Below are 144,179 nucleotides of genomic sequence, written 5' to 3'. Positions count from 1 at the left end.
TTGTATGTCGATGAAGATTTGTATGTTAGTGCATGTATAAGAAATACTGAAGTTTCGTGTGCGCAAGTTCGCAAGTTCGGAAGATTCGTATGCTAGCTTGCTTTTTTTTGCGGTTGTTATGCACGGTTGCCACTCCACCGCTCACAAATACTTATCGTTTAAAATATTGATAGTCTGAATTGATTGAGATTTTTTTTTTTTTTACAATTCTCCAGCTCGCAAATTGTCTTATGGCACCTGAAGTTGCACAGGTTTAAATTGTCTTATGGCACCAGACGTCGTGTCCAAGCTTATTCGAACTGGTTGTACACGGCCCTTTTTTCTTGCAACCTCACAGAGCGTCACCTATGCCATGTTTGGTTGTTCAAACGGGATTTTATAGAGCTGCATGTATAAGTAAGTTAAGAGAAAGTAAGTTGAGGGAAAGCAAGGTAAGTGGAGTCATATGTGTTGAAAAGAAAATTGTTTGGTTGGTTGTATCTGTCTGAAAGAGCTGAATTGATTTCTATTTAGTTGACTGAATATGAGACCGTATGAGCGGATGCAAGAGTTGAGATTATGATTGGTAACTTATATGAAGATAATTTTATGATACTGAGAAGTGAGTCCGTCTGCATGAGCGGATGTAAGCATGCATCTGCTCAGTCAGGATGAGGAGTGAAGCTCAAATCGAGCCTCACTCCTTAGCCAAGATGAGGTCATATATTTGCATCCACTCATGCATATGGAAACAGTGGATACAGACAACCACCTTCCTAAGATTATACGTATACATCAAGCTAGGCTGGGGAGAATTCAGGCAACTAAACACACCCATATGTTTGGAGGGAGGCATCTTGCAATGGTGTAATGAGCGTTGTAGGCCTGCATGCGCCCTAGCTCGTGAAATACAACTCTGCAAGTCCTTAAGCATGCATGGTCTATCTCGGCTATTTATTCCTCCCAGATGATATTCATTCATCCGTTGATTCTCTCACATATCTTATAATTTTTTTCACCTACCCCTCCAGCACGAATCTCAATACAATCCTGATAAGATATGCGTCCGCATACCTTAGTGGAATTTTTGTGTTCGCCCTGACTCCCATCTTGAGAACAGAATTGTTTTATCCTTTAGCTATTTGAGGGGGGGGGGGGTATTCTTCTAGGGTAGCATAGGCGGCCCTAAGAAGGAGCATGCATGTACACTCAATTTTTTGTGCAAAAAATTTCATATATATGCCATCTAGCCCAAGCAGCCGAACAACTCATAGTGAAAACGGAGAAAGAAAGCGATTCGAACCAAGAAAATAAACCATGGCCTAGACTGCAAACTGCCTGTTTGTGGCCCAAATAAATAATCCAAGTCACCCTATCGCACGCAGCCAGCCAGCCACGCACGAGAGATGGAGGAGGGTGGCGACGGTGTCACCGGGGCACGGTGGGCGCAGTGAGGCTGCGGCGTGGCTAGAGCACAATACTATTCTCATTTACTGCTACCTCTACATGTTGTAGTGTTGCACATGTGCTGTTAATTTACTGTATCTTTGCTCATACGCATGTGTCAATTTATTTTCTTGGACTCCTACAGTGAGTCCATAAGAACAACATGTGTCTATTTGTTTTCTTTGCTCATTCTCTATCTCCAGTGAGTGCCCCCTTCTCAACCCCTCTCTGTTGCCCTTTAAGGGATTTTTCTTCGATTGTGTTAACATGGATTAAGTGAAATGGAAGTGTTGTGGGGAAATACCCCAACCCGTAGGCTCCAGATCCAAAGGAGGAAGCTTGGCTTCCAGAGGCCGTAAGCCCCTTCGACTACTGTCCCCCAAGACATAAGAAGAAGCCATCCTCCGAGGGATGTTGGGGTCATCTCTAAGGACCCCTAACGCTCTGGTCTCGTTGGCCTCCTGGAGCCCTAGTCTCCGGGAGCCATAGCCTCCTGGAGCCCTAGTCTCACAAAGCCACAGCCTCTCGGAGCCAAGCCACACCCTCCCGGAGCCCTAGTCTCCCGAAGGCCCCCGTCTTCCAGAACCTAGTTAGGCTCCCTGGAGCCCGAAGAAGGGGCCATCAGACCTTGAAATAAGATAACCCAGAGCAGGCCTACCAGCCATCCTCCACCTGCAAGGAGGTGACCTACATTCAATGCGATTAACAGAATACCACGCCTTTAGATAATATCTTCTAAATTAGGGGCAAAGTATCCCAGCTAGACCCGTGCTGTGTGATTCAACCGGCTCTAGGCCCATGACATATTGCGATATTTGTATCACTGTAAGGGCATACCTGTATATCTGTACCCTGAATAGCCCTATAAATACCGACCCTTGGCCATCAGGCCAAGGGACCAATCCTTTTCATCATCAATATATTTGGTTTTCCTTACTCTCCACTTCTTCTCCAAGCTTGAGCCACTCCTGTGAGTATGCCCTCGTCGTACTTTTTCGTGCAAGATATCTTCTTGCGCCAACAGCACACCATTTGTGGGGATCAAACATAGAATTGCAAGGGGAGGTAGGACGCCACCAAGGACCACCAAGGTGCTGGCGCAAACAGCCGCTTCTATCGCCACACCCATGCATGAGTATGCATGGCAGCTGCGACCGGGCAACCTATGTGCCCCCGCCCACTTCACAATTGGGCAGAGTGGCAACCCTCTCACCAGTGTCGACTCGATAGCTTGGGTTGGCACAGAAGCCCGAATCGACATAGAAGCTTTCTATCAATGGCGTGGTGAGGACATCGTCGCACCCTAGGAGGTTGCCACAACCTCCCCCCCCCCCCTCGCGGGTGGAGGGAAGTTCCGAGGGCACCATAGAGGCTTCAATACATGTAGATCCCACTGGCACCGGGGGCGCCAACCACAGGCTCCGACAGTATCAGAAGAACACCATTGCATCTTGCATGGGGCCAGACGTGGCCATAGTGCCAGTCACTGCTAGACCCTTGTAACCTTCCAGGAGGAATACCTCGGGAGGAGGACGGGACACCCAATAGGAGGAAAAGCTGGCAATGGACGACCCGATGGTCGTGAGGCTATAGAGGACCACCAGGAAAGAGGCCAGATCTTACCGAGCCTCACTCAGCCCGCAGGGTTGCCTCTGGCTCCGCCACCAACAATGCAATACCCCAATGTTGGGGACTGAGACACATAAGCAGTCCCACCTGGGCCTCTGGAGGATTGGGACCCCTCACTAGATGGGCTCGACGTTTGAGAGGTTGGTCATACCAAAGGGGTACCGGGCTCTGGCAATGGGATTCTAGATACTTCGGACTCCCGTGTAGCCCGGACCTTTCAGCAGACAACCCTGGTGAGGGGGCAACCCTTCCAGCGCCATTAGGCTGCGAAGGCTCCCTGGCCCCCGACCTTGTGGCGGAGGCTCTATTTTTGCAAAGGTATGCCCATCTACAGCCACCTAGTGATAGCTTATCCAGCTAGTTTATATTAATATAGCAAAGTTAGCATACCCTGAAAATAGCTAGCCTAGCTATTAGGAAGTCTCTGCGGCAGATAACTAATAGGCAATAGCAGGGTATTATGAAACCTAAGTCGCGCCTCTACCCAGTAGTAGGCAGCTTTACTTATCCTTTATCATTGTTTAATAGTAAAATATGAAGCTTAGCTTAAAAGTTGTACCCTTGCCCGAAAATAGCATCTAGTGTGCGGTAGGCAAGACCCCACCGGTAGGTCGATGGTGTAAGCCTCGATGCCGGAGGTAAAATAAACTTAAGTCTAACGTTATATCTCAGTCCAGCAGTAGGTAGTAGAACCTAAGACATGCCTCAGTTTGGCATGTTCTAAAGAATAGTCGTTCGACCTAGTCACAACTTATATTGCCAATTAACTAGTTGCCAGCAAATGGTAAGGTACCAGACCTAGCTTGGGTTGCATATCTATTCAAACAGTAGATGGTAAAATTTAAAATATATCTCTACACCTGACGGCATTGCCTAGATAGGAGACATGGCCTTTTTGGCATTACTACATGCCCGGAGAGGAGCGGACCTCTTCTGACATTGCTACATACCGGAGTGGTGTGGACCCCCTACGGCATATTCTTATGCCGAGGTGACACGACCTCTCCGGCATTGCTACGTGCCCAAAGAGGAGCGAACCCTTTTCAGTATTGCTACATACCGGAGTGGTGCAGACCTCCTCTGGCATATTTTTATGCTAGGGTGACATGGCCTCTCCGACATTGCTAAATGCCCGGAGAGGAGCGGACCCCTTCGAGCATTGCTACATGCCAGAGTGGTGTGGACCCCCTCTGATATATTTTTATGTCAGGGTGACATGACTTCTCTGGCATTGCTATATGCCTGGAGAGGAGCGAACCCCTTTCGGTATTGCTACATGCAGGAGTGGTGTGGACCCCCTCCAGCATATTTTTATGATGGGGTGACACGACCTCTTCGGCATTGCTACATGCCCGAAGAGGAGCGGGCCCCTTCCAACATTACTACATGTCGGAGAGGTGTGGACCCCCTCTGGCATATTTTTGTACCAGGGTGACATGGCCTCTCCGGCATTGCTACATGCTCGGAGAGGAGTGGACTTCTTCGGTGAACCACCGTGGGACTCCGGGTGGCCTTGCCTCCGGTGTCTCGCCGTGGCTAAAAGCTAAGGGGGTCGCGAAGCGCCTCTCTTGTCCCCATCGTTGGCTTCACCTCCAGCAAACACCGTGGGGCTCTGGGTGGGCTTGCCTCTGGAGCCTTACCGCTGCTAAAGGACAAGGGGGTAGCGGACCACCTCCCTCAGGCCCACCGTCGGCTCCACCTCTGACAACCATCGTGGGACTTCAGATAGCCTTACCTTCGAAGCCTTGCCACGGCTAAAGGCCAAGGGGCTGGCCTCATCGTTAGCTTCACCTTGGTAGCCGCCGTGGGACTCTGGATGGCCTTGCCTCTGGAGCCTCGCCGCGACTAAAGGTCAAAGAGGTCGCTAACCGCCTCCCTCGGCCCCATCATTGGCTCCACCTCCGGTAACCATTGCGAGACTCCAGATGGCCTTGCCTCCAGAGCCTCACTGCAGCTAAAGACTAAGGGGGTAGCGTACCGCCTCCCTAGGCTCCATTATTGGCTTCAACTTCGGCAACCATCATTCCGGGTGGCCTTGCCTTCAGAGCCTCATCACGGCTAAAGGCCAAGGGGGTCGCGGACCGCCTCCCTCGACCCCATCATCGGCTCCACCTCCGGCAACCGTCGTGGGACCCCAAATAGCCTTGCCTTCGGAGTATCATCGTGGCTAAAGGCTAAGGGGGTCACGGATTGCCTCCCTTGGACCCATCATCGGCTTTACCTCTAGCAAGCGTCATGGGACTCCGGGTGTCCTTGCCTCCAGAGCCTCGCCACGGTTAAAGGCCAAGGGAGTCATGGACCACCTACCTTGACCCTATAATCAACTTCACCTAGGGCAAGCGTCGCGGGACTCTAGGTGGCCTTTCCTCTGGAGCCTCACCGTGGCTAAAGGCCAAGGTGGTCGCGGACCGTCGCCCTCAGGCCGATCATTGATTCCACCTCTGGCAACCACCATGGGACTCCGGATGGCCTTACCTCTGGAGCCTTGCCACGGCTAAAGGCCAAGGGGGTGGCCCCATAATCAGCTTCACATCCGGCAACCGCCGTTGGACTCCAGATGGCCTTACCTTAGGAGCCTCGTCGCTGCTAAAGGCCACGGGAGTCGCTGACTGCCTCCATCGGCCCCATCATTGGCTCCACCTCCGGCAACCACCGCAGGACTCCAGATGGCCTTGCCTCCGGAGCCTCGCCACGGCTAAAGACCAAGGGGGTAGCGGGCCGCCTCCCTCGGCCCCATCGTTGGCTTCAACTTCGACAACCGCTGTGGGACTCTAAGTGGCCTTGCCTCTTGAGCCTCGCCGCAGCTAAAGGCCAAAGGGGTCATGGATCGCCTCCCTCGGCCCCATCGTCGGCTCCACCTCCGGCATCCATTTTGGGACTTCTTGCCTCCAGAGTCTCACCACGACTAAAGGACAAGGGGGTCACAAACTGACTTCCTCAGCCCTATCATTGGCTCCACCTCTGGCAACCGTCATGGGACTCTAGGTGGCCTTGCCTCTAGAGTGTCATCACGGTTAAAGGCCAACGTGGCCGTGAACCGCCTCCCTAGTCCCCATCATCGGCTTCACCTCCGACAAGCGCCACGGGACTTTGGGTGGCCTTGCCTCTGCCTCGCCGTGGCTAAAGGCCAAGCGGGTCGTGGACAACCTCCCTCAGCACCACCGTCGGCTTCACCTCCAACAAGCACTACGAAACTCCGAGTGGCCTAGCCTCCGGAGCCTCACCGCGGCTAAATGCCAAGGGGGTTGCAAACCGCCTCCCTCGGACCCATCATTGGCTCCACCTTCGAAAACTACCATGGGACTCCGGATGGCCTTGCCTCCAGAGCCTTGCCGTAGCAGAAGGCCAAGGGGGTGACCCCATTGTCGGCTTCACCTCCGGCAAGCACTGCGGGACTCCGGGTGGCCTTGCCTCCGGAGCCTCGCCGCGGCTAAAGGCCAAGGGGGTCATTGATCGCCTCCCTTGACCCCATCGTCGACTCCACCTCTAGCAACGGTCGTGGGACTCTGGATGGCCATGCCTTTGGAGTCTCACCGCGGCTAAAGACCAAGGGGGGTAGTGGACCACCTCCCTCGGCCCCATCGTCGGCTTCAACTCTGGAAACTGCCGCGAGACTCCGGGTGGCCTTGCCTTTGGAGCATCGCCGTGGATAAAAGCCAAGGGGGTCGCGGACCACCTCCATCGGACCTATCATTGGCTTTACCTCCATCAAGCGTCTTGGGACTCCGGGTGTCCTTGCCTCCAGAACCTCGCAGCGGCTAAAGGCCAAGGAGGTCAAGGATCGCCTCCCTTGGCCCTATCGTCGACTTCACCTCTGGCAAGTGTCGCGGGACTCCAGGAGGCTTGCCTCTGGAGCCTAACCGCGGCTAAAGGCCAAGGTGGACGCAGACCATTGCCCTCAGGCCCATCATCGATTCCACCTCCGGCAACCGCTGTTGGACTATGGATGGCTTTGCCTCCGGAGCATTGCCACTGCTAAAGGCCAAGGGGGTGGCCCCATCATCATCTCCACATCCGGCAACCACCGTTGGGTTCTTGATGGCCTTTCCTCCAGAGCCTCACCGCGGCTAAAGGCCGTGGGGGTCGCTGACTGCCTCCCTCAGCACCATCATCGGCTCCACCTCCAGCAACCACCGCGGGACACCAGATGGCCTTACCTCCGGAGCCTCACCACGACTAATGACTAAAGAGGTAGCGAGCCGCCTCCCTCGGCCCCATCGTCGGCTTTGACTCTGGCAACCTCCACGGGACTCCGGGTGGCCTTGCCTCCTGAGCCTCACCGCGGCTCAAGGCCAAAGGGGTCGTGTACTGCCTCCCTCGGCCCCATCGTCGGCTCCATCTCTGGCAACCATCGTGGGACTTTAGATAGCCATGTCTCCAGAGTCTCACCGCGGCTAAAGGACAAGGGTTCGCAAACTGCCTTCCTCGATGCCATATTCGGCTCCACCTCTGGCAACCGTTGTGGGACTCCAGGTGGCCTTGCCTCTGGAGCCTTGTTGTGACTAAAGGCCAAGGAAGTCGCAGACCACCTCCCTTGGCCCTTTCGTCGGCTTCACCTCCAGCAAGCGTCATGGGACTCTGGGTGGCCTTGCCTCCAGAGCCTCACCGTGGCTAAAGGCCGAGGGGATCATGGATCACCTTTCTCGGACCCATCGTCGGCTTCACCTCTATCAAGCACCGCAAGACTCTGGGTGACCTTTCCTCCGGAGCCTCGCCATGGCTAAAGGCCAAGGGGGTTGCAGACAGCCTCCCTCGGACCTATCATTGGCTCCACCTTCGACCCATCGCGGAACTCTAGATGGCCTTGCCTCTGGAGCCTTGCCACGGTTCAAGGCCGAGGGGGTTGCCCCATCGCCAGCTCCACCTCCGACAACCACTGTGGTACTCCGAATGGCCTTGTCTCTGGAGCCTCGCTACGGCTAAAGGCCAAGGGGGTCCCTGACCACCTCCCTCGACCTCATCATCTGCTCCATCTTTGGCAACCGTCACGGGACTCTGGATGGCCTTGCCTCCGGAGTCTCACCACGGCTAAAGGCTAAGGGGGTAGTGGACCACCTCCCTCGACCCCCTCGTCGGCTTCAACTTCGGTAATCACCGTGGATCTCCGGGTGGCCTTGCCTCTAGAGCATCGCTGTGACTAATGGACAAGGGGGTCGTAGACCACCTCCCCCGGCCCCATCATCGTCTCTACCTTCGACAACCACCGCGGGACTCCATATGGTCTTGCCTCCAGAACCTCGCCGTGGCTAAAGGCCAAGGGGGTCGCGGACCGCCTCCCTCAGCCCCATCATTGGCTCCACCTCCGAGCACCATCGCGACACTCTAGATGCTCTTGCCTCTAGAGCCTCTCCATGGCAAAAGGCCAAAGGGGTCGCAAACCGCCTCCCTTAGCCCTATCGTCGGCTTCACCTCCAGCAAGCGTCGCTGGACTCCGGATGGCCTTGCCTCTGGAGCCTCGCCGTGGCTAAATGCCAAGGGGGACGTGGACTGCCTCCGTCAGACCATCGTTGGCTTCACCTCCGGCAAGCACCGCAGGACTCCAGGTGGCCTTGCCTCCGGAGCCTCGCCGTGGCTAAAGGTCAAGGGGCTCGTGGATCGGGCCCATCGTCAGCTCCACCTCCGGCAACTGCCGTGCGACTCTGGATGGCCTTGCCTCCAGAGCCTTGATGCGGCTAAAGGCCAAGGGGGTGGCCCCATCAATGGCTCCACCTACGGTAAGTTCCGCTGAACTCTGGGTGGCCTTGCCTCCGGAGCCTCACCGTGGCTAAAGGTCAAGGGGGTCGCGGACCACCTCCCTCGACCCCATCATCGGCTTCACCTCCGGCATGCGCCACGGGACTGCGGGTGATGTTGCCTCCGGAGCCTCACCGCGGCTAAAGGCTAAGGGGGTTGCGAACCGCCTCCCTCGTCCCCATCATCTGATCCACCTCCGGCAACCACTGGGGGACTCCGGGTGGCCTTGCCTCCGGACCCTCACTGCGGCTAAAGGACAAAGTGGTTGTGAACCACCTCCCTCATCCTCATCGTTGGTCTCACCTCTGGCAAGTGCCGTGGGACTCCGGAAGGTGTTGCCTCTGGAGCCTCACTGCGGCTAAAGTACAAGGGGGTCACGGACTGCCCCCTTGGCCCCATCGTCGGATCCACCTCCAGCAACCACCGCGGGACTCCAGATGGCCTTGCCTTCATAGCCTCGCTGCGGCTAAAGAGACCAAGGGGGTCACGGACCGCCTCCCTCGGCCCCATCATCGGCTCCTCCTCCGGCAACCGTTGCGGGACTCTAGAAGATCTTGCCTCCAGAGCCTCGTGGCGGCTAGAGACCAAGTGGGTCGCGGCCCACCTCCTTCGGCCACAACATTGGCTCCACCTCCAGCAACCGCTGCGGGACTCCAGATGGCCTTGCCTCTGGAACCTCACCATGGCTAAAGGCCAAGGGGGTCACGGACCGCCTCCCTCGGCCCACTCATTGGCTTCACCTCTGGCAAGCGTTGCGGCACTTCGGATGACCTTAACTCTAGAGTGTTGCCATGGCTGAAGGGCGAGGGAGTTGTGAACCGCCTCCCTCAACCCTCTCGACGGTTTCATCCCTAGCAACCACCACCGGGCTTCGGATGGATTGCCTTGAATCAGAAATCTGGAACAAATTTAGAGTAGAGCTTGTACCGGCTTCGGATAGAAGAGAGGGCTCGCTGCTTCGGTTGCCAACATAACTGTGACGTGCGAAAAGGCCATGGAAGGTACCGTACATAGGGTATCGAAGGAACATAAAACACACATCTGACCACCTATTCGGAGGATCACCCACATTTCAATCCGAGAAAAGACATCAAGAAGTTCCAAGGATTTATTTTCATTACTACTAACTTGCACATCCAAAGGACGTTTACAAAGGAGGCATTGACGAACAAAAAAAATCCGAGGGAGTAACTCATGGGGGAGAGTACAAGGTGACAATCAAGGATGTTACCATCAGCAGCACATATTGCGGCTGATGTGCTTCATCTGCGGGCTACCACTACGAAGGCTATATAGTAGCCCATCCCTGAGTCATAGAGGACAAGGAATAGGACGAAACAAGCTCCGTCGTGGCCCTCTTCCCCTCCTCCTGGACTTCTTTCCTATTTGCTTTGGCCTACTCCTTCTCCACCTCTGCCTTCTCCTCTGCATCAATCTCCCTCTCCAGAGAATCCCAGTCAACCTCCTCTTCATCATCAGAGATGGCAATGGTCTCGACTGGAGCAACTGCTTGGACCAAAGGTTAGGATGGAGCAATGGGCGATAGCCCCCTCTACGAGAAGGTAAGTACCATGGCTGCTAGCTCCAACCCCACAAGTACCGGTGATGGCGCTAAGGGCGACCTCGCCATCAAGAACATCGACATCTCTGATGATGACGAGGAGGACCCATACTCTAAAGAACCAAGGAGAAACGCTCCCCTATACAAGCAAGGAAGGATCAGCTGGGTGCACCCCAATTTTTATAGCCAGGCTGAATGGTTGCACACCCCTAGGGAAGGAAACAGAGTCATCATGCGGTAGTTCCAATTACTCCCCCGGGGGGCCCATGGCCATGCCCCAGCTGATCCTTGTTCATGTGGCGTCATCCTACAGTGGCACCAGGGTTTTTTGCGCACACATCCCATAGTATTTATAAACTAGACCCCTTTTGGCGCATGCAAGGGGCAGGGGGCCCAGACCCCAAGCAAAACTACACATAACCCCATCAAACGCACCGCCATTAGCTGAAGGACTCGTGGCCACGCCCCGACTAATCCATGTACACATGGCGACATCCTACGATGGCACCCTGGGTTTCTGCGCACCTGTCTCATCACATTTATGAGCCAAGCCCCTTTCGATGCATGCAAGAATCATGGGTGCAAGACCCCAAGAGAGACTGTGCATGACCCCGTCAGACGCACTGGCATTACCACACGCCATCCAGTACTTATGTTGAGAACAAAAAAAATATATCTTGCCTCCATGCACGATCCCCGCAATAATGGTTCAAGTGGCAAGAAGACTCGTCATCAGAGAAGCTGAAAGGTTCGTTCTGACTTCCGTATGGACTCCGAAACATGGTGCCTCTGCTAACAACTCAACGGCCTTCGACTCCGACGTTATCTACACCTCTGATTCTTGCCGTTTCCATCAGGCCCCGACATCATTGCTTATGGTTATTACTGAGTGACTCCTTTATGGATTCAAGCTATGTCATGAGATATCCTGACTACGATGTCAGGCTGGAGCTAGTTTCTTTTATATCTGCTCACCCCTTCTCACCTCGAGCTAGCGAATGAGAGTGTATTGTTAGGGGAAATATCCCAACCCGCAGACATTGCTAAAAGGTCGTCGCTAGGAGCTCCTATAGAGCCCTTGGGCTCTGGATCCAAAGGAGGAAGCTTGACTTCCGGAGGCCGTAAGCCCCTCCGGCTACTATCCACCAAGACAGGAGAGGAAGCTATCTTCCAAGGGAGGTTGGGGTCGTCTCTGAGGACCCCCAACGCCCCGGTCTCCCTGGCCTCCCGGAGCCCCAGTCTCCTGGAGCCTAGGTATGCTTCCCGGAGCTCGAAGGAAGAGGCCATCAGACCTTAGAAAAAGATCAACCAGAGTGGGCCCGCCAGCTGTCATCCACCTGCAAGGAGGTGATCTACATTCAATGCGACGCAAGTGGAGGCCGTCCTAATATCTTGGCAGTGCGGCATCGCAATAGGCGACTAAAAGAATACCACACCTTTAGTGCCATTTGTAGCTCTGTATCGTCATAGTAAATAATATCTTCTAAATTAAGGGCAAATGTATCCCATCTAGACCCGTGCTGTGTGATTCAATCGGTTCTAGGCCCATGACGTATTGCGATATTTATATCGTTGTAACGGCATAGCTGTATATCTGTACCCTGAATAGCCCTATAAATACCGACTCTTGGCCATCAGGCCAAGGGACTGATCCTTTTCACCATCAATATATTTGGTATTCCTCACTCTTTACTTCTTCTCCAAGATTGAGCTAACTCCTGTGAGTGAGCCCTCACCGTACTTGTCCGTGCAAGATATCTTCTTACGCCAACAGGAAGCTTTGAGGAGAAATACATATGGACAAGTTTGGTTTGAACTACGTTTGTGATTCAATCCGTGCTCAATATGATCATGGCGTTAGCCACACTTCGTCGTTCACGTCATGTTTGGAGTGCTGCTTTGGTGGTAAAAAGGCTATAAAGATAGAAAATTTAGATAGTTTTTGCTGGATCGACATCCGAGAGGATAATGAATAGCTGTTTATCAGAAAAGAGAGGAGGCCAAGCCATACAATGGCACAAAGTTTAAAGATGCCATCAATCCAGGCTACAGCATAGGCACGAGCACAAGCCAGATGGGGCATGCAGCGCTGGCAACGGATATATATACTCAAGTTAAAAATCCTAGGCTCACCATTGTACGGTAAGGCCATCTCCAACAGAATCCCTAAAACTTCATCCTCTAAAATACTATTACAGCATCCCCTATCACTATTGCAGCATCCCTCATTCCCTTCATCTCCAACAGAATCTCCTTTATTTCATCCTCTATCTTCTCTTTCCTATTTTGGTGTGTACTGAGCATCGTGATGACATATACTGAGCATCCCGTTGCACTGGTTTGTTGCAACGTAAATATTAGGGTCTTGCAGTAGAAGGAATCGTGTGGAAGAAGGCTGACGGAAGCTTGCGGGCGAAGGCGCCGAGAAAGTGGCTTGCAAGGGAAGGAGCACAAGTGGCTTCTGTTGGAAGGTTCGGCCGGGCACTATATATAGGTGCAAGAGGGGCTCTCATTTGCAAGCCACGAAATGGAGCCGCGTGCTGCATGGAAGCAGTACATGAGAGAGTTATGCTTCTCCACCGAGGAGTCCGATGAGGAAGATGAGTTGGTCCTAGCGACGCTTGCCGCATGGCATGCCGACGTCGAAGCGTCGCGCAGAGGGCCGTGGGGAGGCTCCGTCCCCGGGCACCGGCGCATCCGTAGGAATCGTCAGGAGGGACACAATCAATTGTACAACGACTACTTTGCTGAGTCCGCAGTGTACCCCGACTACATCTTTCGGCGCAGGTAACACTATTCTATTTTTTACGAACGGACGAGATATGAACTAGTTCTGATCCATCGCCGTGCAGGTTCCGGATGAATCGCGATTTGTACTGCAAGATTGTGAGGGAGGTGAAGGAACATGACCCGTGGTTCAAGCAAAGGAGGAACGCTGCCGGAGAGCTTGGGCTGTCACCCTTGCAAAAAGTAACTGCCGCTTTCCGTATGTTAGCTTACGATGCTCCTGCAGATTCTCTCGACGAGTGCCTCCGGCTAGGGGAGAGCACCATCATCGAGAGCATGCGGCGTTTCGTTCGGGCCATTGTCGAGGTGTTCGGTGACGAGTACCTCCGGGGGCCGACCGAGGAGGACACTGCTCGATTGCTGGATATGAACCAGCGTCGAGGGTTCCCCGGGATGCTTGGAAGCATCGATTGCATGCACTGGAGGTGGAAGAACTGTCCCACGGCGTGGTCCGGTTCGTTCAGGGGCCATGTCAATGCACCGACTATCATTCTAGAGGCTGTGGCATCGCAGGACCTATGGATTTGGCATGCCTTCTTCGGGATGCCAGGTTCATTGAACGACATCAATGTGCTGCACCGGTCTCATCTCCTTGACAACCTTGCTGGGGGAGTAGCACCGAAGGTACAATACACTATTAATGGCCACCATTATACAATGGGGTACTATCTTGCAGATGGGATCTACCCAGAGTGGGCGACATTTGTGAAACCCATACCATCTCCAGTAGGCTCGAAGCATCAACACTTCGTGGTGCAGCAGGCGGCTGCACGAAAGGATGTTGAGCGGGCATTTGGAGTGTTGCAGTCCAGGTTTCCCATTGTCCGTGGCGCGGCGAGGTTGTGGGATCAAGAAATCCTCAGCGACGTAATGACCGCGTGTATCATCATGCATAACATGATAATCGAGGATGAGAGAACGGAAGGTGCTGTCGACTACATCTACGAGGGTTCGGGCGAGGACGCGGTGCCGTCTCACGAACCAACCCCCCCCCCCCCCCCGCTTGAAGCATTTATGGAAAGGTACGGGCAAATTAGAAGTCGACCAACACATCATCAACTCCGTGACGACATTGTGGAGCACCTGTGGCAGGTCGCAGGAGGACAATAGACCTCATGCCACCTTAAATAAATGTAATATCGTATCCTGTTTCATCGTGTTCAAATAAATGTAATCTTGTCTCGCATTACATCGTGTTAAAAAAATGTAATCTCGTCTCGCATTACATCGTGTTAATAAAAATGTAATCTCGTATCGCATTACATCGTGTTAACAAAAATGTAATCTCGTATCGCACTCATGCACGTTGCAAATGAGACCACAATGTAATAGTTCGGTCCACAATGTAATAGTTCGGTCGAAAATATGCAATCGGCCAGCAAACTTCATAGCACTGAACAATCGGCCACAATGTAATAGTTCGGTCCAAAATATGATTAAACAGGCAATTAATACAAATTGTAGGTACTACATAGTACTCAACAGACAAAACTGAAAATCATGTTTGCTTAACAAGTAAAAGTCTGTTTGCATGAAAAGTAAAAGTCTGTTTGCATGAAAAGTAAAGCACCAAAACTCAGGGGCCAGATTCAGCTCGGCGAGCTGCGATGATGCTTCGGCGAAGGCTCTTGTAATATGCCTGCTGGTCCTCGTCCATTTGCGAAATGTCCATGCTCATGATCTCCCTCTCCTCCCTGATTTTTTGTCTCTCCTCCTTCACCTTTTCCAGTTGTACACGCTCCTCCTCCAGGCGCAACCTGTGCTCCTCAATCCTCAACAGCTCTGCAAAGCGATCGGCGCGTTCCTTCTCAACTTTCTCTTTTACCGCAAGTTGCCTGTCGAACATCTCAAGCACTGGTTTTGTGACCGATGTTGATGAAGCCGAACCGCGAGCGAGGTCCCTTGCCTTGTTTCGGCCTGCTGGCCGCTTCTACCGGCTGCTCCCGCTGGTATGCGTCGGCGTCACACCGTCACCATCGATGCAGCCGGGGGAGGTCTCTCCCTCCTGTGTTGATGGCGCAGTCCTCTGCTTCTTGCGAGAAGACTCTGATTGCCATTTAGGATGGTGGCGTAACTCGGCCCAGCATGGCATCAGTGTGAACTCCCTTTTCTCCGCTGCCTGGAACATCTGACATGCAGCTGCAATCTGAAATTTGCCCACAACATATTAAATGGCACAGTACATATATTGAATGGAAACTATACATGCGCATTAAATGATGCATACCGTGTCGGCCTCCGTCATCCCACTCCGCCTAGTACGAAGGGCTTTAGCATAGTGCCCGCAGAATCGCTGCACCATGCCGTTGACGAATGTCCACCTACCCTGAAGAGACTTCTTGTTTCGAGTGGTAGGGAACTCCTTGTGCTCGTGGTAAAATGTCTCGATCCTCTGCCAGAAAGCCCCCATACTCTGGTTCGTTCCCACCACGGGATCCATACTCACGTTGAGCCACGACTTGACTAGCAGAAGGTCCTCCTGGATAGTGTAACTGCTTCCACGACCACATGCCGCTGGCAACTCGTTCTGTTCATCGGACGTAGGAAGCTGCGTCCCGATGAAGTCATCCTGAGTGGGCGGCACAACATCGTCCCACGGAATGTCATCCTCATCACCCCGAAGAAAAGGGGCATACTCCATACTGCTCCTGAAATATGGGACAAAGGCTATGAAATACATGAACCATGCAGTTTATTCGACAAAGACAATACACAAAGACAGTAAGGAACATATGTTTTCGTCATATCAGTACAGCACATGAAATATGGGACAAAGGCTATGAAATACATGAACCATGCAGTTTATTCGACAAAGGCAATACACAAAGACAGTAAGGAACATATGGTTTCGTTATATCAGTACAACACAACACTACGTTTATTACCACTGCATTAAACCCTACTACATAGAGCAACTCACTGCATACGCCACGACCTATCGGATTCTACTGACATAGAGTCCGCGGAATCTCCACACAACAGCTCATCGCCGCTCCAATCCACTGGAACAATGTCGTTGCAGTCGACATCCTGTGAACCGAACCCATCCTCGACCAAAGTGGTGGCCTCCGACACTTCCTCGCGGCCATCACCAGTCTGCAGCGCATCTTCCACTTGGAACACGAGCATCTCCAGTTCCCCGGCAATGTTCTCGACCTGAAGGAGAGCTCGGTTCAGGTCCACATCGGCGGGGGTGCCCTCCGTAGTCAAGTTCTCTTTCACGACTTTCTTCAGTTCTACCGCCATTTGTTCGACGTGGTCCTGCATTTTGGAGACAAGGGCGGCGAGCGAAGCGGCGTCCATCTACAACCAATGACACCGATGGCTCAACTGAGAATCTGTTACCTACCAATCATGCATGAAGTCTGTACATGTACCTAATGTTCCTCTCCATGCAGTCACAGTACAGTAGGAACACAATGCTGACACTTGCAGTAATTAAGCAGAAAAGTAAAGAACCAATAAGGACCATTAATTCTGGTGCATGACACTAGGTTTGGACCATTATTTACTATCTGAAATGAATGAAGCATTCTGGTTCATTGGGTTATTGAATATGCCTGACACAAACAGCTCATATGGACGAAATCAACAGGTCCCAGCATGGTATTTGCAACTGGATATCACTACTGTGGCCAACATGTAGGAATAGCTATGTGTATATATACCAAAGGCAGTGTGTATCCTCAAAGGAAGACAGTGTGAAGCATCAATTATATACAGTGTGTCCATATATGAAAAACAGTGCCTACATAAGAAAGATCAGTGCATATAGCTCAAGCAAAGCCACACTAGCCACACCAGCTAGGCCAGGAGAGCCCTTTATTTCATCTCAGGTTTCAAAAATAAACAATTAGGTTTCAGCGGGGGAAACATTTTGCACACATTACCAAACATAGTTTGCACAATATTTGCTATGTGTATATAAACCAAACATAGTTTGCACATTTTTAGGGGCAAGGGAAAGATCAGTGCATACTACACATAGCTCAATCAAAGCAACAGTTGTACTAATACACAGACCACAGCAACACTTTCACTTAATACACAGACCAAAGCAGCTCAACTACATTGCTTATCAACTACACAGCTCAAATGCAAGTGTACCACCATTTACAAATCTTCAGGTCTACCACATGAATGCAGAGGGACCAAATATCAATTCAACTACATTGCTTAACTACATTGTCATCACCAAAGCAGGTCTAGCACATGAATGCAAAGGGACCAAATACCAATTCAACTACATTGCTTATCAACTACACAGCTCAGATCCACATCTCAACTACATTGCTTATCAACTACACAGCTCAAATGCAAGTCTTCCACAATTTTACAAATCTTCAGGTCTACCACATGAATGCAGAGGGACCAAATATCACTTCAAGTACATTACTTAACTACATTATCATCACCAAAGCAGGTCTAGCACATGAATGCAGAGGGAGCAAGTATCATTTCAACTACATTATCATCACCAAAGCCTTCACTGTCTGCTTTCCAAATCAACCAAAGCCTTCACTGTGTGCACAACTGTTCCAGTTCATGTGCTAGACCAAACCTTTCCAGATTAACCAAGCACGGTCTGAACTACCTGTGGCCACCGTGAATCGCCGTCGAAGCTACATGCTCTGCGTCTACGCGCTTGCCATAGGCACAACAGAACCGAGGCGCCGTGGACAACCCAATCCCTAATGCAAAGTGAACAAATCGCAAATCCCTAATGCTAAGTGAACAAATCGCAAATCCCTAATGCAAAGTGAGCAAATCCCTTAGGCCAATCCCTAGCGCCGTGGACAACCCAATCCCTAACGCCGATGCACCCACCTCGCCCCCCCCCCCACCAGCGGCCACCGCATGGTCTCCAGTAGCGCGAGAGGACTTACGTTGCTGCACTGGAGGTCTTCCTTGGTGCTGTAGCCGAGCCGGCGGACGGCGGGGACGATGGAAGTGCCTCCGCCGGATCTGCTCCCCTCCTCTCCTCCTCCGCAGGGACCGCCGCCGAGGGCCCCAACCTTCCGCGCTTCCGCCCGAGTCCGCCCCCGCCGAGGGCCCCGACCTCACCGCCGCGGCGCCTCGCTAGATCCCCTTCCGCCGCGTCTCGGGAGGTGCTGCCTATCCTATCCGCTCGCCCGAATGCCGGAACCAGCGCCATCGGGTTTTGCCGACCGCGTCGCACACCGCAACCCTGTGGAACGCGAAACCGACTCCGTTGGAGCCGCGTCCGGGCGCCCGCCATCCGCAACAGTAGAAATGCCGACCCGATACCGATTCGGTTGGAGACGGTCTAAGATCATCTATCTTTGTATGCAAACACGATGTGATACATATTAAGATCCACACGTATCTAGATTTTACTTGTATTTGATATTCTAGTGCCCTGCCGTCTACCCGTACATCTATAACTTATATCTACATCAAAACGAATATAGACCGTTATAATCTGATCATACTAAATTAACGGTGTGGATGTTTTTACCTTTTCTTGGATTAACGCAGTAATTTCTAGCCCTTGAGGTTAAAAAGGCGGAGGCTCTTTTTTGGCTAATTACCGAGACAATAGATCGATTGTGAGGAAAAAAATCGAAGACTCGGTGCCTAATTGAAAGTGTACAGCTCCTACACACGCTGAAGTCCACGCGGCGCAGCATCGCGCAGGCGCGCACTCGATCGGAACTGCTTTCCGGCACCTCAAGCGCCTCGAAAGAAACCGATCAATCGCATGCGAGGGCGAGGCGCGGCCGCCCGCTCGACTCCGGGACGTGGGCGCACCGCGCATGTCCCGCCTCCTGGCCTGCCGCCTGCCGGGCACTGGCACCGGCAGCATCCCCACGAGCCGCTCACCATCACGGCCCGTGCCAACGAGCAACACCCTCAGTCGGCCAGTCCCGCAAACCTACGTGCCGGTCGCTGCAGGTCCCAAGCAGTCACGCGGATGTTCTTCTGGGCTTGTGGCTAGTCCCAAGCAGTCAGTTGACTGCATCGTGGGCTTGTCAGGGCTCGGGTAAGTCGGGCTGGTTAGAAATTTTGAATGAAGGACTCCTCCTTCGAGCTGGCCCATATTTTTGTGTGATTATCGGAGCCCAGCCAGAACTCGGAGTCAAGACTCAAGAGGATTGGGGCCACTGGTATAGGCGTATAGCGTAGCGTATCGACTCTATCACACGTTCTTGGGATTCTGATGAACGAAATGTATGACAATAGACGTCATGCCATTGAGCATTGATGTGTACACATTCTTATGGGGACATGCTGCAGAGAGAACATACTTATGGAGTTTCTCGAACACGACGAAAACGTTGTGTTGCTAGTTTCACATTACTTCACACATTTTGTGTAGTTCATAAAGTAGTATGATCTGAAGGTGAAATGAACACGGCCCAGTAGCTAAACCATTTACTTTATTTTTGCGGTCGGGTAGCTTAATACCATTTACCATGTGAACAAAACACACTCGCGTTTACACCCCCCCCCCCCTCCCCCCAAAAAAACCCTGAGTCGTAGCTAACCCATAGGAGATGCTTACGGTGCAAACAAGCTAGGATTGTAAGGAGAAAAGTGGTACCAACGAAACTGGTAGGTGTCAGGCCCGGGGGCAACAGGCTCTCCATAGACGATGGAAAACTTATGGTTCTCCGTGTAGTAACACATGATTTTCCCTGGTATGCTGAAGAGCAGCAACCCATGCCCCCCACTCTCGTCTGCCCCTCGGACAACGTGCATCGGCCACAGAGCCAGGTACTCGATCATCTTGCCCGTGCCTATCGAGTAACGCAGCCCGAGATACGGGAACTCTGGCGTCGTCCTCCGGATGCCAGGGTACAACTCTATCACCCTCCTGAGATCCACCTGGTACAACACCGACCACTCGGAAGAACCCTCCTGCATCTCCAGCACATCCAAGAAGACTGTGAGCCTCTCCTCATGTGTGAACCCGATCATCTGGAGGTGGCCGCCGGACTCCCCGACGTAGGAGCAAATCCACCCCTCCGGCGTCCGGGGCATCGGCATGTCGACGACCTGCTCTTCGTCTATTAGGAAGCGGACCACTCGATGATTCACGACCCATACCAGTGAGACGCTCCAGAAGACACTGTGGTAGCAGTGGAGCCCTCGGAACGGGAAATCGGAACGGTCTAGATGGAGTGCTACGCACCACGACAGTGTCTGCGAAGAGTACATGTGGATGTCATAGTCACCGAATGCAAATATCTTGTAGTGTCTAGACTTTGACGGATCGTAGGCGAGGAAAAGGAAGTGAGTGATGCCATCCGGCACGTCCCGATGAACACATGTTAGAGGATTGCAAACGTACCAAGTGGATTTGTAGCCGATGGAAATGATCGGCAGGCTACAAATCAGCAGCCCGTTGCATGAGGCAGTGACATAAATTTGGCCTTTCTCTACAGCAGGAGTGCTTGGGATGAATGAGAGGTCAGGGATTGTATGATGGTTGTTGCCGGGAAGAGGAACATAGCGAAACTTGCCATGGAGTTTGTCGCTAAGGAAGAAGCCGGCAATGGATCGGAATGGCTAGTGTTACGCGAGAAGCTAGTGCACAGGAAGTGGTGCTCTGATGTCGGAGCATGCCACCTCTTGCAAAAGACACGCCTCCTTCAGTGCAAGCCAGGCAAGGATGTTGACGATGGTATCGTCAGAGAATTTTTCATTCATTGATGCCATTATATTTGAGGCAGTTGGTGCAGCAACTTCTCTTGTTTAAACGCTACGAAAGGAAAGCAAGAGCTTAGGAATGGGATGATATGAGAAGGGGAGGAATTGCACTTGGTTTGAGGGAACAATACATATTTATTGTTGATGTACGAGGTCTTCAGCAAATAACCAGCGCACATAACAAGCATATTCTATGAACAAAGTGCTAGATGAACAGCTTTGTCGGGTACTTAATTTGTTAAGGTTAAAAATACTATGTCTTGCATTGTTCTAGTTTTCATCAGGGCGGCAAATTTGTCGCTGCTAATCATAGGATAATACAACACGATGCAGTTTTATTTTGGCTCTTACTGGAAACCATTTGCATGCATGCTGCAGGCGCTAGATGCTAGTCCAAGATATGCTGGACAAAGGTGAACGACAAATTCGGTCCATGGAGTTCGGCTAATTCGAATAGCCTCTGGCTCATTATGGGCCAGGTTCATGTTGCACAAGCCCGAACTCAAATGGCTATCGGGAACTTTTTAGAGGGCGGCTGAGGACGGCTCTGCGACAGGCAGTGCCTCTCCTTCGTGCCCTCTTCCCTAGGGCTTTTTCTAACTTTTTGGGCATCCTGGGGCAAAACAAAATTGGAGATCATTCTTAATTCTAGCATACATGTAACTGTACCTTTTTATTTTAGCTGCAAAGCCAAAGTTGGATAGACCACCATAGATCAGTGAGTTAGTTGTATAATATGTGAAAAAGGTCTACAGAAATAGTAAGTGTATCACATAATATTTAGAGGATTCGTGTAATTGCAAAACTTTAATCAATTAATTTCTTTGCAACCTAACATTCTTTGTAATAAAAAAAGAAGCAAAAATATGTTAAATTTCACTACTCAGAACGGGTTATCACATACGGTTGTTAAATCCTATCACAGATATGTTTTATTTTCCATCTATGCAAAAGTATCTGTATTTTCGTGCTTCTCATATACGGGTATCACTCTGTCTGTAATATAGGCACATACAGACGGATCTGATTAACAACTGCATCTGTAATATGGCTGCACAACTATCAGTTTCATAATTATCACAGACGAATTTACTGTAAAAACCGTTTGTGTGTGTATACTTTCACAGGCGGGTTATTTTCATAACCGTCTATGTCGCTGATATGGTTTCAGACGGGGATTGTAGAAACTGTCCGTATCTTGCTTATAGTTTGAGATGAAGTTCGTAAGTATCTGTCTATGTCATGTCACATAGATTGTCTTTTAGTTCAAATTTCACAGACGTGTTACTTTAAGAACGGCTTGTGTGTAAATATTTCAAACGTATTGGTGTAAAAACAGTCTGTGTGTTCCTAAATCCCCGAAGCACCAATTTAGCTCCCAAGAGGTCTTCTGGACATATTACAATCTCATAACATTATGAACCATATATATATAAGCAATAAATATAATAGACACATATGATATTCACAGATCACGAAATTAAACATAACTCATTATCAGTGTTACACAATATATAATACTCTTCCACATATGCACATAACTCATTAACAAATTACTTTCACAATATAGCATATATATCAGATACATCACAAATCTAAATGAAACTACTCTTTTGGGTTAATTACTCGAGAAATTAAGAAAATGGTGATCCATCCTCGAATTTCAGCAAGTGTTGCAGTTGACAGTATAGTTTTTGATAGTCTAAAATCCTGTCCCTGGGAAGAATATGTAAATAAGAATGAGCTTGTGTAGATCAAGGTTAACATAAAAGTTATGATGTACAACATTTGGATCTTGATGATTGTTCATATCAGTGATGTGTTGCATGTGTTGGGCAACATAGAAGCTATATGCGTTGCTCGGTGGTTGCTAGTAGCAATGAAAATAAAGTATAGAAATATATTTGTGTCAAGTCAGTAGGATACATAGTAACAATAAGAATGTATGTGAAAGATATTACTATACCAGGTATTTAAATAAATGGTTCGGTTTGATTCCTTTTGGCTGTGGACCTTGTTTGAGGCGGATGTATGCATCGAAAACTCTACATGCATGCAATGATAATAAAAATTTAAATGCTACAAAAGAAAAAGAACCCTAAATGAATTGAGTACTCTGAGCGAACTCACGTGTCGATAAGATTTTGCAGTGCAAAATAGTTACATGGTTGCGACTTCATTGAATCCATGTACCACACCTTGTTGGCATTACGAATTATAACCACCAAAACATAATGCCTACCTGGGTTATAGGAAAACATAAAGTATTCTTTGCCCTTAAAATGCGATAATTGATGTATAAGGTGTTTAGTGACCCCTGTCTCATCAGACATAATGCTTTGTAGGGAGAAAAATTCGGGATCAAGATATGCAATAGGTTATTTTTTACCCTGTTTTCTTGTATCATGTGCCTATATGTATATAACAAACGAGTTATATGTCACAAATATAGTGGTATGTGTGATTGAAATGTGTGTTTGAAAGTCCTTACAATGTGAAGGCTCTCAAGAGTGACATGTCTAATGCATCAAGGGTAAAGAAGTCATAGAAATCATTGAAGTTGACAGGGAAGTAGCATCCGTCATCATGGTAGAAATAGTCTCTAGCAAATTTGATGAAGATTTCTGCCATTCTCCTCTTGAATTGGTCCATGTAATATTTATGGAGAGCCATACATTCAGGACCTGCCGCTGTGAGTTCATTAGCGGAAAGGATCGGCTGTCCATACTTAATTTTGGGTTCGTAGCAGCGTGCATGACTGGCATACAAAGCTCTTCCTCAACACCTCTTTCTGTTGGACATCATGTGGCTGTTCCTAGGCCACCTCTTTCTGGTACACATGCCGGGGCTTCTCCTGGGCCACCTCTTGCTGCACAATAGGTTGCACGACATCTTGTTGCTACACTTGTTGTTCCTCGGTGTCCTTATGAATGCTCTTGGCTTTAGGTTTCTTAGGTTCACAAAAGGCTACTATTGTTGAAAATGCTTCAGGGGTTAGAGGTGGATGTGTGGGAGTAGTCGGCAGCTAGGAAAGAATGTTGAGCGCTGGAGGGTTCAACTGTATATCACTCTTCTTCCATTCGATCCTCTACAGGAGAGCCTCCCATAGAGTTGAGATCTCATCATTAGGTGGGACCTCCAATTTGTGCGCCATGAAGTTGGGATGGAACATGTTCACCTAAACCACTGCATTTCCCTATCGCACCTCAACACAATGCAACGCCTTCTATAGTGGCTGCACCTAACCCCTTGCGACCTCAATGGTAAAACTGTTGGGCCTTATGACAAGCGCGCATGGTGTGGGATCGTCGAGATCACTTATGGGTTCATGGCATCTCTGCTCCATCTTAGTGTAGGCGCATATACTTCTTCTGAGAACAACATAGCTTCCACTGACTGGTACAATCTGAAGTCCCTGTGGAAGCATGGTGATCACACAGGAGAGGACTTCCTCAGTGACCTCTAGCCGAATCCCTCGAGATAGCTGCTCGATGTCCACATGCTCGTTCGTCTTTCTCATCCTATACAACTCACGATGTTCGGGTCATGCATACTTTTAACCCTCGTAACTGGAAAGTCCTTGGACCCAACCTGGATGCTCAAGGTTTTTGAGGGCAGCAGAGAAGACACCCTTCTCTCTAACACTGCAAAGGATCCTTAGCTATCTTCTACCTACTTCTCTCTGATTTTTTCAAAGACCTCTTGGGTCTTGCTGCTCTTGAAGCTGATCTCGCCACTAGACGCCACGGCTGCCCTGCCTCGCAACCAATTCCTGGCACAACTCTCGCGAATGTCAGCAAATGACACTTATTGACCTTCCTTCTCAACCTTCTCATCCTCCTTTTGCCATTTAAGGATCTTTCCCTCGTATCCGCATGTGCCTAACCTGTGGTTATGCTTGTTGCGAGCTCGAATATCCTTTTGTTTGTTGCATTCAGCTTTGAACTCATCTGAACTCTTCATCTCCACAAAGGCAGCCTAATCCTCCTGTGATATGAACTTGTAGTCCTCAAATGGCTCCCAATTCCGATCAATGTACTCCCTAACAAGTTGGCTCTTCAATGTCCTCCAAGCCTTGTTGATCACTCCCAAAGCTTTCCCTATCAAAAGGCGCCCTAAATTCTATAGTATCTCCAAATAATTCTCAATGCACGCAAACAGTCCCTCCACCTCTGATTGATCTAGGAGCTTCCACTTGTTAAGGACCAAGGGCACCCTCTCCCTAGCAATCAGGCCACATACACATCAAAAATGGTTCTTTGTCGTAAGGGGGGTCATAGGTAGCCCTGTGACGTTGATCTCCATGACGACAATTTTGTCTGTAGGCCACTTGGTGTTCGTCCTAGCACGCTGAGCTCGACCCCCTGAGATAGTTGTATCTTTGTGACGTCCGTCATCTAAGTGGGGATTTTTGTGAGAGGATGACAACGAAGATTGAACACTTGATGGCATCTAGTTGAACTGCATTAGAAAAAGGATAGAAATAATATGAAGGCAACTACAAAAAATGTGGACAAATAATGTGGACTACAAAAATTTAAACATTTAGCAATTAGGCATACATAATTAATCCTGCTTCAGTCTAAACTATATGTCATTCTATAGTTATGCATAAAAAAAATCCTAGATAAACAAATGCACTAAAAAGATATACATTCTAAACCAAACTCTAAGATTATACAAATGACCTGAGTATCCAATATCCAGTACCAAGTAAGAAGCAATAACCAACGCAGGAATATTTTGAACTAGGAAACCCTAGTGCCGCAATGGGGAGGAGAAGAGCCCGAGCAATACCTGCCAAGTGTCGAAGGAGGACCCGAGTGCTATCGGAGGGGAGGAGGAGAAGGAGTGCCCAGCACCACCACAATGGCGATAAGGAGTAGGAGGGTCTGAGCGATGCCGCAGTGGAGAGGATGAGGAAGAAGCGCCTGAGCGCCACCACAGTGGAGAGCAGGAGGATGAGTGCCCAAGTACTACAGTCGTGGAGAGGAGAAGAATGTGAAGCGCGTGCAATTTACAAAAATGGTGTTATATCAGCAAAAGGGGGAGCTTCATCAAATTGATTGTGTATCTCTCATAATACCCATATATCTCTCATATGGATATATCTGATATAAAAATACTAGATCAAGGTACTTTAGCTCCTTTACAAGATGCACAATGATATGGACCATAATATCAAAGAAAGAAGGAGGGAAGTACATTTCAAGCTGACATAAAGTCTTTACCACATTTCTTCCAATGGCATCTAGTGTTTTTGGATCGATGACCATTTGGAAAATTGCATTAAAGAAAAAACATAGACTCATGATTAACTCTCTGACTGGGACTGTTAAAATATTACTAATTACAATAGGAAGTATCTGTGTCAACATTATGTGGCAATCATGTGACTTCATGCTAGTAAGTCTCAAATCCTTCATAGAAACAAGTTTTTTTATGTTGGCGGGGTATCCAAAAGGAACTTTCACACCATGTAGAAACTCAAAAAATTCTTGTTTCTCCTCCTTTGATAGGTGCTAATATCCCACAGTTGGGGACGTGCACTCTGCCTTTATCATCTTTTGGGGGATGAAGCTCAGGTCATATGTTCAATTCGACTAGTTCATTTTGTGCCTTCAGACCATCCTTTGTTTTCTCCGGGATATTACACCAGGTACTAATGAGACTCTCGCATACATTCTTTTGACATGCATGACCAAGATAGTGCCACACTTCTAAGTATGGACATTAAGGTAGCTCCCAAAATATCAATTTCTTTTTCCACTTGACATTTCATCGCTACTAGATCACTTTCTATTTCCAGGAACAACATTGACGTTCTTCACCTGATCATGGACCTCTTGCCCGTTGAAATGCCTAAGAGCTATTACATTCTCTCTCATGCCATGAAATTCTTTCTTCATATTCCTATATGGATGTGACTTGGGAAGAAATCGTCGATGGCGCATATACACTATTTTTCTTGAGTTCCTTAGTCACATACTCTTGGTAGAATCTAATCATTGGGGTAGATTTTGCTTCCTTTTACAATTTGCCCCGACAAATTACCAATGGCCGGTAAACCATTGATTGTGCAAAATAACATGGCATGTAGACTGAAGTACTCTCACTTATACCCATCCCATACCTCGACATCTTCTGCCCAAAGTATTTTAAGGTCATCCACCAATGATTTTAGGTATACATCGATGTCGTTGTCAGGTTGCCTCGGCCCTTAGATTAAAATTGACATCATAAGGTACTTTCTCTTCTGACATAACCAAGGGGGAAGATTGTATATGCATAGAACTATTGGTCATGTGCTATGTCTATTGCTCATGTTACAAAAAGGATTCATTCTATCTGTGTTCAAAGCAAACCTAATGTTCCTCAGTTTTGTGGCAGACTCACAAATTTCATATCAATGTTTCACCACTGCACACAATTAGCAGGGTGTCGCAGGTTTGAATCATTCTTACGGCCCTCTATGTACGAACGAAGCAATTTAAAATTCTTTTTGTTGGTAAACAAATGCTTCAATCGAGGTATTACAGGAGATATTACATCATCTTTGTAGGAGGTTCTTGTTGGTGATATGCCCTAGAGGCGATTGAGTTTGCGGATTGGATCTGCTAATAGGCTTTAATATTGATTAAAGGACCATTAGGGTTTAGAGTCATAATGGGCTTTAATGTTGATTAAAGGCCCATTAGCGTGCTCTATATAAGAATAGGCAGGGGCCAAGGCGCATTGAGTTTTTCAGAAACCCTAGCCGCCTCCTATTCCCGAACTCCCTTCGAAACCCTAGCTGGGCGCGCGGTGCTAGCACACCGGCGCACGGCGATTCCATCCTTGTACGTGTGGATACCGTGGAGGCGCTGCTACTATTGCGGTGCTGATCTGCTCGGGAGTACTCGGGACGTACCCGCGAGTACTCGGAAGGTGCTCGGGACGTTCTCGGGACGAGGTTGGCGATCGACTACTTGACGCGCACGACGTTGGATTGGTCTGCTCCAACTCTTCTTCCGCTGCACTGCTCATCAAGTGGTAACGATTCATGATCCCCTACTCGCATGGTTTCCTGGTTGAATGCGGTAGAGAAAATTTATTTTGTGCTAGCGTAGCCTACCCGCAACCCTTCAGTGGTATCAGAGCCATCCTGCGTAGTTTTCGATCTGGATCAGTCACATATAGAAGATATGTGATAGAAATAGATTAGATCTATTGTTTTTGATCAGTTCATATGATGGATTGATCAATGCACGGTTGGTTAGGTGAATTAGAGATCGGATGAGATGCCAGTCGATGAAACCACATAGCCAAAAAGATTAGCTCGATCTCCCACCTGTTTTGCGTGCGACTTGCCCCTACCAGCTGGAATCACCATCGGGGCTAACTGCATGCATCGCGACATGGTCGGGAGAACAGCAGATCGAGGTCATGTGTGCTGTCATCGTTTCTGGAAAAACCTCACGCGATGATCAATGGGATTGATCTAATGGAAATTGAGGCATTATGGATGACTCGGAATTGGCTCGATACGATCGATCCGATGAGATTTTCATAGCGATTTCATAGATGCGATCTATGTATTTCCGAGAGGTTTTTTGCAGAGAATGTTGTGACTGGTATGGCCTTGTGATATGTGATGCATGTGTGTAATTTTTCATGGCCTGCGTGTCATGGTTAATTGCAGCCCAAGGCTGTCATGTTATTGTATAACGGCCTGCGTGTCAACTTGTGATGCTTCTTCTCATGTAATTTATCTAGTGCTATTAGGTGTAATAGACTAGAACAAGATCATGGAGATTTGAAGCATGATGACCCGGAGGACAGGAACCGTGGCGATGAAGATCACCATGTGAAGGGGCCATACTATGTCACAGTTAATATGATTGCCTGTGATATTTTTATGTTCCTGTCATACTATTCTTTCATGTTTTATATGTGGTGGATATGATTTTCATGATAGAGTAGTTTCCCTCAGAAAAATCAAGAGTAATTGATGCCCTTCCAATAGCTGCACCTACAAAGGTTTTGATCATTGTGTGGTAGGTCTGCCAAAGCAGGGTGCCATCATTTATCTTAACCAGTTAGAGTGGATGTCGGACATCCACACGCATAGTATTGGTTTACTTGATAAAGCTATCAAAATGGTTTTGGGCTTTGGGGCATGGTGTTGGGCGCCGGGGCATTCGATGCCACCCAGCAAACAAGAGTTACATAGGGATGTGATTAGCAAGGCGTTGCTTACCTATGTCACTAAGTTTCTAGCAGTGATGCCAAAGCTCACTAGAACTTAGTTGAATATGGATCTTGATCCTCTATATGTTGTTAGAGGGAAAACACATATAGTGGAGTATCTTTTGTTAAATTGTTTAATAGAAGATTCACATAGGCATAGTGCTGAACCTACATTTTCTGTTGTAGATCATGGCACTGGCCGCTAGTAACACTTCCAGTTTTAATTTGCGATCGATTCTTGAAAAAGAGAAGCTTTCTGGAACAAACTTTATTGATTGGTATAGAAATCTGAGAATTGTTCTCAAACAAGAGAAAAAGGAATATGTTCTAGAGGTCCCCTATCCTGATGAACCAGCTGATAATGCTCCTGCCGCGGATCGGAGGGCTTATGAGAAGCACACCAACGATTCACTGGATGTTAGCTGCCTCATGCTTGCCTGTATGTCCTCTGAGCTTCAGAAGCAATATGAGAACAGAGATGCCCATGATATGATTGGGGGACTCCGAGGCATGTTTGAGAACCAAGCTCGGGCCGAGAGGTACAACACCTCAAAGTCCTTGTTTGCGTGCAGGTTAACAGAAGGCAGTCCAGTCAGTCCTCATGTGATCAAAATGATTGGTTACATTGAAAGCCTGGAAAAACTTGGTTTTCCCCTTAGCCCTGAGTTGGCTACGGATGTAATTCTCCAGTCGCTCCCTGCGAGCTTCGAGCCGTTTATTTTGAACTTTCATATGAACAGCATGGAGAAAAGTATGGCTGAATTGCATGGGATGCTAAAAACTACTGAGGAAAGCATTAAGAAGAGCTCTAGTCATGTGATGATGGTTCAAAAGGATAGCAAGAAGAGAAAGCGCAAGGACAAGGCTAAAACTTCGGATGAGATCTCGAGTTCTAAGCCTAAACCTGTTGGAAAGCCCAAGGCTAGCCCTGCCGCTTCTGACACTTGCCACCACTGCCATAAGACTGGTCATTGGCGGAGGAACTGCAAATTGTACTTGGAAGAACTCAAAAAGAAGAAGGGAAGTAAGACTTCATCTTCAGGTATAAATGTTATTGAAATTAATCTTGCTACTCGTCCTGATGATTCATGGGTATTTGATACCGGATCAATGATTCATACTTGCAAATCGTTGCAGGGACTGAAAAGGACTAGGAAGTGTGCAAGAGGCGAACTGGATGCTCGCGTAGGCAATGGTGCAAAAGTTGCTGCGTTGGCCGTTGGCGTTTACTCCTTATCGCTACCCTCAGGATTAGTTTTGGAATTAAATAATTGTTATTATATTCCTGCCTTGGGCAAAAATATTATCTCTTCTTCATGTTTGGAAGAAGACGGTTATGAATTCATAATAAAGAACAAGTGTTGTTCGATATTTTTGAATGGTATGCTCTATGGTAATTGTCCATTAGTAAATGGATTATATATATTGGATCTTGAGGATATAACTATCTATAACATTGATACAAAGAAGCCTCGGCTTAATGATTTGAATCCCACTTTTGTTTGGCATTGTCGATTAGGTCATATAAATGAGAAGCGTATGCAGAAGCTCCATAAAGATGGTCTTCTACATTCATTTGATTTCGAATCATTTGATACATGCGAGTCTTGTTTACTTGGCAAAATGACTAAGACGCCTTTCACTGGTCAAAGTGAGAGGACAAATGAATTATTGGCCCTAGTACATACAGATGTATGTGGACCGATGAGTTCTACAGCTAGAGGTGGTTTTCAGTATTTCATTACTTTCACCGATGACTTTAGTAGATATGGTTACATCTACCTAATGAGGCACAAGTCTGAATCCTTTGAAATGTTCAAGGAGTTCCAGAATGAAGTACAAAATCATATAGGCAAGACAATTAAATTTCTGCGATCAGATCGTGGAGGTGAATATTTGAGCCATGAATTTGGTGATCATCTAAGGCAATGTGGAATCGTTCCACAATTGACTCCACCGGGTACGCCACAATGGAATGGGGTGTCCGAGCGGAGGAACCGAACTTTGTTAGACATGGTCCGGTCAATGATGAGTCAATCTGATCTTCCATTGTCCTTCTGGGGATACGCTCTAGAAACTGCTGCTTTCACGTTAAACAGGGTTCCATCTAAGGCTGTAGAGAGGACACCATATGAGATATGGACCGGGAAGCGTCCCGGATTGTCTTTCCTTAAGATATGGGGTTGTGAGGCTTATGTAAAACGTTTGTCGTCTGATAAGCTCACTCCCAAATCTGATAAATGCTTCTTTGTGGGGTATCCTAGGGAAACCAAAGGATATTATTTCTATAACCGGGAAGAAGGCAAAGTGTTTGTCGTCCGGAATGGTGTCTTTCTTGAGAAAGAGTTTCTCGCGAAGAGAGTTAGTGGGAGCACGGTGCAACTCGAAGAAATTCGGGAACCACTTGAAAGTGTTTCAGCTCCTATTGAACCACAACTCGGTATGCAAGATGTTGCAGAACCTGTTGTCGAGACACCAGCCCCACGTCGGTCGGAAAGGTTTAGTCGTGCACCCGAGCGGTTTATATTCCTAACCACGGGGCAGCGCGACATATTATTGTTGGACAATGATGAACCTAAGACTTACTCGGAAGCAATGGTGGGACCAGACTCCGAAAAATGGCTTGGAGCCATGAGATCCGAGTTAGAATCCATGAGAGAAAACCAAGTTTGGAACTTGGTCGATCCACCTGATGGTGTGAAAACTATCGAGTGTAAATGGGTTTTTAAGAAAAAGATAGACGTTGATGGAAATGTTCACATCTATAAGGCACGATTGGTGGCGAAAGGTTTCAGGCAAATTCAAGGTGTTGATTATGATGAAACGTTTTCGCCCGTCGCAATGCTAAAGTCTATTCGGATTCTCCTAGCAATTGCTACATATTTCGACTATGAGATATGGCAAATGGATGTCAAAACTGCTTTCCTTAATGGAAACCTAAGTGAGGATGTGTACATGACACAGCCTGAAGGTTTTGTCAATCCAAAAAATGCTGGGAAGATTTGCAAGCTGCAAAAGTCCATCTATGGACTAAAGCAAGCTTCTCGGAGTTGGAATCTTCGTTTTGATGAAGTGATCAAAGGGTTTGGTTTCATCAAGAATGAAGAAGAGCCTTGTGTTTACAAAAGGACTAGTGGGAGCGCACTTGTGTTTCTGGTCTTATATGTGGATGACATATTATTGATCGGAAATAATATTCCAATGCTCGATGCTGTAAAATCTTCATTGCAAAAGAGTTTTTCAATGAAAGATTTAGGAGAGGCAGCATACATATTGGGCATAAAGATCTATAGAGATAGGTCGAAAAGACTAATCGGATTAAGCCAGAGCACGTACATTGACAAGGTATTGAATCGGTTCAATATGCAGGATTCCAAGAAAGGTTTCTTGCCAATGTCACATGGCATCACTCTCAGCAAGAATCAATGTCCTAAGACATCTGATGAGCTCGAGAGGATGAGTGCGATCCCGTATGCTTCTGCTATCGGGTCCATCATGTATGCTATGTTTTGTACACGCCCAGATGTCTCCTATGCTCTAAGTGTTACGAGCAGATATCAATCGAACCCAGGTGAATGTCACTGGGCTATAGTAAAGAGTATCCTCAAGTACATGAGAAGAACTAAGGATATGTTCCTAGTCTATGGAGGTGAGGAGGAGCTCGTTGTAAATGGTTACACCGATGCTAGCTTCCAAACCGACAAGGACGACTCGAGATCGCAGTCTGGTTTTGTGTTTTGCCTTAATGGAGGTGCGGTGAGTTGGAAGAGTTCCAAGCAAGAAACGGTTGCTGATTCCACGACGGAGGCCAAGTATATCGCAGCTTCGGAAGCTGCAAAAGAGGCTGTTTGGATCAGAAAATTTGTTTCTGAGTTGGGTGTGGTCCCTAGTGCGTCCAGTCCAATGGACCTCTATTGTGACAATAGTGGTGCCATTGCACAAGCCAAGGAGCCTAGGTCGCACCAGAAGTCCAAGCACATACTTCGGCGCTATCACCTCATTCGAGAGATTATTGATAGAGGTGATGTAAAAATATGCAAGGTGCACACGGATTCGAATATTGCTGATCCGTTGACGAAGCCTCTCTCACAGCCCAAGCATGAGGCACACTTGAGCTCTATGGGTATTAGATACTTGCGGGATAGACTCTAGTGCATGTGAGAGAATGTGTTCTGTCTATGCTAATGTACTTTTGGATAATTGTTATCTGGTTCCATGAATAATTATCATTTACATTGATCAGCAAGTATGTGACTTGTTTGTGAAACTCTTTGTTTTTATGATGTTATTCTAAATAGTCCCTAATCTCATATCATTATGTGGGACAATAATGATTTATAGATTAGCACATTTGACTGAATGATGATCATGTTTCACGGATCATAGATATGGAGATATCAAATCAGTAATGTGGACACATGTTAGAGAACATGATGTTGGATAGACCCACCCTGAGATACTGTTGGGATTGTTATTTTTAATGTGCCATCAGTTGTTATCTCAAATGGTGTACCTACAGAATCCTTTGACCTGAGATCATCATTGATTCCAGAATGTGTAGTAACACACTTAGGAGCTTCCAAACGCTATTCCGTAACTGGGTAGTTATAAAGGTTGCTTTCGGGTATGTTATGAAACATGTCGTGGGATGTGAGTGATCAAGATGGAATTTACCCCTCCTAAATAACGGGAGAGATATCTCTGGGCCCCTCGAGGTAGTTGGATTGGAAAGTGCATGGCCATGCCAATGTGATTAAAGAGTTAATCATGGTGAATCCACTACTTGATCGAGTGAATGGTCGAGCTATCACAAGGGTGGCACGAATCTCGCCTTGAGCTTGACTGGTATCGTGTGGTAAAGGGATTGGTGCATGAGTATATCAAGGTTCAGCCGATATGATCTTTGTGTGCATTCGGGAGTCAATATGTCCTGCTAGGTACCGCTATTGACTTGCAATTCGGAAAAGGGTTTCCGGATAGCGGCCGTTTACACATGAACCTAACGGGTCACACACTTAAGGGGATGGAATATAAAACTTGTACTGACTCTAGTGCAAGTGGGAGATTGTTGGTGATATGCCCTAGAGGCGATTGAGTTTGCGGATTGGATCTGCTAATGGGCTTTAATATTGATTAAAGGACCATTAGGGTTTAGAGTCATAATGGGCTTTAATGTTGATTAAAGGCCCATTAGCGTGCTCTATATAAGAATAGGCAGGGGCCAAGGCGCATTGAGTTTTTCAGAAACCCTAGCTGCCTCCTATTCCCGAACTCCCTTCGAAACCCTAGCCGGGCGCGCGGTGCTAGCACACCGGCGCACGGCGATTCCATCCTTGTACGTGTGGATACCGTGGAGGCGCTGCTACTATTGCGGTGCTGATCTGCTCGGGAGTACTCGGGACGTACCCGCGAGTACTCGGAAGGTGCTCGGGACGTGCTCGGGACGAGGTTGACGATCGACTACTTGACGCGCACGACGTTGGATTGGTCTGCTCCAACTCTTCTTCCGCTGCACTGCTCGTCAAGTGGTAACGATTCATGATCCCCTACTCGCATGGCTTCCTGGTTGAATGCGGTAGAGAAAATTTATTTTGTGCTAGCGTAGCCTACCCGCAACCCTTCAGTTCTTTGTTCCTATATGCATCCCCCCATCATTATGCTGCATGCATAGAGGGGTTTCACATACTGGGCACTCATACAAGTCTGCATACTCTCCACAGTAATAATACAGTTTGCTTGCAAGCATGGATTCTTTCCACTTCTAATCCCAAGAGACAAATTATCTTCTTTGATTCATACGTGGATGGGGCTACTAGATTCTCGTTAGGAAGCAATGCTACTAATAGCCGTAACAAGGTAGTGAAACTCTTATCAGACCACCTATTGTTTGCCTTCAATTTCAAAAGTAGGAGTACCATATGCAGCAACATGTATTGCTCCTCACAACCCGGGTATAAAGGTTCCTTCAATTGCAGCACAAATTCTTGAAATCTAGCAAACTATCTATCATTGTATTCATCATTGCCCACCAATGTACTCCAAATTTTCAATAATATCATCACCTCAGCCCATGAAGTCATAAACAATCTCTCTTACGTCTCTATCTAGAATAACTTTATACACATCACAGTCAGGCTCTCCTGCTTCATGCATATTGCCATCAGGGTCTCACGCCTTCTTCTCCATGCTTGGTCCAACATGTATAGTTTGGTGTGAATCCGCACATAATCAAATGTGCATGTATATTCTATGTCTGGAAACTTTCTCTTATTTTTTCAATCAATGCATCGACAAGTTATAAATTTCTCATTCTTGGTTAACATATCTGCCTCGGCAACATCACAAGTACGATTCTCTAGATACATCTAACTTTGTTGGTCATCTGCAATTTTCAAAAGTTAATGTTATTGAATTTTCAACTAAAAGAATTTTTTAAGTGCAAATTTTTAGAGTCAACATAATGGTCCTGAACTAAAAAAGAAAACATATGTATTTTTAACAGAAGCTTTAACGTAAGCTCAAATATTTTTAAGCTATGTTTTTGTCAACCTACCAATTTAGACCTAAAGAAAGTAAATTATAATATCTACAAATTTCAACAGAGAAAGCTTGCACTACAAACACTACTAAAAAAACCCCTTCACTACTGGCCCATAAAGGGGTTTCACTGTCGATTTTGGAGCCAGCAGTGATAGTCAGGTGTCGAATTGATCTTTTTGGGGCTGGAAAAATTAAAAAATATATTTTTTTTGCACCCGAGGAGACTATCACTACCGGTCTGCGGACCGACAGGATTGTCGGGTGCCAAATTGATCTTTTTGGGGCTGGAAAAATTGATAAAATATATTTTTTTGCACCCGAGGAACCCCCACTCCCGCGCCATCATAAGTCACAAGTCACACGATTTTTCGCACAAAATACACTAGCATGCGGTTGATGGCACTCGAACTCGGAACCTCTCAGCTCACGCGATACGTCCTTACCATTCCATCACAGAAGTACTAGTGATACCATTAGCATATGCAGTCCATTTGACATCTTCTGTATGAAACTTCAAACAATTATTTGGATATCTAAATGACATCAAATAAAAAAGTTTTTAACTACAAAGTTGTAGATCTCATCTTGGGCTACAGTTTTGATATGAAGTTTGCCCCCATCCGACTTCGTATGAAAACAATATAATTTTTTTAAAATAAGCTGTCATCCACTATAACTGTCGGCTCGCGGCTAGAGCCGGCAGTGAAACCTTAACTATCACTACCAGCTCTAGCCACCAACCGGTAGTGATGCTCGTCGAGGATGGGGTGTTTATTTTTTAGGGTGTGTTTATTTGCTCAAACAGGGTTTTGTAGAGCTATACCGTATAAGTAGGCTGAGAGGAAGCAGGTTGAGTGAAGTCATATGTGTTAAAAAGAAGAATGTTTTATTGGTTGTATCTGTCTAGATAGACTGTGCTGATTTTTTATTTAGTTGATTGAATCTGAGTCTGAATGAGCGAATGCAAGAGTTAAGATTGTGATTGGTTACTCGCATAAAGATAATTTTGTAATACTGACAAGTGAGTCTACATGCATGAGCAGATGCAGAGCATGCATCCGCTCAGCCAGGATGATATCATATATTTGCATCTGCTCATACAGTCAGAAATAGTGAATGCAGACAATCAAACACGCTTCTTCTTGAGACATCCATCGAGCCAGACTATGAGAAATTTAGCCAACCAAACACACTCTTAATGACTCTACAGTAATAATCGGCTAAAGCATGAATGTCTCTAACCTTATTAACATTTGACAGTTGCTTCTAGTTAGTGACCTTTTGTTTGGCAGGATCTACTTCTACTCCTGCCTTGGACTTGGTATGGCTAGGCAAAGCAACTTCTTTCACTCGGAAGTTTACTTTCCAAATTTGGCATAAAGCTCATATGCTCTTAATTTCTCCAAACTATCATCGAATGTTGTACGTGCTCTTCGGCACTCTTAGAGTAGATGAGATTATCGTCCATGAAGACTACGACAAACGAATCCTACTCTTCTACGAACACCTTGTTCATTAGGCTCATAAAGTATGCGGGAGCATAGTTAATCCAAGGGCATTATAGTAAACTTATACTGTCCATATCAAGCTAAAAAGGTAGTTTTTTTATATCCAAGGTTTACTAATTATATTTTACCAATTGTAAAATAAAGATTTTGAATTTTTGAGAGCACATAAATTCATATAATTATGAACCTTGATTGCATGAACTAATTTCTAGATATAATAGAAAATAATTGAAAGAAAACAAGAAATCGAAAAGCAGTTTGGTGTAAGGGATGATCAAGCATTTCCCACAAGTTAGCCGGCTGTTGGCTAGGAACCCACGGGTAGTAGGGTCCGTGATGTGGTCGTGTTGACGCATGTTAAACACTATTTTTTGCACCCCTGGATGCCGGTAAATAAATGGGTTAAATACCAGGTTCTATACATTTCCGTCACACTAACGCTCACTTTTTCACTAGTCTCGTTGCACCAACATTCCTTGTAGAAAATACCAAAAAATCAAAGAAATATGCACCACGGAAGGTCCAAGTGAAAACACGCCTCTCACAGATGGTTAGAACAGCCGGACCAACCCTAACATGATTGGCTGTGGGTTTACAGCCACTCAACTATGGAAATCTTCAGCCAAACAACTCCTGAAGTTTAGCATGTTCAATTGAAGGTTTTCAGTCATTCAGCTATGGAAATTTGTAGCCAAATAACAGAATGTGTTCAATAGTAGTTTTCAGTCATTCGGTCGGGGAAATCCACAACTGAATTACAGGCTCGACTAGAGGCTGGCCAGCCCAGGCCGCCCATCTCCCTTCTTAGGCTGGCCTACCATCTTAGGTCAGCCTTACTATCCTATGTTGCCAAGTTGTTTGATTCCTAATAAGGCCAATCGAGGGAGGCTCACCCACCAATGATGTCGGACGTGCGTGGGCAAGCCACCCAGCCAACTAGTGGGGCCAGATGGGCCCACATGTAAGGCCGACTGATTCCACCATCACTAGTGCCTTCCTACAAGAATCTGAGGTAGGAACCGCCTTAAGTCGGTGGGGCTGGATGGTTTTTGCCCCAAGTCAGAAGAAGAAGGGTCGCCCGATCTATCAACTCGAAGGATTAAGGGCCAACTAGCCTCCACATGTGGGCCGCCCAGCCTACCAACTTAGGTTGGCTAGCCTGCTATAAATACCCCCCCCCCCTCATTCTGTTCATTGGAGGCATCCCATCATCATCTTATTCCATTCCCGCCACTCTAAGGTACAATGTAGGTTCTTGTGCACCTCCAAATTATAGTGTAGGCGACATCGAGAGAGCTTGTAGCTAGGTATTAGACTAGGAAGAAGAGAGTAGAGAGCATGGGAGGAAATGTAGCATGGGTGTCGAAATGTCGGCGCTCCAACAACTTTGTTGAAGTTCTTCTTTATAAAGAGGTCTTCTTGTCCGGTATCACCTTTTTGTTATCCTTTTTGTTTATATGCTATTTTATGTTGGATAAATTAATTATGTGGGTTTCTCAACTAGTTTTGCAATGTTAGATTGCATTGCTTAATCTAGTTACTTTGCTTGATCATAACTCGCAAGGTATTAATTATATGCGTAGATACGGTGTCTAGGCCATAGGTTTGCTTGGAATGCAGGTAACTCCATAGGATTGTAGATAAGTGACGAGATTTTTTAAATAATATTATTTTATTGAAAAATTACAAAAATAATAGCTAATATCTGATATTTGCAGAAACAGCTACCTGTCGGCACACGGAGTGTCGACTAAGGACATGTCGGCAATTCACGTGCTGACATCATGCGTGGCAGTGGGTCCGGGGGTTTGTCGGCACTCCGCGTGCTGACAGGTCATGTGTCCCGCATACGATATTTAAAGAAATATTCTAACTTTTTATATGATCTCGGATGGATATGATCTTTATATTAAAAGTATACCTATCAACAAGATCCACAATATTGTAGTTTAACACTTTTGCATTTGAATCTGTTTAGACGCCCCAAAAGTGGCTAGAAGTTCCAGATCTAGTTTTTTAATCTGAAAATTATAACCTCTTTTGGGGTATCTAAACTGATTCAAATGGAAAAGAGTTAAACTACAAAGTTATAGATTGCTTCGAGAGGCACAATTTTCATATAAAGATTGTCTCCATAAGAGATCATATGAAAATGTTTTGAATTTTTGTTTCAATATCATCTGCGGTACACAGGACCTGTCGGCACGCGGAGTGACGACAGGCCTTCGAGCCTACTACCACATATGTTGTCAACACGTGGAGTGCCGACAGGTCCCTAGTCCCCACTCCACATGCCAATAGGTACCTATTTTGCAAATATCGGATTTTGGCTATTGTTTTTGCAATTTTCCAAGAAAATAAAATTATTTCAAAAAAAAATCGGTAGGTGAAAACTATTGTGAAATTAGCTACTTTCAGGTTACTTAGTAGGCAACTCGATGGCGACAGGGGCTATTTCTTGGCTCCAAACTGTGCCCGAAGTAATGAATTAATGAACCCAAAACTATGAGATGGTGTATGACAGATAGGTAATGTCGAGGTCAGACTAAAAAATAGTCCAATCTCTACTGTGCATTGAGTCAAGAATCAACCTCAATATACAACAACTTCATATATGATAAACATAGCAATATCAATATCTTAAATGTAAAATCATTCTTACAGCGACGGCCATCGAGAGTCAAAAAGCAAATAAAACAGTAGCAAACTAAGTAAAGTCTTCAATTCTTCCAAGCAACTCCACAGGCGATCGACGAGGAACACAGCTAGAAGGCAACATCATTTGCAAAGTCCTTAAAATCCTCCATAACTAAACAACATGGCTTTATAGCAAGTGTGAGCACAAACATTGCACTCCTCAAGTTATGGTAAAAAAGTATATGGGGCTTAACACAAGAATGGGGCTAAACAAGGGTTTGTTTGTAGAAAATAGAATTTATTAAAGAACAATAATTAAAATTGAGTAATTAAATTAAATGGTAAGTAATTAACAAAAAGCCAAAGTTCCCACCATCTTGACCTACTATGGGTTCCAACGACGCAAACTCAAGGTTCCAACCACCTTGGCTCAACTAGGGTTCCAACCACCCGAATAATGGTTCCTGCCACCTTGGTTAACCACCAATTACCAAGTTGATTCTAGTCATTTGTGGAAATCCTTGCCGCTCATGATCTTGAGCACAGCTAATTAATTAGTTCTTTGTAGATGTTGTACACTTTACCCACAAATTGTGTTTTCACATTTTGCTTGTGTCTCTTCACACTTACACACTTATGGGGTGTGTGACTAGGAATACACTACAAGGCCTTTACAAAGCCCCTACCAACTTGGGTCTTCCAGTTCCAGCTAAGGTTTCACCGCTATGTGTCTACACCCTTCACTCTAGAAGCCCCCTCTTGCGCCAAATAGTTTCGAGAAGTAAACCCTTCCTTCCCTATACCACTATCTGGCCATGTCACTATGCTGGGAGGAAAGCTAATTACTCGGTCAAGCCAATCCCATACTTGGCTTATGATTGTTCTGTTAAGCTCAATTTGATCACACCATAGCCTGGTCCTTAAGTGATTTGAGAAAGACTAACCGCCAACGGAGAACTTGTGCAACCTGCACTGGTCTCCGCCAACCACTTGCTCAAATCCTAAGTCCATGTTGCTAACAGAAATAATTTCCCAATTTTATTATAATTGTATAAGACCATTATCACATTTAATTGAATAATGATGATTACCAAAAAAATCTCAAAGCAGGCTAAGCAATACTACCCATACAAAAAGGGCTAGAAGAAAAGCTCGCGAGCTAGCTCAGCTCGTGCCTAGTTTAGCATAGTATAGTATCTAGGCCTCTAGGTAAGTGGTAAGTATTTCGGTAATTAATAACAATTGTATTATTGTAACTAACAAATTTGTTTTGAAGGGTATGAAAAATTTTAGTTCACAATGATGATTATATATTCTTGGTCCCTAAGTTGATTATATGGATGATCAAAGGTCATGTGCATCAAAATTAAGGATTTTCTAGTTCTAAGTGTCACAAAAGAGATGAATGACACTTGGAATAGTATATGTCTTCTTTCTTAGTCTTTTTGATCGTACTATAAAGAGGGGCTAAAAGTAGTAGCTTGATCTAGTTAAGTCTAGACTTGGTTTGATGCACACTTATGAAATTATAGCACTAGATAGCTCATAGAAGCCCTGGTTGAGATGTTGTGAAGTTGGAGCTCAAGAAAAGATTGAATTGGACGAGCTCAGTGTTTTTGGCCCCACCAGATAGTCCAATGTTCTGTTTTCTATTCTCACCGGATCATTGTTCCTTGATCTAGAATACAAGACATTGAGTGCACAGGATGATCCGATGTATAAGTGTGGTATTCACCTGAACCTTTTTTCAGTGACATGTGGCCAAAGTTTTGAGAAGTGTTACGCCGGATAGTCTGGTGATAGTATGGTGCAAGCACTGGAATTTTTTCAGGAGAAGCAATTTCTCCCAGTGAAAATGAAGTTGAACTCACCGGATTATCCAGTGATGGAAAGATGGGAGCACTGGAGTATTTCTTGCAGAGAAGATTTTTTAGTTTTAGATGAAGCTACACTCACCGGATGGTCCGGTGAAGGCAAAGAGGGATCACCGAACTTATGTTTGCAGAGAGATTGCTTCGAATAGGTTAAAGTTGCTTAGTTCACTAGATGGTCCGGTGATGGCAAAATGAGCACCGGAGCAATATTTTCAGAGAAGGGTGTAGCTGTTTGAAAATTGGAGATCAACTGACAGGATGATCCAGTGCTAAAGGTATGATCACCGGATGCATACACCGGACTATTCTCAGAAGTAACGGCTAAAGACAGCTGGCACAGTGTGGCTTTGAAAGTTGTGCTCACAGGATTGTCCGGTGATTGTGAGGAGATAGTCACCGGATCATCCGGTATTAACAGAAAATGTGGGTTGTTAGACAACGGCTAAATTTGAATCTCTAGCCTATAAATATCCCCTCACCTAGTTTCAGTTGGTACTCTTGCGACCCCAGAAGAGCTCATACTTGAGTGAATTCTAAAGTTCTTAATTAAAGGTTAATGACATCTTTAGTGCATTGAGAGTAGCAAGTATGCACCTAGCGGTAGTCTAGGCTTGATCTTGGTCAAGTGAAGCTATTGGTTTGTTACTCTTGGTGGTTGATAACACCTAGCCGGTCTTTGGTGATTAGAGGTGTCTCGGTGAGCTCTTAGAGTTATTGTGGGAGCCCGGGAAGAGCTATGTGCTTTATTTGATGTCCGCCAATCTGGAGATAGAGAAATGGCAATTATGAGTGGTTACTTGAGGCTCCGTGACTCAAGGGGGAGCGATATCCTTTGTGGATGCTCCAATGAGGATAAGGGGGAGTTCCAACTCCTCGATACCTCAACAAAAATTGATGTTCTCTTGTCCATCTCCTTACTTTCCCGTATTTATATTTGAGCATTTTACTTACTTGCAGGCTTTACTTCCTGCATTTACTTTGTGTTCTAGCTTGCTTATTTTTCATGCTTCTATCTAGTTTGATCGTGTAGTCATATTTTAATTCATCTAGGCTAAGGTTGCTACTTGTTCTAGATTTCGGTAGGAGTATTTTTTAATAGCCCAATTCACCTCCCCCTCCTGGGTCATTTGATCCTTTCACACGGCTCGACTCGGTTCGTTCTAGTTTTTTAGTGAGCCAAGCTAGTTTCACAGCTCATTTAGTTAATGAGCCAGCTCATGAACTGCTCGCAAGCTAGACGAATCAGGGAGGACTAAGTCTCCCCAACATCCCAACCACCCAAATTAGAGATCCATACGAGAGAAACTCATCTTGACTCCTTTAGATGGCCCAAATCTAGCGGCATCGTGTACTTGACTACTCATCTCACTCGTCTTCTTTGCCGCTGGCCGTCACCACTCACCGTTGCTCTTCCAAATTGCCAAATCCTTCGCGTTGCATAGCTCGTTCCATTGAACTTGTGCTATTATTGTTATGATTTATGAAGTTGATTCATTAGAAGGTGGTGATGGATTTTATCAGAATAGTATCACTAGTTCCTTTTTGTGTTGATTGTTTCTTACATTAGTAGCTCAATTGTATCTGGATGGACACATTACACAAGTTTATTGTTGGTAGAGGCTGATTTCCATGTAGGAAAACTTTATTAGTTTTATTTAAACTATTTGCAATTGCAAGTCCAAAAAGCTTATATGATATTTGGCAATTTCCATCATGCTCTCGCCTGGTTGCAATCCAAGAAAAGATGGCCACCGACCACAAAACTGATTTCTTTGTATATCTTGTTTCTTGTAGCTCATACATATATACTAATTGCTCAAATATTGGTATACACTTGTACTACTCAAAGTTATTACCTGGCTCGCGAGCCAAGTGAGATGGCTTGAGCTGCTAACAAGCCGAGCCAACCTGGCTTTTTTGCTCGTTTTGTTAATAAGCTGAGCTGAGCCAGCTTGTTATCTAAACAGCCGAGTCGGGCCAAGCCGAGCTGGCTCGTTATCCAGCCCTACATCCAAATATCACATCAATATTAAGGTGAAAAGGAAAATTAGGAATAATTAAGGTATAGCCTAAACTTGGGTTTCACGGTAGATTAATAACATCCAATTTTGTAAACAAAAGACATTTGCAATAATAGGTATAAGATGTTCAAAGATAACTTGCCTTCCTGATGCTCAGTGAGGTCTTTGAACTCTTGATATTGGAATCCTCTAAGCTCCTCCTCCCCCGGGACGTCAGTGTATAATCATGAAGACAAGCGACTAAGACAAGGCAAATAAAAACCAAGAACGAAATAGAACAAAAAAAAACTCAATTTGGCTTAATTAGGTCAAAAGTATTTTTGAGGAACTTTTGGTAGAGGAATCGATCAAATCAAAGTTACAATAGATGAACATGAGCTTTCAAAGGAATAGATTAGGAAAAAGGATAAAGAATAGGATGTTCTAAGGAAATATAATTTTTTGGAGTAATATGGTTGAGGACGTGCCTACCTTAACTCCGGCGGGGGACGGGTCGATGGCGAGCTCTTTTGCAGCGGCACGTGATCGGAGAATGTTAGAATCAATGTTGCAGTAGTCACGGAGCTCCAGCGAGGAGCGGAAGATGATCGGGGGGTGATGGCTAGCTCAATAGGTAGTGAACTAGATGTCACGGAACCCCACTAAAGCTTGGCGATGAGCAAGAGCGGCGAAAGTCTTCAGCTAGCATCGATGAGGTGCTTCCGATGTAAGTTCAGCAGTGAGGCAACGTGGGAGATTAGCGGGAAGCTCTGGGTTGCTCGGGGAGAGGTCTGGGGGGGCTCCTTATATAGTGGAGGGGATGTGAGCGGGTCAAGCTAGGGTTTCCCCTTGGATTCGGTAGCATGCTCTTAGTCCCAGGTCGGTTTCCATGATTTGTGTCCGAGATATGCGCGTAATTGATCGTGGCATCAATGTGGATCCGATCTTTTGCCTCCCAGTTGCTTCCTCTTTTTAATCCAAGGCAATCTCGTGCGGGATTGGCAGACTTCATGTCAGAGTTAGGGAAAGGAAAGCTATCGCCTGGAAGAAGATAGGGCAGACAAGTGGGTCTCGTACATAGAGAGATGGAGGACGGCGGGTGTCGGAGGGTTAGCTCCTATCGCAGAGATTCGACTGGGGGGATGATTCTGAATATGTTTGCTGGAGAAATAAATGGATGTAAATGCGATGTCAGGTGGGGTGGAATGATCCAATGCAGAAAAGAGTAAATGCGCTGGGGGATTTTTAGACAGGTTCGGGCCGCACTACGCGTAATACCCTACTCCTGTGTGGATGCTATAAATGTCCTGAGAATGTCTCTCAAGAATGTGCTAGTTACAAGAATGTTTGTCTATCCTAGAGCCTTGAGCTCCATGTTCTTCGATTTCTATGCTCGTACGAAGGTGTTCTTCGATCTCTGAGTGAAAGTCTCTGAGGGGTGTCTGAGAGTTCGAGCGTTGCCTTCGAATTAACTGCCTTTGTCCGTGCCTGCCAGCTCCTTAAATACTCGCCGGCGGTAGCGTGCCCCGAAAGGGTGGGCACGAGTTCCAAGGTGCCATAAATGGAAAAGGGCGTCATCATGGCTTCTGCGCGAAGTGACGAGGGTTGAAAACGCGCCCCGTGCCCGGTCTTCAGTCGTCATGATGGCACTGGCAACGGGCGCCGCGGAGAGGGCCCACCGGGCAGCCGCGGAGAGGGCCTGCCCGGTCTTGTTCGCCTGCCACAGCAGCGCGGCAGACGGAACGCCTCGGGCCTCGCGATGCTATACTGAGGCGCGCCGGATGGCACGGGATGGGACCCGTGCATTAAATGTCCTCACGCTCTTCTACCAGAAGATGGCAGGGACTAACACCGTGCATGACGGGAGCAGTTGGAGGTGACAGGCCACGTGCGCTCTTAAATGCGGCATCGGGCCTTTCACTGGCCGACACCTCATCGCTGGACCCCTGTGGGGGCCACTAACGGGGGGCTTCCTGGGTCGTCGGGGAACCGAGCGCTCGGGGGTCACTGTTCACCACCCCGAGCACTCTCTCCCGAGAACGCCCTTTCTTGGTCCTCGGGGAACCAAGTGCTCGGGGGCCACTGTTCATGGCCCGAGCACTCTCTCTCGGTCTTGACTGTACGGATCTTCGGGGAACCGAGTGCTCAGGGGCCGCTGCTCGCAGCCCCGATCACTCTCTCCCGGAACTTCCTTCCTTGGGTCCTCGGGGCACTCGGGTGCCCGGGGGGCCACTGCTCGCAGCCCCAGGCACACCCCTCACGGTACTTGGTTCTCCTGGTCGTCGGGGGACTTGGGTGCTCGGGGGTCACTGTTCACCTCCCCAAGCACTTTCTTCCCGGTTTCTTAGTCTTCGCAGATCATCGGGGAAACCGGGTACTCAGGGACCACTGACTATGGCCCCGAGCGCCCTCTCCCTGGACTTAGTCTTTGTTACCTTGCGGAGATGACCCCGTGGGAGGGCGCCACGTGGTGGATTGCTGGCCTGGCCTCAGGATTCAGGGACCCCTGGTTCCTGATTCACCGACAGCGGGAGTGCTGCATAGGGAGTTGGGCCATGGCCTGGATTGGCGAGGTGGTGCGTGGTGTTAAGCTGAGTGAGGAGGTGGGCTATTAGGCTTCGGTCCAAAGAAAACATGCGCAGACTGGTGTAGCAAAAATAGCCCTATTAGGTCATGATTGTGATTTTGGTGGTTAATGACAACATAGTCATTGGGACTAACATGTTTGTCATGAATATATGTTAGTAGGTTTCATAGATACAATACATTAAGAAACCACCATAGCCGGGACAAAGATTGTTTGAATTAGAGAAGTCTCAGGAAAATTGACTTCACCGGAAGGTCCGGTGTTCAGGGGTTGAACTCACCGGAGTATTTTGTCCAGAGGCAAAGTGAAGGCTGATGACTTCACTGGATGGTCCGGTGCTCTGTGTGTTAAACTCACCGGAGTACTTCTGACAAATGAGGAGAAGGATGACGACCTCACCAGATAGTTCGGTGATCTACACTGAGTAATACCGGAGCATTTCTTGAAGAAAAGAATGCAAGTGTAGAAGGCTAAAGATCAACCCACTGGAAGGTCCGGTGCTTGGTTTGTGCACATCGAATTATAGCACCAGAGTATTTCTTACAGAGGCGACTGTAAGTGTTGAAGAATGAAGAACAAGCCACTGAAAGGTCTAGTGCTCTGAAGATAAATGCTACAGAGCATTTTACACAGAGAGGATGTAAAGGCTTGGATGGCTTAAGATAACTCACCTGAAGGTCCAGTGATAGATTTGAAGATACACCGGAGTGTCCGGTGTTCACAGAGGCATCGAGTGGAGTTCCAATGGCTAGTTTCTGAGTTTATACTTACTAGATGATCTGGTGTTAGTACTGTTGTTCTCACCGGATCATCCGGTGTTAACAGCTTTTCTAGCCGTTAGGAAAACGGCTAGTTGGCGAGTTTGAGGCTATAAATATCCCTCCACTCGGTCATTTGAAGGCGTGGCATACTGTTGGAATCTAGAGGAAACTCATATACACTTGAGAAGACATCCAAACCACCAAAGTGCTTAAAGCGATCCAAGGCGATTAAGCATAAGATTAGAGAGTTTTTAGTGCTTATAGGCCTAGAGTGAGTTGTAGCTAGGTGCTGCAGTTTGAATAAAGGATCAAGGAGTGATCCTAGCTTGTACCGAGTGGTACGTTGGCATCTTGGAGTCTTTGTGACTCGCCGGTAAATTGTTGACCCTCTGACTTGGTGCAAAGCAGCGGAAAGAAGATTGTGCAGGGACGCGGAAGCTCTTGTCTTTGTGACTAAAGCTTCGTAGTGAAGACGGCGTATAAATGACCAGAAGAGAGCTTAGCAGTGAGACATCGCCTTGGTGGCTTGTCATGCTTGAGACCTTATTTTGGTGACTTGGTAGCTCAAGAGTCGTGACCGGAAGAGACTTGGCAACCGGGAGCATATCCTTTGTAGAGCTCCAATATGGATTAGGGGTGGCATTCATACCATCGATACCACGAGATAAAAATCCCTTGTGCCAAGTTTGGCTCTCTACCTTATTTATGTTTCCTCATTTACAAACTTGTAATTTACCTTCTAGAGTAGGTTGCAATCCTCTTGAGCGGTAGAGTAGACACACTAGATAAACCTAGAGCATATTTAGATAAAAATTGAGATAGGTTTGTCTTGTAAAGTTTTTTGGAGCCTTTTTAGTTTAGGTTTCTAAGTGTCCTAATTCACCTCCCCCCTCTTAGGGTGTCACCGTTCCTTACAATTGGTATCAGAGCCTCGTGCTCTTGATAGACTTAATATCCTAGAGTTGTAATGTCCGGAGTTGGGATGGATATCTATAGCACTCTACTTTTTGTTAGCATAAATTTTCCTTATTGGAAAATTCTAATGTCTTGTTATTTACAAGCTAAGGGTCTAGATATTTAGAGATTCGTCGAAGAATGGATGAGGCAACGCATCACTAACAAGGAGAGGCAATTAGATGCATTAGCGAAGAGTATCCTTTTATCATCTTTAAATGTTGATGCATTTAATCATGTTTATTCTCTCACCAAATCACATGATATTTGGACTAGTCTCATTGAAATTCATGAAGGCACAAACGATGTGCGCAATGAGAAATATCATGTGCTAGTTACTAAACTCAATGGCATCAAACAACTACTCTATGAAAATACTAATACAATGTACTCACGTTTGAATATTCTTGTCAATGAGATAAATAGGCTAGGTTTCACATCAATTGACGATGATTAAGTGGTGAGAAGAATACTTCAATCTCTTCTTTCAAAGTACAAGTTGGTAGTCTCCATCATCTATGATAATAACGACATCAAGAAGATAACTCCAAATCAAATGCTTAGCAAAATCGCCACCCATGAGATGACCATGAACATGTGAGTGGAAGCATCTTCGTCATCTGACGCCAAGAACCTTGCTCCCAAAAGCAAGCAAGCACCATACCCACACATGAAGGTGAAGATGAGGAGGCAAGAACAAGAGTTAAGCTCAAGCGAAGATGATAGAGATGAAGATGAAGAGAGCAATTAAGATGATGAGAAAAGCACATCAAGTGATGAAAAAATAGACCCCGAAGCCACCAAGCTCATCTCTCAAGTGGAGAAGAATATTAAGAAGATCAATACCAAGATTGATCATCGAATCTCCATAAAATACTTGGTCAAAACTATTGATCACATCAAGAAGGAGAAGAAGACCAAAAGCAAGAGGGAGATAAGAGGAAGAGCCAAAGTATTTGCAAGTATGGGAAGATGGGTGAGTGAAGATAAAGATTCAAGCTCAAGTGATGAGAGCTTCGCCAGCCACTCCTCCAAGAGAAGCTCTTTCTCAAGGTCATCATCATTCAAGTCGTCATCTCTCAAATCATCTCACAAGTGCCTTTTAGCCAAATGTATGGATAGCGATGTAAGGGATAATTAATCTGATGAGGATTCCCCCTCCTAAGAAGCACTTCTTCATTTTATCAATGAGCAACAAAGGGTCCTTAAGAAACAATCAAAAGATTTTAAGAAATTCAATACACTTAATGATATTCATGCTACATTTATTTCTAATTATGAATAATTATTGAGCAAATTTAATTTGCTAAACGAGGAGCATGATGAGTTTAAGGTAAAATTTGACTTTATTGAATCTCAATCTAAGGCCTCTTTGGCGCAATCTACCTCTCTATTTAATTTTAAACCTAAGATAGATGCTTCTACTTCTTGCAATGATTTAATTGATATATTATGCTCACCCCTTTGTAATGAGATATGTGTTCAAAATATTCTTGTAAACCATCTAATGAACTCATTGCACAAGAAAATAATGAGCTCGAAAAGCTCAAGAAGGATCTGGCAAGATTAAAGGGCAAAAACCATGTTCAACCTCCTCAATATAACCATGCTACCATGGTGAAGAAACTTGCGAAGGGTCCACCGTGACATGCTTCAAATCTCAGAAGGTCAAAAGTCCTTTCAATGCAAGCAAGTCAAGAAGGAGAACAAGAAGAAGAAAAAGATCATAAATCCCTCCAACAAGACTTCCCCAAGAGCAACCACTACAAGCTCAAGAAAAAGAACAATAACAAGGATTGTTGGGAGAAAGAATTGAGGGTGTAACCAAGCTATTTGGATGCCCAAAGAAATCATCACCAGCATGAAAGGACCCCAATCGGTTTGGGTTCTTAAGATAACTTGAAGCCTGAGGCGACTATGAGGATTTGGAGACTTAGTTCACAAGATGAAGTGAAGGTTCAAGAAAAGAAGTTAGGTGTATAAGATTGGGCGTATTAATAAAGATCATGATCATCATATACCTAAATGCCCATTCAAAGGTAAAAAAGATAATGAAATTAGATGTAAAATCTTTCAATTGTTGTAGCTCATTTGCCTTGTCTAGTATTGCATGTGCATATTTTAAATTATTGCAATGCCTAATATAGGTTTTTATATGGTAAGTTGCTTGTGTTTCTCTCTTTTTTATGAGCAACCTACATAGTTTATTAGTTGTAATTTTCTATCATGGCACTAGTTTCACAATTGATATCTTTTATGTACCATAAACCAATCTATATGGAACCCTTCTCATTGTTATTAATAACAAGTGCATATGTCTCACAAGTATTCAAAACTTGTATGCACATATTTAGGGAGAGTATATCCTATGGATTGTGATTTTAAGACTAACATGAGTTACTAAATGTATCTTTTGTAGTCTCATGGGGAAATCAACACGTCCCCGAAGGTATGCAATGCTAAAATACTTCAATTGATATCATTGTCAATTTATTTTTATATTTAAGCTACCTTCGTGCATGATATGACTTAAACTTCCTACCTCTACTTATTGTCTAGATGTGCATATATTACCACATTCCTACAAGTGATATTCATAAGTGGATCTCATTATATGTATGCATACCTAAAGGAGGGGTTTAGATTACATCATGTGAGTTTCATAAATTATGATCCTTATTTGTCTTTTTCAATTGATATCAATATCTTCTATCCTTATAATTAGTATATATTTTCAATTGGTATCATTTCATTAGATCATGATTTATGAAGCTCTCTTCCATGTGCTATAACGTTTTTCTTCGAGTTCAACATATGTTTGTAGCCCTTTTTGAGATTGTTGATGAAGGGGGAGAAGTTTGATGATCAAAACAGGAAGCAAGATACAAGATATCTAGAAATACTGAAGTTAACAAAGGGGGGAAGGAAGAAGATACAAGAACCAACATGAGGCACCTAGGTTGACAAAGGAGGAGAAGTTCTTATATAAGTCGATCAAGGGAGATAATGTTAATGGAGAAAGAGGGAGCCACAACAAAAGGGGACTAAATGGTAAGAATATGCATCCAAGCAATAGGATAAGGCTTTGTGCTCTTTCCGACCGGTATCATTTATTATTTGCCACTTGTTTTGGTTGTGTTATCATCAATCACCAAAAAATGGAAGATTGAAGTGAAAATGGTCCTATAAGACCATGATTGTGATTTTGATAATTAATAATAACATAATCATTGAAACTAACATGTTTATCAAGAATATATGTTAGTAGGTCTCATAGATGTAATACATGAAGAAGCTACTGTAGTCGGGACAAAGATTGACTGAACTAGAGAAGTCACAGGAGAATTGACTTCATCGGAAGGTCCGGTGTTCAGGGGTTGAACTCACCGGATTATTTTTTCTAAAGGCAAAGTGAATGCTGATGACTTCACCGGATGGTCCGGTGCTCTGTATGTTGAGCTCATCGGAGTATTTCTGATAAAGAGGGAGAAGGCTGAGGACCTCACCGGATAGTCTGGTGATCTGCACTATGTAACACCAGAATATTTCTTGCAGAGAAGAATGCAAGTGTAGAAGACTGAAGATCAACCCACCGAAAAGTCTAGTGCTTGGTTTGTGCACACCGGATTATAGTACCAGAGTATTTCTTGCAGAGGCTATTGCAAGTGTTGAAGAATGAAGAACAACCCACCGGAAGGTCCGGTGCTCTAAAGATAAATGCACCAGAGCATTTTTACATAGAGAGGTTGTAAATGCTCAGATGGCTCTAGATAACTCACATGAAGGTCCGGTGATAAATTTGAAGGCACATCGAAGTGTCCGATGTTCACAGAGGTATTGAGTGGTGGTATTTATGCCATCGATATCATGAGATAAAAATCACTTGTAGCGAGTTTATCTCTCTACCTTATTTACATTTCCATATTTACATACTTGCAATTTACCTTACTAGAGTAGGTTGCAATCCTCTTGAGAGGTAGAGTAGACACACTAAATAAACCTAGAGCATATTTAGATAAAAATTAAAATATATTTATTTTGTGAAGTTTTTAAAGCTTTTTTAGTTTAGGTTTTTAAGTGTTCTAATTCATCTCTAGGACATTATTATTCCTCACAACTAGTTTCGGCGGCCTACGATGGGAAAAGGAGACATGCCCCGAAGGAATAGGATTGGCGTGGCCCAATGAAGAAAAGGAGAAAATGCTAAGGGAGAGAAGAAGTAAGGGGAGAAGAAATGATTTCATCCGAAGGGGAGTTTTTCGAGTTCTCTTGTTAAGTTTTCCTTTTATTCGTTTCTCTCTTTTATGATCTCTATTTCTCATATATTCTTCTGATTATGATTTAATTAATTAGGAAATCCCAAAGAACCAAGAAAAAGGCCTAACACCTAACTAAAAAGGAAAAAACAAACATATTGAGGGAACTTAAGAAAAAATAAATCTAAGCTTATTTTAATTGATGGTGGTGTCGTATCTATGACTAAGCTGAACATTTTTAGGTCTTACATGTTCTAGACTCCGGTTAGCCATGCTCGATGATTTACTTCACAGACGAGATCTCTGGTTCAAGTTCAGGATGGCCCAGCTGCGCCAGGGCACCCTGGTTGTTTCAAGTGTCCTGCACCTTTGGTTGTGTGTGGCAGACATCATCGCTCTGATTATTTCTCTAAAACCCAACTATTGAAAAGTCAGTAACAATTAAGTACTTATTAATTTGATATTACTGTCTCATTTGCTTTCATGTGGAATATACGATGCCCTGGAATACTACAAGGTGAAATGCTACGAAGAAACTCATGTGCTTGCGAATATCTATCTATTTGTGCGGCATAAAGATCGCTAACAGCCCTCTCTCCAAATCTGCTCGAGTTTGTACCACAATGAATAGAACCCAGCGTTCTGTGTCAAAAAAAAAAAAAGAAACTTGATCCAGTTCCCTACCACTAAGCTCATTTGACACGAAATGATTTACATCCATATATATTGAAATGAGGACCTTACAGCATGTTGCACAAACACGATGCACGTGAAATTAAATAACCAACAACCCTAGTGAAACTTAGAACCTATGGATGCAGAACAACGCCGAGATTTTTCGCACGCGCAGCCATCCAAGCACCACTACTACCGAGTTTATTCTAAGAATCGACGATAAAGAATCGACGATCGAAAGTACGCACGACAGCTACAACCACCAGCACGAACGAACCGGCGGTGATCACGGCCTCACGGATGAGCAAACATCTAACGGCAGGACCAATGGACATCTCGCATGCCGGGCCGTCGGGCGGTGCAGAGCTGCGTGTACTAGCAGACCACCTTGCAGAAGCACTTGCGCGTGCCGCCCTGAATCTTGCACTCGCCGCCGGGGAAGTTCTCCGTCATGCACACGTTGGCGCAGTTGCTGCTGCTCACGCACAGGCCCTTGAACCTGTGGCTCTGCGACAGGCAGTGCCTCTCCTCCGCGACGACCCTCGCCGTCCCCATCTCTGCACCACCGCACAAGGCAAAATCACATTTCATCCCATTGCAATGCGCAGATTAATTACCAAAACAGGGGTGCGGTTACTTTGCATGGTTAGATATCTAATGACCAACACTAGCTTGACACCATACACTAATCACCTGTTGCGACGAGGAGGAGAAGGAAGAAGAGGGCGGGTGCGGCCATACGGCGAGACGGTGCCATTGCTCCTTAACCCGAAACTGAACCACGGCCACTGCCTGTCTTAACTAGGTTGATGGACACAGGAGCCAAGGGATGGAATGGATAGGGCACAGGATGGGCTTATATAGCGCTGGCGGCGAGGTGATTAGCCAATGTTTAATTTAGGAACTGATAAACATAGCTTAGTTCTATATTTAGCAGCTGCTAAAGCTGTTCTCCTCACGCATTCGAGAGGACCGATCAATGTTCTGCTGGAATAGTGTTGGGGGACCGCCTATCTATAGGGCGACCTATGTGCAGCTTCGGAAGGTCAGCCCAGGTAGCCAAGAGAGGCCCATCAAAATGGGTTACAGCCCATGAGATGGTAAGTTTTTTCTTTTTTATTTTTTCTAGAATTTATTACTAATTTATTAGGTTTAGATTTTGTGCATTTTATATGCAACTAAAATTGTGAAAAGTTTGATTCAAAACTTTTTGAAATTTAGTTTAACAATTTTGGAGCACTAGTCCAACATTTTTTAAATTCACAGCACATTCCTACATTTTGTGCCTTCATATACATTCAACTTTTTGAAAAAATCGATTCAACTTTTTTGTGAAAATATTAACATTTTTTAACACTGGTTCAACATTTTATGTGAATATGTTGAAACATTACATTATAAACATTAAAATAGTATATTCAATATGTTGATTTAAAAAATAAAAAATAAGAAAAACATATTCATATTGGATATCATTTTGTTGCATTAATCCTAAACAACACTGTTATTTAGAAGGATTCAAAAATAGAGTTATGGTTTAAAAGAAAAGTATATTTAAAGTTTGAAATTCAAACTAATTAATCGCCTACACATCCCTCCCCTTCCCACGGCACTGGGATCCTCTGCAGCACTGCAGATGATCCATGTCCCTTCCCACATGGTTGCTTGCTTGCTCCACCTATCTCAATCTCAACCATCTACCTTATTTAGCCCTAATCTCAAATACTATCCTATGTGGAAACTAAAAAAAAGTTGGCCTATGTATAGGAATCCGGCTGGTCAAATGGGCAGTCTAGCTTGGCCCAGCCCAGGAACGATCATGCTATCGTGTTGTGCCTTGCCAGCCTATGTGACGAGATCTCAACCTAGGTACAACCCACTCAGCGACTTTGTCATGAAATTTTTTATTTTTATATTTTTATTTTTCAATTTTTACTATAATACACATCCATTTTAAAATATTATCCGTTGGTTGGACGATATACTAACGTGAAGTATTTAATTTATGATGATTATTGCTCCGTGGGTCTCATAAGATCAATATTTAATTGTTGTTGTTTCCTTTGTTGTGCCGTGCCGGCCCACGATATAATCAGCCTAATAAGCCCAGGCAGGCCATTAAACATGTGAAGCTCATTAAGCATAAAAAAATATAAAAATATAAAACAAATTCAAAAAAAAACTCATAAATGGGTCGTGTTAAACGGATAGTGCTGTGCCAAACCGGCCACGTCCTATCGTGCTGTGCCAACCCATGTGCTAAGGCATTGGCCACACACAACCGGATGGATCGTGTCGTGTCAGCTCGGCACAATTAGTATCGATCCGTGCCTACGATAAGAGACCTCGTGCCGGTCTATTTGGCCAGCACTGTGCTGAAATGAGTGCTCAAAGATTTGTACAAGGTTCTGCTGGTCTTTAGCAGATTATGGGCAGGCACAGCATGCGTGCTGCTCGTCAGGGCTAGGACCCAATACAGGGCACGGCTGGATTCCAAACTGGCGGCCATTGAACGACGGAGGAGCACGGCTGTAAGCCTGCAAGCACGACGGAGGACTCTGCTTGCTGTCTTGCTGCGTTCACGGTATACTATATGTCTATGTTAACAAGAAACTTGATCAAGTTGACTAGCACCAATCTGATTTGACACGAAACGATCACACACAGATACATTACATCCATATTGGAATGAGGACCTTACAGCTTCTAGCACAAACAGGTTACACGAGAAATCAACCAGTCACCCTGAGTGAAACTGAAACGACCAACCTAGTACCTACGGGTGCTGAACCACACTGCTGCTTCGCACGCGCAGGCAGTTTATTCTAGGAATGAATCGCGAAACTAAAGGGGAAACACAGACCAAACATTTACCACGCAACATGAAGAGTTGACGGATGAAAGTACGTACAACAGCAGCGAGAACGGACACCTGGCCCGGCAATCACGGTCTCACAGATGAGCAAACAACCCGACGGCAGGACCAATCTAATGGGCGTCCGGAGGCCGGCAGAGCGCCGTGCACTAGCAGATTTTCTTGCAGAAGCACTTGCGCTCGAGGCCGTGCGCCTTGCACTCGCCACCGGGGAAGTTCTCCGTTTTGCACACGTTGGCGCAGTTGTTGCTGCTCACGCACATGCCCCTGAACCTATGGCTCTGCGACAGGCAGTGCCTCGCCTCCGCCACCTTCGTCGTCCCCATCTCTGCACCACGCATACAAGGCATCACATTTCATCGCGTCGCAACACACAGATCAACAAAACAGGTAATCCGCGGTTAAATTTGAACGGATAGATGTTTAACGACCAGCACTCGGCAGCATACAAGAACTAAGCTATGCACCTGTCGCGACGAGGAGGAGCAGGAAGAAGAGGACGGGCGCGGCCATGCGGCGAGACAGTGCCATCTGCTCGCTCAGCTTAACCAGAAGCTAGCTGGAGTGCTGAACCACACACACGCTGAGCAACCACAGCTACTGGCTATCTCTGCCGGCTTGATGGACACAGGAGCGAAGGGATGCGATGCGAATGGATAGGAACTGGATGGGTTTATATGGCGTTGGCGTCGAGGGATGATTAGCGAATGCTTGATTTGTTAACGGATTAACGCAGCGGATTCGAGAGTACTGATCAAGGTTCTGCTGGAACAGTCCAGTAATTTGATGCCCAGCAGTGGGAAACTTTACTTTCCTGGGGCCGCAGATGCGAGCAGGATCAGGCACAGCATGCACGAGCGCTTTGCTACTGCTGCTGCGTACGCGCTGCACACGAGGAGCACGCCTGCACGAGCGCTTTGCTACTGCTGCTACGTACGCGCCGGCATGGCTTCTGCCAGCTTCTTGGTTCGTAGCGGACAGGTGCGTGAAGGCCTGAAGGGAACCATGATGGGAGCTGCGACCTGATGTGATGGATCAGCAAGCATAGCACAAATGTGGGCACGTGAATCTCGTCAGTGCACAGAGCCATGGGGTCCGCCCACTAGGAGAACAGATCGCACTGCCGAAAGAGAGAGAGAGGATAGGGGGACCGTCGATTAGATGTGTCCATATTCTTTCGGTGTTTAGACTATCTCGAACAGATACTCTAAAAATCTATCCTTTATAATACTATTATAGTATCCTCTAATACTATTACAGTATTCTTTATTTTTTTTCATCTCCAGTAACTATCTTATTTCCTACCTTCCATTCATCTCCTTCTTCCCTCGGACCCACACGCATACACTAAGCACAGTGATACGGGAGCCCCTCTTCCGGCTGCAAAAATACCGAAGCTTCCTGGAATTTGCCGATCGGCTGTATCACTGTTACCTGGAAGCCGACGCTGCTGGAGTGGAGGTCCGAGCGACAAACGCACACTGTAGCACTTGCATTCCATCAGTACAGTATTTTAGAATACGGAAACCAATCGTTGTTGGAGATGGTCTTACCGCGGCATGCACAGACGTGAAGTCTAAACCGTGAAATGTGAAATGTCTTATTGTCGCTAGAGAAGGCAGGAACTTTTTATTTATATATTTTTATTTTCTAATATTTGTAAAAATACAAGTTCATTTTAAAATATTGTACATTTAAACTGCCATCTTTTATTGAAGGAAAAAATGCAAAAACTCCCCTAAAAATCACTTGGATTTTGACTTTCCCCTAAAAGTTGTTTTTTTAAAAAAAAAAACCCAAATATTTTGTTTTATTGCAAAAACACCCCCAAAAATTCAAAAAAAAATCACAAAAATCACAAAAAATCTAAAAAAGAAAACTAGAGACAATTCTAAGACCTTTTATGAAAAAAATTTCAAAAATAATATCCTTTGCATCATATTTTATGGAGAGAAAGCTTTAAAAAAAGAAAAACGTTCAGCTCATTTATTAATTCGAGTTAAATGCATAGTTAATTATTTATTAATCCAAAAATCATAAAACTTTTTTTAGTCCTTACATGATCCTCTATCTTTTAAATACATGAAATTTTAAAATAGTTATTATAACATGCAGGATTGAGTAAATATGTTGCAGATAGATTAATTTATAACTAATTCATAACACCTCCAAAATTAGTGAAACTACTTTTATTAGTTTACTTAAGCAATTATTTGTGTAGAAAAAATAATGGTAGACATGACAAAGTTAAAATAACATGAGTTAATAAATGAGTTGAACATTTTTCTTTTTTTTCCAAACTTCCTCTCCATAAAATATGATGCAAAGGATATTATTTTTGAAAAAAAAATCACAGAAGGTCTTAGAATTGTATCTAGTTTTTTTTAGATTTTTTTATTTTTTAAATTTTTGAAGGTTTTTTCAACAAAGTTAAATTTTTGAGGGTGTTTTTTTCAATAAAACAAATTCTGTGAGAAAGTCAAAATCCAAGCGATTTTTGGGGGAGTTTTTACATTTTTCCCTTTATTGGAAGGACGATAGTAAGGTGTAGCTCATGAACGAGCGACACATTACAGCATAACAGTTAAAAATTAAATATCCTAATTGATGTTTGATCCATATCAACCTATCGTTCAACCAACGAATGACATATTTACTAACGTCCGTTGAAAAGATGATATGGATTGGTTGGGTCTATTAGAAAAGATATCGTGTGTTGAATGAACAATACCTTTTCACATACGCGATGCTGGCTACTTTTTTAGTCCAAAAACATACATGATTAAGAGTGGCAATTTCTCCCATCGGGTCGGGTCTCCCCGGGTTTCAGACTCGACGGGGGCGTGTTCGGGTGGAAAAAAACCCCGCGAAGTTATCGGGTCGGGTCGGGTCGGGACCTTAACTCGGGTCGGGTTCGGGTTTATTTTTTCATCCGTGGGTGTCACCCGAAACCCCGCCCACCTAGTGCGTGCGCCCGCCCGCCCCGCCCCACTCGCCCACCCCGTCCCGACCCGTCGCCGTCACACTATCGGGTTTCAGGTTGCCCCGTCGGGTTTCGGGTCCCCGTCGGGACCGGGGGCAGGAGTGTTTTTTGCCCGATATTGATTTCGGGTTTGAGTCAGATTTGACGAGTCGAATTTTAAATTCAAATTCATCCTAGCAAAACCCGACAGGCAGACATGTTGCCATCCCTATACATGATTGCACGGGCATGCAACAACCAAAGTCCAAAAGCATGTATGCTTGCACGTGCATGCAACAGGAAGCTTTTTCGTATGCAGTGGGTCTAGCAGCAACGCGTGCATGCTTAGGCGATACTTAGATGTAGACATCACGTTGATCGTAGTATTTAATATCTGATCTGTTGCGTCCTAGTTCTCATAAGGTGATGCTCTTTGCACGGGACATGATAGCCTGGATATACAATATTTTGATATGACTTTTTTATTTTTATAAATATTAAAAAATAAAATTATATAAATAAAAAAGCTCGAGAAGGCAGGGGCTTGGAGGTTAGAAGAGTGATATATGAAATGAAGGCCCATCCAGACGAGAGAAGGCAAGCCCCATCTGATCAATCTTAACATGACACTAACGCCAAGCCCATAGCCTCTCACGGACAATTTTCTCTCAGACATAAGCCCATTTATGTTGTACTGGGCCCATCTAAATGCTATAGCCGAACGGCCCAGATCCCAGCTCATGAGCGACCATATTTTTTTGAAATAATTTATTTTATTGTAAATTGCAAAAATAATATTCAAATTAGGAAGATAGTAGAAATATACGCTAGTCGGTACTTGTTGCCGATAGGTTTTATGTCCCACAGATGGTTCAAAGAAAAATTCTTAATTTTTTATATGATCTCAGAAGAAAAATGATCTTTATATGAAATTTATATCTATCAACGATACCTATAACTTTATAGTTGAACACTTTTTTATTTGAATGTGTTTAAATGTCTAAAAAATGGCTAGAAATTCTAGATCTAATTTTTCAAATCTGAAATTTATAACCACTTTTTAGGTATCTAAACGAATTTAAATGGAAAAGTGTTTAACTACAAAAGCCGTAGATATTGTCGATAGGTAAAAAATTTATATAAAGATCATCTTCATTCGAAATCATATGAAAAAGTTATGAATTTTTTTTAAAATATTATATACGGGGCATATGACCAGTCAACAATTAGAGTGCTGATAGGTCAGAATCCCAATTAGAATGTTGGTACTCCGATTACTGATAGGTGGCTAGCCAGCAATTGAAGTGCACATATTTCTGCAAATTCTCATTTTAAATAATATGTTTATAATTTTTCTAATAAAATAATATTATTTCAAAAAAATATTTCCATTTTCCCACTGAGAATATAAGATATCTTGCGATTGGCATGGATCAATCCATGAATCCACTAAAATTTAATTTAATCTACTAACTAGATAAATTTTCTAGCTTATATCATCTAGTTAATTAATTAAATTGAACCAGCATGGATCAACGGATACCCATATATCGACTCGTGACCATTCCTAGAGATATCCCATCTTTGCTTTTCCTGAGGCTCTTTCAAATAAACACCGCACATCTAATATTGCGTGCTTTCTTTCAAAACAGAGAACATATCTTAGATTACCTTTTGAGCGTTTTGCAAAGAACTCGGTATCTTATATGGTCTTCTGCGGTCCGTGTCACCGGGCGCTCCAAAAGCTTAAACCGTGTGCTTTAAGTAGACTAGCCCATCAACCTGTGTGCATGCACGGTCTAAGTAGTACTATGGTAATACATAGAAATATTTTAATGAAACTAACGCGTAAAGATAATTTATAGTATCTTCAAGATTTAGGATTTGGAAGTTAGATAACATTTCTTTAGAATAAATTTTTTTAGAGTTTGCAAGTAGAAATTTAAATCTGAGTAAGTAATTATTCTTTTAGTTGATAGATGGCATGAATTAAGGCGGTATAGAGGGACTATAAGACATGTCACGATTACGTAAATAAGGTGTTTACATTTTGTATTTTGTACATATAGTGTTTAGCTCCTTTCAAACTCTTAGATCCGAGACCCAAGATTAAATGGAAATGCATCATCTCTCCCTCCCTCATTGTGTGCGTTTTCTACGAAGCTTCTTCATTTTTCCCTTTTCTTTTGCCACATTGCATGTGAATATGTTTTCCGATCCACACTTAGCTATGGAAGATTTTAGGTGCAATTTGCTAGGTATTATCATAAAAATTATAAAAGTTAAAAAATACTATCAGTGTGAGATGATATGTAGACCTGAGCTCGTATATCATCCTCATAGACTATGATATTTTCTAATATAGATATTTTTATGATAGTATCCATCTAATTTTACTAAGATTTTACTTACGTTTGTGTTTGCCGGTCGCCTATCCGTGCTTTATTGTCTCCATTCCTTAGTTTTCCTCCATTTTGATTCCACGTACGTATTTAGTTTAAACTTGATACAATATCTTGAGCTACACAGACCTTTTTCCACAGCTCTTCTTTTTGTGTTTCTGGTATCCAGATTTTGATTTCCCCGACGGCCTGACCTCAAGGTTACTTGCTGAGATGGTATATTTTTTTAGATAATGGAAAAAAAATTCCCTGCCCCTGCATCATATGATCAATGTGAAGTTCTTGAAGAAGCCTCCAATTACAAAATATATGGTAGTTTTGCCTGTATTATCGACAAACCAACGCGCCCTGCGCATGCCACTACAAACGCATTCCACATGTTACCGTTCTAATTGGAATCAAAAGTGCCTTCTGCAAATGCAGAAGATATAACGCAACATTTGACTATGGAAACCGACCAACCAATTGAGCTGGGCCTGGCTCGCTACTAGACTAGTACAGGTAGTTATATATTGGCAGACATGTCACGGTGCCCACTAGGCTTGCATTGAAACTTTTCCGACTCGCTGTGTTGTTCTTCAGATCTCGCTCACGAGTCAGGGGCGGACGCACGGCATGAGCAGTGGAGGCCTTGGCCCTAATCAAATTTTTTTGCTAACACATTGTATTAAGTGACTAATCGTTGTTCTCTCAGTAGCGTAATACACATATTCCCATTTATCTCCTCCCCTCGTTGCCCAACAGTCCAATCATCGTGAATTTGTTGTCCATGCTTCGGCTCTCACATTGACATCTCAAAATCACGCCATCACGACACGCGGGACGCTCCTCAGCTTGTCCGCTACCGTCGTGAAGTCACACCCCTCTCCGATCATTGTCGACCCCGACTACCCTCCACTGCTATCGGTTCAAGTTTATGCTCGACAGCTTCATCATAGTCCTAATCCTTCTCTAGCTCAACTTACGTAACGACGTGAGGCTGCTAGAGATATGAGACGATAATATCGAGCTAATCCCACTCGACGAGGCTAGAAAAAATAGAGTATCGTGTTCGGCGCAGGAGCGACAATAGATCATACACGACCCTCATTTTTTATGGAACATCCGCCCCTATCACGAGTTACATCACACAACTACACAAGTCGTAGTGTCACGAGTAAAACAGTCCCCACTCATTTCTTATCCTGCGTCGACCCCTATCACGAGTTACGTCACACAACTACACAAGTCGTAGTGTTGCGGCCTCTTTACCCAGTTACCGCCACTGACGAAACAATGTCCCACTAGCTAGTGTGTTTCAACTAAGCAAAGGGAGTGCGTGTTTTCTTTTTTTGTGTCTACAAGTTGCCATGTTGGACTACACTTTAAACTCTTTGAGTAGGTCCATCTCCTCTTCTCGAGACTAGTATCTAGAAAAGCTAGTAGTTCTACATGACAGTTGATTACCTGACCACTTTTTAATTACTACTCGTGACTACTGGCTCATCATCTCTACTCTACCATTCATGTACCAGATCATTGGCTCATTTCCATGTTGCAACTACTGCTTTACTGCTAAACTAATACTGCTAACAATGCTCCAGGTCTTGTATTCTACACGCACACGGATAAGATAATTTCAGTTTCATCAACTGCACGTACGCATGCACGAGGAAAAGGCAACCGAAAGAGAATCGAGCTTTGGGGCTGTCACCCTAATGCTCCATCCAACCAGTATCCAAGCATGAGTCGAAGTCCACTGAAGCGAGGAATCACGCAACGGCAATCAGATCGACCACACAGAGCCCCAAAAGCTTTCTCGATGCCTCGCTAGACCCTGACCGACACGTACCAAGCGAAAGCCAGAAAGCACTAGCCTTTCTACGCTGCCTTGGATGGGCTGCTTTGACGCCCGTTGCGGTGGTGTTAGGTCACGACAAGGAAATAAAGCTGCAGAGCACACGACTCTGAGCTCCTACGCGGCCCACGGCCACGAAATCGAAATCTCTCTGATTCGGTGAGGGGCCGCGCGCTCGTGCACTCGGTCCTTCGTTGCGGTGCGGTAGTACCACTGCATGTCACGCTCTCGGCGCCGCGCCCCGCCCCCACGCAAAGCCGGCACCGCGAGCGCGCACGGGCGCTCGCGCGCGCGGGCGGGGCGCGGCCTTTTTTGATCCGGTGGTGTGGCGAGTGCGCTGCGCGCGCGCTGGCCGGTGAGACGTTTAGCCACGTAGAGCGCAGGCGCAGGTGTGGACGGTGATGTGAGGTGCCGGCCGCCGGATTGGAGCTGATGAGAGGAATACATAAAAGTTCGGTGCGCAATGCTCGAAAAAAGGAAAGAAAAGAATAGCAATATCTCGATCGCAGGAATTGATTATCGATCAGATCACTGGGTGGTGTTACCGTAGTTGTTAGTGCGCTTGTGTAGGGAGATAAGGCGCATCATTAGGCACGAGAATCCGGTTCTGCAGCTCCGATTAGTGTAGGGGTGATCTTTGTAATCATTGTTAGTTAATCGTTCGGATATGTTCGCCGCTGAGGTCTTTTGCAAAAGAGAGTGAGAAATCATTAGGTTGATTCCATATTTCCATCCCCTTGTCTTAGCCATCAGATAAAATATATCTTAGGTTGATTACTGGTTTTTCTGTCCTGGACAAAGTTGAAACAACTTAAAAAATCGGGTGAGGTTCAAGGAAGGTAAAGGTCTGGTCTCGCTCGCAGACGGCGAGAAGGCGATCAAATTCCAGTACAAATCGTCATCGTGGAATCATTGCTTAACTCCTCCGGTGGTCCAACAGAACGGCCAGCTGACGGTGATCTAGCACGAACGCCACGATCTGTATCCAATCTAACGGGCAACTCCGGTAATTCGTGGAAAGAAAAGGGCAAAAGAAGATCGACAGAGAACTGGGCAAAAGAAGAGATGAAAAAGCTGCAATGGATAGTTGGACTGCACGTGGTGTTGCACTTACGGCAGGTTACTGGCAACATGTCTGAGTGGCCGTGGTCGAAACGCACTATTGGTCAAATTTGTGTTCCTTTTATCGGCTTATGTCCCTATCAAGTGTAGAAATTCTAATTGAGTTACTGAGGCCCGTTGGTTAAGCACAAACAATCCTGTACATGTTCATGCAATGTGCATCTGTGGCGGTGTGTGCGCGCATCTACCATTACAATCTATAAAGTTGTTTTTTGTTTATTGATTGAATACTTGCATAATTGTGCCTTTTAATTTTGTCCTTTGGCTAAATGTACCACTCAGTTGCCTACCGCATCACTCTTCCATAAAATATAACAAAGTAGTGGACCTTAGTGTTTGGATGAAGTAAGTCCCAAAAATATAAACAAGAGCAAATTCAAGAACCTAATATTCTATTATCTTAATATTTGAGGGGGAAAATGAGGCACCACTTTCACTCTCAAGGCACCAAATTACCACGCTAATCTGAAAAAAGAAAATGATTTAAACCACTTATTATTATGAACATCTAAAGATCTAAATTTAATCAAAAAGCCTATATCAAATATGATTAATAATTAGGTAAATTCAGAATTAAAAGATATGAAGAGGTAGCAATTCGATTTCCATACAGATTGGAAAAGCAAAATATCTAAATAAAGAGTCCATACGGATTTGTATAAGTAGAGATTGTATCTAGATAGATTGCATGAGTTCATGATCGGGCAATTGGGAATCAGCATCTTCCTAGATGGATCCAATGAAAGTCGCTGAGGAAGATGAAGTAGAAGCCACGTCAGTGCGACAGGTAAGCCAAAGGAAGAGCTGATCTGTGGTGTGCCGGTGACAACGAGTGCAAGAATATGTGCCCTGCTCAAGTTCCTACACGAATGCGAGTTCACAATGAAGGAGGCCATGGCGATGCTCAAGTTGGCAGTTCTATGGCACAAGCGGTTTGGCATCAACGAGCTCTTGGGCGTCGATCACGGCCTTCCGTAAATGAAGAATGTGGTGTTATATCGCGGTGTCGTTCGTGAAGACCACCCCATTGCTACTTGCTACAACGTCTAGGATGAGTTCCAAACTAGGAACAAATTTACTCTCGTTGCCGAAGAAACTCAGGCTATCATGGCATCAAGCGCGCCATCCGTGAGGCGCAACACAACACATCATTAGCGAGGCATCCTGCAGCCCCGCTCTACATGTCATGCCCGACGAACTTGATCTCGCAGTTGGAGAAAATTGAGCCACCATGACAACTCACACATCATCTGTGAGGCCAACATGAAGCGTCATCAGTGAAGCGACGCGCTTCACATTGCAACATCCCGATGTCGTAGGACATCTCTATTACCGATGACCAGTTTCTGTCGTTAGGGTGTGCAACTGTGCTGCCTCTCTATCTTCTTCGGGCTAATTTCTCATCAATTTGGCCTGTAGAATAAGAAAGCGTGGGCATAGAAGAATCAACGATGGCAGCGAGATGGCAAGGACAAGGAACTAGAGAACAACAACCAACACGATGGCACAAATCTGACCATCATGGTTCCAAGCCACTGCAGATCGTGTCGGTGGACAGGAACACCCTCGAGAAAGCTGACGTGCAGGAGCTTGATAAAGCATCCATGGTCGGCGGGCTGGCAAGCGAGAGCTCTGAGAAGCAGCCATGGTCGAATAGCTGGCGGTTAGGAGCTCAGAGATGCAACCAATGCAAGATGGTGGGTGGGAGCTTGGTAGTGGCGTTCGTTGACTCCACAAGAGCATGCAGAGCAAGTAGCTAGTCTGCTGGGGAGGAGGCGGCCAATATTCACTTGTTTTGGTGAAGATGTTTGAGATGTTTTGCATGAAGATGGTGTGATGAAAATTAAAATAGAAGAAGACTGAAGATTGGGAGGTAAGGGAGAGAAACTCCTACGCTTGAACATCAAAAGTTAGCACAGAGATAAAGGGATCGGTTAGCAAATTGGTTTTGCTTATTTCACTAAGCATGTAATAAACTAGATAGCTAATCACTCAATAACCTAGAGGAAAATTACATTGGTTTTTTAACACAATGTGTTGAGGGAGTCTAAGATTGATCCACACGCAACCATGGATATGATTTTTAGGACTTATTGCGTAGCATTAGAAGTATAGGTCTACATGAGTACACAATTGTTCAATTTAATATTACAACTAGATTATTAGTGTGTGACTTATAGAATAAGCCGGTAAATTTGAAGTCAAAGTTTGAATCTAAGAAGCATTTGCATTTCCTTATGTCAATACGCATAATAGGTAAGGATGATTTACAAAGAAAAATGATGTATTTGAATGTTGAGTATACACTAGACAACATACTACGGGGAAAAAACCCTTAAGTGAAGACAGCCATTAACTATGCAAAGTGCAAAACACGTCAGAAAACCTTCCAAACATTGTCAAATTAGTATTATCTAGCCGCGCAATTGAGCGGGCTAGTTAGCATTATCTAGAAAGAGAAAATAATCTCTGGTGCGATTTAATCTACTGTCCACACCATCTTGAAGTTTAAGAACAATCAAGAGAATCACGTTTACTTTTACCTATCTCTAAATCCTCCAACCGACCTGCAGGTGTATCATGTACATCAATCAAGTCAAATAGGGCCTTTTTCATTTCCCTGAAATAATACTGGCCTTTTTCATTTCCCTGAAATAATACTGGTACATAGTCAATATCAATATCAGTGGAACTGTAGTACTAGTATAGTAAATTTGGAAGAAATTATTAGCAGTACTGTAGCGGCAAGCACAACTTGAAGAAACGACGTCACATCCGCAACGCGGCTGCCGACGGCTACGTCATCCGGAGGCTTTGTCCGGGAGCCGCTCCGGCCGTCCGGGCCTGCCTGATAGACCAAAACGCAGAGCAGAGTACATCAGACGCAGCAGTATTTTCTTACTCCGGCCCTTTGTCGAATTGTCCCGTCCAAGGTACGCGCGGAGTTACGGAGCCGCGCAATGCATGCAGGCACCCTGGCGCGCGGGGCGTTGGCGCGGCCGAAAGCGGCGCGGCACACGTGCCCCCTGCCGCTGGTGGTTGACTTGCCTGCCAGCGCCATCCTTCACCCAACTCCGAGCGGGATGTGCAGTCCTGCACGTTAAAAACCCTTCTAGTCAGCATGGCGAGGACCAACAAGTAATAGCATATCAACTGTTGGCTATATCATGAAGCATAGTGGTTCTCATAGTCATAGCAATTCTTTTATGATCTACACCATTAAGCATGCTTTCTAAAATGATGTAGCTCCTCATGTTTGTTCTCTATAATGCTCCTCTGCGCATTTCATGAATAATATCTTCAACAGTCACAGAGTATATTTTATTTCTGATAAATGGGCTCAAAGGGAGTATATATCTGGCCAGAGCAATATCCATTAATATCTGTTTGGTATGCAGGTTCTATCCTTAGAATGGTCTGCTTTCATGCTAGTTATAATAATCATGTCCATCAGAACAGCCAAATGGGAGGAAAGGGAGAGTGAAAACGACGGTTAGGCCAATTTTGAACAGAGGTCAAAAGATTTCCAACCATGGATTTTTTGAGCAAGTTGACAGAGACAATCAATTCGCCCAAGAAAATTTGGGTCTCCAACAGCTTAGTGCTTGCACAATCACAAGTCAAAACCAGACCACGCCACGCCGCACCCTTCTACACTGTCCCATCGTCTCCCACCTCTCTCCACCATTGTTGCTTGGGGTGCAAGCGCGCAGGAGAGGCCAGCTTTACGCACTATATGGCTTAGATGTCGTAAAGGTCCTGAAAAGGCCAAACAAGAGGCCTTCTTCCCTGCTCAGCGCCATCACTGTACTACTTCTTTGCTTCAATGGAGCATTTCTCGATGCAACGCACCATCACATGGCCACGCTGTTTCTTCCTCTGCTTGTCTGTCCTGTCTGTCCTGCTCCTCTTCTTGTCCCCAGCCAACTCCCTGAACCAGAGCTCCTGCGACCCGGGTGATCTGTATGCTCTGCAGGGCTTCTCCAAAGGTCTCGCTGGAGGAGGCATCGGCGGCTGGACGTTCCCAAACGCGACCTCCGACACGGCCAACTGTTGTGCATGGCCTGGCGTCAAGTGCGACGATGGTGGGCGGGTCGTCAGATTGGACCTCCAAGGCAGGAGGTTGAGGGGCGAGCTCACACCTTCGCTCGCGCAGCTGGACCAGCTCCAGTGGCTCGATCTCTCCGATAACAGCTTCCGTGGTGCCGTCCCGGCGCCCGTGCTCCACCTCCAGAGGCTGCAGCGGCTTGATCTCAGCTACAACGAGCTCAACGGCGCGTTCCCAGCCAATATATCGCTCCCGCTGATCGAGGTCTTCAATATATCCTACAACTCCTTCAACGGCTCCCACCCCACACTCCGTGGTTCGCTGCAGCTCGTGGTGTTCGACGCAGGGTACAACTCGTTTGCCGGGCAGATTGATACAAGGATCTGTGAGTCGTCTGGTGCAATCCGTGTGCTCCGATTCACGTCGAATCTCTTCACTGGGGACTTCCCAGCAGGCTTCGGGAACTGCACAAAGCTAGAAGAACTATATGTCGAGCTCAACAGCATCTACGGCCGCTTGCCAGATGACCTATTCAGGCTGCCATCTCTGAAGAATCTGTCTCTGCAGGAGAATCAGCTCTCTGGCAGGATGAGCCCAAGGTTCGGTAACCTGTCCAGCCTTGCTAGGCTGGACATATCTTTCAATTCGTTCTCTGGATACCTTCCAAATGTTTTCGGTAGCCTTCGCAACTTGGAGTACTTCTCTGCACAATCCAACTTCTTCAGGGGTCCATTGCCTTCCTCGCTGTCCCATTCACCATCATTGAGGATGTTGTACCTGAGGAACAATTCGCTGAACGGAGAGATCAGTGTTAATTGCTCGGCGATGACACAATTGAGCTCGCTTGACCTTGGCACAAATAAGTTCATTGGCACAATTGATAGTTTGTCAGACTGCCTTCATCTAAGAAGCCTGAATCTTGCCACAAACAACCTCAGTGGTGAAATCCCTGCTAATTTCAGCAAGCTTCAGTTGCTAACTTACATGTCACTTTCAAACAACAGCATCACAAATGTGCCTTCAGCATTATCTGTCCTTCAAGACTGTTCAAACCTAACGAGCCTCGTGCTGACAAAGAACTTCCATGATGGGAAGGCCTTGCCGATGACTGGAATACATGGCTTTCAGAACATCCAAGTGTTTGTCATTGCTAATAGCCATCTTTCAGGATCAGTACCACCCTGGCTAGCTAATTTCACACAGTTGAAGGTCCTGGATCTGTCATGGAATCAATTGGTTGGGAATATTCCTGCATGGATTGGCGACCTTGATTTTCTGTTCTATTTGGATCTTTCTAACAATTCACTTACTGGAGGAATTCCGAAAAGCTTGTCAAGCATGAAGGGCCTTGTAACATGCAACATCTCACAGCAATCTACCGAGACTGATTATTTTCCTTTCTTCATTAAAAGGAACAAGACAGGCAAAGGGTTGCAGTACAATCAGGTTAGCAGCTTCCCGCCCTCTCTAGTTCTCAGCCATAACAAATTCATAGGTCCCATATTGCCGGGCTTTGGAAGCCTCAAGAACCTGCACGTATTGGACCTCAGCAACAACCATATTTCTGGTATCATTCCTGGAGAGTTATCAGGCATGTCAAGCTTGGAATCCTTGGATTTATCACATAATAATCTTACTGGAGGCATCCCATCTTCATTAACAAAGCTGAACTTTCTATCAAGCTTCAGTGTGGCATACAACAATCTGATTGGCACCATTCCATCAGGGGGGCAATTCTCGACATTCACTAATTCTGCTTATGAGGGTAACCCCAAACTCTGTGGCATCCGCTTAGGCCTAGCCCAATGTCATTCGACTCATGCTCCTATGATGGCTGCAACAAATAACAGAAAGAAGAAGGGTATCATATTAGGAATAGCTATCGGCATTGCACTTGGAGCGGCACTTGTTTTGTCTGTTGTTGTTGTACTTGTGCTGAAGAGTAGCTCCAGAAGGAAGGATCATATAGTAAAGGCTGTTGTAGATGAAAAGGGAGCCCTCGAGTTGGCACCAGCCTCACTAGTGCTTCTGTTTCAGAACAAGGATGATAAGGCATTGACCATCAGTGACATCTTGAAATCGACAAACAACTTCGATCAAGCTAACATCATTGGTTGTGGTGGCTTTGGTTTGGTGTACAAGGCAACATTACCAGATGGAGCAATGACCGCCATCAAACGACTATCAGGTGATTTTGGTCAGATGGAGAGGGAGTTCAAAGCAGAGGTGGAGACGTTATCAAAAGCACAGCATCCCAATCTTGTGCTTCTGCAAGGTTACTGCAGGATTGGCAGTGATAGACTCCTGATCTACTCTTTCATGGAGAATGGCAGCCTAGACCATTGGCTGCATGAAAAGCCTGATGGTCCATCCAGATTAATTTGGCAAAGAAGGCTTCAGATAGCAAAAGGAGCAGCAAGAGGTTTGGCATACCTGCACTTGTCATGCCAACCCCATATTCTCCATCGTGATATCAAGTCAAGCAACATTCTTCTGGATAAGAATTTTGAAGCCCATTTGGCTGATTTCGGGCTTGCTCGGCTTATTTGTCCCTATGCTACACATGTGACAACTGACCTAGTTGGCACGCTGGGTTACATCCCCCCTGAGTATGGCCAGTCTTCAGTAGCCACTTTCAAGGGTGATGTTTTTAGTTTTGGCATTGTCCTTCTGGAGTTATTAACTGGAAAGAGGCCTGTAGATATGTGCAAGCCGAAGGGAGCTCGGGAGTTGGTCTCGTGGGTTATACATATGAAAGAAGAAAACCGTGAAGCTGGTGTCTTGGACCGTGCAATGTATGATAGGAAGTTTGAGAAGCAAATGATGCAGATGATTGACATTGCTTGTTTGTGCGTAAGTGACTCACCAAAACTGAGACCATTAACACATCAGCTAGTGCAATGGCTTGACGACATTGGTTCTAGCAGTGAAGTACCAAAGTGAGGCAAGTTCTAATAGCAACCGATGTGGATATCTTTGTGCATAATTTATCCCCTCTCAGATGATTTTTCTTCTAATAGTGAAGGATGTAAGATAATGCATGATGATTGTATACATAATACTGCTTTGCTTCATGGGAGCCTAACAAAGCTGATTCAATAACAGCAACACTTTTGTTAGGTCGCATGCAGTATGTGCAACTTCCTTATAGTTCATGTAATTTATGTTCCTTTCTATGCTTTGTCTGAATATCTTGTTTATAGTTACAGGATCTGTTCCAGTGAAAGGCATACATAAATATGTCTGAGTTTCTCCAATAGGTTTATGCAAATATTCAGTTATCACTATGTTTCCACGCTTTGTTTTCACTAGTACATTGTTATATTGTTTTATAACTTCACTAGTTCATTGTTACACATTAGCTAAGTAGTAGGTATAATAAAGCGAAAATGGCTGGTCAACATGGAAGGCATAAGAATAAATCTGTTATCCTATCTATGTAGGAATTCGTACCTTCATCCTATCCATTGCAAGCTCCAACTCCTCTGCCTGGCACTTCAGATAAATGTTCAAAACTGGTGGTGGAGGACCTTAGCTCCTTGCCATAGCCAAAGCTTTTTAGTCTGTCTCAAAACACAAAAAGAAGAAAAGTAAAAAATCAGTTCACCCAGCTAAAAGAACCGCTCTTCCTGGTTGTATATGTTACCTTTAAAGCAAAAGATTGCTGCTGACTATACGGCAACACACAACAAGTAGAGCTCTCAATCTCAAGTGCATGATACAATAGAGAAGGAGAAAACTTAGGGAGCGTCAACTAACGGCCACCCCTTGGATCTGGCATTCGTTCGAACACGTGGTGTGCATGCGTGGTGACCCTGAACTCGCACCGCTTCGCCTCGCGAATCCCGCGAGTGTACGTCTCCTTCCTCCTGCGCCCGAACAAAGGTGGGCGTCGCCTTCGCCCGCGGAGCTTGGGCGTCACCGTCGTACCGAGCGCTCATGCACGCGCGTCAAGGCGGGCATCTCCGGGAGAGCGACGCCCAGGGCGTTGCGCGCTCGATGGGACTCCGCGGCTTCCTGCGCGTAGCACCGAGCACTAGACCATTCGGCATGGGCACCCGCTGAGGAGTGGATGGCGGCGATCGCCGGCACCGAGCAGCAATCACGACGCGGCCGCCGGCCACCACCACGTCTCCCGGTGCCGGGCTTCCGTCCCCATCCCGATCGCGCGCTTGTGCGCAGGCTGAGGCATTGGGCCTAATTTTGTCGGCCGCTTCAAGCCGGAGCCCGGAACGGCAGAACAAAGGGCAACTGAGCTCGTGCAATTGGGCTGCAAGCCAACCCATACTGATGACATTTTTTTCGTTTTTTGTTAGGAGCCAGCACTGCAAGGTGTATCCACGTGTATCCACAATGCAACATGCATCACTGCATGCCTGTACGGTCGTGTGGCTTCTATTTTTGTATTTGTGTGTCAAAAGGCATGTTAAGATGCGTTATGGTTTAGCATTTGTGATGAGTAATTAGCAAGTTACTAGGAATCTGTTAAAATACGTGATTTTAATGATTGTATGAGCATATCTATTTATTGTAATACATGATTATTATTTATGACTAATCGAAGTTGATGAAGGTAATGAAAGTTATTGGAGAAAAAGAAAATATGGTTTCTTGTCTCATGATGTGTAGATTAATGGAGTCAACTTGGTGGTCAATGACAAGATGAGATGATCGAGACTAAGTTGGAGGCTTGGGGTCAGATGGTCGGGATGCCTGGTGAAGTCAAGGGTAATCCATACCATACACTGGAGAGAGAGCAAGAAGTGTATGAAGGTTGGTGAAGATGGCATGTTGACTAAGTCAAAATGAGTAGGATATCGGTGCAAGTGATAAGGTGACTGGAGGAGCAGGCCCGGAAGAGACTTGTTGATGGTAAGCATTGTAGGACAAGGTGACATGCGTCGATATCGAAAATCTTGCTTGGGATGTAAGCAAGCGGCGAGGAGTCACACTTTGAAAAGTGTGCAAGTCGGTTCTACAGTTTGGTCTCAAAATTATGGCAAGGATGGATATGCATGATGGAACCATCACAAAACTTGCGTCGAGGCGAAGAAAAGTGATGAAGACGCTGGGAGCATTGGATCGAAGGAGAAATATTTGGAAAAAATACCCTAGTGGTTGGTACGGTGTATTGAAAGATAATAGCATTTTGGGAAGATGTCTCAAAATATCCTGTAAATAGAGGGGGTTGGCTGGTGCTAGGGCCTTTTTGAGCCTTAAGAGAACCATTTGATTCAGATTTGGGAGACTTAGAGAGAGGAGAGGAAGAGAGATGGGTGATGAGGCTAGTTTCTTAGTTACTTTTGGATGTTCATGGTGAGTTCTTGAGTGAATCTTATCAATGTAATCATACATCTTGTTTCATTTTGAAGTAACGGAAGAACAAATTTGTGGAAGTATTTGTCTCAATCTCTTGTGTTGTTTTCTAGTTTAATCCTTCTATCGGCTCTATTGCAAGTTTTTTTCAATTTATTTGGATTTAGAATTTGGGTGAGTTCTTTCATTTCTTTGTTTGTGCAAGAATGTGGATATTGATCTAGCTATGTTCTGAGCGCAAACCCCTTAGCACAAATGAAGGTTTTGGGGGCTTTTGACCGGTTTAGGCCTTTTCACGGTGAAAACTTGATTATGTTGTTCCCTTTGTTTTGAGGGTGTTCTACTTGAGTTCTTGTGGACTATAACTAGTGAAAAGCATATCCATAACACCTTGTGTATCTGTCTCCAATGAGCTTGGTGCATCCCAAATATGCATCATATCTCTCTATGCTTTTAATACACATCACAATTATTTATTACTTGACTAACCCTTGATTAATCATGATATGTGCAAGATTTGTGTTTAATTGTCAAACCGCAGGAGAAAGAGATAAGTGCGCAAATCCAGGAATGCAGCCGTCAAGATCTTGCGAAATGGAAGACAACCGCACCAAACACCAAACACGCTATTAACACTCGTTGCGCACACAATATTATTACCACAAGTGCACAGATCGTCTGTAGCTTTTCACTCATAGTATTCTAGGGTTACCACGTCCACAAGGATCAGCAAGTAAATCAAATAGGAGTAGCTACTTTATACTAACAAATTATCTCTACTCATGAATGTACTTGCATAAGAAAATGATGTATAGTTGTAACGGTTGTGAGAAAGCATATACAACACAAAACATAGATCTACAAGCCTCAGCTAAATATGCATTAAGTTCAATCTTGGTAGCTAATAGTTGTGGTTCATAGCCAAAAGATGTTATTGCATGATATATGAGAAGCGTCTTTAAATCTATTATTTCCCTCGATTATCACCAACTAAGCCCTCGAAGACTCCCCTCGTTCCCTGTCATGTTGTAGAGTAATTCAATTCTAACGCTTTTAGTGAATACAGCATAAGCAGATATACTCGTCACTATAAAATACTAAACAACTCCTGGAAGTCTATAAGGGCCGTAGAAATCTAGGATCTACAAGAGATGTTCCAACCAGGTTAAACTTAACAAGCTTCTCAAAGAAAAGGAGGTTTTATAAGAGCTCCATTTGACTAGTAGCATACCTACTTAGGTTATACCTTAACTGTCATGGTTATTTAGACTAACAAATCTAATTGCCATGATTATATCTAATAGCTAATCATTTAGTCATGAACTAAACAAAGGATAAAGCATACTCACGATAATCATGACCGAGAGAAAGCAAAATGCTAACTCAGGATATAAGCAGATAACACTTTATTGAAATAATAGATACAATCACTATCATTGCATACCTTGATGGTGGCAGATCTGGCTCTGAACCTCGATCAAGTTAGAATCCGGAGTTCTAACTAGATTGCCTAGATTAGCCTAAAGTAGCATGGACAACTGAAGCTAAAGTGAGACACGTTTTATTGAGATTGACTCTGTACTTGAAACCTTCGATGCCTAGAACATGTAGAGGGGTCCCCTTTTGTAGTGTTGTAAGGCGGTGGCAGCTGCCAGGGGCTAACCCTAGGGTTGCCATGTGGCACAAGGGGTGGTGTCATGTGGCACACGCCACCCCATATGTTGGTGGGCACCACCTTCTGTTAGGTCGGTTCTCCCTCCTTCTATAAGATGTTCTGAGGTTCCCATATGATCCCAATATGTGTAGCTTTTTCGAGATAGATTTTTGAGGATAAGTTCAAATCTTCGGCGGTTCTGGATTCCATATTTATGCTTTTGGAATATCTTCGATGGTGGATCATGTAGCTTCTGAAAGACTTGCGCGAGGGGAAAGCCCTAGGCCCTGAATGAGCTGATATGGACTCTAGGGGGACAATGCCATGCATCACCGGGCCTAGTGTAGTGCGGCAACCTCTTGGTCTAGACCCCAAGTGGCCTAAATCTGGTGGATGGTTGCCTCTTTTTCAGTGAAGTCCAAATATGCTTGATTTCATTGTTTTTTCTACTGATTCTAAAATTCATGCTCAAATGACACTATGTACAAAAAATTGTCAAGGTTAGCGACAATAATCAATAGTGATGATGATGATTAATCGATAATATATTAAAAAATTTGATGCCAAAATGGTACAATTATTGGCGTGAACACATGCCTCGATAGGAGTTTCTAGCAGGTTTGGACAGGTTCGCCTGACTGTACCAGTGTCCATCAAGATCGACTCGTCAAACAGTATAACTTTCATGAAGGCTTCGAGGCAAAGTATCTTCCAAAGGTGACACAAAACCCTATTCCGTGGGGGTTACAAAGAGAAGGCATCGATCCACATCAAAGGCATCATATCCACATTCACAACACCATCTAGAGACACCACACCGTCACTGCGCCACCATAGTTAGGGTTCATCCTCGCCACCATCCATCTCCACTATTAGAACCCTTGTACTAGTCTATAAACAATTTTCTCTTGGTGTACTCCATTATTGCATCAAGGGAGTTTTTGTGTTTGCATATATCATTGTGCCTATTTTATATCTTTATCATGATGATATTCTTCTTTGGAATTCTTTATTGTCCTACTATTATCGTGACGTGTGAGTAGTTCCCGTTGGGACGGTGAGTAGATACTCCATGTAGCACCACCTTATTGTAGATCAGAAAGTAGTCTTAGCGTAGATGTATTTATGCAACTTATTTTTATTGTCTTTACCCTTTTCCCATGTTTGCTTGGCCACAGATATGAGGATTGGATCATAGTCAAGGTAGTGACTGTGTAGATGTCCCATCTGTGGTCGAGGCTCGGTGATAGAGACAACCTTGGTGCAAGGAAGCACTATTGCAGGGGAGCACGATCTAATCATGAAGCATAATGCGTTATTTCAGGATTTATCTCTTAATAGAAGTGCATGACACTAACCCCGCAAAGCACTAAAGAATAATTGATCTTATCTAAAAGGGACACAAGAAGCCCGAAGGACAAGAATTATTAGGATATAGCGTCCAAGTGATGAAGCATATATATTACTACAATTTGTTTTTTTTATCGTTGTTTACTTCTCTAAATAAATTCCCAACTATGCACACCATTAGGTACATGGCACTGCTATGTCATCTACCCTATCTTTCATAATTGTTACGAGTCAAGTATTAATCGCACGATCATTTACTTATTGCAATTTAGTATTAATTATTCTTTATGTTATTTAGTACTTTAATTCAAGTGTTTTTTGTCAAATTATTTCCCCCGTATTACGACGTTGGCTAGAGAGATTTTGCAAGTTATTCTCGATAGAACTTCACGTTTCCATGAGGGATCGATAACTAAACTTAGGATCACTCTAGGGGAAAGTGTTGCCAAGCTCTATTTAGTGACATTGGAGGACATATTTATCAGAAGGTAGAGCCCACAAAAGAATCAAGTTTTTTGGTATTCCCTGAGAAACATCAATTTAAAAAAATTTCTATACTTCCTTATGATCCGAAGTTGATTCTTGATGAAAAGGGTCTCTAAACTCATATCTACATGTCCTCCAAGTTTCATGGGATTTAGAGTTGATTTGATAAGGTTTTGGATTTTTGGAAGAAGGTTCAGATTGTTTGTGCATTTTGTGTGTCTGCGTGAATTCCCAGCGGTCATATCGCTGGAATGTCTACATGAAGTCCCAACTGTCAGATCGCTGGAAGTCACAGATTTTTTTTTTCTATTTTCTGCGTGAAGTATCAAGAGTCAGACCTCTAGGACCCACGATTAGTGTGCCGAGTAGACAAAGGTTCCAAAGCATTATGTTCCCTTTGCGGTTGGATCGGACCAACTCACGGTTGGACTGCTAGGTCCAGCAGTAAGACCATCAGGCTTTTATGGTTAGATCACTGGAGCTCTAGGTGTCAGGTTTTGTTTGTTTCTATCGATTCCTTGTTTCTGCTTTGCATCAAGGGGTTTCTAACTTAATTTTTAGGTTTAATTGCTCGGGTGTGAGTATGTGAACTTGACTATGTTAGAAAATAGGTATGTTAGGTAGTAATTAGGAAAGACATCTAAAAATTTGGTGAGGCTCAACACTCTTAGTCGTCTTCCTCGATCCTTCCGTCTATGATTTTTCATGTGAGTCTGCGATTTTTCATGTGAGTAGCACACGAGAAGGGGATACTGATAGAGTGTCAAGATCGCTGCAACTCTATAAACATGCAAGTATTACTTCATAAATGTTAAATAAACCTCACATAATTCGTTATCGAAATTCTCCATTTGCGATACATACAGGAAGTGAAGAAAGATCACATTATTTTTTTCGAAGAAGAAGCAATAACAGCAAGGAAACGTGACGACGGCGGACTCCGGAACACATCGATACACGGCGCGGAGACCGCATATGCACGACGACGACTAAAAACGTGGCAGAATCCACGAGCAGGACGACCGAGAGAGATGGATCTGGATCGAACAGTGCATGTACTGGAGAGGCGGGCGTTGCTTGTGGGCGTATCTACACTTCGGTTACCCCCTCGCGTGTCCGGCCGCCGGACTTAGGCGTTGCTCCGGTAGGAGCCGAACTTAGTGGCGCTGGCCCTCAGCACGTACTGGTGGTAGGCAGCGGCGATGGCGGCGCCGATCAGTGGGCCCACCCAGAAGATCCACTGCAAACATACGCAAACGACAGTGACTGGAGGAGTTACATCACGCTGTTGATGCTTCCAGGAAGTATAATTTAAGACATCCTAAGCAATTTGTTTACCTGCTTATCTTCTAAAGATTTGGTTGCTTATGGTTGTGGGAAGCGTAGTTAAATGATTGGCCGAGGCAAGGTGTACATCAATAGGCTGTGTTAGTTGTTCGAAACAAACGCGGGCATCTTTTATGTGTCTGTAAGGTAGGAGGGTATGCCAATGGATTGGGTTGTATATTTCGTTGAGTGAGTAGCATGTGTCATGCATAAGCTAAACAGCTGCACTTAAACAATCGAAAGATATGATAGTATACTAACAATACTACAATAGCGCTAAACTTTATCCTCAGCCGTTGGTTTGCACTAGTCTGTTCATGTTTGTCAACTAGTAATTCAGGTATGAGAAGAAATTAATCAAGCATGCGCATATGGTGTCATTTTTAAATTGAATCTAGTACTACTGAATACTGATACGTGTACGTGCGTGGTCCTTCCAGGCGTCGTTCTTGTTGTAGATGACCGCGGCTCCCAAGCTCCTCGCCGGATTGATGCCAGTGCCGGTGATGGGAATGGTGGCCAGGTGCACCATGAACACCGCGAACCCGATTGGGAGAGGAGCCAGCACCTGAGGAGTGAAAAGCAACCACCGTTACATTTTAGCTCGTCAATCAGTTACATCAGAGTAATTTTCCAAATCCAAGAATATACCGGCACTAGTTGTTTTTTTTTAAAAAAAATCGCTATACCAATTGAACAGCTACGGACAAAACAAGTATCATTTTAAATTTGTTCCGAAACCAATGTGGCCCTAGAAAGGGATGGATCACCAAATCTGAAGGGAAAAAAAAAAGCTATCTCTTCACCAGAATTTTCTCTTGGAATTGTGTTCCTATCCATAATGCATAGTATATCCTCATGAGAAGTGCCAACCATTTGCGATTTGCCACCTCACATTTGCTGTAGAGGACAGCGATTTAGACAGGGACAACTGACGACACATTTCCTATCTGCTTATTGGCATGCAGTGCCAATGCAACCGGGAAGATGATACATTTGCACATGCGTCAGATTTTTGAGAGCTCTGTACAGCTGGGAGTTGGGACCGTTGGTATTGCGTATCTTGCATGGCATGCATGGTTGATTGAGTACACTAGCCACTAGGTGGCATGAAAGTTCATAATTTGTCAGGATTCATGAGCTAGTTTGGCCGGATTTTACGGAAATACTCACTAGCTATTCTGTATGAGTAAGACCAGAGTTGTTTTCCAAAAGTATGTTGCTAATGCTGGCAGCAGTAGGAAATTCAGCTTTTTTCCCCGTAGATGTTCAGAAAGCCGGGCTTTAATTTGCGAGGACCAACGTTATTTCACGTTATGCACTTGCACCTATATGAAAGTTAAGGAAAACTTACGTATAATCGTTTCCATATCACTACAACTATTTGCACTCTGCTTTTTTTTTTTTCTGTAAAACTCTGCCTCTGTATTTTAGCCCTGAAATCAGCCAAGTTTCTCCCGGTGCTAACGATCAATCGAATATAATTTTATTGAATCGGTCTGGGTTTGAGACACGGTATTTTCTTAATTAAATCTTAAAAAGACATCATCTCCTTGGTGCTCATTTTTTTTTAGCCCTAAAATCAGAGGATACTTGAACTAATGTCGGTTTTTACCTAGTTACATGTATCAGCCAATTTGGTAAAAAGCTCAAGTTTGCGAGGAAAGGTGGGCAGTAAACTTCTAGTTGAAACATTTCATTAATTGTTTTTTTTGGTTTTGCTATTTATAAATATATAATATGTTTTCTTGTTTTGTACTGTATATCTTTTTTATTTGAGATCTGCGTGTACTGTATACCTATGAGTGCACCGGAATTAACTGTGTACTCACCGGGACGTGGGAGTCACGGGCGCTGCGCTTGGGGTCGGTGGCGGAGAAGACGGTGTAGACAAGCACGAAGGTGCCGATGATCTCGGCGGCAAGGCCGGTGCCCTTGGAGTAGCCGACGCTGAGCTCGTTGGCGCCGCCGCCGTAGCGTACGTAGTATGCGCTCTGGAAGCCCTTGACGAGCCCCACGCCGCAGATGGCGCCCAGGCACTGCGCGATGATGTACAGCAGCGCGCGCACCAGCGACACCTTCCTCGCGAGGAACAGGCCGAAGGTCACCGCCGGGTTGATGTGCCCACCTGCATGCACGCATCGTGCATTTGTTAATTTGCGTACGTCCAAAGCACGTACAGCTCATATAGGAGGCAGCTATCGATGGTAGAAATAGCTAGCTAGTGATCGATGGCGTGACGGACAGACCTGAGACGCCGGCGGTGCAGTAGACGAGGATGAAGATCATGCCGCCGAAGGCCCAGGCGATGCCGAGGATGCCCACGCCGCCGCACGCCGCGTCGGCGCCCGACGCCGACGCGTCCGTCTGGTGCTTGTACCCGATGACGGTGGCCACCGTGATGTAGAGGAAGAGCAGCGTGGCGATGAACTCGGCGATCACCGCGCGGTACAGCGACCACTTGGTCAGCTCCTCCGCGTCGATGAGCGGCGCCGGGGGCGGGTCCGTGTAGTCCTTGGCCGAGAGCTCGCCTGCCTCGGGCCCCGAAGCCTCGATGTCCTTCGCCATGCCAACCCAATTGCTCTGAAGCTTAGCTCAGGTTATGCGCTTGCTGCTGCTAGCTCGTGTGGTGTGAGAAGATGGGAGAGGTGAGGTATATATGGGGCGCGAGAGGACGGCTCATGCAGGGTAGCAGGGAAGAGGGCGACCTCATCACCTCAGTGATGGTTGCTTAATTTAGCCATTGCTTGATTACATTATTAGCCAGCAGGGATAAGGGTTTCTTGTTGGAAATTTCTTGGATATAATTAACTTATTATTGCCGCCCATAACCGACTAGACCCTCACCATTATGTCATTCAAGAGCCTAACTAGTGGCTAGTGATTAATGGGAGGGGTTATTCTACGGGTCTTGTGCTTACGCCCTTTGCGTATTCTGAAAAAGAATTAGCTAAAGGTGATGCCTGAAAGCATAGTACTAGTGATTCTAATCAGTGGGCCGGCTTTGGTGACGGTACACAGAGGAGAAGCTAGAGCTTCAAATATCCGAGTGCATACTTTAATACATCTGAGTCTAAATGATGCATATGTTTGAGACTTGGTAATTATAATGCATAAAGGTGAAATTAAATTATTAATAATTGATATTTTATTTGTTCACGTCTCTTAGATACTACTATAGAACTGGTCTTTTTTGCCATCTCATTACTGATGGATTAATTAAAATCGACAGTGATATATTTTTTATTGTCGGATTGTAAGAGAAACAATATCACCGTCGGTTTTAGATAAAAACTGGCACCGATAGGTTTTAGTGTTGGTTCAAAAAAAAAACAATTACAGAGAAGCCTAGGCTTCATATCTAAATTTTTGATCAAATTTAGTTTCGCGTCTGTAGCTTCGCATCCGACCCCCTCTCTTCAGCCTGCACTCTGGCCTCACCCCCTCTCTCTCTCTCTCTCTCTCTCTCCTCGGCTACCATGCCAAACACTGGATCCTTGGCGAGTGAGGACGGATCCATGGCGGGGGCTACCGGATCTACTGCGAGTGGAGCCGTTAGCGCGAGCTGCTACAGGTGGGGCCGTCCGCGCGAGGTGCGCGCAGAGGCAATTAGCTCAAGGTGTGACCTGGTCATCCAATGAGGGTGGTCGGGTGCAAGCGGGAACAGTGTCTGATGAGGGTGGCGATGGATGGGAGCTGGAGTGGGTGCAACGATGCCTAGCGTAGCAGAGCGGCATCAATGAGGAGCAGGGGCGGCGGAGCGGTTGTCTTTTTCTTTTTTTCTTCGAAATGCCATCATTATCTATCAGAAAGCCCTGGCAATGATAGCCAATATGGCTTCACTACCAGTTTGGAATTAGCAGTGAAGCCATGTTCTGTAGTAGTGAGAGTACATGAGCCTGAAATCTCAGATGCCCGTGTGAACATGATGGCTGGCAGCAGATTAGGGTTCGGAGGTTTTTGGGGTTCATTGGCGATTACAGGGGATGGAGGTAGGCTAGCTGGTGGTCAAACCGGTGGTGGGTTGCAGCATGGAGGTGTGGCGAGGCGGTGGTGGCGTCGTCGGAGTCACGGATGGTAGGTGGACGGTGGGCGGGGTTGGCGATGGGAGCTCGAAAATGGATTGGTTAGTGTGGCAAATGACGGTGACGGTGGATCCGACGGCGGGTACGTCAGCAAAGTCGGAGGAGGTCAGTGGGGCGGGGGAGCATGGTGTCAATGTTGGAAGGAGAAGGCCGGCACCTGAGGGAGATAGAAGATGAGACGATCACGTTTTTTTTTTCCGTGCCTGCCTGAGATGGCCTCCGTTTTCAAGGGCCTGAATTATGGCACGGCCCTTTTTTTTTCCCCGTGCACTCGGCCGGCTACTATATCTTCACGCCGTGACTGTACATGACCGTAAGCTGTAGCTAGGTACCTTGCATTGGTTGAAGAATTAGGTGGATGCGTGCAAGGTTTAAGTCTTGGAGTATGATCACAAGAATGCAGTAACAATAATCCAAAATATGGCCGAGTGCATGCAGAGGAATTACGACGTATGCGCTGTCATCACCACAATCAGATTTAGGTTTATTTGGTAGAGCTCACATAGTAGTTTTTCGGCTGGAATCAGGGGAGCTCTGTTAAAGAGCAGCTTTTAGCTTCCTGAGTGGAATTCGTGGGAGTGATTCTCTGAAATAAATTAGAAGCTGAGAAGCTGGAAAAAGTAGTTTCCTCTGATTCACTTCCTGCAATAAATCACCTTCTTCATATAGATTATTCTAAAAAATCACTAAAGAATCACTTTCATTCACAGAATCACTTCCTCCAGAAAATCACTCTCCACAAAAAATTTAAATTAGTAAGAACTCTACTAAACAGACCCTTAATAACGTGCTTTTCATGGAACAGAGAGTAGCTGAAGTTCAAAGTCCTACTAAGAAGCTGCTAAACTGGAGACCACATATGAACCTTGCTAGGTACTTCCAATTGCCAGTTGGAAAATCAAGCAAACATTGGCGTTGAAGATAGCACATTTGATTAACTAAAGAATTCGGTAGCCTTATCCTCTGAATTTTTCTCCCGGTACACGTACTTATCTGCCAATGGAGATGCTCAGGAACCTGATTGCCAATAATAACAACAGGGACAGCGAATCATTGCATACACAGACTGCGCGCCCTGGCTCACTTACAAATTGAGAATCTTATGGCAGGCTCGATTAGTTGCAACGTGCAAGCTGTATGAGGGTGACAGCATTAGCCGTCCTCTTCTTCCTGAAAGAAAACTCCAGAGATTTCTAGCCCTTCTTGTCATGTCCTTTTCCCGGAGCGTAAGCACCTAAACCTATACTGCCCTTCTGGACCACGAACTCCCCATTACCATTAAGTCTAACATATCAGCGAAACTTATGATTGGTCATTAGGGATTAAAGCGTTCATGCATGAACAGAGCTTGTTTTGTTCTTATGAGTTGTCTTGGTGAGTTGTGATTTTGTTCTCTTCTCTCTGCCTTATCTTCGTTCCATGACTCGTCCACATGAGCTCATTAGGGTCGGTATTGTCCCTCTGTCCTTGGCACTGGCTCCGGTTTAGCTGACGAGGAACCATTCCAGGTCACTCTCCCTGATGAAGACAGGCATGACAACAAAGCAGAGAGGTGGTTGCAGAACATTCGCCTGCCTGCCTGCCATTTCATCACTCGATTTTCCTCCATTACTTTTCGGGAGAAGAACCTCTTTTCCTGTAGCTACTCCCTCGAGATGCGTAATATACGTATTCTCATGCGTAATATACGCCTCCTGCTGCAGAGGTGGACGTCGCAGCCGACCAATCCGGCGCTGCCACCTGCGCCCTTGTGGCTGGGAAGACCCGGGCGGCTCGAGTCCCCTTCACGGCCCCAATCATTTTGATGCGCCCCCCGCATCTGTGCTGGCAGCGCGCGACAAGAGCTCCAGTTTACTACACGTTTCAGAGGCAGATGGTATGTGTGCAGCAGTAGTCTATGCTATCCACTGGTTTCGTCTCCGTTTGGGCCGTTCTACCGACCAGCGGGAACGAGTCCCGATCGGCCGGTGTTGGCATGCGAAGATTTGATGCTGGATTGGAAAAGGACGGCGAGCCCATAGCACACCATGGGTTAACTCCTTGGAGGTCACGTAGTGGTCCAATATACCGCGGTGCTTTCGTCGCGGTGACTGCGCCCCAAAGCAGGCTGATGCCGCCGCCGAGGCCCGCGCACACGCCGCGGGAGAAGGCATGTTTGGTAGATGTCTGTGTCGTAGGGCGCCGTGGCGAAGACGGACGGCGGCGACGGAGGCAGGCGAGTTGCCCATGCTGACGATCGGGTCGAGCTTCTGCGGGAGCAACAACGTGCGGCAGCGAAGGGTGTGGTGGCCGCTGAGGTGGTGGGATCTCCTCCGGCTGCGGAAGCAGCAGGCGTCTTCGGGGTCGGTGGCGACCTCGGAGCCGAGACCGCTTCGCCGAGTCCTCCGCTGGTAGAGCCGGATCCGTCCCTCAGCCTCCCCCTCCTCCGCGAGTCCGGCACCGACGAGCCACCCAAGATCCAGCTCTCGCCGGCGCAGGTGAGGACGGCGCCGTGACGAAGACGGACGCACACATCAACTGGGACATAAAACGGCCCATATCAAGATAGGTACTTATCCACATTGCACCACAACGGCCCACTTCAGCTTGGACTTGACCAAACACATCAACAGTTCGAACGGCCGTCGCCTCGGTCCAGCCCCTGTGGCCTCGGGAGTTTTTTTATATTTTTTATTAAAAATTTAAATAAATAAATTCTTCGGGACAATATTTACAAAAAATAGACGTCTGCTGCCCTTTCAAAGGTCTGTAGCCCTTTCAGTGGGCGGTAAGGGGTGAGGCTAACCACCCTCTTAGACGACGCATTGCCTTACGTGCCTGAGTTCTTGTCCGGTCTACGAGCGTCCACGAAGAAGTGGATCCTACAATTTCAGGTACCTTCCAATTTAACTTCTCATTTACTTTTCGAATTTTCAGATATTGTTCTTATCATCACTTGCATTACTTGTAGCCTGTGTACATGCACCCGGAGGCCGGCTTGTACTCGGTGTCGAGGTATTTGGAGGCTGTCGATGAATCAGGAACCGGGGGTCCCCGAACCCTGAGGCCAGGCCAGCAATCCGTCACGTGGCGCCATCCCGCGGAGTTTCCTCCGCGAGGTAAAAAAGATTAAATCCCGGGAGATGGTGCTTGGGGCCACAGTTAGTGGTCCCCGAGCACCCGAGTCCCCCGATGACAAGAAAGCTAAGTACCGGAAGAAGTGTGCCCGGGGCCGCGAGCGGTGGCCCCCTAGGCACCCTAGTACCCCGAGGACCCACTGAAGGAAGTTCCGGGAGAGAGTGCTCGGGGCTACGTGCAGCGGCCCCCGAGCACTCAGTCCCCCGAGGATCTGTACAAGCGTGCCCGGGAGAGAGTGCTCGGGGAGGTGAATAGTAGTCCCCGAGTACTAGGTTCCCCGAGGACCAAGAAAGGGCATTCTCGGGAGAGGGTGCTCGGGGAGGTGAACAGTGACCCTCGAGCACTCGGTTCCCCGACGACTCAAAAACCCCCTGACAGTGGCCCCCGCAGGGACCCACTGATGAGGTGTCAGCCAGTCAAAGGCCCGAAGCCGCATTTAAGAGCGCGCGTGGCCTGTCACCTCCAACTGCTCCCGCCACGCTCGATGTCAGTTCCTGCCAAATTCTGGCAGAAGGGCGTGGGGTCATTAAATGCATGGGTCCCATCCCGTGCCATCCGGCCCGTCTCGGGATAATGTCGTGAGGGCCGAGGCGTTCCGTCTGCCGCGCTGCTGTGGCAGGAGAACAAGATAGGGCGGGCACGTCGGGCCGCTCTGCGGCTGCCCGGTGGGACCTCTCCACGGCGCCAGTTGCCAGTGCATTTATGGTGACGGATGACCGGGCGTGGGACGCATTTTTCACTCTCGGTCACTTCGCACAGAGGCTATGAGACGCCATTTCCATTTATGGTACCTTGGAACTTGTGCCCTCCCATTCGGGGCACGCTACTGCCGGCGGGTATTTAAAGCAGCCGGCAGCAGCGGACAAAGGGAGGCTAAGAAGATCAGAACAGGAAAAAAGCTTTGAAATCTCTGAGCAAGCTCGACAAGTTAGACAATCTCTAAAAGGTTGGAAAATCCCAGAGGAAGTAAGTAGCGAAGAGAAGAGAAGATCGAGAGCATCCAAAGGCAATAGATACGTGCAGACCGAAGAACAAGGAGCCTCAGGCTCTAGGATAGACAAACATTCTTGTAACCAGCAACATCCTTTAGGGACACTCTCAGGGCATTTATAGTATCCATATAGGAGTAGGGTGTTACGCCTCCGTGCGGCCCGAACCTGTCTAAACACCAGCGCATTTACTTCGTTCCGCACTAGATCGTTCCACCACACCGACCATCGTATTTATACCTATTTATTCCTCCGGCGAACATATTCAGGATCATCCCGCCGGCCGAATCTCTAAAAAGGGGTCCCTCAGGATCCCTGCGATAGGAGTTAACCCTCCGATAGAGGCCTACCTGCTTTGGCTCTTTGGCTGGGTTATGTTCACCAGCGGCCAAGGCCACCTGGTGTCGAGGACCCTTGTTCCATACGCGAGGTGGATAGCGGATGCGGAGGGCGATGAGGTCCCACAGTTGAGTTGGGCCTCTGCTGTCCTTGCTGCGACATATCGAGTGTTGTGCGACGCGTGCACGAAGAAGGAGCCACTAGCCACTTTTGCTGAGTGCCCACTACTGCTGCAGCTGTGGTCTTACAAGCGGTTCGCGATAGGCCGGTCAGTTGTGGACCACTTTCCCATACCCTGAGAAATGGTACGGCGAGCCCAAGGAGGACGGGCCCACCATAGCCTCGCTGTGGTGTCGACACCGGGTACGTACGTAATATTTGAATGCTTTACTTCTCACATGTCTTTGTTCTGGATTCTGACTACGTTTCTCACACAGCCGCACTAGGCGCATGAGCAAACACATAGCATGTACGAGCTTTTTCGTCCAGATGATGTGGTTTGGACACCCTACAGCTACTTGTCCATCCAATCCCGTGCGTCTTTAGGTCTGTCTCTGTTGTGTACCCGCGACGAGGAGTACTGGCTTATGTAGATGCCGCTCGTCTTCGACATCTTCGTCGAGGAGTACTCACCCCACCGCGTCATGCGGCAGTTCGGGCGCTACCAGACTTTCCCCCTCGTCAACATTCGCAGTGCGGCGGATGTAGCGGGGTTCGTCAAGTAGGTTTTCAAAAAGACCGCACGGGCCCTGAAACTTACCTCTTGCGTCCACCGCAGACGTCGCCAGGGTGCCTCCCAGGTCGAGTGGGGTCCACGCAGAGTCGTCCAGGAGGTTTGATGTGTAACGCCGTCCACCGGGGTCGGCACCTACACGGCCACCTGGACCACGACCTACAGGCTCGGACCCAATAGGTACGAATATTTCATACGCACGACGTTTAAAGATATTCGTTTGTTACTGATGCATTAATTTAAAATAAATATTAGGTGCACCTACACACGTCTCAACACTGCCACATAGATCGAGCCCAGTGTCGACACCGTCACCACTTGCAGGCCACTCAAGTATTGGGCGACACTATATTGCCGTATTCAATATATTCAATAGTATATCTAATATTATCCACAGGTTACTACGGAGATGAGATCGAGCCATCTTCAGCTGCACCTCGACCGATCCCACCACCACCGTTCGACCCCTACTATGACACGCATGCCTGGCCATCTAATGCTGCACCTGCATACCACACAAGTACAATAGTGCATTTATACAAATACTTCCATTTGCACATTTTCCGTATCTAATAAATTCATCTGTTCGTAGGCCTCTCCAGCCAATACACATGGATATCGGCGGAACCTTCGAAGTCTTCATACCCGAACCAGGAGGATGAGCCTGGGCCAGACCCCCCGTTCGACCTCGTGAGGGACTTCTTCGGGGGCACACCAGACTACGACATCTTCCAGCAGTCCCAATTACCCAGTGTCCACTTCGGACACAGCACACCCAGGAGGAGCCCTCGACACCTTTGATCCCTACTAGGCCTACGAGGCAGGTTGTTGCACCAGACGCCCTGACCTACTCTAGGGGCCAGGTGAGGGCCAACCAACGGTAGCGGCACCGGGACCATGATGGTGGGAACGACCGACGTCAGCGGGGGAGATAGCAGTAGGATTGTACATTTGCTTTTGTAACTTAAATATGCATCTTCGATTCGCGAGCTATTCTTACATATTCGGACACGTCTAATCTCTACGGTCTACTTAACATGTTGTAACTGCATTTCTTATTCCAATGTGACCCCATGCTAGTTGCATTTCTTAATCCAACGTGACCACACGCTACTTTTTTATCATCCTCGACTTTGTATGAACCGTTCACGACAAACCTAGAAAAATATCTCTTACAAAGCTAATTATACACGTAGTGACCACTCAAAAACTCTGTCGAGAATCTATCTTTAGTCACGAAGTGACCACACGAATCAATTTTAATCATTAAATGACATCATCTCTATCCTGACGTAATCTGCAGACACAAATTGACCACACCACTCAACTTTAACCATGGAATGACAACACCTTTGTCCTTGCGCAGGTTGTAGACAAGAAGTGACAACACGGGAGAGCTTTTACCAAAAATTAAATGACAACACATGTATCTTGACACATGGAATCTCTGCCCAGCATCAATGCCACAACTTTTCCATCCTTCAAGAGGGAATCCAATGCTCCTGTCCCCCGTCAAGCCCATACACCCACTCCATTCTTCAAGAGGATCCAATGCTCATACCCTCCGCGACCATAAATAACCCCACCTTCATGCATGGATACACCACTCATTTCTCAGTTCTCTCAACTGCAATATTTTCCTCAGCTCCACCAAGCCCACCCAAGAAATATTGGGGGATTTTTATCCCTCAGGGGGTCGAACCACCGATGTGCTTCTGTGGTGACCATTGTAGGCTTCGCTATTCCGAGGACATCTCTTACACTTATGGCATACACTTCTTCATGTGTGCCAACTACCAATACGACAAGCCTCAACATGGACTATATGAGTACCCACCGTTATAGCGACAAAAATCAGCCACATCTTTTTCGATTTCACGCACTGTTTTACTAATATCTCATCTTGTTTTATTTGTCCAGTTTCCTCCACCTATCTATGACTTTATTGAATGGCTCGATATTGAACAAAATGAAGACCAGAAGCGGTGGGTCGACATGACCATGCGGTGGAGGAGGGAAGCTTACGCATACCGGGAGTACGAGCAACAGCAAGAGAAAATACGCCTGAAGCGGCAGGAAAAAGAGCGCACGAGGAAAGCAACGCAGGACCATACCGCGGCTCAGGCCCGCGAAGCTGAGAGGGCAAGGAAGCTGGAGAGGGCCCGTCGCGCTAAGGCGGCAGGTCCTGATGCCTTGTGAAAGGGCAAATATCCTAGGTGCACTCAGTAGAGAGCATCTAATGTAACAAGTCATATTTCCACTCCCTAATACATGTTATGATTAGGAGCGGTGCACTATTAAGTAGGTCTTTATGCAAACCATATATACCACTTTTTTTTTCTATCGTCATGTCTTCGTGGTTACAGTTTCATATAATGTTTTTCACCGTATGTATAATCTTATGTTTGTCGCCGTTTGTAACTTCATTGCCGCGTAATATGCTGCGAGTGCTTCATATATATAATTTGTTCACAAAAATTGATTCTGTATCCTCCCCATAATACGTAAACTAGTCCAAAATATGGACATATGTACAACGATCCATATTTTTCAAAATATCGTTTTCCCATTATGCCGTATTAGCCACTTTTTTAATCATTTTAATTCCAAATTTTATAACATATCAATTTCAAATATTGAGCAATACAAATGTTCAATTAAAAAAAATCCAAAGCTAGATTTACCCGTTCGGTGGGAGAGCGGTTGGCACCTACCCGCTCTCTCAGTGGGCGGTTGGCAACTACCTACCCTCTGAGAGGGCGGTTAGCCTCACCTGCACTTTCAGAGGGCAGTAAGGGGTGACTTTGCCACCGTAACAGCCTTTTCAGAAGGCGATATGCACATATTTTTGCAAATGTTACCTCAAAGAGTCTATTTATTTAAATTTTTAATAAAAAAATATATGAAAAAAACTCTGGCCTCGGTGCATCTTTTTTTCCATCACCACGAACGAGAGCATTAGCCCCAACCAAGTCAAGCCTAGTCAATTGAGAAACAATAGAAAAGAAGCCTGGGACGCTTTGAAGTAGGCTTCCAGTGCAGAATTCAGCGTAACGTTGAGCGGGTCAAAAGACGCGCTAGCACAGTATACGATGTCGACGACAAGACCACGAGTCGAGTTCCTCCAGACGCGCGGAGCCCCAGAACTCGGATCATCCGACTAAACAGATAACAAGAAATCACTGCGCCGCACGGCTTGAACCATGCAGCACGTGGGTTCTGGACGAGACTTCTACGACCCATGCACGGCACCTCCACCACGACACGCACCCACCAACAAGCAACTCCGGTTTTCAGTCTTCAGCCTGCCCGGCCTCGTACCATATCTCTCTGGCGGTCTACCATGCCAATTGGCCACCAATTCTCGTGGACTCCACCTCTTTCTTCTTCTCTCCTTCCTCCTCCTCTTCTTCTTCCACTCCCCGAGAACAAGGGCGTGGGGGAAACTTACATTTCCCTTTGGAAATTCTCTGCACCTCTCACGGCCTCACTCCGTCACGCGCTTGCTGACACGCATGGCTCCAAGACGCGTCGGCATACAGCCACACAGGCGCCCGCGTGGCCGGGCGGGCGGAGCCGCTCTTGGGACGCCACGAACGCCGGCGTCCGCGTGATGGCCAGGTCTACTGCTCCGGCACACATCAGTGTACGGAGCGCATGCGCCCCGACAGCGACAGGAGACGCATGCAGATAACGATCGGGCGCGTGCGCGTACGTGTGATGGACTGGCTGCCGGAGACACGTACGACTTGGACCCAGGGGCCATGTGCAGGTGTCTTCGACGTTAGCCACCCAGTAATTTGGTTTTGGTTCGGTTTGAAGGATCAATCAACTGCCTTTAATTTTGGTGCTGCTCATTTCATCCATACACGTAGGCGGATCGCAATTCGCATATCTCCCAATCCATCGTGTGGACCGGATATTTTGCAGCGTCGGATAATGGTCGATCTCAGCTCCTCTTAGGCGAGGGGTAGTTTGCTCAAGGCTATGTTTGTTTTTTTATATTAGAGTGGAATCACCGGTGGTTACTAAACTTATGTCAAGTCCTCGTTTAGACTCATAAACTCTTAAAATATATAGTCAAATACTTAAACTTATCTTATTATGTCATCTATGTCTAAAATCCTTTTGATCGCTCTGAGCACTGACGTGACGTGCTAGGTGGAGTTAACGTGAATTGCATCTTCTTCCTCCCCTTTCTTTCCTGACTTCGACTCTCTCTAAGTTAGCTCCACCCGAGACACCACATCAGCGCTCAAAGCGGTCAAAGAGATTTTGGATCTGGATGATACACTGAAATAAGTTTAAGTGTTTGACGATGTATTTTAAGAGTTTATGGACATAGACGAAAACTCAACACAAGTATATAGACTGATGGTAAATTTTACTCTTTCTTTTAATTATGGATTCTAGTACAAAAGTAAAAACAATGACAAATAGTCATAATATAAAAACTGATTTTTATAATCTATATTATACTATAAAATCTTATAAGTTGATAGGACAAGGATTAAACTAGATTATAACATTTTAAAGCTAAAACAAACAACGCTCTTACTGTAACGCTTTCCGTTAATATCCATGAGCAAGGGATTCAGAGGACAACTTGTCAAGAAACTCTCCTATTTTCTGGCGACATACGGATAAGACTTCATTTCCGTCATGCTAGTTAATATGCTGAGTCACTTATCCGCAACAAAAATATTGGGCCCACCACATTAGCAACTGCCGGTGGCCCGGTGCCAACGACAATTTCACCCGAAACTACCAAAAAAATAAATGCTCGCTGGCCAGGGCGCGACACGTGGCGAGGGCCCAGCGCACAGTGGCACAAGTGTAGTGCTCTCCCGTCTGTCTAAATCGGCCAGGGGCGAAACAGTCATTGCATAGACGGCCTTATCTCGTCCCTCCGGCTCGTATAAATCCACCGGCAAGCGCGTTGATCTGCTTCTACGGTTCTGACCCTCGCCAGAGTCGCTGGTCTCTCTCGGAATCTCGCGTGTGACACCTCTCGCTGCAATCTGCCTCGACCACGAGGTGCAATGGCGAGGACCACGCGGTCGACGGCGACGGAGCGCGCGTACCTGCAGTTCGCGCCGTCGCCGAACGGCGTGGTGGCCAGCCCGGCCGAGGAGTTCGACGAGTCGGACATCTGGGGCTCGTTCAGCCAGGCCGTCGCGTCGGATCCCAGGGCACCGGCCGAGTCGCTGCGGGCTCGTCCGGTTCCGGCTGCCGCCCGGCCGGCCGGGCGGCAGACGAAGCCGGTGGCGGTCGGCAGGGCCGGCGGCGCAGCGCACGGGTCTTTGCCGGTGAATATACCGGACTGGTCCAAGATCCTTGGCGACGAGTACCGGGGCCGCCACGACGCCGGCGACTGGGAGCTGGACGACGCGGACGAGGACGACGTCGACGCGGCGGCGGTGCCGCCGCACGTGCTGGCGTGGCGGCGCCGGGCCGCGTCGTTGTTGGCGCACGAAGGCGCGGGCGTCGTCGGCAGGACGCTCAAGGTCCGGGACGCGGTTTGGAAGAGGACCACCGGGTTCCAGGACTGACTGACGGACTTGGACGCCATTGCAGTACTAGCTGCTTTGCTTTGCTTTAACAGAGGATTAGATTTCGATCGGCACTACTTGATTACTAGCTAGCAGCAGCAGATGATGTTGGCTTTAGCTTTTGACAGCGCTCAATTACCCTTTTGTTTCGGGGTAATTTGCCTTCGTTCGATCCCTCCGTGGTGCACTGAGGAGAGAGAAAGATTGTAAGATTGTCCATTGTTGGAGTATTATGTTAGTTGATTCTTTTTTCCGAAACGACGACATCACATTTATCGATTTTATCATATAAAAAAAATTATTCAGTTTATGAGATAAACCAGATCTAAACATTATATAATCGCACGATTAATTAGAGAAAACCAACAAAGATCTCTAACTGTGAGAATGCCATAACCACCATTGATAAAAATAGCACGTTACCACGCACTCGAACAAACACAATCTAGAGGTCCGACGTGGGTAATCGTTGCCAAACTTGCCACGTTAGCAGCATAACAGCTTTGACTTTCTAAAAAAACCTCAACCACATCGCAACAAGCCCCTAACGAGGCTAGGTGTGTACAAACTTCACCGTCGATCGCAACCGTGCAACACCAAATCAACAACCATCAAATCACAGTAAGAATCCTCTAGGACAATGCCTCTGAGAAAGATGTGATGTCAATGGTGCCGTCATTGCTAGTCCAAAGCATATACTAGGTTTACACCTAGAAGAGCCCATTGAGGTGAGAAGGGAGGCCACATCTATAAACTCGCTCATGAAGGGGACAATGCTCGAGGGCGTCGTTGTTGTCGGCATTGGCAAAACTGGTTAGGCTTTCACTCCGGGCTCCCTTAGTTACCCACTGTGAAGATAGCTCAACAGAGGGCGCACCACCACTGCTGTAGCCACTGTCTTCACAAGAGTGCACCATCCCCATAGACTCATGCACACCGAAAAGCTCCATGTGAGGCCAGATCTGGGGGAATAGGCAGGTTCGACAAGGGGAGGAACCCGAGCGACAGAGAGACCAAGGTGACAGCACAACTATGGAGACTGGCAACCGCAGCAGCAAGTGGCCAACACGCACAAAGTTATCACGCGCCTACGGCTGCTCGCCGTCACCACAAACAGAAGCGGCCTTTGCCATCGTCGTCGCCGCATAGGCCACCACGCATGGCCTCCAAGGAGACCACAGAACCGAGCCTACCGACTGCTCTGGCATTACGTCAGAAGGACAAGGACGTTGCACTGCTCTAGAAGCACAACATAGTTGACACAACATAGCACATCACGACACAGTACATCAGGCGCAGCATAGCACGATCGGCGAAGCACGACATGATGGCGCATCACGGCATGGCCATGCAGCTCGGCATGGCGATGTAGCACAACACAGTCGTTGGAGCACCGTACGATGACTCAGCATAGCACGTCACAACGATGTAGCTTAACACGGTGGCGAAGTACAGCACGACACAATCGACGCAACACATCACAACCAGTGCAGCACAGCATGACGATGGAATGCAGGAGCAGCTGCCCTCACGCACGCCCACTGTCTGCAGGGCGTAGAACCGGCCACCCACCCACAAATCCGCAAATTCAGCCTCCAAAACAGCAGACCAGGCCCGAGCACTTGTTGATTTGTCAAATCTGTCAGTGTCCCACTGGATGAGAGAGGAGAGGGAGAGAGAGCAGAAGGAGAGAGGAGAAAATGGGGAAGCACTGCTTGGTGCCATCGCTAGCCGCCACTGTCATCACCGTCACTGCCGTCGTCTTCAGTAGATAGGTGGCGACAACAGCTACTTAGGATGCAACAGAGATGGTCTCTAAGTAGTGGTGGTGGTGTCACCTCCGTGTCACCTTTTAAGAGACTATGCAGGGTCATCTCAAGGGTCGTCTCTAGAATAGCTAAGTTCTATCTAATTTGGTCTTTATTTTTTTCTGTTTGAGCTTATATATGCTAGTTGATCGTTTAGCGGGGGTCACCTCTGAAATAACTAAATTCTATCTAATTTGGCCTTTTTTTTTTTCTGGTTCGAGCTTATATATGCTAGTTGATCGTTCGCATTTTTTAAAGAATGCTGAGCACTAAAGGCTGGTTTGTAGAGCTAGCATGCATCGTTGTCATTTATCATACTTACGTCAGTAACAGTGACTTGTCGCGGAGCAGATTAATGTACGATTGCTTTCTCTTCGAGTGCAATGTCCTCGTCTCTGCAGTGACATCAATCATCGGTGATCTCACTGCACGCTTTATCAACCCAACCGCAAGGGGTCCAATTCTACAGCAAGATGAGGAAGCAGCAGCAGCAGCGAATATGCCGTCATCTCCGCCACTCGGGCCAAAAAGTCTCACCAATAACAGCTCTAGCTTGCCGGACGAGAAGTTCTTGGTGGCGCTGTAGCGTGTATGTGCAGTTCTGTGTCATCCTCCAGTCATCAGTTGACCGTGTTTTCATCCGGTCAGTACACCGACTGCTCCATGGCACATTGACTTCAGATTTAAACAAATCTTAGCGCAATGGGTTACTGCCAGTTCGATTTTTTCCGAGGAACGCTACAGTTGTTTTTCCGAGGAACGCTACGGTTGGCTCAGAGCCGACCTGAACACACTTCGATTTGAACACAGTCCAATCCAATCTCACAATACAACATGTCTCTGAACATATAAATCCTCACAAAAAAACAGCATGGACTAGTTAATCCCTTTCAGGTTGAGGCGTTGCAGCCAGTCAAATAGCAACACATACATGCATGCCCTGCCCAGTCCTGGAAGCAAGAAAGACCATTGCAACCTCTATGGTTTTTAGGTGAGTTTCGGCGCCACAGTAATCAATAATTGATCACCTGTACAATGGATAAGATCATCCAGGCCCAGAGGCCCCGCGTGCATCCATTCCAACGTGTACTGTATGTGCCAGCACGAACTGATCTTGCATCGATCTGCGGCTGAGCCATGGTTCCAGAATATGCGTGTGAATGTGTGATGATAACGATAAGACGTTTTAGGACACAAGAAAATGCAACAGATTTCCTGGTAGAGCATCCCATCCATACAGTGGGGGAAAAAATGCTCAACCTAAATCCTACACGGTACGTGCTTGCATCAACCGAATGCATAGCACTGCAGAGCACCGAGGCTCACCAATAGTCCTTGCCTGAAAACAAGAACTTATGCTGACGCCAAGAAAACAACCAACCAACCGGTTCTCACAAACGGGCCACGGGGTAGTTCGGGTAGGCTCAAAATTACCCTAGATTTTAGCCCAATTTTTCATTAGTAACTAGTCCAGACAGCCGTCTCATTAGAAATGAGAAAAAAAGTATTTTTATGATTTGGTGTACTTGCTTCTTAAATTGATATTAATTTTATCGATGGCAATGATACGAGTATTTACCGTATTGAGCCTAATGAAAAATAAGTTGAGAAATAATATGAGTGGTAAGTTATTGAATAAGTGTTTAATCATATTTATTGAGCCAGTTGTTTTCTCCAAAATAAGATGGTATAACCAAGACTTTTATGATCATAAAAAACATAAAGTAAAGTATTAGAGTAATATTGTAATTTTTTATTTATGTAAGATTTTATTTCCTATTTGAATTATTTCAATTGTAATTTTTGGCAAATTTTGAATTTATTGGTTGAATTTACGATGTTATGAGACCTTAGTAATATATTTATATTGTATTTTTTGATAAATTTTATGCTCGTATTTCGGATTTACAGTATTATGAAAATTTTAAAGTGTCAAATAGACACACCTATAGATGAAATCCTAGCTACTGCACTACTCGCCATGTCAGCGAGCGTTGCTCGTAGAAAGACAAAGGTCCCGATGAAACCAGAGCCCCGTCGATGCAAATTAACAGGAAAAAAAAAGATTGAAGGCACAAAAGGCGGCACAAGCAGCCTACCCAGCAGTTCGGAAACATCCAAATAACTTCGAAATCAAGATTGGAAACTGATAACTATTAGACGGGATAATCCGCCCTCTTATTCGAACGCAGGGCAGCTAGCTACCCTTAATTGTCTTGCACGGATGGCGTCGGCTGCTGCTCCTTCCTGCCTCCAGCAGCAGCCTCCTCCTCGACGTCCTCGTCACCGAGCTCCTTCAGGAAGCCCCGGATGGTATCACCGAGCTCCTTGTAACCAGCCCTCATCTGTCAGACGAGGCTGCTGGCGGTGGCGGGGCGGACGTCCCCGCTCCAGAGTTTTTCTGCGAAAAAAGCAAGCAGCGAGACAGAAAAATCCGCGTTACTCGTCCACCCTGACTGAAAACATAACCACAAATAAGGCGCGTGTATGCGCGAGATCGAGTTGATGTGCCGCGGGTCGTTTCTGCTTCTTGTTTGGTGGATCAACCGCTTCCAGTTTCTCCATCAGCTCCCGGAACTGCGTGGCACAGGGAAACGGAGAAAGATGTATCAGGTTAAGCATGAAAACGTCAACAACATCCGTCTTAAATTAGAGCCACCAAATCTGCTACTTCTAGCATTTTATTTTTTGAACGACCGTGAAACGTATCTTAAGCGACCATATATGCAACCTGATTACCTGCAGCTTGGCAATAATGTTACAGTCCGGATGGCTCTTGGCTTGCCTCTTCTCGATCTCGTTCGACGACATAGCAAGGAAACGCTACGCAACTCATACTTTCGCTTTGTGTTAAGTGTGAGCCTCCGAATCTTTTAGTGGGTTATTTTTTATTCTTCAATAATTACAGTAGTTTCTATGAGAAATATTCTGATGCTATAATCCAATAAGTATAAACTAAGCATCGAACCTTCCAATAGGTTGATCTTCAGTCTTCTGCACTTACATTCTTCTCTATAAGAAAGGTTTTGGTGTTACCCTGTGCAGATCACCGAACTATCTGATAAGGTCCTCAGCCTTCTCCCCTTTGTCAGAAATGCTCCGATGAGTTCAACATACAGAGCACCAGACTATCCGGTAAGGCTATCAACCTCTGTGCATAATGCTCTGGTGAGTGCAAACTCTACTGCACCAGACTATCCAGTGAGGTCAATTCTCTTGTGACTTCTCTAATTCAATCAAACTTTATCTCGATTGCGGTGGCTTCTTATATATTGCATCCATGAGACCTATTAACCCATATTCTTGACAGACATGTTATCTCACTAACTATGTTGTTATTAATCACCAAAATCACAATCATGGCTTGAGCTATTTTTGATACACAAGTTTCTTCTTGATGGGTGCTGGTATGATATTAATTTTGGATTTTTCAACTTCTAGGGTAGTAGATGTGGTGAACACAGTCTTACTCTCTCCATTATAAGCTACCATCTCAAATCCTAAACCAAGAGCCAAACCCACCTTGTCAACACATATCTTGGTCTTAGTTAAGATCAAAATCATTATTTCATTGCCCTCTGGGCACTTTTCCACTAGAGAAAGGAGGTACCCATTCTCGGTCAAGAGCTTCTAAACTTGTCCTCTAACCTAGCTGAGCTTGTCCTGAAAGACTATGCAGGTGAAACAATTTGGTTGTACGTCCTTCAAACACGCATCACTTTCCAATCTAGATTATAGCTCCTTAAGGCGTTTGTCTTTTAGCTCGACATATTTTGTAAGCAAAGGGCAATTCTTGCAAGTGACTAAGGGAATAAACCTAAACTCCTCCTCAGGGAGCTTGTTCTCAGTACTCTCAAGCCGACTGATGACTTGAGCATGCCATTCCGAAGCTCTGCAAGTTTAGCCACAACAATCAAATAACTCTCACATTCCTTAACATTAGGCCTAAACCTAAGCAATGCAAGTTCAGTAGACACAGACTCATACTTAGGTCTAAACTCCTTCAACTCACACATAGTTTTCTTAAGTAACCTATCTTAGCAAACGAGAGCATCATTTAAGGTATCGACTTGGATGAAAAGCTAGTTGTTGGAAGGTGATACCTCGGAGGAATCGGCCATTGTCATTATCATTGTCGTCCGCCATAAAGTAGAGGCCAGTGAAGTCCTTGTTCTTCTTCTTCTTATCCTTCACCAGCATCTCCTCCTCCTCCGAGATCTCCTCCTCACTTGAAGAGGTGTTGATGATGCTGAGAGCTGCTACGAACGCTCTCAAAGCTATTTTGGCCGCCTTCTTAGCCATCTTGTCGTGGTTCTTCTCGAAGAACGACTTCTTGTTCTTCTTCTTGTGCTTGTCATAGTCATGCCTATGGTCTTCCCTTTTCTTTAGCTTCGGGCAATCCGTCTTGAAGTGAGTGGTATCACCACACTCAAAACAAGTATGAGAGCTCCCTCTCCTCCAGCCTCTTCTGTTATTGTAGAAGCGAGTGAACTTCTTCACAATGAGTGCAAGGTCCTCATCATCCAGTGCATCCATCTGCTTCTCTTTGATAGAAACCAAGAAAGACAAAGAAAATCCACTCGGTGAAGTGTTAGCACAAGAGAAGCTACCTCCAGCTTGGTTTCCACCATTAGATCCAGAAACCAACATCATGTTCTAAGGCAGGAGGTTTTTGAGACCTATCTGAGCCGCCTTGGTTATCTCGATAGACTTGAGCTTGCTGAAGTGTTCATCATAAGTCAATATGTCATAGCTTGGTTACTCTTCAATGCTCGAGATATTTACTTCTCATATGCTACAATCAAAAGCATAGAGAAGTTTGATCGTCCTCTTATGATCAGAGTAGTGCAAAACACCAGTAGACCTAAAGTTGCTAACAATTTTATCAAATCTAGCAAACATAGTATCTAAATATTCACCGGATCTTTGCACAAATATTTGATATTCCTGATTGTATATGTTTTGACATCTAGCCTTAATCTAATTAGTGTCTTCATAAAAGACACTCGGGGTATACCAGATCTCTCGAGCAGTAAGAAGGTGTTGGACCCTATAAAACTCATTGCAACTCAGGCTTGTGAACAAAATATTTTTAACCTTGTTATTGGCCTCAAACTGTTCGATTTAAACCTGAGCCGTGTGAGCAGCAGTGATCTCATAGTTAAAATCAACTATTTCTCAAATTGCACTTTCTTGGCTTAGAAGATAAGTCTCCATGTGCACCTTTCAGTACGAAAAATCACGGTCATCAAACAGCAGAATCTTTCCACTTCTCTCTATTGTCGCCTACAGATCACAAAGCCGGTTAAGATCAATAGATGATCAAACCGGCTCCGATACCAATTGTCGGAATAAGAGTGGCAACTAGAGGGGTGAATATGCATCTCACCAAAAAATTTCAAATCAATGACCTTCTCCTTTATTTCACCTAACGCATCTCAAAAGATCAAGTAGAAGCAAATAGAGAGAAACAAAGAAAAAAACTGATAACATGTGACTCAATGGATGGGATATGAACACAATATTCCATTTAATACCATTTCATGACCTAGTCATAAAAAGCTCGTAACTTTGAAAGGAACCCAAGAAGATGATCAACAGGTGAAGAAACTCTCCAAGTTGATGATTTAGAAGCAAAGAAATGTGAGACCCAAATTTGTACTATTGTACACTATTTTATATCCTGAGCAACAAGGAGATCAACTTCACAAGAGTGTAAAAATTGTAGCTCAGAAAGAAAAAAGAAAATCATAACTAAAAAAGAAAAACTTGCAAGAGAAGCAAGGGAACCAAAAAAAGGAGACTAGAAGAAGATGAATACAAGCTCATATAAGAAAATCAACTTCATTAAGCACGGAGATCAACCTATTTTAGACAGATTACAAAGTATATTCCTCTCACAAAAGCTATAATCTATTACAAAGGTTAAATCTATCTTCTTCTCTCCTTCAAAACCTATCACTAGCCTCTCAAAATGGCTGGCTAAAGACTCCCCTACTGCTCTACCCCTATATTTATAGGCCTAGAGAGGTGCCTTACATCTTAAGTTTCCTTATTCACAAAATACCTCTCACTTACAATGGTCTCCTACCTACCACAGGAGTATTTTGATCTATTTTCCTTTTTGTCCATTGAATGGTCATGACACCTTCACAACTTAGTTTCGCCTCAGCGCTTGCTTCGCAATGATGCCGCGTGCACTCCATCCCTCTACGGTTTTGAGACCAAACAGCAACACCGCTTCGCACGCTTCTCAAAGCATGACTCACTGCTGCTTGCTTTGACCATAAGCAAGCATCCCGACATCGACACATGTACTCCATCTTACAATCTTAACTACCAACAAGTCTCTTCCACTCCTGATCTCTCGAGCCATCTTATCACTTGTACTGACATCTCTTTTGCTTGACTTCGTCATCACGTCGTCTTCATCCTTCCTTTCATGCTTTACTTGACCTCCATGTGCACTGCTAGGACCACCCTTGACTCCGTCCGGCCTCCTCGATTGTTCGGCACCAAACTCCCTGCTTATCTCTGATAATCCCACCATCGATCATCAAGTTGTATTTATCACCTTCACAACTTTAGAGAAACAAAACCTCAATTAAAGCATATCTTAGAGAAATCGTGAATGCTTGATGGTCTGGCATGCACACCTCCTGAGTGCCAGACTATCCGGTGTGTGTAACTCTTTAGATCTAAGTTCTACAACCTCTCTGCAAGAAATGTTCCGGTGTATTCTCCAGCGTGCATACTTTCAATCGCCGGACCATCCGGCATATGTAACTCCTTCAAACCAGCAATTTTGCAACCACTCTGCAAGAATTACTCCGGTGAATCATCCAACGTTCAATACTTTCATCGACGGACCATCCAGTGAGCACTTGGCCTACTAAAGCCAACTTGCAGGCTCTCTGCAAGAAATACTCCAGCGTTCATATCTCTCAATCGCCGGATCCTCTAGCATGTACTTGAGTTTTTGCTTCTGAGTTGCATTACTTTTTTACTTCTTTGTTCTTGAAATTTGTGGTAATGTATCCCTTTTCACCACACTCAAAGCAGCTTCTTACTATATTCATCTTGATATCTTTTATTTTTCATGAATTTCTTGAATATCTTCACAAATAGAGCCATTTCTTCATCATTCCTCTCTTCATGATCACCTTTTTCTCTTGATGCTTGAGTATTGAATGTAACATTTTTCTTCTTGGCTTCGGTTGCATCATCATGAAGATCTTTTTGTGACTTCTTAAAAATATCATGAATGAGAATTTTACTTAAAGTCTCTATTGGAGTTGTATTCTTTAAATTTGATTATACAAGCAAAGTCACAATAGTATCATATTTGTTATGAAAAAGTTCTAAGAAATTCATAAGAGAAATCAACATCGGATACATCCATACTAAACCCCCTGAGCTCATTTATTATGTTGTTCAAACAATTGAATATCTCGGTAATGCTTTTATTTGGCAACATAACAAATTTCTCAAGTTGTCATTTGTAGATAAAAAGTTTTGCATCATTAAGCATGGTTGTCTCTCATGAATCTCCTTCAGTCTTTCCTAAATTTCATGAGCGGTCTCAAGCTTAAAAATATGGTTAAACTCATTGAGATCAAAAGCACTATAAAGAATATTTATAGCTTGAGCATTAGTAAGAGTATTTTCTTTATCTTCAACAGTAAGATTATTGGGATCAAGAATAGTAAGATTTTTATCCGCTATATCTCATAGCTTACCGCCTATAGCCTTAAGATAAACGGTCATTCTAGCCTTCCAATAAACATAGTTTGACCATTCGAAGAATGGTGTCTTCCCCACATTTACATCTGCGGCACTAGCCATAATCCTACTCCGATATGGTTAAATCTGCTATAAAAGGAGTCTTAGACTCTGATACCACTTGTACAATCAAGGATATTGACTAGAGAGTGTGAATAGGCGGTTTTAAAAACTAATTACTAAGCGATCAAATAAATTCCTCATCCTAGATGAAATGCAAGTTTGAGCAACTATGTCACTTGGAAGAATGGTGTCTTCCCCACATTGACATCTGCGGCACTAGCCATAATCTTACTCCGGTATGGTTAAATCTGCTATAAAAGGAGTCTTATGCTCTGATACCACTTGTACAATCAAGGGTATTGACTAGAGAGTGTGAATAGGCGGTTTTAAAAACTAATTGCTAAGCGATCAGATCACGACTCATGAAACTTGGAACTTTTGCATTTGCTCATACAACGGTTAGACTAGCCACCCTTAGCGGTCAGACCGCCAACCACTCAAAATATTTTCAAAGGTAGTTTTTTTGGTTCTTCTCAAAGTGAATTTCCTCAGCCTAGATGAAATGCAAGTTTGAGCAACTATGTTACTTTCGATACGTCAGTAAATGAACATAAATCACTCTTAATAGTACAACATTATTCTATCAATCCGGTTAATTTTCTTTTCTAATCACCATTAACAGGTAAAAGAAAATACCTTACATTTTACACCTTTGTCTTGAGTTAGCTACTTGAACCTATTCCACACATGGTTCTTCTAGCTCCATGACACTCTTGGGAGCAACATTTTCATAAGTCAAATAAACATGTTAGTCCACATTTAAATGCTATAATTAATTACCAAAACACATATTAGGGGCCTAGATGCTTCAACAGGCGGCACCATGTGCTCATCTCAAGTTGGTCTGCCGCCTTGTTCACCAGCATTGGATCCCCATTGTAACACTAGAACTCCAGGCTGCGGCCCCGGTAGTCATCGGGCAGGTGGAGGTGTGCCTCCAGGTTATGCTAGCACACCAAGTGGACCGTGTCCTTGAGGAATGATGACACCTTTGTTGTCCAGCGCCAGCTCCACATCTAGGTGCATGTACACAAACCCATCCCAAGCGTATGGATCACCTGCATCATCGTCTCCGGGAACATCTTCTTGTCTAACACGTCGAACATGCTAAGCACCTTGGGCATAGTTTCATGCATGTTCATGATACGTAGAGTGCACATACCTAGACGCAGGCCCGGGTAGGAAAACACGCACGGTGGTGCCTTCTTACCGTCGGATGACACGTTCATGCTTGTTTCTGTGATGTTGAACCCATGCGAGTGGTAGTTATGCTCAGTTGCTCACCTCCTCGGATCCTTGTTCCTGTTGTGGTACTAGTATAGCTCCACTAGATTTTGCACCTCATTGAGCATCTTCTCTCTTGCCGAGTACCAGTACCAGCGGCACTCCACGCCCTTTGCCCGTGTACGACTCCATGAACCTACGTCTCCACCTTCACGCTGGCGCCTTCTTGCCATTAGAACTCATCTCTGCGATGTCAAATGCATTGAACATGGCAAGCACGTGGCCCAAGTTGCAACTCGTGAGCGTCACACACTCATGCTCACCCCTACAGCTCCTCGTCCCTATTATTGTACAACTCCATCAGCTTTTGCACCTCGGCGAGCACCTATTCTCGCATCAAGTACCGAAACCAGTAGTTCTCCAAGTCCATGCCTGTTTACAGCTCTGTGAACCCCACCTCCACCTTCATGCTGGGGTTTAGGTACATTATCCCTAACTCGCTCAGCAACTTCTAGGTCACTGTCAAGTCAGCCACCCGGTTCAGATGGGTCACCGTGCAACGCCATGTGACGATGATGTCTCAACGACACATGCATACCATCTCCTCGTCTATGGACACAACCATGAAGCTGATGAAGGTGGTCATCTCGCTCCATAGCTTGGCATAGACAAACTTGTGCTTTTGGTTGTTGAATTTGGGAGTTAGACGGGAGACTGTGTACGTCGATTCGACTGGACGGCCTCGAGTATTATCATCCTTGTAGAGTTGTAGTTAATGAGAAAGGTTAGGATGCCATGTCAAGTATATGATCAGTGGGCCAATGTAATCATGATTAACTAATTCGGAATTGTATGATCCGTATCAAATTCTCATGTTCTCTACTGAAGAGCTTCCATGGTTGACTTTACGCTTCCACACCGCAAAGCGTTCTTCTCTTTTTTCTTTCTCTCATACCTGACAGCGAGCAACATCGTTGATGTGGTATGCCAGTACATAGGATCCCTCGCGATCAAGGGACGTAGGCTGTAGCCGTGCGTACATGCCGACCCTAGTGGTTTTTAGTAAAAGTGTTGCGTGACCCGGCGTGCACCATGGCACAAGACCTCTCTCCAAATTGGAGCATCTATTACCATGGAGTATATGTACGAATGCATTATTGCTTTTCTCCAAATTGAAGCATCTAGCTTTCCTGCTCCTTGTGCCCGAGCGCACACCATCTTGACGACCGTTTACGGGTAGGTCATCGCTGCATGCGTGTTCGTGCGTTGGAGATGGATGCCATGGGCGCTTTTGCACTATTGCTATCGCCGAGATGACGATTACCATGTCACCGCACTGAGCATGTGTCCACACCAACTTTGTGCCTGGTTGCCCGCCTAAGCCGATCGATGGAAGAAAACTGTAGGTGTCGGTGATATGGGAACCAGGGGTCCCCGAGGCCAGGACAGCAGAATGCCATGTGGCGCCTTCCCTCGGGGACCATCTCCCCGAGGGCCAAGAAGAACCAGTTCTGGGAGGTGTGCTCAGGGCCATAAATAGTGGTCCCCGAGTACCCAGAGTTCCCCGAGGACCCGAGAAGAGCCAGTTCCGGGAGGGGTGCTTGGGGCCATAAACGGTTGGTTCCCGAGTACCCGGAGTTCTCCGAAGACCCGAGAAGAGTCAAATCTGGGAGAGGATGCTCGGGGCCACGAACAGTTAGTCCCCGAGCACCCAGAGTTCCCCGAGGACCCGAGAAGCCCCTTGCCGGTGGACCCCACAAAGGCTCCACGGTGAGGTGTCAATCGGTGGGAGGCCCGATGCTACATTTAAAGAGGGAGCGTGGTCAGTCACATCCAACCATTCCCCCCACGCCTGTTGTACAGAGTACGTTAGTCACTGCCACCGCCTGGCAGGAAGGCGTGGGGACATTTAATACGACGAGTCCCATCGCACGTCACCCTGCGGGCCCATAAAGGAAACGGTTTGGAGATATCATCGCTAGGCTCGAGGCATATCGCCTGCCCCCTGCTGTGTCAGATATGCTCAGACCGAGCGAGCATACTGGGCAGTTCGGCGGCTGCCCAGTGGGCCTCCCCTGTACCTGCTAAAGTTGGGCGTAATAGGCGACGGGACCGGCCGAAGGCGTATTTTCAACCCCTGTAACATGAAACTGTAGCCCCATGACGATTGCTTTTCATTTATAGCTCATAGGGACTCGTGCCCCCGTTCTGGGCACGCCGAGCCTCCCCGATAGGATAAGGGGGGGGGGGGGTGCACTCCGTAGAGGGACAAGTCTGAGAAGTCCAAGCTCTTTGCAAGACGACTGATAGAGGTTAAGCTTTAGATAGGGCAACTCGAAGCAAGATCGAAGCTCAAGACTTAGACAAAAAACCTTGTAACATAAGAGATCCAGAGAAAGTCATTCCAAGAGCATTAATAAGCATATCATACACACAGGAGTAAGGTGTTACGCTCCGTGCGACCTGAACCTGTCTAAAATGCTTTGAGCATTTACTCTCACTAGCCGACGATCATCCGTCCCGCCTAGATCTCATATGTTCGTATTAAATCTACGTATAAGGTGGATCCAGAATCAGCTCTCCGATCGAATCTCAAAAGGGGTCCCTTAGAATCCCCGCTTGCGGTGTTCATCCGCTGACAGTAAGTCTCGACATCTCGTGAAGCCGCTGAATCGTGCTTGGCTTATCTTTTGTCAGTACCGTCCAAAAAAATATAGATAGATAGATGGAACATGACTCTTTGTTTAGATATTTTTGCATGAAAATCGAACTGGTAATCTTCTATATCTTTTAGTCTTAAAAAGAGGGAACGTGGTAGCTCTTTTTTTCCTTTCAAATAATAATATAATAGATAGATTCCTTTATTTGACCGGAAGGGAAGTCCTTCAGACTTTGCAACACCCAATTATGGGCCAACGAGCACCTCGTAAAACAATTTAAATTCGGCCGTAGCACCTTGTTTTGGCCCAAGCCATTGCAAGCAAGCAAGAGTGGAAGATGATGTTCCTCCAAAAAAAAAAAAAGCCAGAGATAGTGCAAGATGATGTTAGACACGCATGTACGTATAATTTGAGAGAACATAGTCGACGGTCTGATGGTGTCTTACTCACATCGGCAAATCATACAGATATGTGTTTTCTTTTCTTTTTACTCAGAGCACAGTTCTTATTCATTAGGGCCTCTAGGCAAGTTGCCGGATACCAAAATCGATAGAAACTCGGGAGCATTGTCCTGTAAAAAAGGCGGACTAGTGGCTTCCAAACAATTACCATGAGCGGCTCGACAGTCCGCTGCTTTGTTACAGTCCCGAGGGCCAACCGAAACATTACATGTCATAAACGATTCTAAACAAAGCAGCAAGTTCGTGACAATCGAGTGGATCATCTTGAATAGCCACCGCTAAAACCAAGGCGTCAGTCTCCAACACAACTCGTTCCATCCCCAAAGCTGTAGCATGTTGGAGTCCCTGGAAGCAATCCACAGCCTCGGCATGCACTGCGCTAGAAAGCCGGTCACAATGGCCTGCACCCGCTGCCATCACTTCACCTGTTTTATCTCTGACAGTAACACAGCCCCACCTACCCCTCCGGGTATTCGGTGAAGAAGTCCCGTCAACGTTACTTTAAAAAACTTTGGTCTCATGCTTGCCTCAGAGTTCAATTTTTTGAAGTCCAGCAGATGAAACTCCACAGAACTGCAGACCTCCGAAACAATGATCTTCCGTTCTCCCGAATTACATTTGTTTCTCGCTGACCACCAACACCAAAGAAGCACGACGCATTTCATCTAAATTTCCTTTTCCATCTTCCATATTTCCAGCTGGTCTGGGAATGGTAAAACGGAATCTGTTTACTGATTACCTAAAAAACAAGTGACCGCTTGATAGCTATCTACTAGTGGTTAACCACTAATTAGTACTAAAAAAGCCGGCGACTCCGCGTGAACGCCACGCTGGGCCCGTCCTTCGTTTACTCCTAGCCGGGGAGATCGAGTCCATGTAGCAGGTCGGTTAATTTCACACAGTGCCAGAGCAGACGGCACCGTGAAACGCACACGCCTCCGACCTCGTCGTCGTCGCCGCTGCCGCAAGTCCTCCGATCCATCGGGTTGTTGCTTTTAGTCGGAATTGAGGAGGGGCGGAGGACAGAGCCGGACCGGGACGAGAAGATCGAGGTGGTGCTGAACGACCGGCTGGGGAGGAAGGGGCGCGTCGAGTGCAACGAGGACGACACCATCGGCGACCTCAAGAGGTTGGTGGCGGCGCAGACTGGGACGCACGCCGACAAGATCCGCATCCAGAAGTGGTACACCATCTACAATAGGCCTCGGCAAAAAAAAAACACCAGAACCAATAAACTGAACAACCGAAATTGTAGGTTTTTTGGTGCTCGTTTCGGTCCTTGTTTTTTGCTATTCGGTGGTCGGTGTTAGTTTCAGTTGTCAAATATCAAAAACCGATCTACCAAAGACCGACGGCTCGTCTTAGGCGCTCAAATTTGTCGCCCACATGCCCAGGTGCCCCCCCCCCCCCGGCCCAGCTAGCCCAAACAAGATGACCCACTCCCCTCACGGCCAGCAAAGAGCCAGTCGTCCGTGTAAAAACCTAGCGAATCATCCTGGCACCCCGCTGCAATCCCACACCCGAGACGGCGCGACCCACCAACCCCAAGTCCTTAGCCGCCCATGTCGCCTCGACGCCAAGCCACCACCGCCCACCTAGCACCTAGCGCTACCGCCGCGCTCGATTGTGAAGTCTCTCTTCACTGACGCTGGTGACGTTATCCCCCTCACGCTCACACTCGCCTCCACGCTCTTCCCCTCTGACATTGACGCCGACGCCGACGACTTCGGCCTTGGCGCTGGCGCGTCCTCCTCCACTGTTGGACCAGCAGGCTTCACGCTCACGTAGCTTCTCATGGGCCCCCTCGCGTCGCCGCCGCAACCACAACTGCATGAGCTGGAGAGGGGGAGAGGTGGGGTCGCCAGGGCTAGGCTGCTGCTGCAGTGCCGGACGTCGACCCGCCGAGCGGACCAGTCGAGCTAGCCAGTGGTCGGCGAGGACTGCAATGGCGGGTGGCGGCAACAATGACGAGGACTCCAGGGCTCTAGATTCCCATCAGCTTGTTTGCTGCTGCTGCTGGTTTGCTTTCCAGCGCCCAACGCCTGTCAAGTGAACGTCTACCATGAAACCGAAACTAAATTTTTTTAAAAACTCCTATTTGTGTTGTCTAAAAACCGAAATATTCATACACCAGAACCTGAACTGATATAACTGAAAAAAACCGAATGCCCAAACCTAATCTACAAGACCACATCACCCTTGCCGACTACGAGATCCACGACGGCATGGGGCTCGAGCTCTACTACAACTTGCATTCCAGCGAGAAATGCTTTAAGCCCATGAGCTCAGCCACATGTTTACTTCCGAGTACAATTAATGGGCTCGTAAGAAGGGTTTCGGCCTTCTTTCCAGCCCAACTAAACAATTTGTAGGCCCAACATTCTCTAGGAGGGAATAGCGTCTCATTGGCCAACGTGTACCTCACATGATACCGCGAAAAAAATAACTGTGTTTTTCTTGAACTGAAGCATGGAGTAATGGCCCGCGAATAGCTGTGAAGTTTGAACAACGTCATGATGCCATGGGTTGAAAGTTTCTCAACTCATCTGATTATAAGTGTCTTCGTACTGGAGTGAGCCGAATACAAAATGCTGAGACTGACTGACTGTTTGAGAGCAGTAAACACCGGCCAATCCTTCGTCGTAGTAGCGCAGCAACCATCAACCATGCACATCGTTGTCACGGCCCCACCAATCAGCCAGCCATGCGAAAACACATCGCCAGCAAACCCGGGATTCCTCTTTGATCAACTACGTACCAACCCCATTTGATTGATCCCGCGACTTCCCATGACAGCAGCAGAGTACCGATGCAATGCCCAAGGACGTTCGTGCACCAGCTGCTCAGGAATAGACCTCTCCATTCTCCAACCTGCCCACACAGATCGCCATCCAACCGAGGCAGCTTTGACTGAGAAAAGCAGTCCCCGGGAACACAAAACCCTCAAAGCTGGCATGGGAGAAAGTGCCAGCGAGCTAGTAGCGCGGGCAAAGAAACACGACTAGGACATGCTTGTTTCAGTTTGAGAGTTTGAAAAATAGTTTAGATTATAGATCGTAAAAAGTTAAGTTATAAAATTTGAATTGTAAAAGTTAGATTGTAAATTGTTATAATCATGAAAAATGGATTACTAGATTATTACAATCTGAATGTTGGATTGTAATAATATAATTTTTTCAACTAACTATTTGTTTTAACTTTTTGATTTTGATCATAATCCAATTTTTAAAATCCAACTATTTATTTCAACTTTTAAATTTTAATTACAATTCAATTTTTAAAATTCAAAATAAACAGGATCTAAACTAGACAGGCAGGGCCAAACCTAACTTCACCTACAGAAACCCTGACACGGAGGCGTTGGGATCGCAGCCGGGCTTGCTTTTCGCAGCGTGGATCGATCGATCGATGCTGCTGCCTCTCTCTCGGGCAGCTGTGGATGATCGATTGTGCTGGGCACTGAAAACAAGGAGCTCGCAGCTTGTTTTTTTCTATCGTCTTATTATTGGCTGGCGTGCGATTGTTCGAAGCTGAAAATTCGTGGGTGGCGCCCCATGGCCCATGTTACGTGTCACGTTGATAGGTTGCAATGTTAGTGACAAAGTAAATGGATACGTTATTGATTTGTGAGGAATTATTGATAATATTTGATTTGAATTGATTTTGGTTGGTATAACTGTGTTTATATATGATTTTGCTTATGGCTAATCACTATTGGAGAGGACAATTGAGTTGGTGTAAGTCTAAGAAAAGATTGGTCACCGGACAATCTGATGTGAGAAAATTTGTTTTTACTGGATAGTCCAGTGATCTGAAGTAGTAGACACTGGAGCATTTTTTGAAGAACCCAAAGTGCAGTTAAAGCACCGGATGATTCGGTGTGGCGCTGATGCTGACGCCGGAGGTTTCAGTTTGGCGGCAAAATTTGAAATAGGTATCAAACGGTTCGGTGTTGGCTACTTGTATTTACCTGACTATTTCTAGTAGAGAAGGATTCAAACTGAGTTCTGGTGAGTTGTACTCACCTGACAATGCACATGATTTTTTTTGGTAGAGAGCAATTTTTCAGTGCATGAGGGACTTTTGTGCACAGGATTATTCGGTGGTGGACAGTGTGCACACCAGAGTATATCACCGGACTAATTCTTGTAGAGAGTAAATTTTCAATACGAAAAAAGAGCTATACTCATCGGATGGCCCGGTGTTCAGAGTTTGGAGTGGGAGAAATATGTTTGCTTGTTTCATAGTGTGCAGGTGATGGATGCAACTTGGCGGTTAATAGCGGGATAATCGGAGCCAAGCGGGTGTTTGTTGCCGGACAATCAAGGAGACAGGGCAGAGTTGAGGGTGATCCTAGCAGTACACGTGGAGGTCAAGTGAAGCATAAGGTGATTGATGAAGATAGTGTATTGGCAAAGTCAAACGAAAGGGATACCGATGCAAGTGACAAGATAGCCCGATAAATCAGGAGCGGGAGAGACTTACCGACGATCAAGATCACAAGACGAAGGACACGCGTCGATATCAGAGTGCTTGTTTGAGGCAAAGCAAGTGGCGGCTAGTCACGCTTTGAATAGCGTGCTAGGGTTTCGCTGTTTGGTCCAAAACCGTGGGAGAACTGGAGGGTCATGTGGCATCATCGTGAGGCTTGCGTCGAGGTGAACCTAAGTTGTGAAGAAGTCGTGTCCATTTGATGGACGGAGCAAAAAATAGATAAAATGCTCCGATGGTAGGTAGGACTGTGTTACCAGTAAGGGGTATTTTGGGAACAAAGAAACTTAAAGGCCAAGTCACCTCCCTAGGCCTATAAATAGAGGGAGAGGGCAATAGAGGGAGGTTGCTAGCCATTTGAGAGCCTAGTGATAGGTTTTTGATGAATAAAGAGGATATACTTAGTCTTTGTAATAGGTTAGAGCTTTTGTGAGAGAAACAACTTTGTAATATAAAAAAATAGGGCTAAACTCTGTGATTAATGAAGATTATTTTCTTGTATATGCTCGTGCTCATCTACTTCTAGTCTCCTTCTTTTGGTTCTCATGCCTTTCTTGTAAGTTTTTCTATTTTCGTGTTGATTTTTGTTTTTGCCTTCGAGCTATAATCGTTTTACCTAGTGAAGTTGTCCTTCCTGTTGTTAAAGGCATAAAATTTACATACTCATGTATATAAAAGGGTCTTGAGTTCCCTTGCCTTTAGATCTTCAACCTGAAGAGTTACTTTGTCTGGTTCTTCTTTAGTTTCTTTGCAAGTTGAGAGCTTTCGAGTGCTAAGACACATGGAATAGTCTTGAATGGAACCTAGGGATCATATTTCTTTTGTAGAGTTGTGTTGCCTTGAAACCTTCTTTTTGAACTTTCTCTCTGTTTGGCTTTCGCTTGTGCATTTTTGAGAAGCGTTGGATGAACACGGAGTAAGCCATCTATTTCCCAAGAAATTTATAAGGCCCATATTCAACCCCCTCTAGTTGCCTATCTCGATCCTATAATTAGTACCAGAGCCGGTTTGATCACTTGTTGATCTTAATCGCCTTTGTGGTCCATAGGCGATATGGAGAGAAGTGGGAAGATTCCGTTCTTCGATGGTCAAGATTTTTTATACTGGAAGATGCGTATGGAGGCTTATCTCCTAAACCAAGAAAGTGCAATATGGGAGATTATGGACTCTAACTATGTGATTTATGTTGCTCGTTCTTCTCTAGCTCAGATTCAGCAATATGAGGCCAACAACAAGGCTCGCAATATATTGTTTACTAGCCTGAGTCGTAATGAGTTTGAAAGAGTTCAGTATATCTATACTGCTCACGAGATCTGGTTTACTCTTAGTGTCTTTCATGAGGGCACTAACCAGATTAAGGCCAAATGCCAGAGCACGTACATCCAGGAATACCAGATATTTGTACAGAACCTTGGAGTGCCTTTGGATGCTATGTTTGCTCGTTTTGATGGAATTGTTAGCAACCTTCGATCCACTGGTGTTTTACCCTATTATGATCATGAGAGAGCATCAAGCTTCTCTATACTCTTGACCGTAGCATATAGGAAGTTAAGATCTTGAGCATTGAAGAGTCACTAAATTACGACACGTTAATTTGTGATGAACTGTTCAGCAAGCTCAAGTCCATCGGGATAGCCATGGCGCCTCGGATCGATCTCAAAAACCACTTGTCTCAGAACATAGCGTTGGTTTCTAGACCTAGCGGTGGCAATCAGGCTACATCTAGTTTTTCTTGTGCTAACACTTCACATAGTGGATTTGTTTTGTCTTGCTTGGTTTCTATCACAGAGGAGCAAGTGGACGCACTAGATGATGAGGACCTTGCACTCATTATGAAGAAGTTCACTCGCTTCTATAACAACAGAAGAGACCGGAGGAGAGGGGGTTCTCACGCTTGTTTTGAGTGTGGTGAAACCACTCACTTTAAGGCTACTCAAATCCTTATGAGCTTATATCGCCTTATCGCAGGTTCGAACCTTTTCCAACCCGAGTCGTTTGACGATCTTTTGCAAATATTTTTGAAACACGGTGCTCTATTATTGTTCAAGCATGCATCATATGCTTACTTTTCTATCGTTTTTTTTATTCAATGCATTCATATTTTGTTTAGAGAGTGATGCGCCACCATTCTTCATGGTTGAAATTGACGCTGGATCGGTTCTGATCGTGAGCGAAGCACTGGGAGCAAGAAGGCAAGCATCCAACCATACTCAACCTACTATTTTGGATCTCGTATTGTATAACTTGATAAATTATATTTTATGTATGTTTGCATGAGTAGTGGGTCCATTGTCGGGTGATATAGGCAGAACCTATGTTCATGTATTACCTCTACCTTGAATTATTGATGATTCCTTATCCTTGTAACATATGTTTGGTTGTGTTAATGTATAACTTCAAAGGTTAATCGAACGCTTAGCAATGTTTAGGTCCTCGGTACTAGTCGAGCGACGGTGCGACCGTTGTTCGTGAGCATAGGGTTTGCTTAATGTTCACACTGATTATGATTATGATTATGATGTTGGGTGGTATGAGATGTGAGGATGGGGCGAGATGTGGGTGGTGCTAGGGGTGAGTTGGGAGAGGAGCCTATATACCATAGTCCACTTACATCGGTTAAGCACTGATCGTTGGTGTTGTTGACTTTAACACTTTTCTGTACTTACCACATACTCGGATATTAGATGGGTAAGCCAAGTACCGTAAGTCACCGTGTTCATTTAACCTATGCGTCCGGGGTGTGAGCAAGGGCTTATAGAGGCATCGAGAAGCGTCGGTAAATTGTAATACGTTCGAGGTCTCAGTGGTCTCCACATACATCGGGCATGAGGACAAAGGTTCATAGTGGATACGTGAATGGTTGGTACGTGAATCATCACTCGCAATTGACGGGCTATGTGGGCGGAGCTCTCATGTCGTGTGGGTCTAGGAGTATCCTCTAGAAGGTGTAAAATCAATTCGAATTGCTGCGCTCACGGTTATCGAGCAAGCTTATGTCCATCTGCATTGGCCATAAAGTTCCGACTTTGGGGTTTTGGTATGACGTGTTGGTTACGATGAGTGATGGTAGTTGTTTACATGAGACGGTTCCACTTACTTTCATGTGCAAGTGGTCGTTACAAGGTAGAAAGGTAGTTGTGATTTAGTATAGGTGCTCACACCTAGATGTTAAGGTTGCTTATGCATATGAATTTACTTAACCTTGTTGCCTACTCCTTGCTAATGGCTCAATTGCATAATCCTTGGAGTCAAGTTATTATATGTACCCAATATGGATTAAGTCTTGCGAGTACCTTCATACTCATGCTGCTCTTTCAGGTTTATATGCATGGAAAGGTTAGTTGCCAGCTACTTCATGTCCGCGGATGCTGGCGGTGGACTAGAGTAGTGCTATTCTACTCGTGTGGCGTGCTTTTGGGTGGAGCCTAAGGGCGTATGGATTCATCTAGCTTTTGGTGTTGATAGGTGTTACTTTTCTGTTGTGTAGTTTCTCTAATCTTTTGTTGTAAATTGTTGTAAATGGTCAAATGCTTAAGGACTCGTAATATAATTTAATTACTCACTCTTTCTTAAGATTAGTTGTGATGCTATATATTGGAAAAGCATGTGTTCCGATCTTGCGCACAAAACACGTGCCGAGACTACCGGGATGGTATTCCGGCTAATCATCGTGGGTGTGATTAAGAAAATGATCATCCTCATGATTAATTAGAATACTATTTGGATGGTTCCTCACAGAGATCTCGAGTGTCTGGTACACATAGTGCAGGACAATCATGAACTTATCCAGCATTGGACGGCCTAGGATCGCATTGTATGCTGTCTTGAAATCCGCGATGTTGAAGGTAAGCTTCTCTGTGTGAAAGTTGTTGGGTGTGTCAAATGTGACTGGCAACTCAATCTAGCCAAGGGGCATCATCGATGAATTGGGGTTTATGCCGTGGAAAGGTTTGACTTCTTTCTTGAGCTCTGACCTCTCAATCCCCATCTTGTCTTAAGTCTTAGAGAAGATGAGGTTAAGCGAACTACCCCCATCAACCAAGGTTCGAGAAACTTTGATGTTGAGGATAGCCGGCTGTACCACGACTGGATATTGGCCAGGATGTGGGACCGAGGGCGGACTATCAACTTGGTTGAAGGTAATCAGAACTTTCGACCACTTGAGGTATCTAGTAGGGCTGGTGAGAGCTAGGTTTCCTTCTCGTTCAACCGCTTTGTATTGTCTTTTGAACTCGTACACAGATAATCCTCCGAAGATGTGTGCCAAACTTTGGTCAGGCTATTGGAACTCAGGCTCGTCACCTTTAGCATCTGGCTTAGCCTGTTTGCCATGGTGCTCGACAACGGCGACTTTAAGATTTTCTTTGACCTTCTTTTTGAGGACGTAGTATTCGTCGAAGTCATGCTGATTGGTTCGATGAATGGAGCACCAATTCTTGCCACATAGACTCAGGCCTTTACTATCCTCGATGTTGCGTGACTTGCTCCTATAGACCATAGCTACGGTCGTGTTCGGAGCCTTGCGCTTGTCACCAGGCTTGCCCTTCTTCCCCTCATTCTTCGAGGATTCAGGATTGTCCTTGCTAGGTTGAGGGTTTTTGGCATGTGCCTGAGCTTCGTCTTTCTTTGCAGATTTGTCGCCAACTCAAGGAGCTCATTGACCGTCTGGATCTTCCGGGTAGCAAGCTTCCCGACCAGATCTATGTTCTTGATGCCTCTCTTGAAGGCGACGATGACCGATTCGTGGGAAATATCCATGTTTGTGTTTCGCCTATCACTGAATCATCGGATGAAGTCTCAAAGGGACTCGTCCTTTCCTTGGTTCAGTTGATGGAGATCATTCTCCGTTCCTGGGCACTCGAAAGTATCCTGGAAGTTGGCTATGAACTAAGCCTCCAACTCGGCCCATGATCGGATCAAGTTGGGAGGGAGGTTCAACAACCAAGACCTTGCTAGTCCATCAAGCACGGTTAGGAGGTAATTGGCCATTACATTTTTCTCGCCACCCGCTGCTCGGATAATGGTGGTATAGTTCTGCTATCACTCGTTGGGATTGAGCTTCCCGTCGTACTTCTGGATTGGGCCCACCTTGAACTTCTCGGGTCACCATGTCGAGCGGAACTCTAGGACGAATGCTTCACAACCTCCGTCGAATTCCTCAGGAGGCGGAGGAGGAGGACTGTCATACATGTCCCTTTGAACAGGGGAGTCACGTCGATCGTTCCGTCCTGGAGATCTGTGATCGTTGTAGCATCGATCATCTTCCCGGCACTCCTCACGGTTGTTATTGATAACATCCCGTAAGTCACATCTATTGTGAGGGATGAGGTTCCTTAGGTCTCCCTGATTTCTACACTCATGGACAGGGAAGTTACAGTTCGACCTACAGGGTTATACTAGGGGTTGACCTCCCGAGCTGCCTGCTTGCGACCCTTTTACTTGAGAGCATCCACATCCGTGGCTTCTTGAACCAGTACCTTGCCAGTTGGGGGACCTATAGGCGCCAAGATTGTTCGCTCGAGCAACTTGGATCTGAGCCGCATCGAGTAGGCTCCTGACCTGATTAACCAAAGTGGTTAAAAGATTCACCGGATCCAACTCCGGAAGAGATCTCAGAATTAGATGGGGGTTTGTGGACATTAGTATCTAGAGTGCTACAAACATCACTTTCGAGACTCGGCTGCGGTTGAGCCGACAAAGCCTCGTGATGGCTGCCCTAAGGGAGCTCGTTCCTCGATATCGAGACCGGTGTTGGTGGAGGTGTGCCTATTGGAAGCCATCGTTGAGGACCAGGAGGTGCCGGTCTTCCTACGGTTCATCGATGATCGATGGTATTAGGAGCGTTAGAGCTCCGGCTGCAGATGTCCCTGGAAGTATATGTCCAACATTGTCGGTGTTGGTGGCCGCCGCTGTTGGATCCTCGAGAATTGTCGTGCTATTATTCACCATGGCGTTTGGATCTACCGCCATCAGATCGGCAGGTGAGACCTCGGTTCCTCTAGCCATAAACATGAATCGATCTGTTCAGCTACTCTAGCTGTCGGCGGAGCCATCGTCACCACTCGCGTCACTATCGGTGTCCATGAACTGCAGAACATTGGGCTCCTTTGGATCCCATTCAAGGTGTCCCACCTCACGGTATGCATCTAAAGGGATGGACTCAAGAATACCGATGTGGATCAATCCACCCTGATCGTCCCAGCGGAAAACCACAGTTTCGAACGTGATCTCTGATTTGGCCATAGGCAATTCGAGAGTGATCCCTGGCGACTTGAAGCGGTCGTAGAAGCCGATGTCGGAGAATCCAGTGCGAATGTGCACTCAAGACATAGTCGATCCTGAAAAGCAGAAGACCCCTACCTAGCGCACCAACTATCGAGGATTTTTTTCCTAACAATATGTGTGTAAGAATAACAGGGTTGTCTTCGTGATCCAAGAATCAAACAAGAGATGAGGCACACACGATGTTTACAGGTTAGAGCCCTCGATTGGAGTAATACCCTATATCCTGTGTGGTTGATGATATATCTGTATTCACTCGAGTACATGCAATGTGTCTAGATCTATCACAATTAGTAGATAGGATCTAAACTAGACTAATGACGAAGTCGTCAAGTATCTCATGTGGCCCAAGTGCTTGCTTGCGCTGAGTTGCAGTGAGTTGTGTTCCTTCGGAAAAAGAGTCTCTCTTGGGGGGTCTAGGTCCCCTGCCTTATACACGGATCTTGTATCGCCTCCTATCTTGTTGTAGTTGATAGGGAGTCCTTCATTTTGTCCATAAAAAAGATTAGATAAATTCGGCTAGGATACTAATTGTTTTAGAGTTGGGTAACCAATCAATACCTTCCTAGTATGTTCCTTCTGGATCTCCGGGAGTATCAGGTACTGCAGATTCGGTTCTATAATATCCAGAGTTGTTAAGCATGCACACGGCATATTTTATCTGTATATGGTATACCCTTTATGCGTATATGCCCTATAGTTAGATATTCGACAGTGGTGACCAACAAACCAATAAAAAAGCATCTAAGATACAATCTGATTCAACTTAAATGTTTACTTTCGGCCAGTGGAATTTGATCCATCCATGTATATAAATCTGGGCCTCGGGCATGTGGTAATAGAAAGATATGATATCATGTATGCTAAAAAATTAGTTTTATTGTGAAATTGGCAAAAGCAAAGTGATTTAGCATTATGACATAGATAATGTGCATGTGTTGCTAATATATTGCTTGGATATGCTCGTGGTAGCATAACCACCGTATCAAGTAAGAATGAAAATATGGAGCCAAAAATCCAGACACTTGAAGAAGTTTAGAGATAAGGGCTACAAAGAGAGCTTAGTATAACCCAAACTTCTTATTTAGATAACATGCAGAGGCAAAATCAAAAGGGGAGAAATTGGGGAATGGGGACGGGAAGGAATCAAGGAGATTAGAGGGCATATATAAATGATAATGTGTTGATCAAATAAAAAGGACAAGTGAGGAGTGGAGAGAAAAGGGGAGATCAAGTAATTTTGAGAGGACACTGATGTCACCTAGAGAGGGTGAATATGTGATTTTCTGAAATCAAAAGGTCCACGGAAGCAGGGGTTGGAACTTTCGAGTTTGATCCAAAACTTTTGGGTTCAATTCGGAACTTCATTCTGAGTTCAACTTGGAACTTCCGACTATACAGAGAATGAACTCGAAATTAAACTACATCTAATGAGTTCTATCTCAACCCAAATGAAGTCATGTGTTCCAAATTATGATTTCAAGTAGATCTACGGAGTACATGTAGTCAATTTCACATGAGTAAGTAGATTGAACAAATAGGCACAAATAGAAAGCAAGAACTCAAGAACAATCAAACCAAGAGAGGAGACACGCGATTTGTTTCCCGACGTCTCTCTATTGAGGAGCTCCTAAAGGAGTCAGGTCTCTGTCAGCGCAAATCCTCACCAAGGCAACACCAACGTGCCCCTTAGGTTCACTCTTGATTTCTTCTTTTGCGGAGGTAAAATTGGGGCCTTCAGAAACTTTTTGTGGCACACCATAAGCTTGGGTGCTCGCCAATAACTCCTAGCCATCTAGGAGACCTTGATCTCCAAGAGTAACAAACACAATCAAAGATTTGCTTGCTATGAAGTCGAGTGCTCAAAGATGGAGTTTAACTCACTTGCATCCAATCTTTTAATCTCTCAACCCAACTCACTTCTTTTCTCAAAATTCAAGCTAATTTGGAGAGAAGGGGAACAAATATTGATTGTGGGGATATTTCTCTCGTGTGTAACAGAAGCTCCAGCAAGAAGGGGTGAGGGGGTATCAATGTTGCATCTCTCTTAATAGCACGATATTTCTATACTCAAATTCAAATAGAAAATCTATACCAATATGAATATCCTCATGCCATCTTCTTTCTTCACCTTGAGGGGCGCTAACGTTAAAGTCATTTCGTCATTGGGACAATTCACTTGATCAAGACTCATTGAGCACAATAGTCATATATCATTTATACCTTTGCCTTGAGAAATATCCACTTCGGATTTTGGCTTGATGTTCATCAACTTATGAAGTTTAACATATTTTATATCTTTAAGCCACTTGATGTTCTTCAACATATAAAAGCTCATCTTTGCTCTTCACTATGTCTTCTTGCATTTTTCTTGTATTGATGTGATCACCCATAGCTTCACATGGCCTCGCACCGTCCATTGGCTCAAAGCCTTCACTCTTCATTCACTATCGCATTTGTCCTTCGGCGCTAAGCACTTTGCTTACCCTTCATTGTTTTACCATAGATAGCCACTTTGTATCTCGCATCTTCAATCTCTTCACTTTGTCATTTTGATCATTACTCAATCTCTAGAAGCTCTCTTAATAGCTTCCTATGCAACAAGCATAGAAGTCTTCACTTTTTACATCATCTTTATTTGGTACATCACCATGGCATGAACCGCAAGCATCAATCATATAATTTGTCTACTAAATTTATGTTGATCTTACTCTTCCAACTTGGCATATTAAATATGTCAATTAAGTCATACCTTCTTATGAAACCTAAACCCAACTCACTCTCAAGCACAAAGCACACGCGTTAGTCTATAAAACCTAATTGACAACTCATAACTTTAATCACTTAATCTCCACAAGTGATTTTGTTTTCATGTTTCTTATCCATCTTCTTGAGCTTCTCCTTTATCTCGTGAGCATCACTAGAGCTCAATGACATTGATGTGTTTATATGATCTCATAATATTTCTCAACGAATTTATGATTTATTACTTATGTATTTTCTATAGAACAATCTACTAATAATTCTCAATATAATTGTTAGTACATAGATATTATTATTATTAATTACCAAATCACACTTAGAGCTAGATAAACCTTCAAAATTCTATCAGTTGTGGGTTCCAATGTTCAAAAGTACGAAAGAGATATAACGTTATATGGAAAAAAAAAAATCAAAAGTTTATATATGGTTTGACATGTCTTTTGTTCCAACCTCCAATCTTTTGCTATTTCATACTATGTATCTACCACTTCGGAAAAAAGAAGTGTTGATATAGTCATTATCGGCAGGATATGTTTCTAATATTTAAGAATAAAATTTATATTTTCAAACAATCGTAAGTAATTCTAAAACAATGCTATATGTTTTTCTCAAAATGTTGAACGTATGGGTAATTTTTCCATGAAATTGTAATACTCATGCGCCTTCTACGATTACTTCACGGGTTCGTGAATTAGCAATTATAAATGTATTTATATTTGGGATAGGGAAGTAGTAAAAGCAAGCATGCCTAGAGGTGACAGCAGGGCCCGGCGGGACATCCATCTCACCCCGGCGCTGTCGTCACCTGCGGCATCACCCGCACGAGAACCCTTCCTTTTCTACGAGTAGCTGATCTCTCCATCACACGCACATAAAGAAATGGCACTTGCAATGCGTGGAGCAGTGACGCTACTACAAACAGGCAACGGAGGGAGGGCCCGGGGGGCAGGGCGGCATGTTGCAGCGTGCCATGCCGCCCCCACCGCAACGGGGGCCGGAAGAGTGCTGACTTTTCCCAGACTATCCGCTCACCAAAGTTTGGCATCACGGCGCGGTGGCTGTCCTGATCGTCGTTGCCAGGACGCCGCTCGCGACGCGGGATGCCGCACCGGGCGCTCCGCGTCCGCGCCATCTCCCCGGCCACAGCGAACTCCTCGCTCGTTCTCTCCCCAAGCATTTGCGGTGTTGGCACCTCGGCGGCTTTGCATGCATGGTCACTGGTCTTGCGCGGAAGCTAGCCGAGATGCGGATGCCGTTGCGTGATCAAAAGAAGCAAAGGGTAAAAAAAAGAGGGGGTCAAGTCAAGACTCGAGAGGCGAGGAATTCTGTGGCGGTGGTCCGGTCGAACAGGGCCACAAATGCCGTGGGGTTCCCTATACTTACTGTACTTCCCTTTGCCATGCATGGCAACACGGCTGAATTGTGTCTAGCAGCTGCAGCGCCACCTGCGCACGCAGCACACCGCCGCAGGCTAGCTCGACAGCTCAGTAGCTGTGCTCCCGCTCTGTCGTTGCCATGCCGCACAATGCCCATACACATGCATGTTTGAAGCGTGCTGTACTTGTTTAGCTACCAGTAGTAGTAGTTGCTAGCCAGGCTCCCTTGCGACTTGTTGGTAGCCCACGTAATGAGCCTGGAGGGTGCGGTCAGTTGCCTGTCGGCGTGATTTTTCCTTTTGGAAAGAAGGATTGATATGGGAAATAAGTCATCATCGGATGCTCACCTCCATTCCTTTTTCGAAAAGGGTAAAGAGGGCTTAAGGTAAATGACGCCGACAGGCAGTTCGTAATCATAGCCATCCGAAAGTTGTTGAGAAATCGTTCTAGCAATTCTTTAAAAGAATAATTACAAAATAAGATACAATAGTAGGAAAAAGTCTATCTATTCTATATTTATCTGTGTGTTATAATAAAGGATTTTACCCCGTATATATAGTGCTAAAAACCCATAAAAGATATAATTGAATCTTTTAAGAGATTGAGATGGGCTCACGATCGATTGTAAAACTCTAGATTTCCTAACACTCTCCCTTAGATACTTCTTACGAAATATATATATCTCATAAGAACTCCCTAAAAATCCAGTAGAAAAAATTAAGAGAAAGAATGCATAGCTCGTGATATGGTGACATAAATTAACTCATTAAATATCTTAGCATGAGAAACTTCAGGAAAACTCATCTAAGGAAAAAAGAGTACAATCCACCCAAAATACTTTATATAATCTTTATGATTTACTTTGCACACTTAATCTTCTTGACTAAGATTTAATTCTTCATATCGGTATTATGTGAAAACTCCCCCCTCTAAATGTATAACTCTCTAAATCTCATCATCCCAATACTACGAACACATATTTCAAAACTAGATATAGGGAAAGACTTAGTGAATAAATCTGCAAGATTTTCACATGACTTGTTATGTATTACCTTTATTTCATTCATCTTATACAACTCATGAGCATAAAAGAACTTGATGTTGATATGCTTCGTTAAGTTGCTTTTCACATATCCCGATTACACTTATGCAACACATGTAGCATTATCTTCATAGATAATGGTAGGGTTGTTAGTAGTGTTCAAACCACATAACTGCTAGATATGATTGATCACTCTTCTAAGTCATGCGTATTCTCGTGTAGCTTTATATAAAGCTATTATTTCTGAATGGTTTGTCGAAGTAGATACAAGACTTTGCTTTGACAATTTTCAAGATATTGCAGTTCCATCACATAGAAAAATATAGCTAGTATATGATTTCGATGTATGCAAGTCTGATAGATACCCAACATCTGTGTATCCAACTAGACTTAGATCTTGATTCTTTCTGTAGAACAGACCCAGATCTTTGCTACTTTGCAAGTAATGTAGAATATCTTTCACGCCCTTCTAATGCCTTTCAGTGGGCTCTGCGTTGTATCATACAAGTAGGTTTACTACAAAAGCTATGTCTGACCTAATCAATTAACCAGATACATCAGCGCACCTATTATACTTAAGTATGGAAATTCTGGTACTAATACTTCCTCTCTCTTCTCTAGGTCTATAGGGATCATGATCTGCTTGCAATGACCTTCCGACCATAGGGGTTTTAGTGGGAAATAATTTTTCAAAACCAGACCGCTCTAACGCCTTCTAAGTGTAGTTTGACTGATATACAAATATTTCATCTACCACATGTGCTAGCTACAGGCCCAAGCAAAACTTGGTTTTACCCAAATCTTTGATTTCAAATTCAGCCTTCAAGTATGAACTTGCTTCCTCTATTTCTTCTTTTGTACCGATGATATTCAGATCATCTACATATATGGATATTATGTAAAATCCATTATAGTGCTTTCTTATGAATACACAAGGACAATTCTTACAATTTGTGTAGCCTCGCTTTCCAAGAAATTCATTCAAAGGATTGTATCATATTCTACCTGACTGTTTCAACCCATATAGCGACTTATTCAATTATACGCAATAAAAGTGTATATTTCTAGTATCCTAATTCGGCAATGATATTCCTTCAAATACCTTTATGTAAATGTCCGAATCTAGCCTCCCATAAAGATATGTGATCACAACATCCATTAATTTCATTTTCAACTTCAGGTTGACTGCCATCTAGATTAAATATCTAAAGGTAATGACACCCATCATCGGGAAATAAGTTTCTTCATAATCAACGTCTGGTCGTTGAGTGAAACCTTGTTCCACTAGTCGTGCTTTGTATCTCATAATTTTATTCCTCTTACGAATAAAAAAACCCACTTGTATCCTACTGGTTTGATGTGAAGAGGTATGTGGCACACTGGCCCAAAAACCTCATTTTTGTTCATGGACAACAATACAACTGTATTGCCCTCTGTCAGTCTTCCTAATATGACCTCATTCTACATTCAGTGAGCAATGCGGGCTCATGATAATGATCTATAACTATGGCAATTTCATTTGTGAAGATATGTCAAATATTGTGGTTGCTATGTTGCAGGATTCCCCTAAATTCACATAGTTCATTGCTATTTCATTATAGGTTGCACTTTTAGGTGCTTCTACATCTTGCTCTACATAATTCCTTTCAGGTGCACTTCCAGGTGCTTCTTCATTATTTCTTATTGTTGGAGCAATACCCTTTAGTTTACCAGAGTCAATTTCTATTTCAGCACATGCATTTTTGCTAGTTTCTTCTTGTGTGGGAAGATTCAAATCCGGTATGCCTACCTCCTGAGGTTCCATACCATCGCTAAGTCTCTACTGACCCCCCTTCTTTTTCTTTTGGGGAATTTTCGTGATTGGTTCTGGTAAGCTCTTATTTTTCACTTTTGCAAGACATCTCCGACTATTTAGGACAGGAGGAACCGAATTTCTTACCTTTTTATTATTTTTTGGAGCTCCTATGACAAGATGAGAGGTACCTTCTTTTGGTACTTCCTTCCTCTCCAGTGCATTGCGTGCAGGGACATGTGACTTTATCATCCTTTCAAATCACAAAAATGATCAGGCAGATCATTTTCTAATTTTTTCAAATCAATAATTTTCTATACTTCATCATTTGCTTCACTAGTGTGAGGATCATGTGCCACAATTCGTTCGATCTGCCATATAATTTCCCGACATTTTCATCCAAGGGTATACTTCCTCCCCCTAATGACGGAAATTTATTTTAATAAAAAAATACAATGAGTGAAGCGGGTCATATGCAGATTTCCACTTGTTGGTTCTAAATATTGGATTATGGATGCAGTCTCATAACCGATATATATTCCAACTTTTCTCAAAGGTCCTATAGTGGTTTGATGTGACGGCGATATCGACACATAAACCATACATCCAGGTTTGCATAAATGGGAATTTTTTGGAATTACTCCTTGCACTAGTTGCATCGGTGAATGGATGTTATAGGAGGATGGTCTATAATCAATAAGGGCTATCGCATGTAAGACTGCATATCCCCAACATGTAGCCAACAAATTATAATGCGGTAACAAAGGTCTAGCAATAAATTTTATTCTTTTTTATCAGTGTTTCGGCTAGCCCATTCTGAGTGTGGATGTACGGTACAGTATGTTCAACTTTAATTCTCATACCAGTGCAATAATCATCGAATGCTTTAGAAGTAAATTCCCTAGCGTTATCCATTCTTATAGATTTGACTCGATGGTCAGGAAAAATATTCCTGGTCTGTATGATCTACGAGATCACCTTTGTAAAGGCGTGGTTGCGGGTAGATAATAGACATACATGTGACCACTTCGAGGATGCGTCTATCAATACCATGAACTAGCGAAACAAGCCAGAAAGCGGTTGGATAGAACCACAAATATCCCCTGGATTTGGTCCAAGAATAAAGGGATTTTATCTTGTACCTTAAAGGAAAAGAATCTTATAATTATTTTTCTGATAGCGCATGCAGGGCATACAAAATCTTCATGATTCGGAAAATTCTTTACATTTATGTCCTGATCTTGTTTCTCATCATTCTAAGACCAGGGTGACCTAATGCCATAGGAAGAATAATTCTGCACTACGAGTGAATATTTCAGGTGCTTTAATGCAAGTGCAGTACAAGCCACTGCTCCTGGAGGAAAGTTTTTTTAGTATTCTCACTTCACTATCACGCTTAGTGATGAGTAGATGCTCCCTATTATCTTCACTAGTTTGTACTTGGAAACCGTTAGCGTGAATAAAACTTAAGAGATTTCTTGTAGATTTGGCGTACAACAATGCTTCTTTAATATGCAAAGTAGTTCCAATAGGTACTATGAATGTACCTCTTCCAGAACCTAATATGCAATTATCACTATAAGTGACAGTCATCACATTCTAGAGTTATTTCTAATAGACTGAAAATACACTTTTTCTCTTAAGATGGTGTTTATGGTTCCACGATCCACGATACACACTTCCTCCATTCGGGCACCAGACTCATTCTATTAAATACAGAAAAATATTATTTACAACGAGCTCTTCTAGAACTTTCATTCATTTATTCAATCCTTCTAAATTTAGCAACTAAATAAATGGCTAATTACTCTAATTCTAGATAGATTCTGCGAAATATCTGACCACTTCTTGTATAATGGTTATTGTTTCCCGCTTCATCCTTCATGGTATCTTCTATGGCAGTGGCGGAGGGCAAAGTAGAGGCCTCTTTATCTTTCATTGGGAGGTCTTTTACTGCCAGTATGGGAGTATCATCAACTTTCATGTAAGATGCTTCCCTTTCAATTGTAGCTACTCTTTCCACCTCCATTCCCATTGCAATGGTGAGGGGAGCTTCTGGTTACTCCTCCTTCTTTTTTTGATATGCTTTCGCAACATGCTTTGGTGCTTTGTAGATTCTAGTTCTGCTCAGCATAGGACTTGACTTCTTTCTTTGTCTTGCCATTATCATCACCAGGCTTAACCTTGACTGCCACCACTTTCCTTCCTCCCTTCCCCCACTTCTTATTGCGGTTCTTCCGTGCTATGAAAGAGCTATGATTGACTTCTAGGCCACTTCTCTTTCCTTACGGCTGGGATAAGGAGTTTTTGTTTATGACTTCTTCATGAACTTAATGAAACTGCAACACATCAATCAGTTTAGAATACTTCTTGTATTTTAATTGACAGTGATTGCATGTAAATTGCCGTATTCGGGTGGAAAGTGGAGATAGTCTTCTTAATTTTCTCCTCTTCTATGATCTCCTTTCCACAGAGACACAGGAGTGTGCAAATACGGTGTAGCGCGGAGTTGTGCTCTCTGACATACTTGTAGTCACAGAAAACAAAGTCAGACCCATTCTTACTCTGCAAGAGGCTTGATGATGTACTTAAGATGCACGAAACGCTCCTGAAGTGCATCCTATAGTGCCTTAGCACTGGTCATTATCATGTACTCATCCTTCAAAGTGGGAGGGAGATGATGCCGGAGAAAATGAAGTGCCTGATCATTCTCATACTTTGTGGGAACCATTGCATTACTTGTTCCTAGGCCGATGGTAGCGTAGAGTCTTTTTGCTCCCAGTACAAATCGGGCATCCAATGTCCGAGTGAGATAGTTGCAGCCGTCTGCACTCAGCCTAACGAACTCCTTGTTTGTGATGCCGGCCATCTTCATATTCAAATAACGCAAGTATTACTACTAGTAAAGTTGCATCGTGTTGCTAAACTTGGATTGCTATAATTTTTTGATATTTTTTATGTTATTATATGAATATTACTAAATTTAAACGCACAAATGACAATTTAAACAGTAATAATGATATAGAAATAAATACTGTATAATTGCAAAAACAAATGCAAGATTCAAATTCTAGAGGTACTTTTCTGCAAGAAAAAGTATTTTTGGGGTTTTCTGCAAAGTCCTAGGGTTTATAAAAATTTTAAGGATTTGCGTAATTTCCAGAAACCATAGGGTCTAATATGCGAAAAAGAGAGCCTTTGGATAATTTTCAGAACAACTCGGGGCCTAAAAGCAAAAAATTCAAGGATGGCACTTAACTAATGGAAAACCTAGGGGGCTAAATGCAAATTTCTGATTTTCTTTTTTTTTCTTTTCCTAATTTTCTCTGGTTTCACCCATGGGCTAGCTTGCTTAGTATTTAGGCCGGGCCGACCCAATTTAGCTCTGCTGCCTCCTATAGATTATGGGTGGCTAGGGTTTTCAAATCCTAGCTGCCACCCGGTCCATTCAGTGGCCACGCCGGTGGCACACCTTACCCGTGCGGGTGTGGCGCGTTAAACAATCAGCAAGACGGCGACGAGCAAGATGCATATTGCGATGATGTTTATACTATACTTGCTACTGTTCATGTGATTCAAATCTATTTTGACGCAAAAAGACAGTAGCTGCGAGTATATGTACTAAATCAATCATACCTTTCGATCTTTGCGAAATAGATTCGTGCCGGTAGGGCATATAGGCTAGTTCATGACCTTTCCGTTCGATGTAGTGCAAATCCGTTCGCTAGTTTGGTCTCCAGCAGAACTTCGTGCTAATAACGTGTTGAGAAACCGATGATACTGGGTGTAGTCTAATAATTCTTCTAGAGAACAATTGCAAAAGGAGACACAAGAGTATTGAAAAAGCTATTTATTCTTTATTGATTAGTGTGTTATAATGAAGTGTTCTGTCCTATATATATAATTAAAAAAACTTCAAAAGATAGAATCGAATCTTTTAAAAGATCAAAACAGATCTATATTCAATTATAAAAGTCTAGATTTTCTATCAAAGGAAGGAAAAAAAAGGCTTGAAAATGTGTCAAACATCACTCCAATCAAGTGCTCACACTCTGATTGCCACATTCATGCTCACGCGCACAGCAAAAGCAATCCTAAAGCTGGAAGACGAAAAATGCCCTGTCCTGGACAAGTCGGTGTGGAATTATCAGCGCATCTGCAAGTCATGACTTGGCCCCAAATTAAGGTTACATGCACTTGGTCACGCCTCAGATCTAGTACAGCCCCGCGTATTAGCAAACCAGTTCATTAAGCTAATCGCCCCTCGTACGCTTCGGCAGGCAGGTTCCGACGATCCCAACGTGCAAAACATTTGGACGGTGCCGAAGACTTAAATTCCCAGCTCCTGCGGCACAGAGCATGGCAACTTGCCGTGGTGGTAAGCAGCCTGTGCCTTTGACTTGACCGTGTTCTCTACGCCAACACAATCGGCCCCAGCTCGTCGTATGAAACACAGCCATCGTCGACGCGCGCCCATCGGTGTCGTACGTGTGCGAGCGAAACGCAGAGACGACGACGCCTCCGGCAAAAGCGTGCGATCACACACCCCCCTGGTCACTCGCGGTGCAACATTCTTTCAGAGCAACAGGTCGCGCGGGACGGGACAGCGTCCCGTGAGTGCGATGGCATTTCGTGCCCTGTGGCTACTAAATAATAGGTACCCCAACAACAAGAGCAGCACTGTGCGTGTATGCGTGTGTGGCCAATAACGCCAGCCCTGCAAGCAAACCGCAACCAGACAAGACAGTTGGGGACTAGCGTTGCAATCACCTTACTATACAGTATTCCGGGTGAAATGACTGAAAGGAAAATGGTCTCAAGCTTGAGAGACTTGCAATGCGACTCTGGACTGCCATTGACGACATTTTTGCTAGTTTCATTTCATTTTTCAACTGCGAGGTAGTAAGAGATAGGAACAGCCGAACAAGCGTCCAAGACCCATGAGAGTAGGTGGGGTGGGGGGGGGGGGCAGCACAAGGGGAGGCAAATTCTATAAGGCCCGGCCCTATAGAACGCTCGTGAGACCCTCATCTGAGCCCTTCACGGGAGATCCGACGGCACACGCAAGTCTACCTCTGTGCACACGAGGACATGTGTCGACGCGCGGCAGGGGTCTCCGCGTGAGGTCGGACCCCATAGAATTTGCCTCCAGCACAAGGCAACGACGAAGTTAGCGTCAGGAATGTGGACCGATGGCGATGTGCATGTGAGATAAAGCCAGAGGAGTCACTAGCTAATCCGGGCACTGTTCTCCCCTCTTGTTTAGAGCAGCCGATGAGGTGTCGGCCTCAGCTAGCAACCATGACCTTTTTTCAGCTAGGCAAACCAGACGTGGCAATTATTTCTCTGCCTGGGCAAGAGGACCCCCCAGCACTTATGCCGAAAAGGCGCCCGGGATTAAATGGGTCACTCGTATCGGTCGTCTGTCACGCGTCCGGCTACGACACGCGTTCGAACGTTCGACTATTGTAACAGGTTGAGTCATATCAGCTTGCGTGCCTCCCCTTGTCTCACGGCATGGTTCATCGGTCGGTTCGGTGACACGTTCGGTCCGATGGGGATGATAGGCACAACGGACACGACACCACGGGCGATCCAACGGCACACGAGTGATCTATCAGCACAGCCGGTCCGATAAAATAAAAAAAAAGTAGCTATAAAATTAAAAAATATATAAAAATACAGAAAACAGATAAAAAAGCTATAAATATATATATAGAAAATAGCCAGATCCATACGTGTCGGGCCAAATTGTTCCTGGTCGAGCCGTGTCCGTGCAGGCATGGACCGAACCGTGTTCGTGCCGACTCGACTCAATCAGGTCGTGCCGTGCTGACAGCCGTGCCACGCGCTTGATCCGGACACTGACTCATGATCTCATACCGTACCATACCATCGTGCCCACCCAACGACCCATTTAGATATTTTTACTCAACGCAACACGATGCTCTTTTGAGTGACCTCATCGTCAGGCAGGCAGCAAGAGAACGAAGAAGGCGCCTGGAGCTTGGGCCATGGAGCAGTGATGGCACAGCGCCGCTGCGATGATATCCCAGCAGCAGCATTACATTGAAGCCTGCATCTGCGTCTGCACTGAGTGCTGCGGTGCTGCTACGCTTGCCCCTAGGCTGGTACACCATTCAGATGCATTGGCTGGCCTTGGCAAAGGGGGCATTCAAAACACTGATGAGTGGTCACAGGATTTGCATACGTACGTACACGCGAATCAAGGAGTGCGTCTGAATGACGAAGGATACAGAGATGAACAAGATAGCAGTAGGATAACCCCCCCCCCCCACAAGTTTTACACTTGTTGGGAACTTGGGATACATGGGGAGAAGGAGAACTGTGTAATGATTGTGGCATTGCTTACGAGCTGCCACGATGAAACCTCTTCAGAGTTGGAAAGGAGTAGAACAAAACATAGCCCACGTTCAGCTATACAACAAGAAATACTAACTACTAAGAACTCAATGCTCGCAGTTGGCAACTCTCGATTGATTGGCTTATTGTTCCCCACTTAGCTTCCTAAGTTGTCGCTCCCAGCATCGGTTAATATCGTAAACCTCCGTGCCGACTTGACGAAATCGCTGAAATGGGGGAGCAATGCGCATAAGTTCATTGTTCATGTGATTCTTTAGATTGTACTAGCAGTGGGATCGACACAGAAGTTGTCTGACATCATTGTTACCTGAAGGGCTCGTCGCCGGCGTGTTTCACTTCACCGGTGGCGCCGCGGTAGAGCACGCGGCTCCTCAGCTCTGCGCTCTCGATGCAGAACATCTCGGACAGGCGGCCGTAGAGCTCGTCGAACGAGCTCAGAGCTGAAAGGTCGAGGTTCCGGCCGACCGTGTCCGACTCGATGAACACCTTGCATTGCCCGGGCTCCAAGCTGAGCTCGGTGATCTGGCTGCTGTCCCTGAACCACTGCAGCCTCTCCGACGACGCTTTGTTGGTCGGGCTGTTCTGGATGACGCCGGAGCCCGAGCCCTCCGAGACATTGGCTCCTTTCTCGGCGTTCCAGTTGAGCGAGCTGTTCCCGGTTGCCTCCGGGGATGTGGCGCAGCCGGAGCTGCTGAGGCTCATCTGCTGCTCGGTTAGTATGGTCTGTCCGAACAGAACTAGCCCCGCCGGCTTGACGGCGTCTGGCTTCTTAGTGGCGCTAATGGAAAGAGCGCACGACACGTCGTCGCGCGCCGGCGCGCCGCCGATGGTCAGGTCAGTGTTGATTCTTGGCGGGATAGGAGTCTTCGGACCGACATGATCGGGACGGCGGAGCCCGGGGTACAGCAGGCTCGACTGCAGGTGGGTAAGGTGGAGATCTGATAAAGATGGAACAAATTGCGCATGCCTGGCTCCCTGTATGGCTGCAGGAGCACTGCCGTCCGGGAATGGGAAGAACGATGGGTAGGTGTGAAGGTAATGGTGGTCGTGGTGGCCGTGTGCCAGTGGGCTTGGGGGGAACGCCGGGTTGAGGAGCTGCCCCTCGAAGGGGAAGAACTCCGGGTACGCCGGGATCCGAGGCTTCTTGCGCGGAGGCGAGAAGGAGGCGAGGTGGATGGCCGGCATGCTCGACACTAGCTCGATCAGCCACGGACTCACCCGCTTCACGTTCTGCAGGAGGTCCGGCTCGTCCCAGGTCACCTACGGCACCGTCCCCAATTGAAAAAGTGAGGACCAAGCACAAAGTTTTATGGAGTAACTGAGATGTAGCAACCGCTGGATACCTGAAGAAGTCGCCAAGGCGATTGCGGCCAACGGATGGGGTCCGCGACCTGGACGCCGGCGACGGTGCCCATGAACCAGCTGATCCGGGAGGAATCCTCGGTCTCGAACACCATCTTGAACCGCATCCCGGGGGACCATTGCACCCGCATCGCTGCGCGGACCGCCGCAGCGCGCACGCAGAACTCCGGCGTGCTCGCGCGAGGGTAGTACACCACCTCGAACGGCTGCCCGGCGGCCGCCAGCCTCGCCGCTTCCGCCACGTCCTCGTGCCACACCTTGCCCTGCGCCCTGGCGGCCCCGCACGGGCTCACATTGCCTCGCATCAGGCCCGCGTACTGGTCCCACCCGGTCATCGGGACCTCCTTGCCTCCGCCTCCGCCGGCGCCGTAGAACCCACGCTTGGCGCGCCGGATGCCGACGTGCAGGTCCCCGACGTCACCGCGGAGGAACACGATGGAGTCGCCCGCGACGAGCTTCTTCTGGTTCACGAACGTGCTCCACCCCGTGGTGAGCAGGTGCCGGCGCGGCGTGCCCCGGTAGATGTGCCGGAACTTCCACGCGGCCCCGTGCACGTCCTTGGCGACAACGTTCTGCACGGGCGGATCGGCGGCGTAGTCGAGCCGCGGGAAGATGGTCTCCGCGCAGTACCTCGGCACCGAGAACCCGCCGCCGTTGTTGGCGTCGGACTGCGTCAGCGTCTTGGCGAACGACGCCCGCTTCTCCTGCTCGTCGGCGGCCGCCGCCGCAGCATCGTCCTCAGGGCCTGCGTCCGCATCCCCGGCGCGGAGCGGGACTAGTCGGATCCTGGCGAAGACCTCGTCGGTGTCCGGGTCGGCCATGTACCGCACGGCGGCGACGCGGCAGGGCACGAGCGCCGGGACGCGCGCCGCGGAGAGGTTAGCCGCCCCGGCGAGGCCGAGCGCGTGCTCGGCGTGGCCCTGCGGGAAGTAGAAGACGCTGGCGCCGACGGGCGGCACGGTGCACACGCCGCCCGCGCACGCCAGCCACAGCTGCCGGTCCACGCACCGCTCGGCGCCGGCCGCGGCCGGCTCCGTCAGGTCTGCGAACGTGATCATCGGGAACGCACCAGCGCGACGGCAGGCACAGTTGAGTCGAGCGAACCGCGGCGACGTGTGTTCTTGGTGTGGTGTGAGTGGGAAACGGAGGTGGAGGAGACGAAGACGAGGGGGGGGGGGGGTGAATGTCGTGTGCGCAGTGCGCGCTCTGAGCTAGGGAGGTGCCGTTCTCACGGTAACGAGCAATAGTAAACCTAGCCCGTTCCGACTTATAAGTGCCCGTTCGACGAGCGGGAGACGGAGACGGGGCGCCACGATGGTGTGCGGCGGTGAACGTTGGGTACAGGGGTGAGGGACGTGGTGTGTGACTATGTGAAGCCCGTGAGTTTCTGTTCGAGTTTTTTTATAAGAGTTTCGGTGCGAGTTGTTGTGGACGTGGTACATTGAGGAACTCCCATGAAATATTGGGACGCGAAGATATGAAATGCTCCTCTAAATGTTACTCCTTTCTATTATAAAATAATATGCTTTAGATATTGACATGACCACTAATATATTATTTTGATTACTAATTACTAGTATAATCATATTTGACTGAGCTATACTAAATCTATATTAAGTATTGTGTTTATAGTTTAAGATAAAGTGATTTAAATCTCTATATTTAGATTAAAATATAAAAAATTATTTATCTAAATATTTTTGATGTACTCATAGCTCTATCTCTATGAATTTCTAAACTAGAAATACCTAACTCCAATAATTCTTAGAGTTGTAACTCTATCAATCGGGCTCTATAAAATATGCAAAATATAATAAAATTTTAATATTTTGAAACTACTTACGAGGACAAACCTAAATGTACTATTTTCAAAAGTTCAATCAAATAGTATTAAAAAAATATCAATAGTTAATATTTAAACATGTTGATTACCTACCATCTAAAATAACACTTCCTTATGATTGGAATGAGTAATAATACTTAGATTTTTGTGTCTCCAAATGTACGAGCTTTAGCCGTTAGAGGTTGATGCAATGGATAACTTACCTCTATTTCGATAGACTTAAAAGCGCCAGAAGCTATTTAAGCGGATGACTTTTATTTCCGATTTATGGTAGTAGTTTTTTTTATTTAAGAAAACGGCTATGATTAAAATGAACTAAAAGCTGAAAAATAGATTAAGATTAACTTTTTTAATTTTTAATGTGCTAAGAAATTAAAAATTTATTATAAAAATCAACAACTAAGATTCAATAATCATAACCGCTTCTTCAGCCAACCTAAAACTCCGAAATCGCAGCCTATACAAATGGGAACCTCAGTAGACAACAATTGAGTCAGCATTGGCAACATTGACAACAATTGAGTCAACATGAGTAGATACTACTAGTATTGCACGAATTACCACGGTAGGGTGAAGGGGTTTTTCAAGGTGCAGCATTGGCAGTAAGGATAGTTGATGGTGTCGGTAATGTCAGCATCATCAAGGTCCCCTGGACAGAGAGCTCCGAACCAGCTTTAGGTACCCGTACGTTGACGTTGTGGCAGCTAACCTGCTGAATCCACATAACGGGACCGAGGGAACATGGCGGAAGGGGTATCATGTTATTATCAATCTATTATATTAATAAGTAAAGTTAAAAAAGTCACAACTTTCATATAAGAGCTAGAAATTACCACATTAATAAAAAAAGAAAAATAATCTACATTATCGATTGTTATGATCATCTAACGGTCTAGATTAAACTAGATAGTGTAAATCAAATACAATTAATAAATATCCAAATTCGGAATTAAAAATTATGAAAAATAGTAGTTTGATTTATATAAAAATTGGGAAGCAAAATACCTAAATAAATAGTTTATATAAAATACAATTAATAAATAGCTAAATTATAGAATAGCAAATAATGAAAAAGTAGTAGTTCATTTTTTTTTTGGGACTACGAAGAAAAATATCTAAATAAAGAGTCTATGTGAAACATAATTCATAATAATTGAAATTATGATTAAAAATAGGAGAAAGAAGGGTTTATATCAAATAGTCTTGGAAAAACTCAAAATAAAAAAATAAATAAAGTTATATCACGGTGTCAAGTGGGCAACTGTATAAGACACAACACACTAATGGTGGATGATAGAAGTCATAACCTCCCGCAACGGACAAAATGGATATCAATAAATCCATGTATCGGTAGGATGGAGACAAATGTATTGGGGAATGGTCTCACAAGACCCTTCGGATGTCAGGTCGAAGACTTCCGCACATGCCGCAAACTAATAAGATTTAGAGTTAGCATGGATCTATCGTGTTGCAGGAAACCTTCGGACTCTCCATGCGAAGTAACGGTTTCAACAGTCAGGACGAGCGAAGACTTCGTTGGGCCTTCAGAGCTCAACCGAAGGGCTTTGCTCGACGCCACGAGGGAGTCGCTCGAAGGGACACTGAAGGTGCGGCTGAGTGGAGACTTTCGGAGGTCCAAGCGAAGGGTGACCCAGATCCTGCACGAAGACAGAGCAAAGGGCGAAGGTATGATCGAAGGGAGGACCATTGGTAGCGACCGAAGACCATGAAGAGCAAGATCGTAAATAATCTGATGTACTTAGGGAAATACTGTAATACCCTCGAATATGCCAACCATGGGATAGTTTAAGGGGTAATCTCATAAATTGTAATAGAGAATGATTGAGTATGGCCTATATAAGGCGTAACTATAATTGACATGATGGATGACACTAATTCTAGCAAAAGCTTCTCCACTTTATGTATGTTTCTCTCTAGCCTTTGAATTCCTCCGGGGTCCGAAGGCACACCACTCTATTGGCGATGCTAGTTCCCAACAGTTGGTGCTATCCATGGGGATCGACACATCCGAAGCCATGCCACCAAAAAAGAAGCCGAAGGGCGATGATACATCAGCAGCACTACAGACACAACAGCTTCCGGGGGGAGACGCAACTGTGACTGCCCCTCCGATCGTGGCGGAGCTGGTCACCAATTCAATCGAAGCAGTCGAAGAGGGCCAAGAAGAACAAAATGACGTGGCCGTGCTGAGCATTGAGGATGGTGAAGGTTTTTCTAGCACCTAAGTGTGATTTTGGTATTTGATAAAAATATATATAGACTAATAATTGTATTGAGAATTGTTAGTAGGTTGTTCCATAGGTGTTGCATTGAGAATTAAGTATGTATTTATTGAGGAATGTCATGTGATCAAGAGATATGCATCAAGATTAATGAGCTTTAGGTGCTGCTCATGAGATAAAGGAGAAGCTCAAGAAGATTGATGATAAGCGTGAATGCTAAGTCACTTGTGAAGATTAAGTGACTAAAGGTATGTGATTATCAATTGAGTTTTATGGACTAACATATGTGCTATGTGCTTGAGAGTGAGTGGAGTTAGGTTCCATATGAAGATTGACAATAAGAGTGAAGTCCAAGTTACTTATGAAGGTCAAGTGACTTAAGGTATAAAGTTGTCAATTAGGTTTTATGGACTAGACTAACCCACATACTTTGTGCTTGAGAGTGCGATGGGGTTAGGTTCCATAAGAAGGCATGAGTTGAATTGAGATATTCAATATGCCAAGTTGGAAGAGCAAGATCAAGACAGGCTTAGTGGATAACTTATATAATTGTTGCTTGTGGTTCATGCCTTTGTGGTAAACCAAATGAAGATGATGTGAAAAGAGGAGTTCTCCACTCTTGGTGCATGGGAAGCAATCAAGTGAATTTCATAAAGCTTCCAGAAGATCAAGAGAGGACTGAGATGGGAAGCAAGGATGAACATCATTATCAAGCTCAAGTGAAGTGTTGATGACAAGCCTATGAGAAGCGTCGGGCTTGGATGATATGTTCGTCAAGTCCGATGGGATTGCTTGGGCAAAGGTATAACTAGAATAGGTATTTCTAGTTTTGCCAGTCTCAAGGAGTTTGATGGGAGACCGGGTTATAGGATCGATAGTCGTATTATTAATAGGGGTTACTGAAAGCATTGCTCGATTGTTGTATCGAGTGCTCAAACCATGTGCTTAGTGCAGGATGGGTTTGTGTTGAGAGTTTGTTTTACGAGTTCGGGGTATCTAAAAGGTGTTTTAGATTTAATCCTTTGTTGTTGTCGGTCTTAGTGGTGAAAAGTGGTTGTGGTCAAGCCTTAGTGGTGTTTGGCACGTTCTATGTGATACCTAGTTTAATCTTGGGGGATTAAACATTGTACAATGGGTGAAAATGTCCGAAATAGCTTTTGGAGTGTTCCTAGTTTTGATCCAATGTGGTTGAGATCATGAATTCAGTATGGATGTGTAGCCCTTTTAATAAACTTTCCGTAGAGTTCAAGATCATCAAAATAGGACATCGAGATCAAAAGTTATCGCCATTTTTCAGTGGATGAGCTGTGCTAACTTCGGATGTTTCGATGTGTTATTTTTACCAGATCTGACCGTTGGGATTCGAAGGACCGGATGTTCCAATCAGGGGATCAGAAGTTTTGATCATTACAGAGTGTATCCAACAGCTGGTTTTTCAGAGTGGGGTATAAATACACATTTGCCTCCTTGCGTTGGGCAAAGTCTTTGGAGAGGTTTGAAATTGTTTATCTGGTGTTTGCAAAGGATTTATTGGTGTTGGAACTTGTTGTTCCACCTTTGAGTGCTCCCTTTCTCTATTTAGGATTGCTTTGTGATGTCCAAGGTCTTTGTGGCTTAGTAAGTAGAGAGAGAGAGAGAGGTGTGAGAGGTGTGGTGCTTTGGTAGCCCACAGTTAGCATATTAGTTGCTTGTGTTTGAGCACTCAGAGTTGATCGGGTGCGAGTTCGGGAGTTTGTTACTCTTGGAGACCACCATCTCCTAGATGGCTTGGTGGTGGATTGCCGACGATCTCCTCAAGTGAAGATTATGAGGAGGTATGAAAGTGGTAACAGAACTCACAATCTCCGGAGTGGAGAAAGAGTTGGCCATAGTAGAGACGATGAGTGCATTATACAACCTCGTGAGGAAAAGGGTTGAAAGAGACTCGGCTCAAGTGTGATCGAGCTTTCTAGACAGAGACGTAGGATATTAGTGGATATTCGAACTTCGGTAACAAATCATTTATCTCCGTATTTCCTTACTCTTGTGTATTACATTGATTTTATTGCTTGTGTGCTCATTTTATGCGCCTTGAGTTAATTTCATAAGATTCAAATATTGGAACATCCGATGAATAGTTCCAACATCCAATGAATAGTATCAGAACATTTGATAAATAGTATCGAAATATCTGATCAGTAGGTTTGGACCTTTCGATTAGAGTTTCTTTCATATCTTGCTAGATTTGAATAATCTTTGTCACCCTAGGGTTGTAACGTTCATATGTGTTTAGGGTGATTGTGCACTAGTTGAGCTTAGCATATTTAGTTTTTTTACTTGTAAAAAATCCGTTAATTCATTTCCGCTGCAAATTTAGGTCAACTATTGAACAAGGGAACGAAGTTTTCAAAAACGTCTATTCACCTCCCTCTAAGCGATATTATTGTCCTTTTAGGTGGTCGAATTCGTGAATAGCCAACTCACCCGGAAAATGCAAATGCTTCGATGTGAAAGATAGAGAATAGTCTTCACACTCACTTCAAAGCTTCGACAACAGCCAAAGAAAAGGCTCCTTGTTTTGAAAAGCATGAAGACTTCGATCACCTTGAAGACTATGAAGATGACAAGAAGAATAAACCGAAGCAAAAAGAAATGCATGGTTAGAAGCCAAGGACCTAGAATAGCAAATAGCACAAAAGAAGCATATGCTAGAGAACTTGTCAGTGAGTCGAAAGGTGGCTGAATACCATTGACTAGATGACAAAGCTAGAAGAACTCTAGAACAACTGCAAGGCCAAATTAACATGCTGCAGCACGAGAATGATTAGACACGGTACACCTCCACCCCTTTGTTAGTATTTGCAACACGGGCTTCCCTAGATCTTCGGTCCAAGTCACGCGTAGGCAACCTAGACTCCCTGTTATCCTCTAGTTTGCCAATCCAGGCTTGGCCTTCGGGGTTCAAAATGCCAAGACTAGTGATGTTTGACGGATAATCAGATCCAAGGGAGTTCATCATGAGCATTGAGATAGTAGTCGAATCTGTTGGTGAAGGCTTTCGTGTTGGTAGTAAAAGCAATGGAAAGATCTTGGTACTCCACCTTACCTCCAGGGTCGATATATTCATGGGAGTAATTGCGTGATGCCCTCTTCTGCAAATTCCAAGGCAATCATGCAGAAAAACTCACAGCTGGTGACCTTTTTGTTGACAAGCAGCAGTCGACGGAGCCACGCAAAGACTACATACATCATTTTGTACATGTGCGCTATCTGGCGAAGGGCGTGAGTGAGGATACAATCATTGATGCTGCTATCCAGGGCATCAAAGGAAGGTTGCTAGCAGCAAGCTAGCATGCAAAAGGTCGAAGAGTGTCTAGGAACTCTTCGACAAAATGGAGGAATATGCAATATTCAAAGAAGACCATCAGCGAAGGAAGAGAGAAATGGTAGCGTTGAAAACATCGAAGCCTTCTCCCTTCATCAAGGAAGGAAGTAGTGGCCAACCGAAAGACAGGTCGAAGCACTCAAAGAAAAGCGATGCTTTCGTGTATATTTCAAAGCAAAAAGAGATCAACCAAATAGAATCCAAGCCCAAGGACGTCTTGCAAGAGATCGTCGAAGCTTTGGGTGGTGGAGGCCACATCGACCAAAGCGATAGAGGTCACAAAGGTTGAGGCGGTCGAGGAGGACAGGCACTGCGTGACCCAAGCACACTGTATTGTGAACTACATGACAAAGGTGCTTGTCATACAACTAAACAATGTCCACATGTTGTAGCAATGAAGGAAGGCTTAGGGAAGCAACCCTTTGACCTTGCAAGAGTAGTGCATCATGTCGTTCCTTATAGGCTAAGCAATGCGTGGCAATTTTAATAGAGTTAGGGCCAGCCTCACGTGCCAAACCCTTCGGCATTTGCTCCTTAATGGCGTCTAATGGCTTCAATGCAGCCATATGTTTTAGGACATTCAGCTTCACCAGATCAGACCTATGCCCTATCAGTGGCTTGCGAAGCATTGCTTCCGCCACCTCCAACAAGGCTTGCAATCGAAGCTCCCCCCTAAACCACCATGTCGGTAAACACGCTAACACACGGATTGAACGTGGTGTTGGCAATCATCGGTGGCTCTAACCAGGAGAATGAGTCCAAGAGGCAACGAAAAGAATATGTTTGAAGGGTTAACCATGTTGGTATAAGTTCTGCCATTATCCATTCGAAGTGGTCTTATGTCCCCATCACCTTCTCACAGGAAGACATGAGGATCCTTGAATACCCGCATATAGATGCCTTCATCATTGTGGCTAACATTTCAAGAAACGAAGTCCACAGGATTATGTTAGACGACAGAAACTCGGCAGATATCATCTTTGCTGATGCCTTCGATAGGATGGGTTTGCTTACATCACGCTGGATCTCCGTTGCTGGGCTTCGGTGACAAAGCAATCGACGCTTTGGGCAAGGTCAAGATACCAGTCTCCTTTGGTGAAGGTTCAAACTTTCAGACAGAAGGTATTGTCTTTGATGTTGTCGATATACTGTACCCATATAATGCAATCTTCGAAAGTGGTGTACTAAACAAGTTTGGGGCAATACCACACTACAGTTATTTGCGCATGAAAATGCCTGGCTCCGGAGGCGCAATCTTTGTGTTGGGAGATCAAAAAATGGCTCGCAGAATTGAAGTGGGAACTACTACAAACTGCACAACATTCATGTTATGACAGAACCTTTGTCAAAGCCTTTAGAAGCCAAAGACCTATTGCAAACACAACGGGTGCCGAAGGCCAAACCAAGAAAGTGTTGCTATGTCAGGACAGACTAGAGAGACCTATGGTCATAGGAGCTGAAATGACACAAGAAGCTGAGCGAAGAATGATAGAATTCCTTTGCAACAACAAAGATGTCTTTGCATGGTCGCCAAAGGATTTGAAAGGAGTTAGTAGAAATATCAACGAACACACTCCGAACATTGATCTAAAGGCAAAGTCAAAGAAACTAAGGCTTCAGAAAATGTCAAAAGAAAGAGAAGACACAACGAAGGTCGAGGTGCAAAAATTGCTCGATGCTTGGGTCATACGCGAAGCATTACACTTCGAATGGCTGGCCAATCCAGTGTTAGTCAAGAAAAGCAATGGCAAGTGGAGAATGTGAATTGATTTCACATACCTGAACAGAGCATGTCCGAAGGACGACTTTCCTTTACCGTGCATTGACAAGTTGGTAGACTCCGTAGCTGGCTATGAAATGTTAAGCTTTCTAGATGCATACTCGGGATACCACTAAATTTGGATGTGAAGGAGATGAGGCAAAAAAAGCTTCAGAAACTCCTTCGGGATATGCTGTTTTGTAATAATGGCTTTTGGCCTTTGGAATGCTAGGGCCACCTTAAACAGATTATTCCATATTATACTGCAGTCGCAGTTGAGAAGGAACGTATCTACATACATCGATAACATAGTCATTAAGAGCGTCAAAGAAGGTGATCATTTGGGTGACCTTTGGGAGACTCTCGGGAATCTCCAAAGAGTGGGTTTAAAGTTGAATCCAGAAAAGTGTGTATCCGATGTGCGCGTCAGGAGGTTGTTAGGATTCTTGGTGTTGGAAAGGGGCATCAAAGTAAACCTAGAAAAAATATAAGCAATACTTGATATGAGGCCTTCGAAGAATAGGAAAGAGGCACAATGAATGGCTGGAAGATTGTCAACTCTAGGCCAATTCATCACCAGATTAGCTGATCGAAGCCTACCTTTCTTCAAAGCCATCAAAGGCTTTGACCCGTTTAGGTGGAGAGCAGAGCAGCATAATGCTTTGGATGAGTTGACGAATATTTGATGAAGCTTACAATGTTGACTAGCCCAGATCCAAAGGATGAGTTATTACTATATATTGCGATTTCCCCTTCAGTCATAAGTGTTGTACTTGTGCAAGAAATGCAAGCCAATGGAAAATTGCAATAGTTTCCAGTGTATTATATTTCAGAGGCATTGACGGGGCTGAAGAGGTTCTATTTTGAGATGGAAAAAATGGCATATGAAGTGGTGATGGCCTCACGAAAGCATCAGCATTATTTCATAGAACACATGATAACAGTATCAACCTCCATCCCCCTTTGTGACATGTATGAAAATCATTAGGCTACGGGAAGAATTGGAAAATGGGCCACGAAGATAGCACTGTTTATGCTGTCCTTCGTCGCGCGAATGTTTATAAAATCTCAAGCCTTGGTAGAATTATTGGCATATTGGACACCGCATGCGAAGGCCAAGAAGAAATACCATAAGACCTAATGTAGATCATATATTGTGATGGAGCTTGGGGGGCTTCGGGGGCTAGAGCTACAACAGTTATATCTTCACCTTCGGATGTTAAGCTGTGATACAAGGCCATACTCGATTTCTGGTCAGCCAACAATGTTGCAGAATACGTAGCAATCCTCCTCTGCCTTCGTAAGGCATGAGCCCTCTGCGCCCGAAGGGTGTTAGTCTAGATAGATTCCCAGGTAGTCGCATGCCATATTGACAAAACATTCCAAGCGCAAGGTCTGGAGCTGGCTAAGTACATGGCAGCTGTGCGAAGCATGAAAAAACAAATTTTTTGTGTTTCACTATCAAGAGCATATCAAGGAATGACAAGTCCGAAGCCGATGACCTCTCAAAAGCTATGGCACAACAACTGTAATCACCACATAGGTAGATGACCGTAACCAACATCATATGGTAGATGACCATGACCCCCATCGCATGGTAGATGTTCATACGTTATCGCTAACGTATTCACTTCCAGTACCATCACTGTATGAGACACACCAGGCCCCTACCTCACACTGGTTTAGCACCTGATATTTACCATGTTCCTTACCTTCTTACCTTTTTCGTCGATCACGTCGATGCAACATAAATCACAAAGACCATATAAAAAAGAACAACACAATGCAGAAACAACACAATATAAGTGCAGCATACAAAATTATGTTACACTTAGGGGCATAATATAGCTAACTTAATCATTCAAAAGTTCGCGAAAGAAAATTGTGCCTATTACATATTCTTACTTCCACCGACTTAAAGCCACTCACGTACGGATCCCGAACAAAGTCCTCTGAAATTCATCCAAGACATACATTGAGGAGAGCTCGTATCATCAATGGCATCGGGGTGCGTGAGATGTTGCGATTCACCTAACATCATTTCCCTTGTAACACCCGAATCGTGGAACTAGGCACTTGCAATCAAAGGGATGCTTGCGCGCCTCGGCCACGGGGACAAGGTACCCATGTGCCATGCACCACCAGAAAATTATTAGTCTGAGGCGCCATGCCATACGGTGTCATATGACCCTCTCTATACAACACCCTGTGGTCCATCAGTCCGTGGCGCACTTGTAACTCCATCTCGTGTTGCAGCCAGTTGTAATGCCTTTGCATCTCCCACAGCTCAGCCACCACACAATGGTAGGTTTGGTCCAAGGAGCGAACCAACTCTACCATGTGGTGCTCATACAATGGGGCCACATCCGGAACATCTTCAAAGTTGTTAACATTGTTGCCCCGGATGGGAAAGTAGATGAAAGGCCATCCATATAGAACCGGCAACTCACTACAGTC

General features: G+C 45.3%; 9 protein-coding genes and 1 long non-coding RNA gene across 10 annotated transcripts; 3 read left to right on the top strand and 7 right to left on the bottom strand.

Annotated features, from left to right (window-relative positions):
- Positions 1 to 12,499: 12,499 nt before the first annotated feature.
- Positions 12,500 to 14,286, top strand: LOC133919364 (uncharacterized). Its single transcript, XM_062363740.1, has one exon. The coding sequence runs from the start codon at positions 13,208 to 13,210 to the stop codon at positions 14,243 to 14,245; it is 1,038 nt and encodes a 345-aa protein (XP_062219724.1). The 5' UTR covers positions 12,500 to 13,207; the 3' UTR covers positions 14,246 to 14,286.
- A 425-nt stretch (positions 14,287 to 14,711) lies between these two features.
- On the bottom strand, positions 14,712 to 15,815 carry LOC133918007 (glutathione S-transferase T3-like). Its single transcript, XM_062361796.1, has 3 exons — positions 15,363 to 15,815; positions 15,070 to 15,281; positions 14,712 to 14,970 (listed from the first exon to the last, which is right to left on the bottom strand). Exons 1-3 carry the CDS (start codon positions 15,813 to 15,815, stop codon positions 14,712 to 14,714), a joined length of 924 nt encoding a protein of 307 aa, XP_062217780.1.
- A 236-nt stretch (positions 15,816 to 16,051) lies between these two features.
- On the bottom strand, positions 16,052 to 18,130 carry LOC133919365 (uncharacterized). The gene is made up of 2 exons (XM_062363741.1): positions 18,022 to 18,130; positions 16,052 to 16,438 (listed from the first exon to the last, which is right to left on the bottom strand). Exon 2 carries the CDS (start codon positions 16,436 to 16,438, stop codon positions 16,052 to 16,054), a length of 387 nt encoding a protein of 128 aa, XP_062219725.1. The 5' UTR covers positions 18,022 to 18,130.
- Positions 18,131 to 53,205: 35,075 nt separating this feature from the next.
- LOC133917606 (defensin-like protein CAL1) lies at positions 53,206 to 53,698 on the bottom strand. The gene is made up of 2 exons (XM_062361484.1): positions 53,524 to 53,698; positions 53,206 to 53,387 (listed from the first exon to the last, which is right to left on the bottom strand). Exons 1-2 carry the CDS (start codon positions 53,585 to 53,587, stop codon positions 53,206 to 53,208), a joined length of 246 nt encoding a protein of 81 aa, XP_062217468.1. The 5' UTR covers positions 53,588 to 53,698.
- A 1,774-nt stretch (positions 53,699 to 55,472) lies between these two features.
- Positions 55,473 to 56,608, bottom strand: LOC133919361 (defensin-like protein CAL1). Its single transcript, XM_062363738.1, has 2 exons — positions 56,173 to 56,608; positions 55,473 to 56,033 (listed from the first exon to the last, which is right to left on the bottom strand). The coding sequence occupies exons 1-2, from the start codon at positions 56,234 to 56,236 to the stop codon at positions 55,855 to 55,857; spliced, it is 243 nt and encodes an 80-aa protein (XP_062219722.1). The 5' UTR covers positions 56,237 to 56,608; the 3' UTR covers positions 55,473 to 55,854.
- Positions 56,609 to 66,473: 9,865 nt separating this feature from the next.
- Positions 66,474 to 72,352, bottom strand: LOC133919366 (uncharacterized). Its single transcript, XR_009909922.1, has 3 exons — positions 71,723 to 72,352; positions 71,530 to 71,639; positions 66,474 to 67,121 (listed from the first exon to the last, which is right to left on the bottom strand). It is a non-coding gene; the product is annotated as an uncharacterized LOC133919366 (long non-coding RNA).
- Positions 67,592 to 71,362, top strand: LOC133919363 (phytosulfokine receptor 1-like). Its single transcript, XM_062363739.1, has one exon. It carries the CDS (start codon positions 67,855 to 67,857, stop codon positions 71,017 to 71,019), a length of 3,165 nt encoding a protein of 1,054 aa, XP_062219723.1. The 5' UTR covers positions 67,592 to 67,854; the 3' UTR covers positions 71,020 to 71,362.
- A 5,309-nt stretch (positions 72,353 to 77,661) lies between the features above and the next one.
- LOC133919360 (aquaporin PIP2-4-like) lies at positions 77,662 to 80,854 on the bottom strand. Its single transcript, XM_062363737.1, has 4 exons — positions 80,458 to 80,854; positions 80,041 to 80,336; positions 78,636 to 78,776; positions 77,662 to 78,122 (listed from the first exon to the last, which is right to left on the bottom strand). The coding sequence occupies exons 1-4, from the start codon at positions 80,774 to 80,776 to the stop codon at positions 78,012 to 78,014; spliced, it is 867 nt and encodes a 288-aa protein (XP_062219721.1). The 5' UTR covers positions 80,777 to 80,854; the 3' UTR covers positions 77,662 to 78,011.
- Positions 80,855 to 92,411: 11,557 nt separating this feature from the next.
- LOC133917605 (protein S40-4-like) lies at positions 92,412 to 93,281 on the top strand. Its single transcript, XM_062361483.1, has one exon. The coding sequence runs from the start codon at positions 92,514 to 92,516 to the stop codon at positions 93,021 to 93,023; it is 510 nt and encodes a 169-aa protein (XP_062217467.1). The 5' UTR covers positions 92,412 to 92,513; the 3' UTR covers positions 93,024 to 93,281.
- Positions 93,282 to 130,969: 37,688 nt separating this feature from the next.
- LOC133919359 (auxin response factor 8-like) lies at positions 130,970 to 133,861 on the bottom strand. The gene is made up of 3 exons (XM_062363736.1): positions 132,495 to 133,861; positions 131,459 to 132,411; positions 130,970 to 131,357 (listed from the first exon to the last, which is right to left on the bottom strand). The coding sequence occupies exons 1-3, from the start codon at positions 133,569 to 133,571 to the stop codon at positions 131,288 to 131,290; spliced, it is 2,100 nt and encodes a 699-aa protein (XP_062219720.1). The 5' UTR covers positions 133,572 to 133,861; the 3' UTR covers positions 130,970 to 131,287.
- Between the last annotated feature and the right edge of the window lie 10,318 nt (positions 133,862 to 144,179).

This window comes from Phragmites australis, chromosome 5 (genome assembly GCF_958298935.1).
Source record: "Phragmites australis chromosome 5, lpPhrAust1.1, whole genome shotgun sequence".
Classification (NCBI taxonomy): domain Eukaryota; kingdom Viridiplantae; phylum Streptophyta; class Magnoliopsida; order Poales; family Poaceae; genus Phragmites; species Phragmites australis.
The sequence above is the reverse complement of the archived record's forward strand: the minus strand, read 5'-3'. Positions and strand labels throughout refer to the sequence as shown.

Bases quoted from the DNA above. Each gene is read 5' to 3' on its own strand.
- LOC133918007 (XM_062361796.1), bottom strand. From the start codon at position 15,815: ATGTATTTCATAGCCTTTGTCCCATATTTCAGGAGCAGTATGGAGTAT. The intron at 15,282-15,362 runs GTATGCATCATT...GGCAAATTTCAG, and splicing joins GGATGACGGAGGCCGACACG to ATTGCAGCTGCATGTCAGAT. The intron at 14,971-15,069 runs GTAGAAGCGGCC...GATGTTCGACAG, and splicing joins CATACCAGCGGGAGCAGCCG to GCAACTTGCGGTAAAAGAGA.
- LOC133919359 (XM_062363736.1), bottom strand. From the start codon at position 133,571: ATGATCACGTTCGCAGACCTGACGGAGCCGGCCGCGGCCGGCGCCGAG. The intron at 132,412-132,494 runs GTATCCAGCGGT...ACGGTGCCGTAG, and splicing joins CGCCTTGGCGACTTCTTCAG to GTGACCTGGGACGAGCCGGA. The intron at 131,358-131,458 runs GTAACAATGATG...CCCCCATTTCAG, and splicing joins GCCGGCGACGAGCCCTTCAG to CGATTTCGTCAAGTCGGCAC.
- LOC133917605 (XM_062361483.1), top strand. From the start codon at position 92,514: ATGGCGAGGACCACGCGGTCGACGGCGACGGAGCGCGCGTACCTGCAG.
- LOC133919363 (XM_062363739.1), top strand. From the start codon at position 67,855: ATGGAGCATTTCTCGATGCAACGCACCATCACATGGCCACGCTGTTTC.
- LOC133917606 (XM_062361484.1), bottom strand. From the start codon at position 53,587: ATGGCACCGTCTCGCCGTATGGCCGCACCCGCCCTCTTCTTCCTTCTC. The intron at 53,388-53,523 runs GTGATTAGTGTA...GCGGTGGTGCAG, and splicing joins TCTCCTCCTCGTCGCAACAG to AGATGGGGACGGCGAGGGTC.
- LOC133919360 (XM_062363737.1), bottom strand. From the start codon at position 80,776: ATGGCGAAGGACATCGAGGCTTCGGGGCCCGAGGCAGGCGAGCTCTCG. The intron at 80,337-80,457 runs GTCTGTCCGTCA...GCGTGCATGCAG, and splicing joins CTGCACCGCCGGCGTCTCAG to GTGGGCACATCAACCCGGCG. The intron at 78,123-78,635 runs GCACGTACACGT...GTATGTTTGCAG, and splicing joins ACGACGCCTGGAAGGACCAC to TGGATCTTCTGGGTGGGCCC.
- LOC133919365 (XM_062363741.1), bottom strand. From the start codon at position 16,438: ATGGACGCCGCTTCGCTCGCCGCCCTTGTCTCCAAAATGCAGGACCAC.
- LOC133919361 (XM_062363738.1), bottom strand. From the start codon at position 56,236: ATGGCACTGTCTCGCCGCATGGCCGCGCCCGTCCTCTTCTTCCTGCTC. The intron at 56,034-56,172 runs GTGCATAGCTTA...TGCGTGGTGCAG, and splicing joins GCTCCTCCTCGTCGCGACAG to AGATGGGGACGACGAAGGTG.
- LOC133919364 (XM_062363740.1), top strand. From the start codon at position 13,208: ATGAATCGCGATTTGTACTGCAAGATTGTGAGGGAGGTGAAGGAACAT.